We start from the raw sequence: 144,179 nt of genomic DNA, 5'->3' as shown, positions 1-144,179 counted from the left end.
CCACAAGCAATGTACATCTTAATAAAAATCACAACTCGAAAAAGCTATGGAACAAAAGTGTAGGGGCATATCTAAGATCCCCTAGCGTCATTCCAATGCCACATTAATGTCATTTTTTTGACACGGTGTTGTTAGAAGGCCAAAAACACCTCACCATATTTACAAAGTGGTGCAATGCATGCATGCATGTAACCCTTGCGCTACATTACGCCTGCGCCAGTCATAATGTATGCTGAAAAAATGGTGCAAAGCAATCTAAGAGAGTTCTTTGCGTAATCTGTTTTGGCACTTTTAAAGCCTACTCAGAGCAAGCGTTTAAAGGAGGCTTCCACTAGGTAAAATGAGCCTCTGGGTGCTTTGCAAGATTAGCGTCCACATTATTGATGCTAATCATGCAAAGCACCGTACTAGCGTCAAAAATGTTAAATACAGTGTACACATGGTGGCGTGAGGGCGGCGCTAAAGAGTGCAAGAAAAGTGCTGCACCGTATGTAGCGCCACTTTTCTTAAATGTGCCCCATAGTTTCTTAGCTGTAGATATGCAGCTTGAAGAATCCTGTACATTATTCTACCATCTAGTGGTTGGGTCTGGAATTCACCACTCTTTTGTAGTTTTTTTTTTTTTTTTTTGTCGGTGTCAACAGACCTCCATTTGGTGTGTCTTGTAACATCGCCCTGCATCCTCTGGAAGCTCCTTGCTTTGGTCGCCATCTTCAGATTCATTTTATTTTTTGTTCTGTTCCTTCCTTTCATCTCCTTGCTGGAGGCGGGTGGGTCACTTGTGAATCCAGAAACGTATTCAAACTGCAAAACTACACCTACAGGTAACGTTTTTGCTGTCTGACTCTTTTCTGGATTCACATGCTGTGCGTCCATTTTTTAGCAGTTTGTTAATTTTACAGTGGCTCGGCTGAAGATGAGCATTGATTGGTAAATAGATTTTATAAGACACTTTGTCTCACTTACGCTTCTTTGTTCATTTGTGCATCTGTACAATGCTGTCTCTTGAATGTATGAACTGATTACCACGTTGCTGCCATACAAATTTCCTATAATTGTGTATTTGCTTGAAAGCAATTGTTGCTCCCCTTCTTTCTTGTTGAAGTTGCTCTATGTACTGAACTTTTTCTCCAGCATATGTGTGGCACATAGTCTGTGCTATGCATCTTGTGATGGTGTTTTTAGTTACAGGTCTTCCCAGAAAATTGTCTGTAAATTAAACAAATAGTTGTTTAGTCTTTGTTTGGTTTTATCTTTTCAATATAGTACTTTATGACACACCTTGCTTCTAATATGTGCAATGTTCTTTCTGCAAGCATCTTTTTAATTTTGGAAAAGAAATTGGAATTGAATACCTTGATTTATGTGAAAGTGTGATATTACTTCTGGCAAGAACTGCAGGTCTGGCGTCATGACAGTTCTGTCCCTATGAACCTGAAAGTATGGTTCTTGTAGCCCGAGTGATCATTTGTTGTGAAGCCTTGTGCAAAGGTTCGAAGGTGGCTTTCATTAACTGCACGAGTACCACATTTAGATTCCATGTGGGTGCACCTTTCTTGGTGGTGCTATTCTTTTGACTCCCTCCAAGAACCTCTTTATTACTGGTGCTGTGAAAACGCTTCTTCTAATTTGGCCTCTTGTGTGAATCACTATTGCTGCTAAATGTACTTTTAAAGACGTAGATGTTAGTTTGCATTCCAGAAGATGTGTTAGATATTTTCACACCGTCTTGTGCCTTGTGTTTTTTTCTTACTAATCCATACCTAAAACACCAGAGCAATATATATTTTCCACTTCACCATATAACTTCCTTGTTGTTCCATTATACACTTCCTTGTTGTGGTCTTCCTTGCTTCTTTTAGAACAGCCATTGTGTTTTCTGGCAGCTTTAGATGCCTGAATTCTAAGTCCTCAGCAGCCATGTTTCTAGATCTAAAAACCTCTGGTTCTGGGTGTAGTTCCCTTCTTTTTTCCAATGACAACAGATCCTGTTTATTAGGTAGTTTCTGAAAGTTCCCTTGTGCTAGTTCTACTAGCTCTGACAACCACGTCGGTCTCGCCCACTGCTGGGCAATTAGTATTAGTGTCACCCTGCTTATCCTACATTTGCTGATCACCCTGTGTAACAGTGGTATCAGGGGAAAAGCATAGGCAAAGTTCCTTGAACAGTCTACTGAAAGTGCATTACTCTGTGATTGTTGTTATGGTTGTCTGGAGGCACAGCTTTGGCATTTTGCGTCAGTGGTATGGCAAACAGATCTATTCCTGGCATTCCCCATTTCTGAACGATCTTTCTGACTATCTTTTGATTTAGTTCCCATTCGTGGGAGCATGAGGCTTGTCTGCTCTGTCTGTCCGCCTCTATATTGTCTTTGCCTGGCAGATTAATTGCCCACTTCAAGTTCTTGCAGATGATGGACGGAATCCAGAACAAATCAAACATTCACCCCCAATCGCAGATCTGGGTTTAATTCATCAGATTTTTTCCTCGCCATGCCATTCCAGTTTGGACCCAGCCATATGCAGATCAGCCTTGACCCTCCTCCCCCTGGGAACAGTCCAGCCCGAACTGCCAGGCCAGGTCCTCTCTAGACCAGAAATAAGCATCCTAAAACTGGTTTCGGAGGTATCACCCCTCATCAGCCAGGCTAACTTGAATCTGGTGGTGTAGCGAGCACGGTACCCATGTCTGGGCATACCCTTCCCACTTAGTGTGACTAATGCAAAAAGAACAGTCGATAAATGGAATTCGGAACAAATCAAACATTCACCCCCAGTCACAGATCTGGATTTGATCCACCAGTTTGTTTGCTCACTATGACACTCCAGTTTGGAACCAGCCTTATTCAAATCAGTCTTGACCCTGCTTCCCATGGGAAAACTCCAGTCCGAACTGCTGGGCCAGTTCCTCCCTGGACCAGAAACAAGCATCCTAGGTCAGGTTTTGGGATATCACCCTCATCAGCCAGGCTAGCTTGAATCTGGTGGCATAGCGAGCACAGGACCCAAGTCTGGGCATACCCTCCCACTTAGGACGACAAATGCAAAAAGAACAGATGATGGATGTAATGCGAAACAAATCAAACATTGACCCCCAGTCACAGATCTGGGTTTAATCAATCTGTTTTTTTTCCTCACCATGCCACTTGCACTTCGAGTTCTTGGGCTAGTTTCAACAGGGGTAGGGATTGAGTCCCTCTCTGTTGATGTAAAATCTGGTAGTTGTATTGTCTGTTTGGATTAATATAGTTTTCCCCAATAGCTCTTTCTGAAAGACCAAGGCTAGGAAAAAAGTTATTAATTCCAGGGTGCTGATGTCTTTTGCCGCATTCTGGTCCTTCCAGAGTCCTTGTACCTTGAGTGTGCCCATGTGAGCTCCCCAACCCATACGTGACAAGTCTGTTGTAATTGTCACAGTTGGAGTTTGGTTGTGCAAATGTTCCCCCCTGTGTTATATGTGACCTGTTCCACCGTGCTATCTCCTGTCTGTTTTGCGTGACAACAACCAGACCTTCCACACTCCCCGTTGCTTGTGACTATTGGTTTTGTAACCATTCCTATATTGGTCGTGAAGTCTTGCACATGGAATTAAAGGGATCCATGATGCCATCTTCCCTAATAGTTTCCCCATGTCCTTACTGTCAGAGCTTGAACCTTGCAGTACAGCTGAGTTTCCATCAATAGTGATCGAGTTCTCCTTTCATTAGGAAACACCTTCCCTGGGATTGAGTTGACCCTTGCCCCTGCTCTAAATTCCTGCAGAGTTTAGAGCGCTATTATGCTTTTTTTTTTTTGCACTTTATTTAATTTCACTTTTTAATTGTTTACTGTGGCTCTTGCTGCATTTGAAAGTATTTCGATTGAGGGGCGATTCTACAGATTCTGTGTGGTGGGGTGGGGAGGTGGGGGGAGTGCTACTTTTAATTCTTTTATTGTTGATATTTTTAATTTTTTTGCACTTTCTTGCGGAACCTGTTAAAGGCCACATCTAAGCTCTTTTTTTTTTTTTTTTCCCTCCTCTAACGACAGCCATTTTGAATTGGCCCGCAAGAGGAGTAGATCAGCGTACTAGTGCTGACTTCATGTGCACAATTAGGAATTCAAAATTGGCCAGAAATTCAAAAACTCATGCAGAGTTTAGAGAGCAGTAATGCTAAAGAGTTGAGGTTGCTGCTATTCTTAATACTTATAGTATGGATATTTTTACATTCTTTTTTGCGCTTTCCCTTTCTAGCGGAGCTGGTTAGAGCTTGCATATAAGCTCTTCTACTTCTCCCGACGGCCATTTTGAACTTGCCGCAGAGATGAACAGGTCAGCACACTTGTGTAAACTTCATGTGCCCAATTGGGAATAGAAATTCGATTAATTGTATGATAGAGCCCATTAGCTTGATTTCACATGACACCCACGAGGTGGCGTAGTTTAGAACCAAAGCTAATAATAAATGTACTTTCTCTGGGCTCTTGGCCTACCACACCCCTCTGGCTCTCGCATTCAGTTAATTGAGGCATGGAACCAAGCACTGGAACCCTACATTGCTAACCCCAAATTTAACATATTGGGTGATTTTAACATCCACTTGGAAAATACGGGGTGCAATGAGTCTGTCATGTTCTTAACACTTATGAATGATTTTAGATTCTCTCAACTGGTTAACTCCTCCATCCATATCGCAGGCCATATATTAGATGGTGTTTTTGTCAATCACTCGGATTTGGTGATGGGTGACCTTCTACCGCTTAGGTGGACATATCACCTAGGGGTTACCTTTAACATCATTCTGCAGAAGGATATAGAACAGATGCATTGTAAACCCATTTCGTATAGAAGGTGGAGTAAAATCTCCGACGAAGCCATGGAATCTGCATTCAGTTAGTCAATAGGGAAAAATTACAGCTTTCAGGTACCAACTACAGGTGATTTTAATGCTTGGGTGACAACTGCGGTCAATCAGATTGCCCCTATTATAAAGAAGCCTAGTACCAGAACTAAACTGTCCACAACCCGGTTCTCAGAGGAATTAAAAGACCATGGCCAACCGTGTCGGAGGCAAGAACTTTGAAAGAGAAACCTAAGCACAAAGGGCTGATCCCTATGTACAAATGTGCCATTATAGCTGCTAGCCTTCCTATTATATGTGTAAAATAAGGTTGCCACCAACACTCCCCATGAACTTTTTAAAGAGATTAAAGATGTTTCAATTCCTCCAGTTCAGCAATCTGTAGAAAACAGAGATCTTATCTGTGTTTATTTTAGAGATAAGATCCTGTAAGATCTTCTCTCATTTTAATGTGAATGGGGATAGCACCCCCCACACTCCCTCATAGGAGAGGATGAGGACTTGATTGACCAGATATCTACTGCTAATGATGTCCATTTCCCCGTATATCTCATTTGAAAGTAAACAATCTTCTCATGCACATGACATCAGGTTCACCTGTCAGCAGCATTAGATCCAGTGTGTCCCGCTTGGTGCAAAGACTGTGCTAGGCGGGTTTGAGACATACTGCTTTGGCTCTTTTAGGAGTCTTTTTTGACTAATAGGACCCATACCAATAGTTGTGCGAATTTTAGGGCAGAACCATTCCAGCTTCCCTGCTGGGTTCCACAGGTGTCTTCCCTCAGCCCCATCCTTTTTCATGTATCTGTCACCCCCTTGGCTAAGCTGGTGAGGTCATATGGTTTTCAGGTGCTGTTTTATGTGGCCGACACCCAAATCATAGTTTCATATCAGATGACATGCTGTAGGTTGCAGAAAAGTTCAAATGCAGTATGACGGAAACTAACATCTAGATGAAGGAGAACTGGTTGAAACTTAACGCTGAAACCCCCCCCTGAGATTTTGATCTTTGGGGAATAGGCTACTGTATAGTCAGAACTTTGGTGGCCAGAGACGTGTGGTCCCCTATCTCTTCCGGTTGTCTCAGCAAAAATAATCTAGGGGTGATTTTTGACAATACTGTTTTGACACTCAGGTTAAGTAGATCGTGAGTTATGGCTTTTTTATTATTAAAATTTTGACAAAAAGTTTCCCCTTTCACACCAGTTGAACTTGGAGTAGCAGTGCAGACAAGTGATCCAGGTCCAATTCTCCCTTCCTCAGGACTGCCCTATTTTACTGTTTAACAGTGGGTAATCAATTGGGGGATGGACCAGTCTGCCACAAATTGGAAAAGAAGATCCAAAAGAATCAAGAACCCACATTCAAAGAATCAAGATTATTATAATATTTCAGATCACATTCGAGCAATAATCCATCAAATCTGCGTGTTCAGTTTAAGTGCATTTATTGGTCCCCTACATGGAAATTATTTCCGGGGAATACAAGGAGAGACAGCCGATTGGCATGGCGTTCTAAGCGGATTCCCTAATCTAATATGGGGCCCGCTTAGAACGCCGTGGCAATGATCATAGGATCAAACCTAGGATTTCCTCTACATAAATAAGACTATCTGCTTTTAGAAATGGATTTTGTCAGATGTACAACACTAAGGCCTTGAGAACAAGCTCCAGGAGAACACACCACAATGGGGCAAAATACATGTCGGCTGTCTTCTTGTATTCCCTGGAAAAAAATTCCATGTATGGGACCAATAAATGCTCTTAAACTGAACACGCGGATTTGATGGATTATTGCTTGAATGTGATCTGAAATATCACACTAATCTTGATTCTTTGATTGTGAGTTCTTGGAGTAGCAGTGGTTATTGTGCTAATTACATCATTCCTTGACTATTGCAACAGCCTATATTTAAACATTAACAAGTCCATACTGAAGAGACTCCAAGTAATTCAGGATGCAGCAGCTCACCTGGTTCTGGATGTACCTAAACAACTTTCAGGGAAGGTATGCGTTCCTTTCACTGGTTACCAGTCAGAACGTATGTGACCTTCAAAACTCTTTGTCTGGTTCATACAGCCCACCATCAGGGGGGCAATGCCCCGGAGAACTGCTTTTCATTGGTACATCCCTAAGGGACAGCTCATGTCATCCTTCCCTAGAAAGGTGATCGTTCGGTCACTCATTTTCAGTTGCAGCTGCTAAAGTGTGGAACATGCTGACCACCCACATTGTGTTACCTCTCATGCAACCTTCTGTAGGTATTTGAAAACCTGGTATTTCTCCCTCTAATGACTGTAGTGGTTCTGCTCTATATCTGTAGTATTCTTCTCACCAGTGCTAGCGCTTTGACACCTTTGGGTATAATGTACCATATAAATTATTTAAAAAATAAAAATCTTGTTCCGTTGTGGAGACTACTTCTCCATGTTTATTGCGAACCCCACTATGAATAACGTCCTCATTACCTGCTGTATATGTTCTCTGCACTTTTGTAGGAGTTTGCTCTTACTAACGTGTCGTTCAGGTAAGAATAGACATGTATCCTCATCTTCTTAAGTGTGCTACTACTGCTGCTAAAAACTTTTCAAACACACTTAGGGGCATATTTATACTCTGTTTGCGCCGAATGTGCGTAAAAAGTTTTGATGCACATTCAGCGCAAACCGTGCACCATATTTAAACTTTTACGCCCGCGGACGTCAAAATTCCTCCGTGTGAGTCATTTTTTGGATGCGGGAAACTGCCTTGTGTTAATGACATGCTATGTAGGCGTTCCCGCCCAAAAAAATTACTTTAAGGCCTGTGCGCCTTATTTATACTCCTGCGCCACTTTGACTTACAGAAGAGGGTGGGCCTTAAAAAACGTCGCACAGCCTGATGTGCGCCGTTTTTTAACGCCTGGGTCAGGACAGGCGTTAAGGGACCTGTGGGCTCACTTCCATGGTCTCTGAGGTGCCCTTCCCTGCCCCCAGGGACACCCCCTGCCACCCTCGCCCACCCCTGGAGGACACCCATGGATGGGGGGACCCATCCCAGGTAAGTTTTTTTTTTTTTTTAAAGTGGCATAGGGGGGACTAATTTGGGCCCCCTACATGCCACTGTGCCCAATGACCATGCCCAGGCGACAAAGGTCCCCTGGGCATGGCCATTAGGCAAGGGGGCATGACTCCTGTCTTTGCTAAGGAGTCATTTCAATGGAGGTTGTGCGTCATAAAATGGCACAAGTCTGGTTTGAGGCATGATTTTTGCCTCAAACCTTACTTGCACCATTTTTTGACGCACAACCCCCATTTTCCCCTACGCCAGCACTGCCTGGTTTGAGTAATTTTTTTTTTTTTTACTCTGACCAGTCTGCAGCGCCGGCTAACGTCATTTCTTAAATAAGGCACCCGCATGGGGCATAGGAATGGTGTTAGCGCGTGGTAAATTTTTTGGCACAAACCAGCGCCGGCGCTGGTTTGTGTCAAAAAGTAGAAATATGGGCCTTAGTGCGGATTTTATCCCAAACGCCAGTACTGTGAACTAGGTATTTTTGTGTGCTGTATATTCATTGGAAAGTGTAAGTAGGCATTCTATAAGTATATAGTCAACCTGTCAGGTGACAATCTGTTGTATGAGCTTTGTGGGCTTTGACTCCTCCTATCACTTTTCATTGGTCTAATCGGTTGTCTTGTAAAACTCCTTGCTTGCCAGTGGGTAATTTCTATTTTTGATCCCTCAGTTTTTGCAAGTTGTTGACCCCCTTGGGGTACCGCCCCATGACTCGTTGGCTTTCGCTAGTTTCTATTTCACTTTCTGCTCAGAAAATTCTCAACAGCTGTTGTGCAGTGCCGATTGAGAGCCACTGTGCTACCTCTGCTCTTTGCTGGCGCTGCTCTCTCTCCTCCTTATTTTCTCGCTAGCTCCCCTAGTACTGCAGCGCACTCCCTCTCCTTGGGCTGCAGCTGCCTTCTGCTTTAAATCCTGGGGTGCCACTTGGTGACTTCTCTCAGCAGGTAATGCTAACATTAATGAGTTCAGTGCACCTTGGTCAGACTCTCTCTACAAATGGGAGGGAGTCTGTCACACTGCCACCGGTCGCAGTTACAGGGGATCGCCCGCAGGATTCTGGGGCAATCATATACTGCACATGCATAGCCATGGGACACTATAAAGGACATTGTAAAGAGACCTCATTTAGGACCGTTTGAATAACATTCTTCATTCCTTACATTTTGTAAGATTACGCTATAGGTGGTTCCAGTTTCTACCACTGTAATAATGCCTACTCTGCTAGTATACTCAAAACACAGTGCAAGGATGTTTGTACACCCATGGACCTGACTGGCCAACAGATTCTGGTAATTGACGGGCCGGTCTCTAGAACCAAACTCGTTGTAGCTAAGTTGAGGCAGTTTCCACAGAGCTCGGATAAGAAGCAAGGAGCCCTCAGTGTGTACATCTTCTAGTATAATGATATATGTTCATCCACTACAGCTAGGCACGACTAAAGATGGCTGTCCGAGCCTAGCAACAAGTTAGTTAGCAATGACATGGATTGGCAGTTAAGCTGGCCTCTGTCTCTTCGTAACGCACTCTTTGCCTGCTGCTCTTCCTGTGCCCGGTCTACTGTTCTGCTTCTGCCTGCCAATGTCCATCTCTCATCTTTCATGTGTCTGCCTCTTTCCATGCTGTCTTCAGCTCTTCCTATCGTCTTCCTCCCAGTCACTCTGCTGTTGTCTCGTTTCAAGGCTGCTGATTGCGTGGACTTCTCAACTTGCTCTAGCCACAATGCTTGTTGTTTTCTTCCTGTAGTTGTTACTTCTTTTTTCACTTGCTCGTTCCTTGCACCCCAGCTGCTTATCCTTCCATCTGTGCCCTGCAGCTCCCTGCCCGAAAAAGCACTATAATGCACCAGCACTAGCCTTATCATAGCGCTTTATTAAGGCTTTGCGAATGATTCTTTGAGATTGCCGCTTCGTTGCTTCTTGCCACATGGCTCCTGACCCCCTCCTCCTAATGCATGTTAGTGCTATGCAACAGGTTCCCCTAAAAGTGTGAGTAGGAGGGTAATGGGATGTCTTCAGATGTCTCACGCTGTAAACAGCAGGCATTGCTGTTACGGAGTGCAATGGTAATCTTTTCAGGAGTAATTAACTCACTGATCTACCCCAGAGGCATGTTTGAATTCCAATGCATTACTTATGTCAGTACCTGTTTTTTATCTTATCATTTTGATGCTGTTGTGCCGTGTACTGTAGTCCCCCTCGAAGGATGCTAAGAGCTGAACCATTGCTCAGCAGTATTCAAAAGTAAAATGCAGATATTATAGCCTTAGAACCCGCCGTAGCGGGCTCTACCGGCTATTAAAGGCCCACTCCCCGTGTTAAATGCCCGAGCCGAAGGCGAGGGCATTTAACAAGGGAAAGGGCCTTTAATAGCCGGTAGAGCTCGCTACGGCGGGTTCTAAGGCTATATTATATTTCTTCCGGCCTTTTTCCTTCTCTAATGGTAAAAGTCACCCACGTATGTAATAGTGAGAAGAAAAAAAAACATAGCAGGTAAATAGCATTTGAATTGAGGCCTAGTTTTGAGGGCACATCAGCATAGTGCTCGGAGTCACACAAGACATCACTTCAAGGAACATGCTTTCCGCAAAATAGGTCACCAAACAAGCTCCTCCTGACCCAGAGCTTTTGCAGATGATGCAAACTGCCGGTGGTTCAGCTTGTGAGATGTGATAGCACAAGGATGCTCTAAAATTGTAGGCTGCATTCATTTCCATCGGCCCTTCATGCTGGCCGGGGGATATTTTTATGAGCTCAGTAAAACATTACCACATATTTGCAGCATGAAGGTCAGTGTTTGAAATGCTGTGGTGCTCAGCTTTTCATCCTTCTGCGGTCATTGAACTGTGCCTCATGTTTAGCCAGGCACTGCATCTGTGAACAGAGTTGGTCCCTATAGGAAACCAATTCAGTGCTGATATGCACGCGTGTGCGCATTTACACGGCATGGATTTTGTCAGCACTTGCCCATGTGGTTGTACTTCTGTAGTACTTAGGCCCGTATTTATACTTTTTTTGCGCCGCATTTGCGTCGTTTTTTGACGCAAAAACAGCGCAAACTTGCAAAATGCCATTGTATTTTGTAGGTTTGCGCCGTTTTGCGCCAAAAAGCGGCGCAAAAAAAAGTATAAATACGGGCCTTAGACTTTTACAGCTGGATTGGCTTTTATTCACCAGTGTATACAGGGTCACTTTATAGAGGAAGAAGCAACCCGGCTTAGTGCCAGCCTGAGCGAGGCAGGAGCCATACGCCACTCTCAGATGGCTTATCCACTTAAACACAGCAGTCACCCGTGGTGCCTTTTCTACAAAGTTCTACACTCCTTAGTGTTGGACTACAGAAGTCTGTGTCACTCTGCAATTGGTCATGCCATGTACTATGAACTGCATGGCTAAACATGTATTAGGTCCCAAAGGTAAGACCTATTGCATTGTAAATGTTTGTTGCAATCGCTGTATGACTTCTTGCAATGTTGTCATATTGAATTTTTGCATCTTGATAAACATGTTTATAAACCTTAGGTCTAGAATTGGTCGTAGGGAACCATCTACTTTGGGAATTAGGAAATATGTTGTTATTTCCCTTGCTGATTTCTTGTCTTGCTACTCTTTGTATTGCTTATTTCTCCAGAAATGCCTTTATCACCTTGAGAATAGAGGTTTCATCTTTGGATTGGACCTTCTTTTTTGGTCCCCTTGCAAATGGAATCTTTTGTAATTCTATACAATATCCAAACTGTGCTATGTTCACTATCCATTTGTCGGAAGTTATCTTCTTCCACTCATGAAGTTTTTTTTGTTTTTTAATTCTGCCTCCCACTGGTTGTGTGTAGGAGTTTTTGATCCTTGTTCATGCCTTCACTGGTGGAGTTTGCGAGAGGTTGCCGGCCTTTGGCAAGTCACTTATTCGCCTCCTGTTTGTAGCTGACCACTTCCTCAGGTTTTTCCCCAAAAGGACTGGCGTCCTTGCTGTGGGTACTGAAACTGTGTTGTGGCCAACAGGTTGCATCCCTGGATCCTCTGGTGGGATGTCCCTGCAAATCTGCACGAGGATACTGTCCCCCATACACATTACCCAACACAACTGCAAGGCTTCCATAGATTTTTGCCATTTCAGGGTCTTTCTTTAATTGGTTGAGTGCGTCCCAAACACCTGTTTCCCGTTGAACGGGGGTGTTGAGAATACTTGTCAGCATTTCTGGCTTGAAGCCTGAAATTCTCAGCCACGAATGTTACCCGATTGTGTTGCCTATCATTTGTCAACCTGATGAGTGACTCATCCAATGCAGATTTTAGGCATATGTTGACGTGTGTCAGGAGCCCCAATGGTTCCTTCCGCCCACCTGCTTCCCCACTCCCCCACCTACAAATCATCCAAGCTTCTGGCACAGCACCAGTCCTAACACATTTGTTGAATGTTACTATAGTGACAAGGGTTTTCCTCGCTGTCTGGAAAAAAGTCTCAATTATACCCCTATTAAAATTAAAATAAATACACCCTGGTCCCTACAGAGGAAAAATAATTCCTCCCTGTATCTCAACTTTCTTACCCAGCTAAACTACTTGAAAAACACCTCTATGTTAGTTTATTGAGTTATTTAGAAGACAATCTGCTGGAGACAGCAACATGGCTTCAGTACGGAGTACTGATCGCTGTTGCAGAAGAGATCAGAACCAATAAAGGCAATAGAGGTAGATCAGCAGTGGCCCGGTCTGCTGCATTCGATATGGTCAGCCACTGTTCTGATGGACTGCCCATCCAAATCGGTATCAAGGGAAATGCACTGAAACTTATTTCCTCCTTCTTAAGTGATAGATGGCAGTTTGTGACTCTTGGGGCATTCCATTAAAAATCCTACTCTCTTCAGTGCGGGTTCATCACTCAGCCCCACACTGTTTAATATCTATGTGGCACCGTTGGTAAAGCTGATTCATTCTTACAGCTTTGTCTCCATAGCATACACTGATGACCCGCAGACCATGTTATCTATTCCAGGTCATGTGGAATAAGTTGCTGCCAGGTTTAATAACTGTAGAAGCACAACTGTCCAGTGGATAACTGTCTAAAATTGAATTCAGACAAAACATAAATCCTTATCTTTCGAAAGGAAGCCACCTTTTAGGGTCATTCCTGGAGGTCTCAAGTTTTGGATTTTGTCCCAGAGCCAGTCTCCAAGGTGAGAAACGTGGGAGTCATTGTTGATTCCTACCTATCCTTCTCTGATCAAGTCAACAAAATGACATCACCCTGCAGAGGTTTCTTAAAATTATAATAAAAAAAAAAAAAGTACTGCCTTTCTTACCTCTTCAGTTTTTTGGGGGGGGGGGGGGAAGAGAAGAGACATAGTTATTGAGTTATTTTTCATGGACTATCCAGAGCTGATTATTATAACACCCTTTACATGGGCACTCAATCAGTTCTTATTTTTATTTTTTAAAAAGCTCCAGACACTAAAAAAACACAGCTGCCTGCTTTCTAAAGAAAGTCCCAAAATACAGTTCAATGACCCACGTCCTAACTGATCTGCATTGGCTCCCAGTTAAGAAGCGCATAGCATTCAAGGCTCTTTGCTTAGCTCACAAAGCCTTACACAGTAGTAAACTAACTGCTTGGCTGGCAAATTCAGATGGTATCAACCATTCAGAAAATTGATATAATCAGCATTGCTAGATAAAGGTTTGTGGGATGCTTGCACCATTGTCAGCTGTGGAATAAACTGCCTTTTCATCTTAGAAATCAATCTAATCCTACTACATTCCAGAAACCGCTGAAATGGTTATTCGTTTCTACTTCTCAAGATGTGTGGCCTAGCAGTCTCTCTCATTTTATGATTCAGTTCTTAGCTCCAAGACACCCTCGGGTAATTGTGTGCTTTATAGAACCTATTCATGTTGGCAATGTTCGTGCCACTTTTGACTACATGTAGAGAACTTTTCCTGTATTGTTCAGGGACGTGTTGCATCAGTTCTCCCATCTCCCAGTGTTGGTGGGCATGATGGTTAAGTCATTATAATTTGCAATGCAGCCATTGATTATCTGCACTGCATTCAAACTTCCTACTCGTGAGGTCCATCCGTTTACTCTCCTTTTCTCGAGGTGGCCCTGATGTAGATGGAGTGTTGGCCCTCTTTCTTGCTGTTGACACTATAATGGAGTCAGCAGCTAAGGTGCCCTTAATATATGTTGGATCTTTTGAAGATTACACTCCTTTTTCGCCTTTTGAGTCACAACTCGATAAGTGGCAGGTTCCTTGGAGGATTCTCTTCCCTGGTCATGGTCGCTAGGGAGCATGGGTAGTAATTGATTGCTGGACTGTCGGCACAAGGGTCTTCAGCAGGAAACACGATTAGTCTTTCTTCTTCCAACTGTACTCCGTACCTGGTTGTACAGGCTAATGTCATCCAGAGGTGAAGGCCTCCAGGGATGACTTCACTGCTTAAGGGGAGTCCGGTCTTTGGATCTGGCCATTATGGCTCTGTATATTCAGATTCCTCAGGACCTTGATACATTTCTGCCATCTGCTCATCTTCCTCTTTGTAGAAGAGTTCCTCTTCTTGGGGCTCGGGCGTTAAGAGTGGCTCGATTGCCTCGACCTATTTATCTCTGACCCTTCGGCATTGAAGTACTCAGCAGTAAAGGAAAACCCTTTAACTTTCATGGAAGTCCTCCTTTTTCTGTACAAGTACCGCCCTCTCAGCTTCAAGATACCTCCTTATTTCTGCCACCATTTCTTCAGCATCGAGGCTTGATGTCTCTCTTTGGCATCAAAGTCTTTCAAAGACGAATTGGTCATTGAGCTTTGATGTTCTGCTCACAACTGGTCTGATTTTGATGTTGAAACATCCTTTCCGCGTCCATCTTTCAACAACTTGGATCTTTCATGTCCTGCTACAGTGCCCCCTTTAAGGGATCAGAGGGTCTCATCTCAGGGTGTGAGTGCAGTCAGCAAGTGCTATGACACAGAAGCTCCCTTTGACACCCTTCAGTCAGATTCTTGTGACTCAGGCATTTCCTTAGAGGGAGATGGTTCTCTTACTGTGGCTCTTTTTGGCCACCTAACCTTCGACATCAACTATCCACAGATGTTCGACGCTGGCTTCTTCAGCGACATTTTCCTCCTCTTCATTTGAGACCCAGGTCTCTTGGGGATTGAGTAGTCTGTTACCTCCGCATGTTGTGATGGGCTTTGTGTCATCCTCAGACTCAAAGTGAACCTAGAGCAGGCGATGCAAGCTTCACGTCAGTGCTCTTAGTCAGACCAGGTGTTTGTCCTTCTGTGACCTTGTTGTGGCAATTCTTGCATAACTGGACTGGTATTCTCCATTAGGCAGACAAGGGAACCCTCTGAATGTGCATCCTCGAAATCCACCAAGGAAACTCACCTCCCGAATTTTCCTCTGGTATCTCTTTATCAGTGTGTTATTTGATTTCAGTGATCTTTCAGCAAACTACTTCCAAACTCTTAGTATTGGGGATCCTTCCGCAGGCATCCACACCCAATCACAAAAGAAAATCTGAAGATTGCAACCAAGGAGGGGAGGGGGAATTACACTTCTTACCTAATCAAATCACCTTGACCTACCTCACCCACCACATCACATCACATCACCTTCTACTCCCCCATCGGACCTGTAAGGAAATGCCTTCCTTGGCATGGTTACCCCCTGACATTTTGCCTTTTGTTGATGCCAGTTATGATTGAAAGTGTGCTGGGACCCTGCTAACCAGGCCCCAGCACCAGTATTCTTTCCCTAAACTGTACCTTTGTTCCCACAAATGGCACAGCCCTGGCACCCAGATACGTCCCTTGTAAATGATACTCCTGGTACCAAGGGCTCCGATGCCAGGGAAGGCATGTCTTTTGCCACTCTGGGGACCCCTCACACAGCACATGCACACTGTCTCACAGCTTGTGTGTGCTGGTGGGGAGAAAATGACTAAGTCGACATGGCACTCCCCTCAGAGTGCCTTGCCCACCTCTCACTGCCTGTGGCATAGGCAAGTCACCCCTCTAGCAGGCCTTACAGCCCTAAGGAAGGGTGCACTATACCACAGGTGAGGGCATAAGTGCATGAGCATTATGCCCCTACAGTGTCTAAGCAAAACTGTAGACATTGTAAGTTCAGGGTAGACATAAAGAGTATACGGTCTGGGAGTTTGTCAAACACAAACACCACAGTTCCATAATGGCTACACTGAAATCTGGGAAGTTTGGTATCAAACTTCTCAGCACAATAAATGCACTGATGCCAGTGTGGGATTTATCGTAAAATACACCCAGAGGGCATCTTAGAGATGCCCCCTGAATACCAGTCCAACTCCTAGTGCTAGGCTGACCAGTTTCTGCCAGCCTGCCACAACCAGACAAGTTTCTGGCCACATGGGGTGAGTGCCGTTGTCACTCTGTGGCCAGGAACAACGCCTGTACTGGGTGGAGGTGCTTCTCACCTCCCCAAGCAGGAACTGTAACACCTGGCCCACTTCTGGCAGCAATGCTGGAGGAGATAATGAGGAAAACAAGGAGGCACCACCCACCAGTCACAACAGTCCCTAAGGTGCCCTGAGCTGAGGTGACTCATGCCTTTAGTAATCCTCCATCTTGAGATTTGAGGATTCCCCCAATAGGAATAGGGATGTGTCCCCCTCCCCTCAGGGAGGAAGCCCAAAGAGGGTGTAGCCACCCTCCAGTACAGTAGCCATTGGCTACTACCCCCCCCCCCCCGACCTAAACACACCCCCTAAATTTAGTATTTAGGGGTATCCCTGAACCCAGGAAATCAGATTCCTACAACAAGGACAGCTGATCGGAAAGCCCCACAGAGACGACTGAGATGAAAACTGACTTGGCCCCAGCCATACCAGCAAGTCTCCAGACTCAAAGAACCTGCACAGCGACACACCCGACAGGGACCAGCGACCTCTATGGACTGCCCTGAAACCGAAGGACTAAGAAACTCCCAAGAACAGCGGCACTGTTCAACTATTTAGCAACTTCCAAAGAACTCTCTCTTCCCACCGGAAGCGTGAGACTTCTCACGCGGCACCCAACGCCCCCAGCTTGAGCTCCAGAGAACAAAACACCGCAGAGAGGACTCCCAGGCAACTACGACACCATGAGTAGCCTTAGTCGATCTGCCCCCCCCCCCCCCCCCCCCCCCCCCCCCCCCCCGACACCTGCAGAGTATCCAGAGGCTCCCCTGACTGAGACTGCCTGGTAACAAGGAACCCGATGCCTGGGCCAAGCACTGCACCAGAGGCCCCAGGACCGAAAGGAACAACCTTCCAGTGCAGGAGTGACCAGCAGGCAGCCCTTTCCCTAACCCAAGAAGCCCCCCTGTCCCACCCTGCATCACCTAAGTGACCCCTGGGTCCCTCCAGTGCTTTTAATAGCAAACCCAACACCTACTTTGCACACTGCACCCAGCCGCCGCTGACCTCTGCACCTGACCGGCCCTATGTTCCTGGTGCAGTGACTTTGGGGTTGCCTTGAAACCCCCCCCCCCCCCCCACCCCCCAACGGTGGGCTGCCTATGCCCCAGGGACTGACTATGTAAGTGCTTTACTTACCTGACAAACCTAACCAAACTTACCTCCCCCAGGAACTGCAGATTTTTTGCAAGGGTGTCCACTTTTAAAATAGCTTATTGCCATTTTAACTAAAACTGTGTGTACTACTGCTTTGAATCAAAGTTCTATACTTACCTGTTTGAAGTACCTTGCATCTTATGTACTTACCCCAAATCTTGAATCATTTGGTTAAAAAAAAAAAAATTAAGAAAAAATATTTTTCTATATCAAAACTATTGGCCTGGAGTTAAGTTAGAGTGTGTGTTCCTCATTTATTGCTGGTGTGTACAACAAATGCTTAACACTACCCTCCGATAAGCCTACTGCTCGACAACACTACCACAAAATGGCAGATTAGTATTATCTAATTTTGCCACTATCAACCTCTAAGGGGAACCCTTGGACTCTGTGCACACTATCTCTCACTTTGAGATAGTATATACAGAGCCTACTTCCTACATGACCTCTCCACTCAAGCACCAGCCACCACACCTCACATACCAAAGACCCTGGGTGGTGGACGATCCTTCACTTTCCTCACAACCTGGAACACCCTGCCAGAGGGAGTCACCATTGCTGCACCAGTTCAAGGACCTTAACCCCTCCACCCTTGCATGCGAGTAGTTGCGCTTTATAAATCCTGATTTGACCTAGCATACATCCCTCCAGATTCTTACATTACTTCTGCGATCATACTTCCCAGCTCACCAAACATTCAATTTGGGACAACGGGAACCACAGCTATGCAAGTTTAGCAGCAAACATTTACAAATTTATCCCTACACTTAAGCTCCTCTTGCACAGCCCTTTATATTTACCTTTTTATCACTTACCTTTATTTTTCTAGATGAGTTAATCACCTACACAGTTCACTTTCAACTCATCACAATCATTCTCTACTTGAGAAAGCTAGTATTTCCCCAGAATGCTACTTAATCAGAAAAGTTAATGATTCACACAACTATACATTAAATCCCACATATACAAATGTACCCTTATAGTGTCATATTTAGATTACATGCAACAGCATATTCAAAACTAATGTTTTGTGTATTGAGAATCCAACTTCATATTACCGGTGACTTGATGTTATGCCAAACCACTATAACATCTTGATAAATTCTGAAAATTAAAAAAAGCCTAGAAAAAATCTTGACCGCTTACAATGGATGAAGTGCTGCAAGTGTCTGTACTGCCTGTCTCATCCTAGACAGAGATCTGCTGGTCTTGGCAACAGTGGCAGATGTCAATGGTCAACTTCGCCAAGACTTGGTGCCTTTCGCTGCCTCAGATGGGTGATGCAGCAGACTGCTGGGGGATGGACAATATATCCACAGATGCAGTACCTCAGTTTGGGCTTCAGCAGACATTTGAATACAAAGGAACCTCTCAGGAGTGCCAGACAGGTAGGACCACCGACTCCAACACCCCATCTAACCATACTGGTGCCAGCCACAATGTACTAACTATCCAAAGTTGCTCATTCAATTAAAGATCTCAATGGGTCAGAAATTACTGGGTGTGTTTCCTTTCAGTTACAGGACTATTAAGCTTTAATAAAATGTACATTTCTTCAAATGGGGGCTTTAGTATCTAGCGAGTGCTGTAATGTAGAGGACCAATGACATGACCTAGAAAAGAAGCCCGAATGCCTGCGGTCCTTTCCAGGAGTTGAAATGAAATAGAGTTTGAACATACAGCTCTGCACAGTTCCTTCTTAAAGAGGGCAATTTCATACAATAACAGTTGTAATGCTAGAGACCTTGAATCCACCACAAACTTACAAAACAATAAAAATAAAATAAAAAACTATCAAGACAATTCTGTCAGGACCGGAGGCGAGGATTTTGCAGTTCTTTCTTCACTTTATCAAATACAGCAAGCTGAAACAATTTTTTAAAAATCAAAACTCCAACTCCCATGATGCCATGTCTCCATCTGACTGACCATATAAATCTCAAACGGGAGCAGTCCTTCCTCTTCCTTCACTACTGACCTGTCAGTTAAGTCCTTGCTTCCTTAATGAGCTGGGTTGTCAGGGATTGCCCTGTGTTTTACTCGTGCATTGCGGCGAGCACATTCAGTTTGTGTTGTTGTGGCATTTACTTTCACTTTCAGTGGGGAGAGACACGCAGTAGGCTACTGCCTGATTGCACAGTGCAGTGACTGCCAGTGCCGCTAACGGCGCACTTTCACACCATGAGCACACTCTTGTCAAACACCCGGCAAGTCACACTGCAGCGCCTCGTTTAGCACATATGCAAGTTGCCGGCGTGTGTGGGGACTGATCAGACCATGGCCTCACAGTCTTTGATCAATTTTGATCCCTCCCGAACCCTCACTGACACCACACTTGGGGTAGGTGCAGGTTAGACCTGCTAAGTATACACCCAGTGGGGGAGACAGAGTACAATTTCAGCACAAATAATCAACGTGGAGCACAGCGACAGGGCTGCCCTTCATTATTAATATTAGTACTGGGTGACATTTTGGTGCTCTCACCCCAGAATTAAATTACCCAAGGGGAGTAAGGCTTAAATTCCTGTGTGCACCTCCCTTGGTGGCAGATTCTGATGTAGTCCTTTGAGGACCACTCCTACGCACCTTCCTTGGTGGCAGAGGAAGTATGCCTGCCTGCGCACACCCACCCCTTGATATTTACCAGCTGGGGTGGACAAACTCCTTTCACAGGTGGTAGCTAAGGCCCTAGCACCCCTGCAAGATAGAGACTTGTTCCATTAGTTTATCCACTCTAACACGCCAGGTATCTTTGGGGACCCAGGGGTCGAAACCAGTGCCTCTAACAGTTTCTCCTCCTCTAGACCAAATAATTGCAATGCAGGGTTGTGTCAAATTGCGAGACCGTCCATAAAGGTGTGCAAATGCTGAAAAACACCCTTCCAGGAGGATGCAACACCTAGCAGGGGCACGTCTGCCCTAGAGATGGATCGCTTTATGGGAATCGCCCCATTCATTGAAACAGATGAGGGCTCATCAAATGAGGGGCACAATTTGGGCAGACCCTGACATCCATCTGCAACCGCCTCAAGGAGGAGGAGCCAGATTACAATATGTTTGACCCTGAGGGCATCTACCATCCGAGGTCCTCAGAATGGGTCCCAGATCCCAAGGGGGCAGCTTACGTGGCCAAGACAATTCAGCACCCCTTAGACAAGGAGGCAGGAGCCCACCTTGGCACAGTGCCCAAGACCCACGCTGGAGGATAAAGTGGTAGCCACCCCATCTATCAAACCCAAGTTGTACACTTTCTTTGCCAAATATATGCACAATCCCAAGGGGAAATCAATCGTTCCTAGTGAGCTTTCCAGGATAAACTGCTGGACTTCATGGGTCCACTGACCAAAATAATTGACCTGGCAGAGTCAGCCAAACAATCAGGAGTGCCCATACAAACGGACATCACAGGATGGGCATAGCGGGCAGTCTGACAAATGATTCCAACCCATGATAAATCTCAAGGAATTCAACGACTGGGTAGTTTACCGTCACTTCAAGATGGAAGGTAGGCATCTTCTCAGGGACTTTTTGATCAAAGGAGACTGGCTAGTTTGTCTGGACCTCAAGGACGCTTACCTCACGGTCTCTATCTTCCCAACACACCGGGGTTTTTCTGCAGTTTCAGTGGCAGGACCTGGTGTATGAGTTCCATTGTCTACCCTTTGGCCTATCGTTAGCACCGTGGTGCTTCACAAAGTTGCTGAAGCCAGTTGTGGAGACCCTAAGGACTCAAGTTGTCAGGTTGATAATCTATCTTGACGATATACTCCTGATGGACCAATTACGTACTAAATTGCTGCATTATGTGAATGTGACTATCGCCTTGCTTCAGGATCTCAGTTACATTATCAACTGAGTGAAGTCAATGCTCCTTCCATCACGAACCAAGTCTTTCCTGGGATTTATAGTGGTCACCAGATCAGTGACGCTGAAACTTCTGGAGGAAGATCTAAGCTCAGGAAAGAACTCCCCAAGGTGATCCGGAGGGACAGGATCTCCCTGCAGCAGATAGCCAGGATAGTGGGCATCCTATCTTCGTCAATACAGGCTATATTCCCAGGTCCACTTCATTACAAGGCCCTCCAGCAATTAAAAGTGTCACACCTCAGGAAGGGGCACACGTACTTGGAGCTGATGGAATTATCACCAGAAGCCAGAGCGGAGATGCTATGGTGCCTGGATCACATGGAGGCCTGGAACAGGAGAGCTATTTTGGGTCTCATCCATACATGGTAACAGTCGCTAATGCCAGCAAATTCGGCTGAGGGGCCATGTGTGGACAAATATCCATTGCTGGGGGGTGGGGGTTGTTAGAGGGTGTCAATGAACTCCAGAGGAGCTGAACCTGCACATCAACTACCTGAAAATCCTTGGGCTTGTTCGCGATGCGTTCTGACACAGGACTGGGTATCCTGTTGCATTCTGTTGAGAATGGACAATATGTTGGCAGTATAATGCATCAAAAAACTAGGGGGCACTTGTTCCGGAGCCATCGCGGACTGGCAAAGGACTTCTGGCATCATTGCCTTCAGGAAAAAATCTGTGACGGAGGAATCGCAAAACAGTGTGGCGGATTGGAATTCCAACTATATTCAAGACTCAAGCGACTGGCAACTGGATCCAGCAATTTTCCAATCTCTAATTGATCAGTGGGGACCCTGTGGGTGGGACCGCTTTGCACTCAGGCTAAACACTCAGCTACCAAAGTACTTCTGTTGGAGACCGGATCAGGGAGCAGCAGCAGTTGATGCCTTTCTGCAGGACTGGTCAGGAGTCCAAGATTATGCTTTTACCCCAATACTGATGATTCCCAGGATGGTGGCCCAAGTCAGACGGCAGAGACAATCCTTGATTCGGATCACACAAATTTAGAAAGCTCAGGTGTGGTTTCATACTCTTCTGGAACTTTCCTGGATGGCACCTCTCAAGCTTCCAGCATCCATGGGGATTCTGCAGGACCCAGCTGGGCACCCACACCCATTGGTGACACAGGGACATCTCAGCCTCATGCCAGAGGATTTCAGGGGACATTGGCAAGACATCCAGCTTTCACAAGACACTTCACCTTTATCAGACAATCTTGGGCACCAGGCACAAACAATATAAAATCAGCCTGGAATCGATGGGCTCAGTGTGTGGAGAGGAAGGTGGATACCCGTGGGGACTCCCATCACTCTCGTAGTCAATTTTCTTGCAGAATTATACATTTCCTGTTTGGCTTACTGAACTATCAATTCATATCTGCAGGTCACCACCCACTCAATGTTTTACTGGTCGGTGAACACCTGCGGGTGAATAAACTCCTCAAAAGGAGTTAGATTGTCTAACCCCCCCGAAACCCAGATTCTCTGGATTATGGGACCTCAATAAGGTCCTCAACCTCATTTCATTGAGGCAGGATAATCAGTTTTTGTCCAGAATGGAAATCTCAGCAAAATTAGCAATGCTGTGGTACCTGATATCCTGCAAAAGGACCTCATATTTACGCACCCTGGATATCTCGCAAGTGTTTTCACTGCCAAAGGGGTTACATTTACCATTTCCAGGAGAAATGAGACAGGTACCAGGTCAGTATCATATCCCAGTTTTGCTTCCCATCCTAAACTATGCATGGCAAGATGCCATAAAGTGTACGAGGAAATCAGACTGGGGAGAGACAGTTACTGATCACTGTCAAACCGTACAGGGCAGTTACTGTGCCCACCATAGCCAGGCGGGTAAGGTGAATCATGATGGAAGCAGGAATAGATATCTATCTTTTTGTGGCCCGTTTTAACAGAAGGAAGTTGGGGGGGGGGGGGGGGGCAGGGGGCAGGGGGCAGGGGGTAGAGAGGACGCGGTGGTGATGACCTCAAAATCCATACAGGTGGGTGGTAGATTGGAGGATATGAATGCAGAGGACTGGTCTTCTGAATCAGTCTTCAAGAAATTCTACTTCAAACCTATACATGAAGCCACATTGTTGGTGGTGAGTAAGCTTTGAACTTGCATAATCCTTGCCACCAGTCCTGACATAGATTGAGACTTTCCCTCATTAGCTAGGAATTTTTTCAATTTTATTAAGGTATTACTCAGATATAAACAGTTGTTTATTATGGTGTTCTGGGTTTATGCTGAATTTCTTCTCAGTAACGTCTTTTAACACGTGACTGGGGCTTCCCCTCCCCCCCCCCGGGTTATGGAATCGTTCACAGTAATTTGTGATGCTGGGAGTAATTTTTCCTTCTATTGATTTTCCGAAAGGATCAAGCATTATGTGTTTACACCTCACATGGTTTGGGTCTGGATTTCTGATGTCTCCTTTGTCTTTTAGGAGGCGACTGGAAAGGTGATTGAGACCACGCGAACTTAACTTCCTACAGTGAAGAAGAAAAAAGGAAGGACGGCTCCCGTTTGAGATTTATATGGGCAGTCACATGGAGACATGATTGGTTAACTGGTTGTTATGACTACATCCATGGCATCATGGGAGTTGGAGTTTTGATTATTAAATACAGCAAGTTAAAAAAAAAATTTAAGTGAAGAAAGGACTGCAAAATCCTCACCTCCGTGCCCTTAAAAGAATTGATACTTTCCTTCACGTTAGCTAAGAAATTTTTAATTTAAGACTTAACTGATCAGAAACTATATGTCTTTGAAAAACAATACAAGGTTTTGGGATCGAGACCGAAGACATCCAGCTGTCTAAATCAGATCAGACACTGTTCGCAGACACTCCACAACCAGCTTCATCAACTGGGTAAAAGCACCACAGGGCTAGCCAGCAGACTGGATTGGCATGAACATGAGTTTGAACACCTGATCCTTCCTCTGGAACTGCAGAAGTCATCTCTGCTCTCTGTATAACATTACAAGTGCCCATCAAGCACTCTTCCAATTCAATAGCAGAATATCAAAAGATCTTTCTGGCTTCCCAAGCAAAACTATTGCATGGGAAGCCAGAAAAATGGAGGAATGTTACTTATCTTGTAAGTATCTGTTCCAATCTGCATACACCTGCCATCTGGTGTTGGGTTGGGATGTTTGCAACTGGATTTTGCTCCAATATCTGAGTTACTGTTCCCCTACTCTTCCCTTTATCCAGTGTTACCCATGTGAATTTCTAATAGAGTATGTAGCTGTTTTACAATTGTCCACTATGGCAAAGGGGAGAGAAAATGGTGCTTAAACCTCTTAGCAAGCAAAGGAGCTCCACAATGTGTGTGCGCATGATGAAACGTTTGGCAGGGTGAAAGGAGTACAAAGCAATAACTGCTCTTTAACTGACAAAGCCCACCAATTTGGAAGACATTTCATTACAGTGCAGTCCGAACCCCACCCCCGTTTGCCAGGGGGGGCTGGATTTTCTCAAGCATCTGATTAACGTGTGGGCCAAAGAGGTGCTCCCTATTGAGGGGCAGGCTGCTGAGATCTGTTTAACTTCCAGCTTGAAGGTAGATATTTAGCAGCAATTATGATTGACACTGAAAAAATCTGGTAGTGCTCTATCAACCAGAGTTCAATCCTCTTAAGCCAGTCCTTCATACGACTGAAGTGCAAAGATGGGATGATCACTACAACGGAGCCTCATCGTTGCACTGGTACATGTGTAGCGCACCCACCATCTCTCTCCTACTGGCCACAGTAAAAGCATCAAACCCTCACCACCCCATCTACACAATCTGAAAATCATTTTAAATTACACCTTTTGATTCAAAACCAATACACTATCTCTCAATTAACAAGGTAAACATTTTCCATGTGTTTTATTTATAAAAACAACCTATCTCCAAAGAAAAAAAAAAACAAGAAAATGCCAGTCGCTTAACGTCCAGCAAATGCGACTCAGTGAATCATAAAAACATCTAAGTCCAAGGCCGCTTGGTGCACGGATGCTGCCTGTTGGCAGACTGAAAATGGGAGAAAGGTTTATTAGACACTTGAGTCAAAGAGGAAAGGGTGCCTATGAATAACCTGAATATGTATGTGGGTACAGCAGTAATTCTAGCAGACAGCAGGGTAACCTCATAGGGCTGTTATGGGGGCACTGTGTGCCTAGCAGATGAGAAATGCAAAACAGCACTTACAGCAAGTGCCCTCCATGGCAAGACCGTGGTTCAGTTCTAAGATGTCAACTCCCTCCTCTCCCACTAAAGAGGTAGGACAAGATGCAAGATGTCCAGGACCAAAAACTCCTTTCAGATTTCCTCAATTGGTAGCCCTTGGCCAACAAAAAGGAACACAAGGCTGCTATCACCCAACAGTGTGCACGTCTCAATTCACCCACCAACACCTTTCTGACTGCTGTAACTCCTTCAGGAGCGCAATATGCAAAGGATCACGGAGGGTGGGAGAGAAGCAATCAGTTGGCAAGAGAAAACCTCTGTTCAAACAGAGGCAACAAAACAGCAGGACCTATGGCAAGGTGGGTGGAGGCAAGAAGGTGAAGGATATTCTGCCCTGGACAGCGGTTTATAATTATATGCATTTAGAAAAATATGTTTATTTGGGCCAAAGTACAAACCTTTTTGTAATGAATGGTGCACGAAAGGTGCAACATTTGTCTAGAAGACCTCCATGCCACTACTGAAAAGAGAAAGCAGATAAAAAAGCTCAGAGGCAGATAGAAGGCCTTTACTTTGGCACCAAGTCCCACAACATGTGGGCAGAATAAGTCCATCTGTGGGAAGAGATTGGTGTAAACAGGCACAATATAGATGGGTAGAGGGGGAAGGGTGTACGTGAGGTGTTCACTGTGCAAGATCAGGCTTTGCTGTCCTGTCTGGGTCACTGAATCATTGTGACGGCTACTCAAGGGGCGTAGGATAGCGGGTGCCCTATTCTGACTGAATAGGTAGATCTACAAATGTTTACTTTTGATTTACTGTTGGGAAGAAGATAGAAAAAAAAAAAAGGAGGGGGCAAGAGTAGTAGGTCTTCATATTTTTGGGGGTGACCCTTCTACCTTTAAAAAGATATCATATATAAGAAAGTGAGAGAAGGGTGTGCAAGAGTGAGCTTTACAGTATTCTAGAAAGATGGCTCTGAAAGAGGTGGTTTGGCAGGACAGTGAAGACGGTGCAGTCTCGGCTGCCCTCTGTGCTTGCTTCTTGGCCGACCCTTCTTCTCATTTCTTCGGCTTGGAGTTGCGGGGTGGGGTGATGGGGCGGCCCCCTGGGTTCAGGCCACTGAACTGCCCATACTTTCCTTTGTTCTTATCAGCAGGTTTCAGAATCTAAGGGAAGAAGCAACAGGTTTTAAGGCATCATAAAGACAACCAGTGAAGGGTGGCAAGAGAGGGTACAAGTGCCGTGCCCAACTTTGCAAGCCCAGGCTTATGAATTCATTCAGCAGGTTTGTCATGGAGAGGTGGGGACACAAGCACTATCTGGAGACAGGCATGGGAGAGGAGTTCTAGCAAAAACAAACAGCTATGAGTCGAGGAATGAGAGTAATATTGAAACAGTTAAAAGAAATGTGCCATGCTTCACCTGAAAAGAGCACATGAGGGTCTCATCCACACTCATCATGGCCCCAGCATTGTCAAACTCCCCGCAGTAGTTTGGTGCAGAGAAGAGAGTAACCAGCTGCCGCTTAGCAAAGAACTCGTAGCCGTCTTCCACCACCTGAAAAGGAGAAGTTCAGTAAGTCCAAACCTGCAGCAACGCCTCAATCAAAGCAACACATCAACGGCCGAAAGCTGCAACTGGACACTCCTGTCACTTTCCACAAACACTGACTTCCAAGAACTCTTGCACAACCCAAGCCTTTCAGCATTCTTCAGGTTTGTGTCTTCTCAATAACCCATCCATCCCTTAACTCTACTCCCAAAGTGTTTTCAGCTCACTATAGGCACCTCACCTTGTTCTATCATTCCAAATACTGAGCAACCTGCCAGCACCAGATGAGGCAGCACCACGTACTACTGCTATGGATCTCTGTCTACTAATGTTTCCTGACTGAAGCTTGCGTTAGATTAGGGCAAGGAAGATTAAATGCTTACAAGCCTCTGCTCATCCAAAACAACTTGTGTGTGAGAACAACACTCTTGGAAAACTACCTTCCATCAATGCAATAACCCACTTCAAGATGTTGTACCATTCAAGACTTCCTGTTAGTTTTATTTGATTGGACTGAATGGATTGAACTTGGCTCAGGGCTGTGAGGAGAGGGAACAAGCAACATTTCAGCAAGACGATGTGAACTCCAAAAGGAAATAAACTAACTTGCAGGAGATGTGTATAGTAAATCATTTGCATATCAGTTTCTGTATTCAACGGACTACAATCTCACAATGCCTAGCTCAAGAGGCAGCCTATGAGAAGGGCTTGTTAGAGATCGAGGGGTAAAAGTCAAAACTCATCCATGCAGCCTGCAGGTCCCTTATTCAGTGTTCGATTTTTTCTTTATTTTTTGCTAGCTTGGCGGAAGTATACGGTTTTTGGTTTTAAACACTCAAAAGCACCTCAGTGGAGGTGTTAAAAACCCTTTGGTGATTGTGGGAAAGGAGACCCACGCAGTGGAGTGGGGCAATTTAACAGCCTAATCTTGGGGGTTCTGGCTTACACAGCGCACCAATCTCCAAGAGGTAAGGGGGGAAAGAAAGGCTAAAAAGAAGTAGAACTTTCAGGCTCCAACCACTAGACAGTGGAATATGCATGGCCTGTGAATCTGGAAGGGTCATACTCCAAAAACGTGATACTTAACTTTGGGAATGCTTTTCTTGTGGCTACTCCGATCACAGGTTTCTCACTTTTTGCAATCTTTCATTTCCCAGATTGGATACGGAAAACGTTTTGCAAGTGCTCGCACAAAGGCATGGAGCACTACTATACACGGAGGCACCCTTTGAATCTATGCTGTGAGTACGGAAGGAATGGACAGATGCCTATTTAGCATCTTAGCACATGTCCACACTGAAAACCCTCTACCGAGGGCAATGGTCGCAGAATTGAGGCTTTCAGGAGGCTCCTTTGTCCTTTCTATTCAGCTGCACTGTGCTCTGATCCATCTACCTAGGTGAGGTCTCTACACTGGTGAACCAGACAGTCGATTGGTCACCCACTGCTCTTTAACCTGGTCAATGTGAAATCCCACATGGGATCCAGCACCCGTAGCCTCAGACTGATGTGGCGGTGAGACGCAGAGGGAGTGCAATGGCACGCCTCACATGAAAAGGCAAAGCTGCCTTGGAAGAGATTACGGTAGAGCCATAAGTACCAATCTGTCAGGGAACAATGTGGAATGGCAACTGACGAGAAAGCAGTAATGCCAATGACAAACGTTCTCACTGATCTACAGTCTCAAGGTGCAGCCGTGCACAGGCTCGAAGGGCGCACCAAAAGGTTAGGGGTCGAATTAAAGTTGCGCTGTGGCACTGAGCAGGGGAACATCTGAAAGCCATTTTAAGAAAATCACAACGCAGGGATGGCTGATCCAGTAAGTGTAGGCCAAAAGGCCCAAAGAATAGCACAATACCAACTCCACCACATCAGAGCTCTTCCGCTCAGTAAGGGTCAGCTCGCTTTTCCTCACACAGTGCAAAACTTCACTTTATGACAGGACCGCCTGCAGCTAGGACGAAGCAGCACCTCCAGTGGAAGATCAAAGCCACTTTGTTCTGCTCAGTCTACACCCATGAAGGTGCATCCTGCACCCCTCTTTCAGGCAACAACTTCGTTCCTTTGGCAAACTGTCTTAACTTCTGTCTGGGATGGTGGGATACTCGGAGGTCTGGCGATAAACCTGTGGGACACTTTATGGAATGGGCAAAGAGGGGAGGGTGTATTTGAATGGAACAATCTGAATGACTCACTTGCCCCAAAGTAATGCACAGAAGGCATGCAAAAATCCAATTCTGCCCCATACGTGGGCATACGACCCTCTGAGGGAGAACTAAAGTGCCTTCATGGTGAGAGCTACAAAAAGGTTGGACAGGCAGGGAGGGCTGCCCGTCTGTAAACAAGACCTCACGCATGGCCTGGGAATTTCCAGTACTGATGGTGGAACTGGCCAACCAGGGACAAACGATTTAGGGAGTTGGGTGTAGTCTGGCTATCCTTTAAGAGCTCCAGTGTCAAGCCCCATTTGCTCCAAAGAGTCCTGACCTGTCAAAAGGCACATCAATGATCATCAATGTCTTAGGAGAACCTGGTAGCATGCATTCAGGCAAATCTTCTGATGACACCAGTGCTCATGGTACAACTGAAGGTCCTTGGGGTCCACACAAGTTCCAAGGATGTATTTGGCCACTACAGGTGTTTATGTAGTCAGATCAAATGTAGCCCTAAAGTCTTTTGGGGGAAAGATATTGCTTACCATGTCTCAATAAAGTAGCACCAAATTGGTGTACACACAAAAAAAAAAAAAGACTTGCTTTGAACTTTAACCTTCAAGGATTTTCTGTATGATGGAGCATTAGGGTTTTACCGTGCTTGCCGCACCCGAAACTATGAGATTCTTCAGTGTTGGACAGCGAGTCAGGATGGGGACGTTCCAAGGAGCAGACGTGTGGCACTGGGCCACTCATAGGTGGCCCAGAACAACGCTTTGACCAGATAATCCTAATGGCCTTAGCTGGACCCTCGTTCAATGGTAGAAAGGTCTCAGAAGTTGATGGCCAGGCCACAAAACCTCAGCACAAGCTTAGTCCTAGTCTCCGCCATAGGCGACTACGGCCCTGTGAAGAGCCACTATAAAGGTCTTCGGCTCCTCTATGGATGAAAAGCAGGCCAACGGATAATTGATACGGATGGTGACCTCGCCCTCCAGAACGCCAGTAGCTTATGCACTTCCTCTGAAACTGAACTGCTGTGCCGGAAGTTGTCCACCTCTTAATCTTCACCTTCATTGTGGGAGACGCATTTGTGCCCCTGCGTGGCATCAGTCAGACCCAAAATGGTTTCAAGCCTCTGATAATACTGTGTCAATGCAAGGAAACAGGAGGATACCCACCCAAAGCTACAGGATACGCTTTGGAAACTGGCATGTCATAGGTCAAACTCTGGCTGAAACGGACTCTGGATCAGTCATCAGAAATGAAGGCACCTCTGGAGTGGAGAAATGTGTCAGGTACCTCTGGAGCAGAGGCCAGCACTGGGCACCAGGTCATGTGGCAGAGATGTAGACATCTCTGGTAGCAGTTTGAGGGTCAGGTTGAGTAGGGACAGTAGGCACTGGGGGGTCTTGCTAGCTGAAGACAGGCCCAAGAGGACCAGAATGCAAGTCAGAGGGACCTGGAAAAATTTGCAATCATTGAAGCATTGTCCCTTAAAGGCCCAAACATCCCGCGGGATAGACTATGACCCAGGAAATTCAGGCCCCATCAGCTTCCATTTTGCCTTCTGGCCTGAAGACACAGTTGCCAAAGCCCACAGCTGGCGCAAGTGATCGCAGTCATGGCAAACACCGAGGTGCTGCTTCCACCTCAGGCAGGTTCAACTAAGACACTTGCTCCTTTATCACTGTTGCAGGTTTTTTGTCATTACTTTCTCCCTTTGTTGCGTTTCTCTTCCTACTTCTTGCCCTTTGTGTTTCTCCCTTTTTCTCTGGGTCAGTCTGATGTGGAAAGAAGTGCTGCCCCCCCCCCCGCACCCCTCCCCCCCAAAAAAGCGCTGTGGCCCCCTGCAACTACTGGCCCATATTAAGCACTGCATGTATCTTGTTCAAGTAGAACCCAGAACTTTTAGAAACTAGAAGCTAAGGAGACACATTTGTGCCCAAGGGGATCACTAAATGATGGCATCACAAGTGCAAACATGTTCGGGAGTAGTCCCTGCTCCCTACCTGGTGCGCTCTGCAGACACCTGCACCGCCCCCGGTCCTGCTCCCTACCTGGTGCGCTCTGCAGACACCTGCACCGCCCCCGGTCCTGCTCCCTACCTGGTGCGCTCTGCAGACACCTGCACCGCCCCCGGTCCTGCTCCCTACCTGGTGTGCTCTGCAGACACCTGCACCGCCCCCGGTCCTGCTCCCTAGCTGGTGCGCTCTGCAGACACCTGCACCGCCCCTGCTCCTGCTCCCTACCTGGTGCGCTCTGCAGATTAGATCCAGATCATGCTTGTGCAGGAACTTGGCCACCACTTCCGATCCGAAGGTGAAGGAGACGCCGCGGTCATTCTCGCCCCAACCCTGCACATCCTTGTCAGGGTCCGACCACAGCAGGTCACAGAGGAGGCCCTGGTCTGGCACATCTGTGGGCCGCATGATCCTCCGGATCTGCTCCATGGACTGCAGATCTGGAGACAAACCTGCCGGGTTCAAGGGGACACGTAAGCACATAACATACAGAAAATACACAAGGCAAGGCATTTAAATAAGTACAGGCCCGAGTCCACCACAGGTGTGCAGACTAAAAGCCGACTAAACCCCAAGCACCAGAGGCACTTACTGCTGAGCCACTGCTCACTCAATGAGATGCTTCTTCCAAATCTGCAGTGCTTTCAGAAGCACAGAAAGCAATACTAACCCACGAAGGTGGCTGCAAAGCTCAGCCAGAGGACACGATTGTCAGAACGCTTTGCAAGTATCCAGACTACACCTAATGATTTGACACTTGTCGGGGGTCCCTCAAGTAAGGTCTGAAGTCCTGTATAAAGCTACCACAGTCAGAATGTGATTAAGGCAGCAAGCTATTTGCATTAGACGGTCCAACTGAAACGCTCATGTGACAGAAGCAGAAATAGCACAGAAGGATGCAGGATCTAATCCCAAACAAATTCCACAACCAAAAGTAATTATAATCCTAGCTGCGTTGTACACACACATTCGCAGCCTGTCCCCTCTGAAACTGGGAGATTTAGCGAAGCCTAAGTTTAATTATCCGGCACGGGAGACTTTACTTTTGTCGACAATGGCTTTTTAGGTGAGTTTCCATTAGCTCTGGGAATTGTCCTGGCCATCACCATGTCAGGAGGTTTAGTGAATCTCTCCCTTCTGTCACCCCCAATAAGCCAATCAGAGTTTCTATCAGCAGTTGCCACGTGGCTGTCAGCCACCCCAAACATAAGTGGCCTCAGGGTAGCAGGTGATAATCCCATCACTGCGTTACACAAGCCAAACCATAAGCATGTGCACATCCACACAATCCAAGAATCGCCTTGTAAAATTAACAACAGTTTTAGATTCAAAGCTAAACTCCTCCAGTGAAGGTCAGCATGCCTCAGGGGGTTTCTTCTCTCCAGGAAGTGGGTAGCAGATACAGCCAGTCATCAAGTGACAAACGTGGCTAACTCATCCACAATAGCACTCAAAAGGCGCGAGTTGGAGAGTTCGGTGTCGAACCCTCACCTGGTGCCAAGACAGAAGGCCCTACGAAAGACGTAGCTTATCAGGACAAAAGCTCGAGTGCTCAGTCCCACACTTGGAACAGTCTGGGATTTTTAAGATTTGGGACTGCGTGTCCAGTCTGGACTCCTCATAACTCTAGGCAGGAGAGGTAGTGGTGGGAAAGCCTACAGACCAGTAAACCACGGCAGGCAGTTTCCCAATTACATTTGTGTAGGAAACTCCAGATTGCAGGATGCATGTCTAAGAACCATGCAATGATCAACTGACTGAGATGCCTTGTGCCATTTGGGCACAGAGATGCCTCTTGTGGTCTGCCAGACGCATGCTCAGTTGGTCTCCTCTGGTGTTCACAGACCAGAGTGGTTGACTACCAAAATGATCTTCAGCAAGTCTAGCTCCCTCTGGGGCAGAGCATCCGGGTACAGGACCTAGGATCCGACCACACCCTGCTTATTGCAGTACCAGAGGGGGGGGGGGGTGGGGGGGGGGGGGGGGGGGGGGGCGGGGGAATACATTGTCCTCTAGGCCCTGTATCAGCCCACTCACTCTTCATGGCTCGCAGGAAGGCTTTCAGGGCTGGGGGGAGAATCACCCGAAGCGCCAAAATGGTTGATATGAAGCTGGCTCTCAACTGGAGACCCTCAAACTCCCCTGGATGACCTCCTCAACCGACAAACAAGGCACCAATTGAACTGTGGTGATGCTATGCCCCAAAGGGTAGTACTTTGAACTGAGTGCTTTGCACATACCAAGAGTACTGGGATGTGCAGAGTGGCTGAGGATTTGGAAGTAGGCCTCCTTAAAGTAGAGGGTCACCATGAAGTCTCATTTTGAAGTGCTCCAACGTGTATTTGAGTGGTCTAAAGGTCTACATTTGGTGACAGGGGGAGAAATTACTGGGAGTAAATTCCTAATGCCCACTTTTTTTTTTTTTAAGGGGGGCGGGAGAGTGTTCTATTCTGTATTAAAGCGCAGCACCTGCACTTCTTGCTGCAGTCTATTGTGGTCTTGACTAATGCTGTGGTAGCATGGTGCGAAACCCGAGGCAGCAAATGTATTCTTGTGCATACCAACAGAACTGTGCTCAAGGGTGATGCATGGAAGCTTATTACTTTGGGGCTCAGGGGCCTGTGATCGGGGCAGAGGAGCCCAAAATACAACTACAAGCCTAACCTAAAGTAAGGTGTGGTTGCCTGAGCCTAGCTCTCCTTTAAGGACGGTTGTAGTTGGTACTACTTTGAGATGGCCACTGACTTGGAAATTGAATAATTTAAAAATATATAATGGCGCCAACTCCCCAAAGACACTGACATATCCTTAATCAGTTATTGATTTGGTCTCAATTTTCCAGCGCAATTACACCCCCCACCCCCCCAATCCATAATTTAGTCCTCAGACTGGGCTCCATCTTGTGCATTATGACTTGGGAAGCTGTATTTGGAGCCCCATAATTTTGTGTGTCAATTTTCCAGCAGTGTGCCCACCCGAGGGACAGAAGGTGTTCCATCAGAATGCACACTTAGGAGTGTTTGCTGGACTTCTGGTTGGAATCTAAAGACTCAGTGAAGCATCCCGTTTGGAAACACAGGCGTACATTTCAAGGGAGGCAGTGTATGCTGTATCCAGGACTGACCTAAAGTAGGCATTTGATACAAATTCTTCCTCCTGGACGTGCTACTTCCTGCACTTTTGCAAAGCCCTTGGAACGAATTTTACTAGCTGTCCCATCTCCTACCAGTGATATTTATCGTATCACAACAGTAGCCCACCAAAGTTGGTTACTGTCAATTGAACAGCCACACCTACTCTAGCCCACCCACTTCATAAGGCCAGAGGTCAACATCTGTCTGGTTCAGTCCTGAAGCACTCGAAGGTTACACAATGTTTGTGCTGCAAGTAGCAAATCTAGTGATAGTGTCGAGTTTTCAGCCTCTGTGGTCCGCGGGTATCACAGCTCCACACTCCATAGAAGAACTGTTTAAGGTGGACTGTGTCCTGGTGCATTGCGAGTTTCTCAGAGGGTTCACGGTTACCCTCAAAACCTTTGAAGAGAAAAAAAAAATGCAACATCTTGACCCACCACTAGATGGCAGGAGTATCCAAAGCATACGATCTACAGCAGCAAATGCTTCAACCAGAAGTGCTTCTCCCAAAACCCATGCCTTCATCTAGCACAAAATGGTCAGTGGGTGTGCTTCTTGTACCTGCTGCCTTGAGCGCAACAATGAACTGTATTGTAGGAAATTTGCTTCTGGCCAGACTCCTGCTGGAAGTAAGTTTGCCTACCTATTTGTACCCACGAAACTGATCATGCCCTCCCTTACCTGCTGTATAGTTCATGCACTCCTTCCGTTGACTTTCTTGGAACCCTGCTCCCTTCTGTTCTGACTGCTTCCACAACCTCACCGACCCTCCATTGTCCAGGTGCTTCCCCATTGCTGTGGCTCGGCTTTCCCTTGCTAACCCTTCCCTCCTGCCCCTCCACTCTCAGTATTGCCTCGTCTGCCTCCCACACCCAACCCACTGGTAAATAAAAAGGTTGGCTTCTTTTCCAGGAGTGAGCGGCTCGTCGCTTGCCTTCAAAATGAAGGAACTGCTGTAACATGGTGGTTTTTCGTCGCTTTCAGACGTGCTGTTATACAGCTTAGCTAAAAATGTATTGCCAATAATCTTAAGCGAGAAACATTAACTTTGTCAATACTTGTAGAAACCCCGCCCAAGACAGTATAAACCAGTTCCCAGGCTTCCCAGTTGTAAATGGGAGGGGGGGAAGGTTTACCTTCAACTTTGAGTAGGCACGTGTGAATGTCAGGCAACTGCATTTCAGTCGCAAAAAAATTGTTCATACCAGTGCGAATCTGTCTTTGGAAGGGACACCCAAACACACCCCTTCCAAATACAGATTCACAAACCCAAATTGCAATTAGGCAACAGGTTACTAAATCGCAATTTGGGCTTTGTGAAGGCAAAAGTGCCTTATGTGTACAAACAGCCCGATTAGTCAAATCGGCCATTTGAGAACTAATGTTTTGCGCATCCAGCTCTTGGAACCTTATCAAAAATAGCCTACGACTGTCATAACAGGGAGGATCAGTGAGGAAGGTCTTGTGTACCAATAAAGATGTTCTAAGTTCGAGCAGGCTGACAAGCAGACACTGCTCTCCAGAGACCAGGCCTCTGACCTCTCCAGATGAGCACCCCACCCCAGGGTGGAGGCATCAGTCACCTTGGAAGGACTTCCATGCCACAAATGTCCCAGGGGACTAATGCCAGACAATCTCACCGGGGCCAATGCCTGTAGAGGCATCACTGGAGAAGCCTTATGTACCAGTCTACGTGAATGTCCATGATGCTGCAAGGCACCAGCAGACTTAACAGGTGTAAGCCCTTACGGACTGGAACCGGCCATTCCCTGAAATAATGCAGTCATGGATTGAACATCCTGAATCCTTTGTGTGGATGGGAATGCTAGAAGGGATGTTGAATTATTATGCCCTGTATGAAAAGGAGGAGCTGAAAAGGCTCATAGTGAAATTTGGGTAGACTGATTGACAAAATGGAACTCCTTATCTTTGAACACTTCTCCATAGAATGACACATGGTGACCCCTGAAACTTGCCCCATCCCGACCCCAGCCCCAACAGACCACGCCATCTATGGAAAAGGGTCAACGCAGTCTAAGCTGCCTGCTTCCACACCCTATGCATGCTTTGCAAGAGCTTCAGGTGGCTCCCAAATGACAACAGTCATGCAGGTCCTAGTCACCAGCAGGCGGACTATGGGAACACTAGGTAGGTATCACCACAGACAATACAAAACTCAGCAGCAAGACTCATTCTCTACATTCCTATACAAACCTACATCACATCCCACCTCTAGAAACCACACTGGCGCCTGATCCTGAAGAGATGCCAGTTCAAAATGTTGACCCAGCCCTGCACAACTGAAGACCAGCATACACCAATGACCCTCCACCAACCGACCAGACACCTACGATCCATCTCCCTCTACCTTGCAGAGACCTCAATCAGCAGAGCTTGCTCCTCCTTGCAGCCAAAGCTTGGAAAGATGAGCCCCTACACCTCAAGATTGCCTCTTTGCTCCTAAAGTTCAGGAAAGGACTCAAGACCTGGCTGTTCAAATGAACAATTCACCACTAAGCAGCTAGCAACTCCAGCACCTTGAGACCCTCACTGGCAATTTGCCACCATTTAGAAATCCTTTACGGATTGAAAACCCCAGGTTGAACAGCAAACATGGATGCAAGACTGCAGAAACGACTCTGTAAGGAGCCAGTCATCTTGGTATGGAAATACCTGAATTTCAGATGCCATTGTCATTGCCTTTGTATAGACTTAAGGTGCTCACGTTAGACCAAAAGGGCCACAAACTGGTAGCGGGTGGACTCCATCAACAGCTCCTGCACAACTGTAGGAATGGTATACAGAAATGCGCATCCTGCAAGGCTATGAGCACTATTCCGTCTTCTGCTTCAAGTGACAATAGGACCCAAGCCAGGATCAGCATCTTGGATTTCTTTTTGCAGATAAAGATTCAAGAAAACAACTACCATCTTCTTGAGAACCATAAGCAGACAGAAGCACCACTGCCCAATCGCCTGCTCTGACACCAACTCCACTGCTCCTTTCTGCAGCAGGAGCTCAAGGACTGCAGGCATCAATACAGAGCCAGTGTCTCCTCGAAGAGCTACGAAGAAGTTTTCAGATTGTCTAGTGCCAGATATTCAACACTGATGAATTTGCAAGAGAAGAATCCACAAGCAACACAGGTCCAGTCTCCCAAGTGTGCCCTCATCTACAAGGTGGAGACTCAATTCTCAAGAGTCCAGTGACTTTTTCCAATGTACATTTACTCCTGATTTTTTTGCAGAACACTGCAGGTGAGCTTACAACTCACTCCAGATACAACCCAGCCCTCAGTATTTTCCAAGGCAACAAGATCATTCTGGTCTCGTTAATTATTAGTTCAGCAATGCATCAGTTGATCTGTTCTCTGGCATACAGAAAAAAGGACCTTACTGAGGTAGCTAGAAAAGCTTTTCATTGGCTAACACCCCAACAGGACCTTGTTTAAGTGGGCTGTTTAAGGTCGAAAGGGTCAAAGTCAGGTAGGCTGAAAACCAGTCCCATTCACACTTCTAGCCGCACACCTATTAGGGACTTGACAAGTACTTGCAATCACTTGATAAGTATAACTAGCTTTTCAACTGCCTAAAGGGTCCGATCTTCTGTCTAGAGCTTTATATTTTGGAACCTACTAACTTAATCTCAGCTAAGCAGACTGAATAAAAAATAAAACACACACAACCAATCTCTTATCCTTTGGCTACATTCCTGGCTTTTTATACAGTACTAACAGAAATGCCATAGAAAGTGTGCATTACAAGTTTAGTGTGGACACTGGTCTCAGAGGTCCCTCTTAACCCTGGATTTCCCTTCCCACTGAAGTACTACAGGGATTTTACAGGTCACTACTTTCTCATCAGAATGTAGTCATGATTGTGCATGCCTGCAACATTCGGCTCGAGTTAGGACTTTAGACCTGAATAGATGACAGGGCTCACACAGGTATTGAATGGTTAAGCAGAACAGTTCCTGGGACAATGCTCCAATACTTTCAGAATTCAGGACTGTAGAAAGTGAGGCTTTGGGGAGCATATGAAGGAAAGTGAGAAATCTTTTGATCAATACGAACATAGAATGAATAGGAAAACTGGATGGATGGTGAGGCTGAAGTGCAGAACAGTTCTTCGACATTTCATGCAGGTCTTAAGCCTTGTCATGCAGCACAGAATTGGAATGAGACATGACTAAACTCTGCATGGCAATCTTAAGAATCAGATGTCTGGCTGTGGCGGCAGGACAGCCAAAAGCAGCTCTGCTACTTTTGTTAAGTTTTTTTTTCTATAGATCACCTACCTTGGAAGAGAAAAAAAACAAAAAAAAAACCTGTCCTGAAGATTAGGAGGGTTTGCAAGATCCATAAGGTGGTCTTAGCAGGCCCCCAATCACTATTATTTTAGAAGGCATATTCAGTTTTAGCTTCCATGCAGACTTACAGGGTTGTAAAGAAAGAGGCCGTATAGAAATGGACCACAACTAGTTACAGAATAATTTGCAGATTAACACGCTCCACACCCCCTCAACCCCACCACCTCCAGCTATCAGACCGAGTGGATGAGCTTTGCTCGGGGCTCCTCCTGCCCGCTTTACTCAAGCAGCGGACCAGACTGTTGCAGGACCCCACACCACCATCCCAGACTGAATCAGATTTGCTGGTTAGTACAACCCCTAGACAAGGATCGATTCTGACAATATCAAAAAGCATCGGTCTCGTCGAGCAGGGAAAGCTGCTTCTCTGCCTGGTGAAGTCCCCGCTCCCATCAAGAAACTAGCTGCTCACCTCCGTGGCAGCAGAAGATCTTCTCGTCTACAATAGCAGCGATTGGGAGGCAGTTGAAGCAGTCTGTAAACGTTTTCCACAACTTGATGTTATAGCGCCGTTTGCCTGGAAAAGGAAAAATTACATTTACAAACACGAGATCTTGGAAGCCAAACAATTCTAGCAGAAGTTGCAGAACATTTGAATGGTCAGGCAAAAGACAAGGGCCAATAAGCTTATTTTTTAATTATTAGTTAGACACCATGCCACCTCTTCCCTCCCCCTCTCTCCCCCTCCCCACTACAAAAACCATGGGAGCCATCCCTCATGGGAAGGGGTGCTATCATTCCTGCTAGTGTCCTTTACAGCCTGGGGTCGCCTGAAGATTAAAAGCAGGAGTGCAGAATTGCCATCACCCGACATGTAGGGTAGAGAACAGGGGACGGTAAGGGTCCATGTTTGTGTCCACTTGACCGGCCCAACTCCTTGCAGCATAATGAAAATGTCACTTACCCAGTGTACATCTGTTCGTGGCATCAGTCGCTGGAGATTCACATGTTCTGCATAGCTCGCCATCTGGTGTTGGGTCGGAGTGTTACAAGTTGTTTTTCTTCGAAGAAGTCTTTCGAGTCACAGGACCGAGTGACTCCTCCTTCTGTCTCCATTGCGCATGGGCGTCGACTCCATCTTCGATTGTTTTCTCCGCAGAGGGTGAGGTAGGAGTTGTGTTGTAGTAATAGTGCCCATGCAATGGAGTGACTAAGTATGTACCTATTTAAGGTGGAAATAATATATACAAATGTACAAAGTTGAAGCTAACTTCCGAACTGCTACAGGCTCCCGGGGAGGCGGGTGGGCACATGTGAATCTCCAGCGACTGATGCCACGAACAGATGTACACTGGGTAAGTGACATTTTCAGTTCGATGGCATTTGTCGCTGTAGATACACATGTTCTGCATAGACTAGTAAGCAGTCATCTCCCCAAAAGCGGTGGCTCAGCCTGTAGGAATGGAAGTAGTTTGAAATAATGTTCTTAACACGGCTTGACCTACTGTGGCTTGCTGTGCGGATAGCACGTCTACACAGTAGTGCTTGGTGAACGTGTGTGGCGTAGACCATGTGGCTGCCTTACATATTTCTTGCATTGGGATGTTCCCTAGAAAGGCCATGGTAGCACCTTTTTTCTGGTTGAGTGTGCCCTTGGTGTAATGGGCAGTTGTCGTTTTGCTTTAAGGTAGCAGATTTGGATGCATTTAACTATCCATCTGGCTATACCTTGTTTTGATATTGGGTTTCCTGCATGAGGTTTTAAATGTTAAGGCCTTCCATGAATGCTTTAATGACTGGTATCCTATATAGGGAAGTTGAATAGGTAGTCTGCAGGTATGCAGATATTGCTGCAAGGTGTATTTTAATGGAAGAGAAGGCTAGGTTAGATTCTTGTAAGTGAAGCAAGTAACCCACTACATCCTTTGGAGTTGCGTGTAAAGGTTGGATCTGATTATGATGGCAGTAGCAAACAAACCTCTTCCATTTACTTGCATAGCAGTGCCTAGTGGACGGCCTTCTGGCTTGCTTTATGACTTCCATACATTCTTGGGTAAGTTGTAAGTGTCCGAATTCTAGGATTTCAGGAGCCAGATTGCTAGATTCAGCGATGCTGGATCTGGATGTCCGATCTGTTGGTTGTGTTAACAGATCCGGCCTGTTGGGCAATTTGATGTGGGGTACTACTGATAGGTCTAGCAGTGTTGTGTACCAGGGTTGCCTTGCCCAAGTTGGTGCTATTAATATGAGTTTGAGTTTGTTTTGACTCAATTTGTTTACCAGATAAGGAAGGAGAGGGAGAGGAGGAAAAGCGTAGGCAAATATCCCTGACCAGTTCATCCATAGGGCACTGACTTGGGACTGCCTGTGTGGGTATCTGGATGCGAAGTTTTGGCATTTTGCGTTCTCTTTTGTTGCAAACAAGTCTATTTGAGGTGTTCCCCAGAGTCTGAAGTAAGTGTTTAGAATTTGGGGGTGAATTTCCCATTCGTGGACCTGTTGGTGATCGAGAGAGATCGTCTGCAAGTTGATTCTGGATCCCTGGAATAAACTGTGCTATTAGGCGAATGTGGTTGTGAATTGCCCATCGCCATATCTTTTGTGCCAGCAGGCTCAACTGCGTTGTGTGTCCCCCCTTGTTTGTTTAGATAATACATTGTTGTCATGTTGTCTGTTTTGACAAGAATGTATTTGTGAGTTATAATTGGTTGGAAAGCCCTTAATGCTTGAAAAACTGCTAGCATTTCTAGGTGATTTACATGCAGTTTTGTTTGATGTACATTCCATTGTCCTTGTATGCTGTGTTGATCGAGGTGTGCTCCCCACCCTGTCATGGAAGCATCTGTTATTACGTATTGTGGCACTGGGTTTTGGAAAGGCTGCCCTTTGTTTAAATTTATACTGTTCCACCATAGAAGCGAGAGGTAAGTTTGGCGGTCTATCAACACCAGATCTAGAAGGTGACCCTGTGCTTGTGACCATTGTGATACTAGGCACTGTTGCAAGGGCCTCATGTGCAGTCTTGCGTTCGGGACAATGGCTATGCATGAGGACATCATGCCTAGGAGTTGTAATATCATCTTTGCATGTATTGTTTGTGTTGGATACATGCGTTGTATGATCTTGTTGAAATTTTGAATTCTTTGTGGACTTGGAGTGGCTACTCCTTTTGTTGTGTCTATTATGGCTCCCAGGTATTGTTGTACCTTGCACGGCAAAATGTTGGATTTTGCAAAGTTGACGGTGAAACCTAGTTTGTAGAGGGTTTGTATGATTTGATTTGTGTGGTGTAAGCACTTTGTTAGTGAATTGGTTTTGATTAGCCAGTCGTCTAGATACGGGAATACATGTATTTGCTGCCTTCTGATGTGTGCAGCCACTACTGCTAGACATTTGGTAAAGACTCTTGGTGCGGTTGTTAAACCAAAAGGCAATACCTTGAATTGGTAATGTATTCCTTTGAATACGAACCGTAGGTATTTTCTGTGAGATGGATGTATTGGTATATGGAAATACGCGTCTTTGAGGTCTAGGGTTGTCATGTAGTCCTGTAGTTTTAGCAATGGTAACACCTCTTGTAGCGTGACCATGTGAAAGTGGTCTGATTTGATGTAGGTGTTTAGTATTCTGAGGTCTAGGATTGGTCTCAGTGTTTTGTCCTTTTTTGGTATTAAGAAGTACAGAGAATAGACTCCTTTGTTTGTTTGTTACTAATTCGATTGCATTCTTTTGCAATAGTGCTTGAACTTCTATTTCCAGAAGTTCGGAATGTTGTTTTGATAAATTGTGCTTTTGGTGGTATGTTTGGAGGGAATTGCAGGAATTCTATGCAATAACCATGTTGGATAATTGCTAAGACCCAAGTGTCTGTAGTTATTTCCTCCCATGCTTTGTAATAATGACCTATTCTTCCCCCCACTGGTGTTGTGTGGAGGGGGTGAGTGACATCTGAGTCACTGCTTGGTTGTAGGGGTTTTGGGGCTTTGAAATTCCTCTATTCCTAGGGAATTGCCCTCCTCTGTATTGACCCCGAAAGCCTCCCCTGTACTGTCCCTGGTAGCTGGACGGTGTTGCCTGCGAGGTGCTGGCTTGTGTGGCCTGACCCCGAAACCCCCCTCTAAAGGGTGTCTTGCGGAAGGTGCTGTAGGTTCCTCTGCTCTGCGGGGAGTAGAGTGCGCCCATGGCTTTAGCAGTGTCAGTGTCTTTTTTCAGTTTTTCGATGGCCGTGTCCACTTCTGGTCCGAACAGTTGTTTTTCGTTGAATGGCATATTGAGCACTGCCTGCTGTATCTCTGGTTTGAACCCAGACGTTCTTAGCCATGCGTGCCTTCGAATGGTCACAGATGTATTAATTGTTCTTGCAGCTGTGTCTGCTGCGTCCATAGAGGATCGTATCTGGTTATTTGATATGTTCTGTCCTTCCTAGCCCACCTGCTTTGCCATCTTTTGTAGTTCCTTGGGTAGATGCTCGATGAGGTGTTGCATCTCATCCCAATGGGCTCTGTCATAGCGCGCAAGTAGTGGTTGAGAGTTAGCGATGCGCCACTGGTTTGCAGCTTGTACGGAGACTCTTTTCCCAGCTGCATCGAACTTGCGGCTCTTTATCTGGGGGTGGTGCATCCCCAGATGTGTGGGAGTTGGCTCTTTTCCGAGCTGCTCCTACTACGACGGAATCAGGTGGCAGCTGTGTGGTGATGAAAACAGGGTCTGTAGGAGGTGCCTTATATTTCTTTTCCACCCTTGGTGTTATTGCCCTACTTTTGACCGGCTCCTTGAAGATTTCCTTTGCGTGCCGAAGCATACCTGGCAGCATAGGCAGGCTTTGGTAGGAGCTGTGGGTGGAGGAGAGGGTGTTGAATAAAAAGTCATCCTCGACTTGTTCTGAGTGGAGGTTTACGTTGTGGAATTGTGCCGCTCTAGCCACCACTTGAGAATATGCTGTGCTGTCTTCTGGTGGTGAGGGCTTTGTTGGATATGCCTCCGGACTGTTGTCCGACACTGGGGCGTCATATAAGTCCCAAGCGTCTTGATCCTGGTCACCTTGGCTCATGGTGGTGTGAGCCGGGGAATGTGACGGGGTTTCTGCTGGTGAGATGTTAATTACAGGTGGAGGAGAGGGTGGCGGAGTCACCTTTTTCACCATCTTGGTTTGTGGCGCCTGGTCAGTTTGAAACTCCAGTCTCCTTTTTCTCCTAACAGGGGGAAGGGTGCTTATTTTTCCTGTTCCCTGCTGTATGAAAATATGTTTTTGCGTATGGTCCACTTCGGTGGATTGCAGCTCTTCCTCAAACCTATGCTTTCGCATCTGAGAGGACAGTGATTGCTCCTCTGTATAAGAGCCTGGACCTGGGTCGGTTACGGGTTGTTTCGGCACCGAAGCCCTGTCTGTATGTTTTTTCGGCTCCGAGGTGGCTTTTTTCTTTTTTGGAGTCGAAACCTCTCGGCGTCGATCTTCATCGGTGCCGCTGTCTCGGCGTCGAGCCGTTTCTACACCGCTATCTCGGTGTCGTTGCTTTTCCCCAGCACTATCTCGATCCCGAGAAGGCTGCGTGCCGGTGTCTCGACCGGAGTCGGACGATCGGAACTGTTTGGGCCTTTTTCGGTGCCGATGGTCTGTCACTGAATTTATGGGTGGAGCCATGGCCTGTGGCAGTGGCGTCCCCTGGGCCTTGTCACTTTTCTTATGTGTTGTTTGACGTCTTACTCACGGTTCTTTGATCGTCGAATCCCTCGGAGTCCGATTCGTGGATCGAAAAGGTTTCTTCTTCCTCTTGTTCCTCGAACTCTGTGCGCTGTCGGCGTGGACGCCATCTGAAGTCTCCTGGCTCGACGGTCACCGAGTGTCTTTCGGGACCGGAACGCGAGACAGGCCTCGCAAGTCTCCTCACTGTGCTCAGGTGACAGGCACAGGTTACAGACCAAATGTTGGTCTGTATACGGGTATTTGTTGTGGCATTTGGGACAAAAACGGAACGGGGTCCGTTCCATCGGCGTCGGTCTACACACGGTCGGGCCGACCAGGCCCCGACGGGGGATCGAAAGCTACCCCGAAGGGCACCGGAGCACGTCGACCTTCAATGCGGTGAAGAATCTAACTACGCCGATCCCGAACGCAACAATACCGATGAAAATCTTCCGATATTTACTAACTTTCCGTTCCGAAACTCGGAGCGACAGGAACACGTCCGAACCCGATGGCGGAAAAAAAACAATCGAAGATGGAGTCGACGCCCATGCGCAATGGAGACAGAAGGAGGAGTCACTCGGTCCCGTGACTCGAAAGACTTCTTAGAAGAAAAACAACTTGTAACACTCCGACCCAACACCAGATGGCGAGCTATGCAGAACATGTGTATCTACAGCGACAGATGCCATCGAACACCCTGTATCTGACAGCCGCAGGACCACTATGTGTATGGGGCCACGGACTGTCTCCCGCAAAGGCAATTTTACATTCAGAAGTATATGATGTTCAAAACGATGTTTAATGAATGCAAAGCCTTTATTCTTAGGGCTACAACTTTAAGGAAATAAAGTTAACATTTCAGTTTGCAGACATTTGTTCTAACAGTATGCATGTTGCTAAATGTAACAATTTGTGGCCATCTGCGATGCTTCTAGAATACTCTTCCTTCATGCAAATACATGCAGAAGAACGGAAACCAGTCTGGCTACTGGTACATTTTATTGTAAAAACAAACATTTTAAGTGGATACCTTTCGCTATATTTTCGCGCAATTTTTCTAAACTTTAAATACCATTTCTATGGTATAATTTAATAAACACGTTTCATGCATATTAGTTATTTAATAAAAAGGAAGAATCCATGAAGAAAGTCAAACTGCACCCAGTGTCATGAACTTGCACAAGTGCAGATTCAACTTTCAGGAATTCAAAGAGTTTACATATAAAGGACTGGAAACCATAGTCCTAGCAACATGGATGGATTTCGCGTTCACATTGTAGCACATGCATGCGCGTATTTAATGGTGTGAAAATTATTTATTGAATATTTTCTTCAATAGAAAAAAACAATGTCCCTAGATTCCACCTTTTTGGTGTGGGCTCCATCCCACAAAGTCCCAGGATTAGAGGGGGATTGGACTAACCTTAAAAACATGTTTATGGGTGAACAGAAACAGGGTATCCCCACAGGCTTCCTGCACCTGAGTAAAGTAGCCCACGCGAGAACCTTTCTGCGAGTAAAGTCTTACATCTAAACCATACTGCCATTCGGAAACCGCTTTGAGAATCAGCCAATAACATTTTAACTCTGACAAGGCTTTGTACAGTGAATCAAGTTGTAAAACGTTAACCAGTCACTGATCTAGCACTTGGTATCGGTGGTGGCTACTCAAACTATGTTTATTGCCCCTTCCTTGTGAAAGGGGCGGGGCCATGGGGTGAGTAGCAATGAGGAGTGCTCTGCCCACTCCCCTCACCGAGCATGTATGTTTGGCTGGCTGTCTCCAGCTACCTAAACATACATGCGCAGTAGGCTCTCCAGCCCAGCAACAGTTGCCAGGTTGGAGAGAGCCTGCACAGGCTCCCAGACTGCCTGGGAGCGCCCAGCCAGGGTGCTCCCAGCCAATCCGGACGCTGCGCAGTGCAGCGTCAGGATTGGCCGCAGGGCAGGCTGGGAGCCTGTGCCTGCCTGCAGCCTGAGGAGAGGAGCAGCAGTAAGTTTATTTAAGTTTATTTACCCCCCCCCCCCACCAACCACCCCCATGTGCTACCCCACCCTCTAACCATGGCAAGCCGTGACTGCTTGGTATACTCACACTAATGCAAAACCAAGGAACTGGAGCACAGCGAGTTATTTTTCCCAGGAATGACAATGCTGTCAATTAGAGAAGGTCACACTGCAGACGTGTTGATCTTCAGCTGGCAACCTATACGAGACTGCAAACAATCTGGGTTTATTTATATGAACATTTTATGAAACCTAGTGAACACTCAAAATAAATCTACCAGCTCCGAGGCGTCCAGTTGCAGAGGTGTTGCACTGGGTGTTCCATTTACTTCAATGGAGATCAGTCTGGACAGAGGCTGCAAAAAGGAACGGGGATGGCGTTCTGGGAAACCCACAAAGGGATTCGTTCCTGGAGACCCTCAGGCAGGTAGGGACAGCTTTGGCCCACTTCATGGTGTGGAGCCTGGGTACAGTGGTCTTTTGTCGTCAGAGTCCGGTGCAGAACATCCCTGCAGTTGGAGTGGGCCTGCAGACGGGTGGTGTCAGGAAGCCCAGTTGGCAAATCCAATGTGGGCTTATTCTCTGGAGGGTTGGACGACCACGCTGGCACTGTTGGCCCACTTAAACTCTGGCTGTGGCGGCGCACAGGTGCAGTGGTGCATTTGATGCAGGGTTTTGGCAGTCCGGAGTCCTTCAGGGGTGCCTGCAGATGCACAGGAGAAGATCCTCTACTGCACAGCAGTTCCTGGGTCTAGCTGAAGGCCGACAGTCATCCCAGGCTTTTGGAGGCATTTGCAGGACAAGTTGTCTTTGGCACAATTGTTGAGGACAGCCGGCAGTATGGCAGGGCTGAGGGCCAATTCAGCTGCTGGGTTTTGTGTTCCTGCTTTTGTGACTCTTCAGGGTCCATCTTTCAGGTTGGCAGAATCTGATTTCCTGGTGCAAGAGGCTCTCCTAAAGGCTGGATTTAGGGGCGACAGACATTTCTTGTACTCATCAGGCAGCTCACTTTAGGGGTGCAACTGACCAGAGAGCTGACATGCCTTCCAGATCACTAATTTTGACATCTGTCCAGGAGCCAAATGGGCACTGGCTCTTAAGACGGTGGTGGTTGGGGGGGGGGGGGGGGGGGGGGGGGGGAGGAGGGCTGGCGTCATCTCACTTCTGAGGGAAGCAAGATTGGCACACAAAGGGCGGTGTGAATTTTGAAGGCAGATTCACAGGTCATCCTGTTGAGGAGTGTTTTAACAACCCTTCCAGAGTAGGCTTTGTACCCGTCCACCCAGGAGCAGAGGCTCACCCTGTGGTGAAGAAACTGGTATTTTGGAGGCAGGCTAAGACTAGTCTTAACACCAGCAGCTGGTAGGTTTTTCAGGTGGCACCTCTAAGGTGCCCTCTGGGTGGTATGTATTATTAAATCCATCACTGGAATCAGTGTGGGTTTATTGATATTTGATACCAAATAGTGTTTTTCAATGATGCAGACACGTAGCTGGGGAACTCGTTCTGACCAGTGTACAGCACGTGTACTTAAAATGGCTTCCTGTTCACTCACTATGCCCAAGAATCAACAAATACATAGCAGGGGCATCTCTTCTTGCAGATATGCCCACACATGTAATATAATGCACCCTGCTTTAGGGCTCCAAGGCCTACTGTAGGGGTGACAATGCATGCAGTGTTAGGTGAGATGGCACAGGCTGGGTGCCGTGTCATGTTTTCACTTAGTTGCACCAAGACATGCAGCCTGCAATGGCAGCTTGGAATGTGCTTGGTGAGGGGTCCGAGGGTTTCACAATACATGCTGCAGCCTTTGGGGATCGCAGAAAAAGGGAAGCTAAGCAAAAGCGGGAGGGTAAATGGGCTCATGAACTTGGGTCTAGACTAAGCCACACCGATTCAAGAACTCCTACTCCCAACCAGAACTGTTAAGTGCAGAGACTGACTAGCTTCAGTCTCACCAAAAATGCTTGGAGGCACAGATTGCTATAGGAATGTATTTCCCAGCACCCTAAGCATTTCCAGTGACATACAATAGGTTAGACAGAAAGCAGCGAACAAGAGTGGAGAACGCCCTTGGCTGAGGAGGCACCTGGAGCAGCTGAGCACAAGTCACAACACAGCCGGATGTCTGCTGCTCAGCTGCGGCGCAGCGAGGGCATAGAAAGCATCCAAGAGCATTGGGGTTAGTAAGCACGTTTTGAGTTGATCTGTTAAACCAAGATTGAGACTATCATCTTGGGGATTTTAAAAACCTAGGAATTGTGGGTCTTTGGGATGGGTCACTTCAGTGCAAAGAAACTTCAGTTCAGTTTCTAAATATGCCCTTAACAGGGAAAGCTTTATTAGGCCCAAGTTTTCAAACTGAACAATTTGTATTATTAATTTTGGGCTCACCTAACAGTTGCTTTAGGTGGTCAGCACGCCTGTATTTTCAGCTGCAACAAAGGCAACCAGAGCTCTAATCTCAATGTTGCTGCTTAAAGATGCTGGATAAATTAATCTACCTTGTTCACTCTTCTGATACAAGAGAATTGCTGAATGGGTCAGGAAGAAGTGCCTGCTGCTGCGCCATGCAACAGATGCATGAAGCCACTGAATTGGGCCTGTACTTAGGAGCAATCCTGTAATGGCTACCTCTTGTGCACTTGGAGGGAGCGGGGCGAGAACATGCGTCTGACCCTCCCGTGGAGCATGGCTCAAACACCTCTTCCTTGCCCACTTTCCTTCACTACATTGCTCCAGCTTTTGGAGATACTTTGTTTATTAACTTGATGAGAATGCATGTGTTTGCAGCAGGTAGTCTCGTCCCTCCCCTATCCCATCCTGTTACTTGCCCCACCTGTCCCGTGTTGTTGCTTGGTTGCCATTGCTTGCCCCACCCCCTCCCACACTTGTGTTGCTTGCCCCTAGACAAAGGCAATTGGTCAGGTAGGTGAGACTGGCTTCATCAATGCTTGTTCCTTTGACTGTTACTCTGCTGTGTGAACACTGATATACTGCTTATTCAATGCCCTCTTGCTGAAGGTCTAGCCTTTACATGCCTAGGCAGGGCCCTAGGAGCGCTGTAAAACACGTAATATGCATTGAGTTTACACTACGTTATAGTCACTTCTGTGGCTAACATGGTTAGCCTATCAGTGCTGAAGCTTCTCCTACCTGGGGGAAAGCAGGCCATGCACTTCCAGGGTATGGGCCTGGAAGTGATGGGCAGTCGACTTCCAGACCTACAGAAGGCCTAGCAGTCATTGGACACTGCCTGCTCTGGCGAGCCTTCTCAGCCCACAAAGCCCTTAGAAGTGCTAGAACCGAGACTTAGGCACTATTGAAGGCAATGCCTGCTCTGGGCTGCCAAAGCACTGGCTGTCCCAGCCCACAGAGGAGCCGGCAGTGCCTGCAGGGAATCCAGGCCAATGCAGACTTGAGTGCCTGCTCTAGTGAAAGAGCGACCTTTCCAGCCCACAGAAGGCCTAGCAGGGTCTGTGATAGAAGCTAACTGGATTGTTGCCCACAAGCTAGTGCCTCTGGATGGCTGGTAAGGTTGGGACAGTATCAGTTGATCAGGCACGGCCACTCCGTTTGAAAGACTTTGCACCAATTACAGATTAATGGTGCGTGGAAAGCAATGTGGTACATTGTTCAAGTAAAGATATAGCACGTCCCAGTTTTGATGCAAAAGCAGAAACCACTGGACTGGAAAATATACATGAAAATAAAAAAGTTTCTACATTTAGCCGATATTACGCAACACCTGGTTTGCATGGCTTTGGAATACAGAATTTGTTTTATTTTTTCTTAGAGTCCTTTGCATGTTTGACAATAGTTTGCTTTGAGGGGCTCAATTTTGCATTCTGAAGGACAAAAAGTGCGCTTCTTTTATTCCACTTATAGATGTTATGTTGCAGAAGCTGCCACTGAGGGGTTTGCTCAATTTTTCAGTTGATGGCAGAACTACTTTCCTTCTTTGCGGCAAAACAGCCCTTCAGGAGTTAGTGCCAACAACTATTTGGAGTGTCACTCAGGGCTTTAAAATTGGACAGGGAAAAAAAGAAATCATACCTCAAACGTACTTAAGTTATTGGATGTTCAGTAATATTCCAGTGACATTGACAAGAATGTTTCTGCTAGCACAAGCCCAACATAACCCTTTAACAAAACGAGCTTACGATGAACCCTGGAGGTTAGCCCAAGTGCAGGCCCCTGTTCACTCATGAGTACATGCTGCCTGCATATTACTTTCTTTGCGTTCTGCGATTCGCTTCCACCCTAGTGGAGTTTGTCCATTCCCTGGGCCTGTCACCCAAGAGTGAGGCCACACCTGTGATGCAGAGCTGTCAGGCTGCGGGTTGATTCTTAGGCACTCCTTTAATATCTGAACATCGAGGTTTACCAGTAGCAGTTGGGCAGGTGACTCGAGATGAGCGGCTGGTGTTGCACTGGTTAGTACAATGCAGTGCGCCCCTGGTTATGTGCACAAGCCGAAGGACAGTGAAGCTGTACATAGTCAAAGACTAGCACAAAGTCAATGAGCAATAGAAGAGGTAGCTGGTTTGTGGGCACTTAATACACTGATATGTAGAGTTCTTGAACTTTCCTAAATTGGAGCAGCATTGTCCCAGATCCTAGATGCTTAAAATGGAAATGCCTGCAGTCGTTTTTTATTTAACACTTTAGTCTTCAGTCTGATGGTGCCCTGGCTGTGGGTGTGCTGAGAACCATGAGAGATGCCAGGCTTGTCCGTAAAATAAGCAGGGGTGCTGGTTGCGACAGCTTTGAAAATCGTACAGGTGGCTTTGAAGAAAGTGGGGGCAGCAAGGAGAGCCTAAACAGTTCCATCAGGATGGCGGGGATAAGATTTCTTGAGGCCCTCAATGAGGCGTGCCTCCGCATGTACGATGCTCCTAATAGGTGCCGGTGTAGCGTCTGGGATGCCATGGAGTACAGAATTTTAACCATTCAGATGCAAGAGTATGATGTCTGGCATAGTAGTTCTTAAGAGGTCACATTCTGGAAAAAGTGGTTTATGTTTTAGAAGAGAGCTGGTACCAGGCAGTCTTGCTGGCAGTCTGTTCCTTGGAGACTGGTGTCCAGGGTAAATTCAAATGACTTAACATTGGTGAAAACTGGGGTTCGCAGCAGTCAAGATTCAAGTCATTGAACCAGGTTTGTATTGTACCTGGTTTGTATTTGGCAAATGAGGAATTCTGTTGTGGTTAGATTGAGTTCCAGGTAGGCACTGGACATCAGAGTCTGGATAATGTGCGAGCAGTGTTTTGAGGAGCTGGATGTCTGTAGCAGAGGAGACTCATGTAGAGTTGGGTGTCATTGGCATATTGGTGAATCTTGATGCAGTTATCAGAGTAGAGCACCAAGGGGCTCCACTTATAGGTTGAAGATAACATGACAGTATTTAGTCCTGCGGGACTCCACAGGTGTTGGGGATATTTTGTGACTGAACACCCCCATTTGAAGAAGATGGTGTTACTTGGAAAGGAAGGAGAACTAGTTAAGGACTTTGCTGAATCTCAATTGAGACTCCGAGGTGCGTATGACAGTGGAATGGTTGACTGTTGAAGGCAGGTGAGATGTTGAGCAATATCGGGCCTCATCTTAATCTGTGGGCAAGACATCACAATCTATGATGTGTAAGGTATTGGTTTCCTTGCTGCAGCGCTATCTGAAGCCAGGTTGGTGGTTGGAGATGTTTATCATTGGAGTTGAACACAGACTTTCTATGATCTTGCAACTGGATGATAAGTGAGTGATGTGCTGGTAGTGAGTGAAGGACAGGCAGATCCTCACTCCTAAAGAAATCCACACTAGACCCTATTTTGAGAGCTTCTGGGAATGTGCGGGAGGCAATACGTATTTTACTGAAATCAGATAATGTAATGCATGTATACTTCGTTCTGGGCTTGTGAACTGGCTGCAGAATCATTTAGTTTTCTGCAGCTGATATATGAACTAGATTGCAGCACTGATGTCAATCAGGGTGGGTCAATTCTTTTTTAGGTTTTGCCTACCACACAGTGCAAGATGTCCAGTTTTGCAAATAGATCTATTGTTAGCTTACAGCAGACTTCAAGCCCGCTCACTGCTCACCATGGATTGGTTTTATAGCCCTCATTTACTTTATTTCTTAGCTTGTAGGCTTTGTTCCCCTCTGGTGTTTGCCCCTCCCCTGGTGCATGGCAGTATTTACTTGTATCCTTGCACTGCTAACTTTTCAGGCACTAATATTTGTGGGTTGAGTGCATGTGTTTTCCAGCTGCCCAACCTAGTCATGCTCATTGTTTCTCTCACCCATGTCCATCTCCCACACCCAGCTCAGTGAAGTGCTCGACCTCCTGTGCTTCACCCCTTCCTGGGCTGCTCCCACGCCCACATCAGGTTTCTCTTGCTAGCTTGCTTTTCTCCACGCCACACTGCTCTCACCCGTTTGCTTCTTGACATTCCCTCAACCTCCGCGTTGCTCACCCACTCACTCCCCTACACACTAAGCGACTCCCTCTCACCCACACCTTCCATGTTCCTTACATCCTCGTGCTGCCTCCCAGATGCAGCTGGGAGTGTCACTTCCACTCACCCACTTTAAAAAACGTGTTGCAACACTTAAGCCAGTGCCAGAGGTTGATTTTTTTTTTTGAAGTCATGCTGTACAGCATCACTAAAAACCTTGGTAAAGCCAATAGGTCCCAAACAAGACCTAATAGCTTTGCCAAAGCTTGATACTTGAGGGGCTGTAGTGGTCTGTGTTTAAATTCTTGCAAGGTTTGCTTGAGTTTACATCCTGTGCACAGAATTTAAACAAGTATGCGCCTAGAACTATCAAGGTGGTTCATGTCCGTAGTCAATAAAAATCTATAGCCAAGGGGACACAAGGCATGGGTAACGCATGATGACAAAATATCAAATCTAATTTATGGTGGTGTGATGTCAAGTGCTTCGCAGGCCTCATCTGAAGTGGGGACAAAATTTTGAGATGAGTCAATGGGGAAGGCACATGACCTGCTAGGTTTCCGGGTTTGGGGGGGGGGGGGGGGGGGGGGCGACGACAGTTCACACCACCTACAAACAGGTCTAGGACAGGGTTGAGCCAAGTCTGTTTGCAACAGAATATTAATTTGTAAACAAACACAAGGCCCAACTTGTTATTTTTCATACAGACCAGTACACTAACTCACTCATTATGGTAGTTTATGGAGGGAGGAGCGAGCAGGCAGGCAGAGAATTGCGCCATTAACTAGTCAGGCACTTCTTGAGCACAGGATACAGCTGAAAGTGCAATCACACCAAAACGAGTGCAAATCTTGCCATCTGTGGCAACTGTATAATGATATAATTACGAGAGGGTTGACGCGAGTCCTTAAGTTAGGATATAACATTCAATGACAACTGCTGGGGTGTGCAGGCTGCCTTGAAATACTGCCTCCAACATATGTTTTTTAAATATTCATAAACGTGATTGCATTGGTTAGTTTGGCAGCACCAGTGTAGACCATGTGGCTTGTGCACCTAATCCTCCCCTTCTATGCTGCCCTCTCCCAATAACCACATAAAGAGCACCCTTACATTCATCATAGAAGCCGTAAATGCGATTGATGCTGGCACACTCGTGGTTTCCACGCAGCAGGAAGAAGTTCTCAGGGTACTTGATCTTGTAGGCCAGCAGAAGGCAGATGGTCTCCAGCGACTGCTTCCCACGGTCCACATAGTCGCCCAGAAAGAGGTAGTTGCTCTCTGGTGGGAAGCCACCGTACTCAAACAGGCGGAGGAGGTCATAGTACTGACCATGAATGTCACCTGGGAGAAACATAAGGGAGGTGAGACATAGACGCACATTTCTTCCTACCAAATCTCAACCACGTCCTGTAAGATTGCAACAGAGTAAACATTTCATAAACGTATGCAATATTCTCACTAGCGGATGGTATCTTACTGGCACATTCATTTAATGATTGATGTGATAATTTAACATGTTTATTGAACCGCATGATCTCACCAACAAGTACTTCTTGATGGTTTACACTCCCGACGTAAGAAGGCCATCCACATCTTTCAGCCCTTCTGCTCCTCGTGAAACGAAAAGCAGAACAGTGGCACACACTGGGTGTGCTCCACTGTTCTGCTTTTTGTTTCTAGAACAGGTTTGCTCTTTTGCAAACCCAGACTTACACATCATTGCAACGATGTGTTTCAGTGTATGACCACCCATAATTCTCTTTTGAATACATAATCAGAATGTGCATTTATTTCAATCAATGAGTTGCCATTTGTTGTCTTCTGCTCCTCGTGCACTGAAACATCTTCACACAGTAGCGTTAACAGAAGAGCAATATCATGAGTTTTCACTCATGCTCCACATTACCAAGACTCTTAAATAGTCTCAGCTTAGAAGTGGGGAGAAGTTAGGGCATTATGACATTTTTAAAGAACTTACCTTCGGTAACTAAGGAAATGCCTCCTTGGCATGGTTACCCCCTGACTTTTTGCCTTTGCTGATGCTAAGTTTTGATTTGAAAGTGTGCCGAGGCCTGCTAACCAGGCCCCAGCGTTCTTTACCAAACCTGTACTTTTGTTTCCACAACTGGCACACCCTGGCATCCAGGTAAGTCCCTTGTAACTGGTACCCCTGGTACCAAGGGCCCTGATGCCAGGGAAGGTCTTGAAGGGCTGCAGCATGTCTTATGCCACTCTGGGGACCCCTCACTCCGCACAGACACTGCTTGCCAGCTTGTGTGTGCTGGTGGGGATAAAAAAGACTAAGTCAACATGGCACTCCCCTCAGGGTGCCATGCCAACCTCACACTGCCTATGAAGTATAGATAAGTCACCCCTCTAGCAGGCCTTACAGCCCTAAGACAGGGTGCACTATACCATAGGTGAGGGCAAAAGTGCATGAGCACTATGCCCCTACAGTGTTCCAAGCAAAACCTTAGACATTGTAAGTGCAGGGTAGCCATAAGAGTATATGGTCTGGGAGTCTGTCATACACGAACTCCACAGCACCATAATGGCTACACTGAAAACTGAAGTTTGGTATCAAACTTCTCAGCACAATAAATGCTGACTGAGGCCAGTGTACATTGTATTGTAACATACACCCCAGAGGACACCTTAGAGGTGCCCCCTGAAACCTTAACCGACTATCCGTGTAGGCTGACTAGTTTTAGCAGCCTGCCACACACCATACATGTTGCTGGCCACATGGGGAGTGCGCCTTTGTCACTCTGTGGCTAGTAACAAAGCCTGTACTGGGTGGAGGTGCTTCACACCTCCCCCTGCAGGAACTGGAACACCTGGGGGTGAGCCTCAAAGGCTCACCCTCTGTTACAGCACCCCAGCTAGTGGAGTTGCCAGCCCCCTCCGGCCACAGCCCCACTTTTGGCAGCAAGGCCGGAGGAGATAATGAGAAAAACAAGGAGGAGTCACTGGCCAGTCAGGACAGCCCCTGAGGTGACTGACTTTGACAGTCTTGCAGATGGAGGATTCCCCCAATAGGATTAGGGATGTGCCCCCCTCCCCTCAGGGAGGAGGCACAAAGAGGGTGTAGCCACCCTCCGGGCTAGTAGCCATTGGCTACTAACCCCACAGACCTAAACACACCCCTAAATTCAGTATTTAGGCACTCCCCAGAACCTAGGAACTCAGATTCCTGCAACCTAAGAAGAAGACTGCTAAGCTGAAAAACCCTGCAGAGAAGACGGAGACACCAACTGCTTTGGCCTCAGCGCTACCGGCCTGTCTCCCCACTTCTAAAGACACTGCTCCAGCGACGCTTCCCCCAGGGACCAGCGACCTCAGAATCCTCAGAGGACTTCCCTGCATCTTGAAGGACCAAGAGCTCCCGAGGACAGCGGCTCTGTTCACCAAAGACTGCAACTTTGTAACAAAGGAGAAACTTTAAAACGCGCGTTTCCTGCCGGAAGCGTGAGACTTGCCACTCTGCACCCGACGCCCCCGGCTCGACGTGGAGAACAAACTTCAGGGAGGACTCCCCGGCGACTGCGAGACCGTGAGTAGCATACACACCCCCCCCCCCCCCCCCCCCCCCCCCCGAGCCCCAACAGCGACGCCTGCAGAGGTAATCCAGAGGCTCCCCCTGACCGCGACTGCCTGCTTCCAAGATCCGACGCCTGGTAAAGACTCTGCACCCGCAGCCCCCAGGGCCTGAAGGATCCGACCTCCAGTGCAGGAGCGACCCCCAGGTGGCCCTCTCCCTTGCCCAGGTGGTGGCTACCCTGAGGAGGCCCCCCCCCCTCCCTTTTCCTGCATCGCTGAAGAGACCCCTTGGTCTCCCATTGCTTTCTATTACAAACCAGATGCTTGTTTGCCCACTGCACCCGACCGCCCCCGTGCTGCTGAGGGTGTACTTTGTGTGGACTTGTGTCCCCCCCCTGGTGCCCTACAAAACCCCCCTGGTCTGCACCCGAAGACGTGGGTACCTACCTGCTGGCAGACTGGAACCAGGGCACCCCCTTCTCCATTGAAGCCTATGCGTTTTGGGCACCACTTTGACCTCTGCACCTGACCGGCCCTGAGCTGCTGGTGTGGTAACTTTGGGGTTGCTCTGAACCCCCAACGGTGGGCTACCTTTGACCCAAACTTGAACCCCGTAGGTGCTTTACTTACCTGCAAAAACTAACAAACTCTTACTCCCCCCAGGAACTGTTGAAAATTGCACTGTCTAGTTTTAAAATAGCTATAATGTGATTTGTGAAAACTGTATATGCTATTTTGCTAATTCAAAGTTCCTAAAGTACCCACCTGCAATACCTTTCACTTGAAGTATTACATGTAAATCTTGAACCTGTGGTTCTTAAAATAAACTAAGAAAAGATATTTTTCTATATAAAAACCTATTGGCCTGGAATTGTCAGTGTGTGTTCCTCATTTATTGCCTGTGTGTGTACAACAAATGCTTAACACTACTCCTTTGATAAGCCTACTGCTCGACCACACTATCACAAAATAGAGCATTAGTATTCTCTTTTTGCCACTATCTTACCTCTAAGGGGAACCCTTGGACTCTGTGCATACTATTCCTTACTTTGAAATGGTGCATACAGAGCCAACTTCCTACAGTAACAAATTATCTGGTGGAGACATTCTAGTTGCAGATTCCTTACCTTAGAATTTCCCCCAGGCACCAGTTGGAACCAGAGATTTCTTATCCATCAGTACCCTTGCGGGCTGTCAGGTGGTGTCTGTTGACTTCCCTGTGTGGTTAGTCGCTGTGAGGTCAGTCATCTAGGCACCACCCAGGCATGCTGATGTCCGGTTCTTTTCACAACTTTCCACACCAGTAGCGCAAAGCCATGAAGAATACAGATTGGTAGAAATCAGTTTGTATGGCAGGACGATGGGTGGGTTTGTACGGAATCTGCAACTAAAAAAGGTATCTACCAGATAATTTGTTATCGAAGGTAACTAACTTGTTCATCTGTTAGAGACTTCTAGTTGCAGATTCCTTACTCTAGAATAGATACCCAAGCAACACCATTCTCAGCTGTGGGCTGCAAACAGCCTATAGATCACAAAGTTCTGCAGGAAAGAACAGCCGAAGTAGCAGTTTCTGCAGATCAGACTGCCTGGCAGTAGTGTTTTGTGAACATGTGCAGACGCGCCCAGGTTCCTGCCTGGCAGATCGAGGACAGTGACTCTGCATGCTAACGCAGTTATTGCTGTAGAGGCTCTTGTGGAATGAGCACAAAAACCCTCGGAGGGTTGCTTCTTTCCCAAAGCTTAGCACATTTTGATGCAGAGTACAACCCATCAAGAGATGGTCCCTTCTGCACCGCCCGACCTTTCTCTGCACCCAGATAACCAACAAAGTTGATCAACACTCAAATCTTTGGTTCAATTAAGATAGAACGCCAACATGCCTGGATCCAGACAGTAGAGTCTCCTCTTTGTGAGAAGGATGTGGGGGTGAGTAGAGTAGGCAAAGTGATGATTGGCCTACATGAAAGAGCGTAACTACTTTAGGGAGGAAGGAGGCCCTGGTACGAAGCACCACTATTAGGATAAACCGCTAGAAATAGTGGCTTCGAAGGAAGACCTTGTAGAGCTCACTCTGCGAGCAGAACCTACCAACAATGGGAGATTTGAACAAAGACAGTTGATCTGGCAGACTGAGGAAGGCAGATATAGCAGATAGGTAGCCTTTAAGGGTGCCCAAAGCAGAGCCCTGCTGGGCAAGAGAGGATTAACAGTAAAACCTCAGACAAAGGTGGAGGGGGGGGGGGGGAAATCACCATGCCACAAACTTGTTCCAATGGCAGGCGTATACCATTTTGCTAGATAGACACCTGGCTGCCAACAACAACATTGAAGACTTTGGGAGAAAGGTCGTAAGCAGTCAACTGCCTCCTGCTCAATTTCCATGCAAGGAATCGGAGACTCGACAGGTTTGGGTGGAGATCCGTACCCTGCTGCTGCAAGAGGGGCAGTCTGATTGGAGGATCCATGGCCATGCTCAGAAGTTCAGGATATCAAACTTCATGCTCAGTCCAGAGCCACAAGTATTACTTGGGCCTGATTGTTCTTGATCTTCAGAACTCTGGGCAGAAGTGGTATTGGCGGGAAGGTGTGTAGGAGGCCAGAGTTACAATTGAGATGAAAAGCGTTGCAGAGCGAGTGACGCCTTGGAAACTTCAGTGCACATAACAGCTGACTTTGCACATTCTATGCAGAGGCGCACAGATCCCCTGGTCTCTCCACTGCTGAAAGACCTTGTGCCAACTCTGGATGGAGATGCCATTCATGAATGACCATGCATCGACGGCTGAGTAAGTCTGCTCTGGTGTTCAGAGAGCCTGCCAGATGTTGAACCACCAGGGTTATGCCCTGGCATTTCAGCCATGTGCAGAGTCGCACATCCTCCTGACAGAGTCCATGACTCCACTCCACCCTGCTTGCTGCAGTACCATATGGCGGTAGTGTTGTCTATAAACACCTGCACCACGTTCCCTTTGAGATAGAGAGAGAGAAGGAATGCTTTCATTGCAAAAGCCTGACCGCCCTGAGCTCCAGAAGATTGATAGGGAGCCCAGACTGTCGGAGACCAGAGTCTTGTGATCTTGGGGATGGAGGGATCTGACACTGACCAAATTACGATACAAAAGCCACTACTGAACACCTTGCGCAGTGCCCTCTGAAATCTAGACCATGTTGGAGAGATTCCCCCAATGCTGAACCCACTGGACTGGAACTTCAGGCCCCATTACAGAGCCCACATATGCCATCTGGCATGTAACCAGCAGGATGCAGGAAGCCATGAGGCCAGGCAGCCTCAGTCATTTTCACAGAAACACAGGATAGAGGCCGAAACATTAGTATCATAGCCTGAACATCCTGGACTTGCTTTTCGGGAGGATGGTCCAGAAACTGCACTGTCCAGAACAGCTCTGATGAAGGAGAGCATCAGAGAGGGAGTCAGCTGTGACTTTGGCACATTTATAGTGAACCCCAGTGAGTGCAGGAGGTTTGCCGTAGTCTGGAGGTGGGAGACTGCTTGGGCCGAGCCTGCCTTCTGACAGTTGTCGATGTGACAAGGAGGGCTTTGTGGGGAGAGGGGGCAGGTACTGAAACTCCTAGCCTGCACAGATGAACTGCAACCACCACTATCACATGCCTGACTACCTGAACCTACCACAAACCACAAGCAAAGTCTGTGGTCAGGCAGGACCAGAACGTGAAAGTAGGCATCCTGCAAGTCTAACACTACCATCCAGTCTCCAGGGCAGATATGACCTGAGCGAGAGTGAGCATTCTGAACTTCTCCTTTATGAAGAAAGGTACCGGAGGTCTAGGATAAGGCAAAGGCCGGTGTCCTTTTTGGGCTCCAGAAAGTAGCAGGAACAACCACAACCTACTTCTGGTACAGGGAACCTTTCTATGACTCCCTTGGCCAAGAAAGCTGTAACTGCCTCATGGAGAAGTGCCAAGTGATCATCTGGCATCCAGTAGTAAGATGTGGCATAGCCAGAGAGGCAGTCTTGAAGGGGAGGGTGTAGCCCCTTTAGACTATTTGCAAAACCCAACTGTCGGTTGTGACAGATTCCCAGTGGGGCAGGCGATGGTGAATCCTGCCTCCAACTGGTTTGGGATAGAGCGACAGACCAGGAAGGCTTGGAGCTGCAGTGGGGATAGAGGTGGACTTTGTGGACCGCTGGCTCCCTGATCCACGGCACCTGGGATCCTGTGTCCGCAGCCATGCAGAGGCTGGGCAGCATGTGCTGCGCCTAGTGGGATAGTGATGTGGTTGGTTTCCCCTTCTCCAACCACGATAGGGGTGAAAAGTGAACGGAGTGGGGCGAGGTGCTGCTGCAAGGCCAAGGGACCAAACCGTAGTCTGAGACTCCTTTAAGCACCTGAGCTCCAAGTCCACTTTGTCTCCAGAGAGAGGAGTGCCATCGGAGGAAATGTCCATAAGTGACTGGACATCCCTCGAAAAGCCAGATGTCCTCAACCAAGCATAGGGCCATAAGACCACCATCAATGCAACTGACCTATCCAGTGAGTCGATCGTATCCAGCCCATAATGTATTGTGAACTTGGCTGCATCTCTCCCATTAGCAACAGCTTGAGAGAGGATGGCCCGGGCCTCCTCCAGGACCTGTGGCAGCACCTGCACAACTGTATCCCATAGGGTATGGAAGTAGCAGCCCAAAGGACATGTGTGTTCATTAACCACAATACCAGACTGGAGGAAGAGAACAATTCCTCCCCCACGTGATCCAGTCTTTGATTCCCTATCTGGGGGTGCGGATTGGAATGTGCAGGATTAAGGAGCCTGGATGACAAGGCTCTCAGGCATAGAGATTGGAGTTCGGAATTTAGGGTTGTTTGGTACAGGATGATGGTGGTGGGTGATTGTCCTGTTCACAGGAGCTCCGGAGGACCGGGAACCAAGAAGGACATAAGTGAGAGATTCATTAAATGGTCAGAGTGGTCCTGAGGTGAAAGCCCCAGGCTGAAGCTCCTCAGCCAGGAGGTTCATCATGACTGCCACAGAAGGTAGCTCAAGGCCAAGGACCTCAGCTGCCCTTCTTACCACCATAGAGTAGGACGCACCCCACACTCCTCTGTAGCTACAGTAGGGGGGAGAAAGCATGCCAGCATTAGGGGAGAGACCCAGATCCCTAGCTTCACCCAGTTCCTGTGCCCAGTCCTAGTCAAGCTCTTCGTTGGAATTCTGAAGAGTTCAGTGACACCTCCACTTTTCCCCGTACCCATAAGAATAAAGGTCAGGATCCAACCTGGGGAATGTAGGCCCCATTGAAGATGAAACTGGCGTCAAGCAATGTCAGGCCGGCTCTGCATCAGTCGGGATTAAGTATGGGACTGGCATTGGCACAGAACCAACAACTGATCCAGAGAGGCCATCTGGAGCCAGGGTTGAAGCCTCCGGCGAGTAACCAGAGGTGGCCCTCTACTACCCTACTGGGCCCACAGTAACAGGAGGGTTGGTCTGCCCAAAAATGAGGAGCATGGCCTCAAGTTTACCAGAGTTGGGCCGAGCAACGGGTTCAATCGAAAAAAGTTTGCTATTTTAATTCTTGTGACCTGAATGTCCCAAGGACATAGAATGGGGCGAAGAGTGGTGATGGCTCCACGAGTGGTCTCATGACCTTCCTCTTGAATGAGACTAGGAGCAATGTGGAGCCAAGCGTCGGCTGCCATGAGCTTTAGGGACTTCTGCCCCAAAGCCTTCAGGTTCATGGCCAGGCACTCTGAGCACGACTTTGGGTCGTGGTCGCGCTCCAGGCACCACAAGCATGCGAGGTGCAGATCAGTCACCAACATGTGGTGACATGAGTCGCACAGTTTAAAGCCGGTCCTGCATGACATCCTTGACACAAAAAAGGTGTCAAAATATGAAACGGTCAAATTCAGTAAAAAAAAAAATAATAATAAAAAAAAATATGAGTAAAGTTCTCTTGATCTGCACGTAAGCTGGTGCGGTAAGAAAACCGACATCTGCATGTCAGGTTGGTGACTACATACAACTGTGATGTAGTCACAACGAAGGTGCAGTCGACTGACGGCACCTGATGGAGTACAAGGGTGCTGTTTGAAGAAAAATCTCTGGATCCTGTCTGATGCATGTGGGAAATTGTAAGGTAAGGAATCTGCACCTGGAGGTCGATCAGATAAACTGATCAAATAAGAAAATTACTTTTATCTTGGAATGTCAATTTTCCCTGACATCCCCCATGCCAATAGTTTTCATATAAGTTTTTATTGCTCTGTAATTTGTGAACTGAATAAAATGTCTAAACGTCATACACAATGCATAGGGAATGGTGAGGCCTGTACTGCAATTAACCACTCAGCAACCTAAGACTAACACCCCACAACCCCACCAAAATATCCTAACGTGTGTAAGATGATTCAGGGCATGCAAGTTAGAGTATCCCCAGGCTTGCACCAGTTGTGCTACCCTGGAGGTCCCTCATGTAAAACATTTTCCTGTGTCTGCCACTAGAGACTGGCTGAGCAGTCGGGCACTGCTAGCCAGAAATGACTTCCCCTGTACATCTGTGCAACTCACCCGTCTGGAGGCCTACAGAGTCCTAAGTCAGGGTAGAACATTTGACACAGGCTGAACATGTACTTTACATCGGACAGTAGATATGCAAAACCAGTTTTTACTCAAAAAAAGACTTGGTTGCTCAGTTGGTAAGTACAGGATTACACGCTGACGCCCTGAGCTGTGCTAACTCAGGAACAATGCAACCAAGGTGATGTCAAACAACTGGTTACTTTAAGCCCAGCTTTTGTACAGCTGCCACCTTGTTGCCTTTAAAATTCGTGCCTTTCTGGGCACACATGGAGGCTGTTCACAAGACCCCGTTCTGCCCTCCTGGAGAATCATGTCAATGACTTAGGAAGGAGAACAAGGGATTGCAGGCCAGGAAGGGGTTACCTCACTCCTGCAGGAAATCACTTGGGTGTTAGACCCAAAAGGCAGGCTTCAAAGGAGAAGCAGTCTTCGAAGGGCAGATGTGTCACTAGGGAGGAGGACTGCCCCACTGTTTAGGTAGACAAGCTGGCATGGGGAGCAGAAGGGAGAAGGGGGGGGGAAACCAGTTGCTAAACTTGTTTCCAAGAGGCGTGTAGCCCAGAGGTTGCCACACCCCAGGGGTGAGCTATAGAGGTCTGAACACCCAGTGGTCTTGCCATCTTGAGTGGGCAGAACGGTGCATCCTGAGATAGCCAGATGCTGCACTAGAGGAAGTGGTCACCAGGTGGGTGGGACCATGGTAGCCCATTGGCTGCCAACTGCATTCAGCAGGAGGGCATTTTTTGGGCATAAAGGAGGCACCCAGACAGGAGATCAACTGACTTGGAAGAAGGAACAAATGACTGCCTTGCTGCACTGAGGGACCAGCAAAGAAGTTGTACCGTTGAAGACTGCACCTGCTGGCTAGTAAAAAGACTGTGCCTGCTGTGTCTTGCTCAAGGAGAAGCTGTCTCCAGAACCAGAAGTCTGGCCTCTTGTTCACAGCAAAGGCACACGACAGCTGAAGCCTGCTGGAGAAAGTTCATAGCCCAAAGCCTTCAAGTTGCTACCACTGTCACTGTGCACTACCTGCAATCAAGACCCAGCACAGAGTTGCCTCCAAGTTCACCAAGCCCAAGATCGTCAGAGAAGAGTCATCAACCCAAGAAGGAATGGCCTGTGCCTGCAACACCAGGTGGTTGATAGTCCAGTGAGGACTGGACTATGCACACTGTGGAGGGGACCTTGTGGGAGATCAACCCTGCAACATCTTCCCTGCAGGAAGACCCATCATCCAAGTCACATCCACAGCATCCTCCATCCCTTGCAACAAGGCCACTCCATAGGAATCTATTGCAATGCAGATAAAGTGCCTAGAAGTGCGTCTTCTGTAGTGTTATCTTTTGAAGACCTTGCTGGTCTCACTGACTAGCTCCCTGCTGCCAGAGTTGGTCACCCAAGTACCTGACCACATAGAAAAAAGAAAGAAAAACCGAGTTAAGTGTCAAAGTATCCAATTTGTTGAATTTGTCAAGGTTTATCCTGGTCGAGTGAAAACGCTGCAATTTATTGCTTCTTGTAATATACATCTCTGGAACGGTTTAAAAAAAAAATATATATATATATATATATACAAAAAAAAAAAAATCATAAATTGAATCAGATTGGAGCCCTGTATCCATTTCGTCAATTGTTTTGGTGCCGTTTACATGCTTTAGACCGTTTCCTTTTTAGGTTTTGCTCAGTGCCAAAGCTAAACAGGATTGAGCTGAGTGTTTGACAGGTGAAACCTAAGTGGTCCTAAAGAGGCTGGTAAGTATTACATGGTGAGGTTGTACAACCACACTATACAGTACACACACTCCCTCACAAGAACCGTGGCAACTGCTTATGTAAACTACCATGGTCCTCTATGGCTAAAAGGAGAAGTGCTGAAAAGGGCATTGCGTTTCAATTCCTGTCGCAGTAGTTCAACTGTTCCCAGGACACACATTTAAAGGATAGCAGGAACGGAATGGCTCCCACCTACAAACTGAACAGTCTGGTGTCAAAGGAGTTTGAATTGGTGAGATATTCGGTTGCGGAGACCAGGACTGCCACAGACATCTGATGCATGGGATTCATTCAAGAGAGGAGATACAAGGCCTCTTGTGCACTTCCCCCAAAACCGGACAATAAGAAAGGACAGCTGACATCATGCATGTTTGTAAACACTTGTAAAGGAAAGGTGCACTCATTGGAAATATGTGCAGTCCCAGATAAAGTAAGTCAGCAGAGGCAACACAAATTTAGACACTCGCTTTTCAGGTCTCACGAAAACACTTGCTGGAGGATTGTGGATCCTCCGAGGAAATAACCAATTTTTTTTTATTTTTAAAGAAAAAAAAGATGGTAACCACGGTATGGTTTTGCTGTTCAGACCAAGTCTAATTTGAGCCGGTTAGACACTGTCTGGATATCTGGGACAACAGATGAGACTGGTCTTTTTATCCACTTTCTGCTGAAATGGACACCAGCTGCTCAGACTGATCCCACTGATCTGCTGGGGGAAGAGGTATGTTTCAGATATGGCAGGCGTGGGCATTTAACTGGAATCCGCAGGGCACAGCTTCTGGATTTTCTCCTATTGAGCTCCTCGGTAGGAGGAGGGTGCCTGGACTTTCTGCCTCAAAGATTTCACAATATGGAGGGCAACAATTTCTTTACCAGTGTCACCCAGCAAAGTTTACAATGTTCCAGGCACACTTGTGATTAAGGATTAAAATATTTTTGTAATGCTGGTTCTTTACCCCCGGTTGGTTTGGCTATTTGTGTTTTCTTTACATACTTAACCCATCCAGTTTCCTCCAACTCCATAAACTCATAAGCTTTACCCCCTTCTGATGTTCCGCTTAAATAAAACCTGTGATCTGCCTAGAGACGGTCTGCTACGAAAGGTAGTGGCTAGTGGACAATAGGTTGTCACTCACAAGATAATGAATACTTGTTTGGTCACCATTTTCTTCCCTCTGGGCAAATTGCTATCTGCCAAATTACAGGGCAGACTGCACGAAGCAGGAGTTTGAAACCAACCCACCTAAGCAGGCGGTCTTCTTCCTTCGTGACGGTCTCCAAAATAGACATAACACTGGGCACTCTATTCTGCAGCAGCAATTCTCACCACCCATAACATATGACACAATTGCACCCACACTGTTAGTCGATGTTAAGAGAACGCGTTCCTCCCACCGCCTAGGCCCGGCCCCCCCACCCACCAAAAAGGTCCAAGAGAAACTGGAGCTCCTCTGTTCACTTTCCACCAGATCATGCCCAGCCAGAGCTTTAGCAATGCCAACTATACACAGTTCCGCTTCTGGCAGAGGAACCATCTCGACAACCCAGTCATCAGTATAACCCACACAAGCACAAAGGTTCTTAGATAAATACCAGTAGCACTCAGACACTTCCACTGAGTGAGCACAGCTCTGCTAAATCATTTTAGTTTATATGGATACACTATGCATCACTGAAAGCCCTGTGTATGCAAATGGCAGTTTGTAGGCCAATGCGGCCTATGCTATGTTAGGCAACTCTGCACCATCAGGGATCGGTGTACCACAGCAGTCAGTGTCGGGTAATGCCACACTGGCAGGCAGTCCAAGAGCAGACAGCTGCCTCAAGGGACCTCAGCAGGAGGTCCCTTCCATGAACTGTGCAAAGCCCCCATGTGGGACAGGCTGGGGAGCAGCAGCACAAGCTTGTTTTGCACAACTCCACTCCAGAAACATTTGTAAACGATGCTAATGAGCAGGACTTTAATTACATACAAAGGGCCAAAACCTACAGGGCCCCCAGACAAGCATGAGACCAGTACAGTTAAGGCCAGTTCGTTAAGGGTGGACAGTGCCAGAAAATTGTATACCATAAACCCTATGAAAATATAGGGATCTGAAATTACTGCACTTAACATGGATCACACACTTGCACCCCCGCCCCCATATCAACGTTTCACTTCACAGAAGGCTAAATCTTAATGTAGCAAAATAACTTAATTTAAGGCACTTAATGTTTTGCAACAAGGCAATTCGGGAGCTCTGTCAGCTCACTACAGTTTGATATTTCTTGATCTTGTAGCGACACTAAAGGTAATTTAGAGCTCTGGGGCGAAGGTGTCCCAGATCAATTGAATCAGGTCACGCTTTCACCAAGGAGCAGGTCAACCAGATGCATTTTTGCTTTGGGAATTCCTTTGGCTCCAGATAGGCAGAGTGACTACTTTGAGCACCCTGCCCTACTAACGCTTGAACGGTTAAAACTTATTTCACCAATACAAACTAATTGTTTAAATGTCTAAGTATTGATCGTGCACACAGCTATTCATATGGTGAGTTATACCAAAGATATGCACCAGTGGAAATAAGCTATACTGACTTGGTAGAAAATTGTGTGTTTACATTTAGGTAGCAAAAAAATATAAATTAAGAAACAACGGAATCTACAACAAATTATATAAGCCATACGCCAAGCTTCACAATGAAAGGGTAACAGATTGGTTGCTCTGAGAAGTGCGGTATTAGAGGCAAGTACCAAGTGCTCCCCTGGGAGAGTCAGTCTCTCATAAACATTGTAGTCAAACACTCCTCGCCAGAGGTATGCAGTAAGTATATGGATCGGTCATCCATCACCATCTCAGCTTGCAGAGCACCTTCTATACCATAACCACTGATTGGCCCAACAGCTACCTCTTGGAGAGACTCTGTATGCGACGGGTCGGTAGGGGGCGCACTCTCCACCATTACTACTCCCACATCAGCTCTGTCAGGATGGGGTGGAAGGTGGCTGACACTGATCACTCAGTGAGGGGGTCTCAGAGCTGCAAGACATGGCAGTCACATTTTATTTCCTAGCACTGTATATCCAGCTGCACCAGTTAGCCTGGAGGGGCCAGGACTCCAGTGGCTTGACTACCCACACCTGGCTTGGCGGGTCCTTTCCTGAAGTGCATTCAGATCATACCACTATTTGATCAGTTCTTGACTAGCCCCCAACTCTTGGTAGACTTCATGTACTAGGTGATCTTCGACCTTTGCCCCAGCACACACGCCAATCCAGTTCCTCCCAAAGAACTCATCTGCAGAACCATCCTGTAGGCGAAAGGACATGGTAACAGGACATCCCACCTCCCCCCGAGGGCGGGTTTCTAGTTAATGACGCATGACCGTCGCATCCCTGTCCTTAGAGAGGAGGTCTAGAGACGTCAGGAACCAGCATGCCTATAGCGGGTGGTGACGGTCACTCCTTGCAACTAGGGCACCCTCCATGTACCCATCTTCTCCCACTGGTGCACCTTTCGTCACAAACCTCACACTAGCACTCCTGTGGACTGTCCGCCGATTCCTTGCAAGGAGCGGGTCCCCTCTTGGGAGCTCGCTGTAAACAGTCAAAGTGAAACACCTTTAGAGAGGGATAAGCTGCAATGAACACTGCCTCCGCTCCGACGCCTCCTGGATCGCCCAGTTGCAGTTTCCAAACTTTAGGCTTTCAGTTGACTTTGTGGGAAGTACATGGCCTTGGTGGTTTTTGGTATGACAGAGCTAGATACAGTTTTCAGGCTTGTTATTCTCAACTGTGCACTAGTGAGATTAATTTTGTGAGTTTCCTTCTATAAAGGAGAGAGGTGATATCTTGATCTGTTCTGCACACAAGTGAATTAAAGCTCTGCATGCAAGTGTCTCTGCTTCCACAGATCTCCTACATGGTAGAAGGGTGGAAAACAGTTTGTACCTTGGGCTGAATCAAGGTCACCAGGACTCAGGCTCTCTTTTTTGCATTCTGAACCTACCTCACGTAACTGGAACAGTAACTGAGCCTCCAAGCATGATTCCTCTGGTCACTGAAGAGACTTTTTACATTTTACCCAGACCACCTAACCTAATACGAGAAATGCAATGCTAGGATGCGGTGGTAGGCTTCCGTTACCACTGCTTCCCTAAAGTATGGTGTTGAGTGAGATGTCAGATGTGCAGCAGATTAGCCACTGAGGGGGAAGGCGTGCAAAGGTGAGTATACTTTAGTAAGCAATTTTCTTTGGATGGAGCTATGCTCCCTCCCCGACCCCTTAATGACCGGTTAAGCAGACCAGCCAGTTACCCGGAGGAGAGCCCGCTTTTGAGGGGAACTTCAGGGGAGGGACAATTTAAGGCCTGGGGCTGAGATGTGTCCTTAAGGCCGGGCCACACTGGCTGCTGCTAATCAAAGAGTGCCTGGGAGAGGTCCCTCAGGATGCTGGAAGGCATTTACCACTGCAGACATCCAGCTTTGAGGTCGATGATCACTCTTCTTCCCCACTGAAGCTTTTCAAACAGTGCCTGCGAATCCAAAGCTCAGATTCCAAACATCTGCATCAAGACAATTCAAGCCTACTCAACCGCCAGCCCATTTTTACAAGGAAGACTCAGGAGTAGGTATCAACGCTACCAGAACTGGCATTCATATGCAGATGTGTCAAACAATATTTAGTTTAAGCTGTTATGGACTATTTTCCACTAGTTTCTAGTTGATATTAAAGGTGATGTTTATAACTTTGCTTTCTTGTTGTTGACAGTTTTCACTAGAGTAGTTACTGCACCACTCCGGCTGCCCCAGCCTCCCTCCTACCGCAGAGGAATTTGTGGTAACTGCTAAAGCCCCACATTGGCAGAGGAAAATTTGTGAGCAATCAATATGCACTGGGAGCGCTTGGCTCACCCCCCACATCCAAGCGCTGTACCTCATCAGCAGGACCCCCTCTATCCCACAAGTCTCCGTACTGGAGCATCACAACACTAAGCAGGTAACAGGCCTCAAGTTCTCTAGAGCGCCCTCTGCAGGTGGGTCACTCACCGTGATCCTCAGCTGCTGCAGGTTAGCGAAGTGCAATCTGTGCTGGTTTACCAGGCAACCGAAGGGTAAATGTAGGCAGCCTCACCAGCACTTCCCTAGGACGAAGATTCAGGTCTTCATATTCTGCTGCCATGCTTAGTTGCAAGAGTAGGGCTTGCTCTCTATGGTACAATAAGATCTGCCCAACTGTCCTGTTAAGTCCACCCTCCATCTCTCAGGATGTAAGCAGAGACTCGGTTAGCCACACCTATCCCCCACAATACGGTGTTCACTGCCCACCCCAGCCAGATTTCTAAAATGACTCCAGAAACCCAATTATTTTGAGTATTTGTTTCTGAACTTTTCTGGGCAGTTACTCCTTTCTGCCCCCTTCGCCGTTTTTAGTAGACAGTGCCTAAGGTCAGAGAAAGCCTCAACATCTCACAGCAAGCTAGTTCAATCAGAGCAGCCTCCAAGCTGGTGTCAAAGCAGACATCCTAGGATGGGAGGATTAAAACAGAGGAAGCCTCAAAGGTTGAGCATTCAAAGCAGGGGCTTGAATTTTATAGTAAAAGCTACTTTGGTTGACAAAAACCATCCAGAGCTACGAATATTAGAATTGTAATACTGACCACAGCTAACAAGTTTACATGTTTGTCTTTCAACTTTCAGTTTTTGTAAGCTGGGTTACACACAGGGGAGCTACTCCTGGGCAGCTTGAGATCTACTAGTAGCTCATGAGCTGCCGGTTTGAGACCCCCTGAGAGAGTGTCCTATCTCGAAGATCAAAAAGGTTGGCCTTGCATGGAGAAACTAGTACCCTGTCTCGAAAACCTTTTCCAAAGCAGTCCCAGTACTTCAATCCAACTTATTACAGGATTACAGTTGATCAAAACACACCATGCTATAATTAGTATCGGAATAAAAGCTCGGCACTTGACATGTTTACATGAGATCATGGGGCATAGCGACTTGAGGCAGAAAACTGCTTCGGATGAAAAGCACATGCCACTGTTCCACTCAGACTGGGCCTTACACTCCGAAGGCTTACCAGAAAGAAAAGAACCTGTACAAACAGTGAGAGGGAGAGTGCAAGACCCACCTGCACAGTGCACAATGCTACAGTGGTAAACATCCGTCAGGGCTGTTTACAGTCAGATCAGAGGCCATCCTGAAGGGATTAGTGAAGGGAGAAGTCTGAGGGCAGAGGGTTCTGCACGACTCACACCCCCCCCCCCCCCCCCCCCCCCCCCAGCTGCAGCTCTTGGGAGAGCGGCTTTAGCCATCTGTTCACAGTTAAATACAATCATTAGATTCTAGAATTTCAAGCCCATAAACCTGGTTCAAAAATAATCATAAATACAACAGTGATACATAGCATAAGAGACTGCCCTACGGTGCAATAACAGCCAAGACTTGCTCGGAAGGGCTTTGAAGAGCAGTGTCTGGGTCACCTACGTAGAGTGACCTCTGAAGGCAGTGCCCACTGGTCGGGCCATAGCTCACTGAAGGCGGATGTATGGTGGATGCTCTGCTTGCTGGACCGAGATGCAAGGGCGTGTGTGCTGTACCTGTTGTGACTGTCCGAGGGCAGGCTGGAGTCTGACCTTCACTAAAGCCAGAGTGGAGACGAGGTACAGGAAGTGTCAGCAGAGGCGACGACAAGCGCTAGTCGCACCCTCAGCCTCTGGACGGACCGGGTTAGAGCTCTTCCTCCATGTGCAGAACACCTTAGCAAAGGTCCCCGATCCCCAGACGGGTCACCGCAGCACGGACTGAGTCTGGGCCTCAAGGACGCCGAGCAGTTTCAGGAGGCGCACGGGACGACGTGCAGCCAGTCTCTAAGACGGGGCGGACATGAGAGGCTGAGGATACAAAGCTTACAAGGGGAGTGAGCTCCCAGTCCTCCATCACGGGGGGGCATTTTGTTTTTAAACACTTAATGCAAAAGTGATCAGAACGAAGGAGGCTAGACCTGAGCAACACAGGACATACAACAGCTTATAATTCCGAGGACAAAAGGGTGTAGGGAATTATCTTCTGTTCAGCAAGAATCAGCTACGCACAGGAGGGATGCAGAGGGGTGCGTCTGCGGGATGGGGGTTTCCTAAACGTGTACTGCAAAGGTGATCAGGCATGGGAGGCGAGATCTGACCCACCAAAGACGCACAATGAACCACTTACATTTCAGAGGAGAAAAGTGTCTGCCATTAACTTCTGCACAGCAGGACTTCCAGAACGATGCACTGAGTGATGAGAAGGAGTAGGTCTGACCACATGGAGACAGACTGCAGGTGCCGGTCTGCACAACTGGTGACTAACAAAATACACTCTGGGCATCTGGGTCTCCCTAAACGGCTACAGTATCCACAGCGCCTCCCTTGATCAGGTATGGACCTATCCGATGGGACAGTTCCCACCTTTACCCACCTTGCACCCCCATGGGGAAGTACCTAGGTTAGTCTGGACCAGTACAGGCACTGGTTATCGAGCCCCAAAGCACAACGTGCTCACGTGGGGTGCATTCACATGCAACTTATGGCTTAAATCAGTTCATTGCCATCCATGTAGAAAACTAATGAAAACAACTTCCATGCGGTATATCAATTTGGATTTCTGGGGAGATCGCTAATTTAATGTAATCTACTCAAGAGCAGCGGTTGCTCAAAGGAGATGAATTATTCCCTAGGACTTCCAGCACCGCTTACTGCAAAAGCCCATGATCCTCAGCCAGCCAGATTCAACCCAGAGACCCGAAAGATGCCCTATTTTCAAGCTTCTCACCCCTGCCCAGAGCGCCCAGGTACGCTATGTGCAGAAGGTCGCAGCACAGTCTGCGCGGCAGAAGGTCGCAGTCGCAGCACAGTCTGCGCGGCAGAAGGTCGCAGTCGCAGCACAGTCTGCGCGGCAGAAGGTGATACGCTTCCCCATCAATCTCCACTCAAGCAGGCGGGATGATCCAGAAGCGACCAGGCCCATCAACAGCCATCCTTCAGAGCGTCTACCACAGCTCCTCCTTTCCAGTGTGCCCGCGCAGATGCCAGGAAGCTACCCAAGACTGCTGCCCCCCCCCCCCCCCCCATCTACACCCCCTTATTACAAATACCTGGAAGCGGGAATATCACCACCCTGGGGAAGCCAATGCACTGATCTTAAGCCCATGTCCAGAGTCCTCTATCCAGCAGAAACCACCCAAGATCCATAAAAGACTAACTCACCTCCCCCACGTATTGTGTAACCATTCAATCTCAGAGTCCAGCAATTGGCTCCATCCATAACTCACAGGACCAGCATATTCTGTGAAGCCCCAACAGCTGCTTGTTACTCTGCTCACAGCAGTGTTTACTGGTTAATCTCAAGTCTCTGCCCTCTAAGACAGAGCACACTTAGACTTGCTAGGGCCACTATATTTCCTCTCAATCAGCCCCTCCAGATCTCTAGTTCTGGGCACCCCACTACCTCACACCGTATTCCGAAGCATGGGTCAAGCTCGCCACTACTGCCCCCCTTTGCAGCTTGTGCACCACCAGCATTCAGGTGTAAAGAGATACAGCTGAGACCACAAAAATAATACCGCTTTCTCCGACACAAAGTGACTTCTGAAAGGCACCAGAACAATTGTCGCTCTCAGGAGAGCTGAGCGGGATTCGAGAATATACAAAGTAAACAATGTATGTCATGATGGAAACAGTCCTTTCAGTCAAAATCTTGATCACTAGACATCCGTTCGTCTCACATCAGCAAATAAAACCCTTCTCTCGGACTTACCACAGATCTTAAGTGGCGCCTCCAGCTCCAGCAGAATGGGCTGACTCAGGAAGATCTCTCTGGATTTCAAGCATAGGCCACGGATTTCATTCTCGGACAGCTGTACGTTCTTCCCTGGCCGGGAACCCTGCACTGGAAAGAGAAGAGATCATTTAAGAAAGTTGCGACAAACGCCATCCCCCAACTCGAGTTGGCCAGATGCTCCAAGGTCTGAAGAAACCTCCACAGGAGGTAGGAATTTGTCACATTTTATACACAGCACTTAGAGACAGGCCTATATTGTTGCCTCCACACTTGGACAGTTGTGTCGCCAAGGCCTCGCCATCACACATGCGTAGTATTCTTTTGGCGTTACTCATCTGGTCTACATTCCTCCATATACTGCAAGTCCCAGCAGATTTACTGCCCCCAAGCTACAATACTGCGTCATTCCTGCTAAAAGTAAAAGTATACTTTTCATTGAAGCGAAAGAGCATGCACTTCATTAATATTAAAGTTTTGTGGTTGCTGTTTAATGGAGTGTGTGAACTGCTGCTTTAGTTGGCCCCAACACTAAAATAAAGAATTGGGACAGTGACCGCTATATCGGATCTCTCAACAGAAGGACTGGACTGACCAATATAGGAGAGGACTCAGTACGTGAACAATCCAGAGTCACTGCAGAGAACCTGTGATTCCCATGGGGTCTACATCCTTTTTCTGGCATCAGATCTGAATAAGGACATCTGAATACAGAACTGATTCACAGGCTACATGCTGGAACAAACACTAGACGCTGAGGAATGGCTCAGTAGGTAGAGAATCATTGAAGAGATCGAAATGCAACCTTCATTTCCCAAATATCAATGGCTGAAGCTGCCTTTTAGCTTTACAAGGTCAAAAAGACCGCGTTTGAGGCAGTATTACCCAGACGACTAGGTCTCGTCTGTGAGGCACACCTCAGCATATTTTAGCATTACCTTCTGCACTCCAGAACGGTCTTCCCTTAGGAAGACAGTCACTCATTTAGCCCAGGAGTATTCTGGTCTCACCCCTCACCGTTTGCATCCCAGACCATTAAACCCCAGGGACTCTTCACAGCACACCTTATTCTGCCCCACTGATATGTGGACATTTAATAAGGCAAGGTTTCCTGTGTCCGGAACAAACGTGTGGGAACTAAATGTGCCATGAGTTAATTTCCTGCTTCCTCCCAATTGAGTATAGTGTTCTTGCTGCTTGCCAGTATGACCTGCAACTTCTAGGGTAGGACTGCTGGAATTTCTCAAGTGCATTTACTAAGCACAAAAAGATGCAATCTAACAGGTATGTATTAAACACCAACCTGAAAAACAAGCGGGTCTGGTTACATCTGAATTAAACTTTGGTACATGATGCTTTTTTTGCAAGACTTACTAGTTGTTTAGAACTTCGGGGAAGATGCGATACAGTAGCAAGCCATTACACCTGCCACACGGGTCGCAAATCTTCATACATGCAGTCTTATACTGTGTGCGCAATAGAGGGCAAGATGTCCTAATGCAGGCAATCTAAGCAACGGGTCTTAGAAACATTGGGCAGAAAATAGGTCAGGATAAACTAAACTGCTGCACGGTCCCAAAACAGTGTCTTCCTTAGGAATCTTTAATAACCATCTGTATGAGATTTCAATTGCTTCCTGACCACCAGTCCTTCACTTGGAGTCAACGGGTCTCCGAGCTCACTGACAAGTAGCCACTATACAAGATTGCCCTCTGGACCCTGCCCTGTTTTCTGTAGCGCTGCGTGTCTCAAACGGCAGGCACAGGCAACAGTCTGAACTAGACAGCTGTCTGGGTGTGCATACAAACTGAAGTTCTCTTGACAGGGCCAAGGTGGAGCCAGCAGGACAAGTCTGAAGCTTTTACAGAGGCAAAGCAGTGACGTCAAACACCCCAAGCCCCAGGGTGCACCTTAGGGCACAACCTCTGATGCAACCTTTTAGTCACAAACATGACGGACCAGTTCTACCAGTCTTGCGCAGAGGACATCAGGCCACTCAGGTTGCACCATGGGAGATGTAGTTTGGAGTAAATGAATTGTAAATTCATTTGGGAAGGAGTGGATTCTGGGAAAGGAGAGCTTTGGTGGGAGGAATTTCTATGGGAGAAGTGGCAGTCACTGAATATCCTGAGGTTCCCTCCGAGGCCTTAATGTTTCCAGTGCAACAAGTCAAGGCTATGATTTTGGTGCCCAGAAGCCAGCAAAAAACAGATAAACATGATACCAAGATATAAAGTACACTATGCCTATGGAAAATTCCAGGGATGGAAGGAACACACCAGAGCAGCCTCTACCCCCCCCCCCCCCACCACCCTCATCCCCAAGCACCCTCACCAATCCGAACGCTGTCATTAAGACAACACCTGAAAGCAATTCGGTTGCGTCAACCACTTCAATGACAAACTCCAGTTAGGGAGATGACTTCAAGGTCGCCGAAGACTGTCCTGTATGGTTATGTTTTTGCATATTTAGGTTAGAGAAACAACTGGACGTGCTTAGGTTTGCGAAGACTGCCTCATTTATATTGCAAAGCCAAACAAGTATTTGAACTCAACCCGGTAAGCCCCCAACCCACACCAGCCTAAACACGAGTCTCAGAAGACCCAGACTGCAAAAAAGTCTAATAGGCCCGATAAACTGCCTTTATTAGAGCCTGTGCTCAAAATTCGAAAAAAAATAAAAATCAAGTTTATATCCTCCACATGAAAAGAATATAAAAAAAAATAATAAAAAAAGTCTGCCAGTCTATACATCAGAGCACCACTCGCCTGCGATGGGCACCTAATTACCATCCTGACTATACCCATGTTCTGCCAGACTGAGCCATGGTCTTACTGCTTGCTTCTGCAAAAGCATATTGCTCAGCCACAATTTCCCTTTTGTGCCCAAAGGATAGAGCCAACAAACCCTCACCCGTGTGAAACAGGAGCTTGTTAGTGGACTGAGGAAGTGAGATCATTGTGTTATCCTGAACAAACTATTACTGTGCTATAACTCACAAATCTGACAGCTTGGAGGGTCGGGGCTAGAGCACGTGGTTAGAAGGAATACATACCCCCAAAGGGCAGGAACAGAGCAAGACTCCATCACATGCTAAACCTACAAAGACAACCTCAGAGCTGGAGAACAATGATCAGACCCTGGAGAACAAGGCGAGTGTCAGGGCAGGGAAAGGTTGCATTAAGACTACTGTGGCTGTTGTGTGGGCCCATATCTGGTGCACTACATCCAGTTCAGACAATGGGACTGTCAGGAAGGTTGTCTTAAGTGCAGATTGGCCATCGCAAGTGATGATCACAGCATTGGCGTCTGTTCTGGAGAGCTCGTCAAGTGCTGCAAGCAATCTGAAAAAACCTTACATGCAGCCCTAGATGCTTCCCCAGGAGTGTGAACTTAGAGGTCTCAGTGTACCGTGTCCACTCCTGAAGCCCACCTATGGTTGAGTAGTTTCAGAGGCCTCCTCCGAAGCATGGTGACCAGGTCCTGAGGCCTCCTCCGAAGCATGGTGACCAGGTCCTGAGGCCTCCTCCGAAGCATGGTGACCAGGTCCTGAGGCCTCCTCCGAAGCATGGTGACCAGGTCCTGAGGCCTCCTCCGAAGCATGGTGACCAGGTCCTGAGGCCTCCTCCGAAGCATGGTGACCAGGTCCTGAGGCCTCCTCCGAAGCATGGTGACCAGGTCCTGAGGCCTCCTCCGAAGCATGGTGACCAGGTCCTGAGGCCTCCTCCGAAGCATGGTGACCAGGTCCTGAGGCCTCCTCCGAAGCATGGTGACCAGGTCCTGAGGCCTCCTCCGAAGCATGGTGACCAGGTCCTGAGGCCTCCTCCGAAGCATGGTGACCAGGTCCTGAGGCCTCCTCCGAAGCATGGTGACCAGGTCCTGAGGCCTCCTCCGAAGCATGGTGACCAGGTCCTGAGGCCTCCTCCGAAGCATGGTGACCAGGTCCTGAGGCCTCCTCCGGTGTATTGGGCAGGCCACAAAGGTCGCTGATGAAGGCTGTGGAGAAGGGTCTGCTGATAGGTCAGTTATGTGCAGTTGGGTGCGTGGGTCTACATGTGTACCACTGGATGGGAGTGTACCCACGGATGGGCAGACCACAAACACAAATTTTATTGAGCATTTAAGTAAATGAGCTGGTGGGTGGTTAGCAGAGTAGGTCTAGCAGTACCTTGGTGAACGGAAGCATGGGGACTTACTCAATGCACAAGTGTTTGTGGAGATGGACAGTTTATCACATCCCATTACTTCTCTCCAGAGTCGCAGGTACGTTTCATTAAGTGCAGGAACAGATTTAAAGTCCTCACATGAAAAGGTGTCACCATGCAATTTCTGAAACATTAGTCTTATGTTTAAAACCAAGGTACACACCAAACCAGCCTGCTTGCGTCAGTCATGATGCAGGTAATTTGTGTTACGTGCACAAATTAAAATTCAGTCCTACATGAATAGGGTCTTCAGCATGCCAGATAAGCAGGATATTTAGAGTGGATCCAACTGATTTCAGATGTTTTATATTAAGTTTAGATTCAGTTTTAAAGGAGGCACCGGTAAGTCCACTGGCCAACCGGAGGACCTGGAGAGCAGGATGCTTTGTCCTTTTAACAGAAGGATGTGAGAATCTGCACACCAAACCTAAATGTTAATGTTAGTTAAGGCACACTGCCCAGAAAATAAAGTTGCAACTCATGAACAGACTAAGCTACTGTGACTAATATATTTGACTTGACCGCATAAGCAGCAAGGGTCTCTTTCCCCACACCTCCCCCCAAAAATCGTCCATCTGATCAGGAAGTGAGCATAGTCGGCACTCTGCTGGCCTTTGGCTAGGTTCACACTGGAGAACTACCATATACATACAAGGCACCTCTGCGGAAGTGTACAGTAGCTAAAACATGCTGCTAGTCCCCAGCTGCCTTATCCCCACCCAAGTGCGTCTAAAGGATAAGAGGCAGGGATGTGGAATTCCTATCGCCGATGCCCGGGACATCTTGTTTGGGGTCAAGGGCAACAAGTTTATGTTTACTTTGTCCTTGGGACAAGTAGGCCCAACCCTCTGCAGCACAAACCCTTTGGCTGCTTGTTTACAGAGAGTGGAACTCTGCAGTTGAGGTAATGCGTTTCCAAAAGATAATGCTGTTCGAACTTGTATTTATGGTTCATTATTTGAAAGCCTTCATTATTAGGGTGAGTGCTGTAAATAAATGTTTTAAGGTCACACTTCACTACTGACGTTGGTTCAAGTAAAAAAAAAAAAAAAAAAAAAAGTGTATACACGTCTGAAAAGTTTAGGCTATGAGGCTAAGTATAATGCTCCCAGAATGCTCTCTGATTAGATGCAAATGAAGTGTCATTTAGTAAAATGTGTTGATGCATGCTAGTATTTCCCAAAAATATTTCTAATGGAAAATCAGTGTAACCATTTTCAACACGAATAAGGGAAGCATGAAAATAAACAAACACTGACAAAGCCAACTGATCAGACATATTTTTAGAAGTCTTTTAGTTTCATTAATGCGGGTCTTGTTTTGACATGACTTTTGTAAATTTTATTGTTGTGGGAGCTACCAGGCCCTCAACATTGGAACAAACACTGGCAAAAAACACCAAAAAGTTTTTTTAACTCTAAAAGCACACGTTGCCACCAGTGGCATAACAAAGGCTCCACAGCCGCCCTCCAGGGGGCCCCTTCAGCACAGCACCTGCCCTGAGTGAGTCTGGAGAGGGGGCTCCTCCATGTTCTTTGCAAAGGGGCACCCTCCAGTTTCGTTACGTCACTGATTGCCACTGTAGTTCCCGACACCGAACAAAACTACTTTTTGTGCCAATATGCTCCTTGTGGAAGAGCAGAATGCGATCACTCACAGTAAAGCCAGCCGAAAGAGAAAGAAATAGAAGTTTAATAAAAACAAAATGTCTTTGTTAACACCAGACCTAATTATGGACCAAGACCCACATGTAGGTAGCTTTTTGCATGTCGCAAACAGCGACTTTCGCTGTTTGCAACGTGCAAAAAGCACATTGCGATGCACAAACCCAGTTTTGCGATTCGGTAACCTGGTTACCGAATCGCAAAACGGGTTGTTGCAATTAGGAAGGCGTGTTCCCTTCCTAATTGCGACTAGCAGTGCAATGTAGGATTGTTTTGTGACCGCGAACGCAAACCATTCGCAGTTTGCACCCATTTCAAATGGGTGCTAACACTTTCGCAAAAGGGAAGGGGTCCCTTAGGGACCCCTTCCCCATTGTGAATGTCACTGTAAACGTTTTTTCAGAGCAGGCAGTGTTCCTTGGGACCACTGCCTGCTCTGAAAAAATGAAACGAAAACATTTCATTTTTGTAATGCATCTCATTTTCCTTTAAGGAAAACGGGCTGCATTACAAAAAAAAGAAAAAAAAGAAACTGCTTTATTGAAAAGCAGTCACAGACATGGTGGTCTGCTGTCTCCATCAGGCCACCATCCCTGTGAGGGCCGCTATTCGCAAGGGGGTTGCAAATTGCAACCCACCTCATGATTATTCATTAGGTGGGCATTTGCGAAGCCCTTGCGAATCACAGATGGTGTCAGGGACACCATCCTACATTCAGATTTGCGACTCGCAAATTGCGAGTCGCAAATCTGAACCTACCTACACGTGGCCCCAAATTCTTAAAGAAAGTCACAAAAGTGCACCCATGGTATATGTCGTACCCCTATAAAATATTTGTGAACTGTATTTTAGCATGGGTAAATACGCATGTGTAGATTTGCTCATGTGAAAATCTATTGAGCATTTGCAAGTTCATTTTCCCTCCAGCCACTTTCTTCCCAACCCTGGAAGAAGTTCTAATTCTGCCATTGTCAGGAGTAAATGTCCAACCTTTCTTATTATGGGAAAATATTAGAGAAAAGCTGGTGAAAATCTTTAAAACATGCAGGTTAGTAGGTTTGCAGACTCAAAGGCATTCCAGCCCTGGAACTATTGCTTACTGCTTCCCCCAGCCCCAGTATGCAGATCTGCAGAAAGGTGGCAAAATAAGGAAATTGCTACAGTAGGGATTGAAACTGCAAGTATTCAAGCCCTACTATGGTAGTAGCCCTGGCATAATCAGAGAGGCTATTATCAGAGCTCTTCCTAATGAGATTGCTGCCATAATTTGTCGCCACACTACATGGCACCAAAGGGACAAGTAGATCTTTTTACAGGACAAGTAGATTTGAGAAGCAACCTGTCCCCTGGACAAGTAGATATTTTAATAAATTCCACACCCCTGTAAGAGGGCTCAAGAGCCAAGGGAATTGGATTAAGAGGGAGGGTGAGGAAAAACAAACAGCAAACATGTGGTTGCATGGCAGTTAAAAGAAGGAAGCAAGCGTCTCAGTGGCAGAGTTTCTCTGTACCTCATGTGGCTACCAGGGCCTGGGCCACCTAAAGTGGTCTACTGTGACAGGACTGTGATGAACTACCATGAAATCAGAGGTTGAAAACCTTCGCAGAGGACTATTCTCTGGCTCAGACGATCTGCAAAGACTCTTGAGGAAATTGCAGGACAACCAGGAGGTGCAGATGAATACTGAGGGATTGACAAAGGTAGGATAGGCATGAGGTACATACCAATACAGAGGGAACTAAGAACTTCAGGATATGCAGGCGGTGCAGACTAATACTGAGGACTGCAGGATATGCAGACCAAAAATGGAGAATTGAGAACTATGGGACAGGCAAGGGCTGCAGTCGAATACTGAAAGATAAGACGTACAGACATACTAAAGAATGTACAAGGGAGGGGTAAGCAGGAGGTGCAGACCAATACAAGAGGATCCAAAACTGCAGGTTAGGAAAGAGGTTCAGAATACTGAGGGAAAGAGACCTGTGGAATAGACGAGTATGAAATCGTGCTGGGGTCCTGAACCACTGGAGTAGTCGCAGTCTTACAACTAAACATTTGTCAGGGAGTTTGGATGGCATGTAGTTGACTCAAGCATGTGTGGTAGAGAACTGAAAAGATCCAGAAAATTATCTACCCAGTCTATTATGCTAGGTCCGACAATTCCATGGATGCAGAAACTTTATGTTATGGACAACCATTTATGATGAGCTAATCGATCTCTAGGAATGTAGCAAACAGACCAGATTCCCACACATTTTATGAATGCTGTTGAACCAGGTAATAAACAATGGCTCAGGGGACTGAATTTCCCAAAGATACAGTTCTTCTAGAACATGGTTTTGCCAGTCTTCCCTCCTCTCCCAATTGCAGGAAAGTAGCCTCTTTCTGGCATTGTTATCCCCAAAAAAAATTCTGCTGTCAGTATGTTTTGGCTGTTCACTAGGATCCTGCTAACCAGGACCCCGGTGATTGAGCTCTCTCCCTCTAAATGTAGCTCCTTAGGACTTTGCACATCCCACAACAACTGGCATACTGGGGCCCCCCATACAAGTCCCCAGTATATGGTATTTGGGTACCCAGGGCATTGGGGCACCAGGGGTTCCCCATGGGCTGCAGTATGTGTGTCAGCCATGGAAGCCCATGCAAAAGGGTTTGCATGGCCTGCGATTTCTGTGCCTGCTGTCAGTGGGCAGCTTGTGGGTGCTACCTCCTTGAGACTCTTCCTGCTGCAGAGGGTCACCTTGGGTCGACTCCCCTGGACCTTGCTCATCCTCTTCAGCCTTGCAAAACCTTCAGACGCATGTATTTGCAAGTCTTGTTGGTGGTTTTCCAGCACCACTGACCGACTGCATCACAACTGCCAACATGAGACATCACTTACATCACTTTTGGGGTTTCTCTTCAGCTCCTGTGCTGCACTGCTGACCTTCGTCAGTCGACCTGGTCCTGCATCCACAGAAAGGTGGGTAGTGGCTCCTGCCACAACTGGACACTCCACCTCAAACTGGACTTGGTCCCCTTCCTTTGCAGGTCCTCTTCTGTGAGAAGACAACTTTGGGTTCTTCCAGTCTGGTCTGGGTCTTGCACAATCCTTCTGCCAAGTCCTCATGTTGGTTTTGGGGAGGATTCCACTTTCTTGGGTGGGGGACTGCCTTTTGCATTCCACTTTTTTTAGTATATGGTTTGGCCCTTAGTATTTGCTATTGCTTTTACCAATGCCTGTTGCTTTCTATGGTATTTACTGATTGCTAATGTGTATATCAGTGTTTACTTACCTCCAGTTGGGGTATTACACAAATAGCATTTTAGTATTTGTTACTGTGATAAAGTACCTTTATTTTTTTGTAACAGTGTTTTCTTTCATGTGTGGTACTCGGACTACAGTAGTATTGCACAAGCTTTGCATGTCTCCTAGATTAGCCTTGGCAGCCCAACCACAGCTACCTCTAGAGAGCCTGGCTTCTGGACACTGCCCACATTTCACTGCGGGGGGGGGGCAAGAATACCTGGACCTGGTATAAGGTGTAATTACCTTAGGTATCAACCACACACCAGGCCATCATCCTACACCATCCACACACAAACAAGTTGGGAGGAGGGTGCACAATGAATTTATAAAATTAAAAAAAAGTGAGAATACCTGCTTTAACCAGTATGGGAGAGTGCACAGCTAAACACAATCTGCCTACTAACGTAGGTCAGACTGCACATGTGAGCAGACAGCCAGATTCAACAAGGAACACAGTCACTACCAGAGGCTGAACCTGAAGGGCCACCACAAAACGGCACAGCCATAAGTCCACCCAACTACAAACTTACCTGCAACATGTCACAAAAACCCGGCCTGTGGACAGAGCATAGAAGACAAACCAGCTCTGAAACAGGTAAACAACTCATGCTCCGCTAAACTCATGAAGGGTTCAAGGACAGAGGAAATTAATACTCCGGAAGGCTGCTGTAAACAAAACTAACCCAGTCAGGAAGCTCTATTTAAACACCCAGAAAGAACAAGCATCCCTGGGTAAATCTCTGGATTGTCCTATACTTTAGGTACTTTCCAACACATGTGCCTTGTGTAAACTAATAAGTGACATTTGATGAACAAATATGTATAGGGAAAACCCATAACGTGCAGACAAGAATGTAAAAGGAACCGGAGGAGAGGCCAGAAACAGCCAATATTACATTATAGAATTTGAGTACTGCGCTAACGAGGAAAACAGTTTCCAAGGTAAAGGAAAAAAATAAAAAATAAATAACACGAGTGACTTAACTGGAAGATGGTCTGCATCTGGTGGTCATCCAAACTAAAGTTGGACGGGGGCACAAGTAGCCAGTTTGCATATGCTGCGAGATTTAAAAATATCCAAGGATACTGAAAACTCTGGATCATAGCCAACGGGCATGTATCCTGGGCAAGGATAATCTTAACGTAAAAAAATGTGACAAGTTCTTAACACAATTTCGAGGGAGTTTTCACTCGCACTCAGCGACAATGCAACAATTCATGGGACTGAATGGGAGCAGATTAACGCCGAGCTTCACTAGTGGTTGCCATAAACTATTCCTTCATCACAGCTGTGCTTTGGCTTCAGAGCACCACAAATTCCGAGCATGGTCATTAGCGGAAAATTCAATGAGACTCAAATATTATGTCATCTTCGGGACACAATGGAAAACAGTCCGGATGCCTCGTGTTAATGGCTTTTTTCCCCCTTAATACGGCCTAATTAATAATGAAGTACCGCGCCCGGAGAAACAGTTACTGGCCCAATGGCTTGATTTCACCACTTGACAATCTGGCAGATATTTTGCACCCCAGCTTGACAAAATAGCAGCCGAATACACTTTTTGCCGGAAAAAAAAAAAAAAAAAAAAAAAAAAAAAAGACTTCGAGGGATACCCTGTGGCAGGTTTCCCATAATTATTTTTAGAGTAACCGCTTGTTTTTACAATTCAAAGAAGGGTTGCAAGGACGATCCTTGGCCTGTCCAAGACTCTGGAAATCACACTCTTAGTGTTAAACCAACAAACCGTGGACTGTGCTGAACTTCTGCAGTATTTCATGGCCATGGTGTCACGGTACGGGTCTGTTTTCAGACGCCCGCCCTATGACACGGGTGTCAAGCAGTTTATCCATCACTTCTTGGAAACACCGAAAAGCTCCTTCATGTTGTAGTAGAGCTCCCAGTTTACTTCAGTAATTTGAGTCAAATGTCTCCCATATAAGGCAAACATTAAACACAGTGGCTCTTTTTAGGTCCTACTGTTTCTAATGTTTTCAAACATACATTGAAGGACCCCGAAGGATCCCCAATATTTAGTAATTTCTGAAGATACTAAAGGCGGCACACGCGGTGTGGGGCTGCACAATCCATTAGAACACCTCCAGTGATGTGCCAAGTATCTAGTACCAAGGATGGGGCTGTGCAGGGATTCCTTTCCCTGTAGGTCAAGGACTTCCAGACATGACATCAACGTCAGCAGTGCATCATGGACAATAACTAGCCCACAAGAAGTCCATCTCTTTCTGTGAGATTGCTGAGAAGGTCAGAACCCAGAGTATAATTCAAGGGGCGCTCAGGTGACCTCCGAAACATACTAAGGAAGGTAAACATGGGCTCCATGCATCTTGGGAGAGATGGACCAATCCAACAAGTTGCTTGGTTCCTCCTACATGTGCGAGTCCAACCGACACTACCCAAAGGCACCTTTGTGCCATCGAGGAAGACTATGGGATTGGGATTATGAACGCGCCACTCCCAGCTGAGAGCCACGTCCTCTGCGGGCCCAGGACCGCTAGGAGTCCCCTCAGGGTGCAGCAGGGCCTCTCCGCCCCCATGTTTCTCAATGATTGGGTCAACCAAAGCTGCCTGAAAGTGGCACTTCAAGGCGGGGCCAGAACACATCCACCCACTCGGGCAGCTTTGAGGGGGCACTGGATATTGGGGAGAGCTGCAAACTACAGGGTTTATAACGCTGCTATTAGTTTTAAAAGATTTCCAAAAAGGGGGGGGGGGGGGGGGGGGGAAGAAAAAAAAAAAAAAAAAAGCAGAACAGACTGCTGTTCCTGGAACATAGTCAAGATGCTTAAAAACCGTGCTCAAAACCTTAACTGAGAAATGTACGGTGCAAACCTACGGTTTGTGTTAATGACTCCAAGCGAGCTCGGGTTTTGTGTATGGCTGTGGAAAGTTGAATATTATGGGTGTGTGGATTTTTGGAATTCCTCCGGTTCCACTCTGCAGCCGTCCTGATGTGTACGAGCACGGAACGACTGTTCGTTATGGGAGGGCGACGAGTATGTGTGCAGCAGAATGGAGCCCGCCATGGGGGGGGGGGGGATGCGCAGCCATCAATTAAAGATCAAGCTCCCAAAGGCGATGGATTACCCTTTTATTAGGACCCATCACGGCTCCAGGCAATGCAAAGTGCGTGCCCAAGTCGGAAAACGAGCAAGTTTTAAACTAGGAATTCCGTAACCAGCGCTGAAAGTTCACATGTGCATCCGTTCACGTGACAGTCGGGCCACTGGATACTTTAGACTGCTCAAAAACTGCCGGCGTGGAGGCAAAACGGGATCTACTTCATGGAAATGGAGTGGAGCGGCAGAATACCTGGCGACAGTCTACATATTATCTTAGGTTAAGTGACACATTCATACACTGGAAGAAATCCAATGGTCTTGAGGACAGAACCACTTCCTATGCAGGACAGCGTCTAGTTTTTGATGCGCTACATTGTTCGGGGGACGCACAAGGCCCACAATCCATGCCCCTAGAACTAATGAACCCCACCCCTTCCCTTTGCCCCGTTTTAATGTCTTGCAACTCCCGTTAAAGTTCCTAGGTATCGGCAGGGCCCTAGATAAGGGGCACCCCAAGACTACTCTCCGTCTCCATCGACGGAGTCGTTAGAGGCACAAGACAGGACCGTCCCCGCCCCCCCCCCCCCCCCTTCTATAACCACTTCAACCCGCTCTGTCCTGGCATCAGGGCTGTGCAACAAGGGACTACTGCGGCGGATCTGAAAACGGCCCCCCAGTGCCTCTGGCCGTCCCCAAACCCCACTGCTCCGAACGCTTTAAAAGCGACCCGAAGAGACGCACACTGACGGTCAGTAACCAAGTGTCGGCTCCTCTGGGCCCGGGGGGGGGGGGGCTGCACTGCGGGTTGCAGTATTTTGTACAGACTTGCACCACCGCACTGAGACCCCGGGGGCAGGAGATTCCTCCAGCTGGAGCATGCCAGCAGATCGAAGCATATTCGCAACAGCCTGCTTGGGAGGCCTGGCCTACAAACGAGACTTCCTGTGTCAGCCTGACTTGCCCCCCGATACTAGACTTGCCAGGATGTGCCTGGAATGCTTGCTCAAGGCGCAGCACCCTGCCCTTGCAAGGAAATCCCTCTCCTTGGCGTGTCCAGCATAGATTGTGTGAATTGTCCTTTCCAACCCCTCTTTAAACAGATCACGGAAAAGAGAAAGAAATGGACCTTAGCAACTACACACAGTGTACCAAGATCACACCCCTGGCTGCCCTTCATTTGTCCCACAGACTGCCCAGGGGAAGGGTACTCGGCCCAGTTGTGATCCACAGAGCCCCTGCGCCAAGAGGGAGCGTAAACCCAGGTCTAGGAGATGGGCGATGCAGAACTTGCAGCAGACAAGGATCCACACCATAATAGCACTAGGCCCGTAGAGTGAACCAGCACACAATGGGTTACTCTTCCCCATCACCAAGATGCTTAGAAAACAGAACTGTTTAATGTTGTGAAATGAAACTTATTTACAAAATTAGCATGTGTCCTTGATCTGCTGCTTTCCTAACAGGTATCCATACATGAGCAACGTAGCCTTCAGATCTGAAAAACTTCACACCACTGAGTGCAGGTCACACACTTAATCTTCACCTTCCTCCACCACCCAAAAATGCCTTCACATACAAAGCCTCGTCCACTCATCCAGAAACTGCGATTAATAACTCCAGTTTCATAAAGAGCCACACCATGAAAACAGAATTTTCACCGCCAACATTGTAGAATCCGTCCCTAGAGAACTGAAGCACACCAAGATCCCTACAGACGGGAACAAACTACTTGTGGTAGCCAAGACCAGGAACACAATCTACACAAACTAATGACAAAGGCAGACTCCTAATTCAGTCCTCTTTACAAATGAACACCACTTGACATCCTAGATGCAGGGAAAGCCTCACAGCTAATGAAAACTTAACCAGAACAGAAGATGACGTGACCAGCTCAACAGTCCCCAAATCTTGGAAAGTTTAATCTATTACCCAACAGATGATCTCAAATCCAATACTAGCTCAATTAACTAGAGAACAGATCAACTGCTTTCTTCCTGTGGTCTTATCTTCAGATATTTCAACCTCTACTGGGGAAAGGAGTACCTCCTCTAATCCTTCCCAACTGGAAGCCCTTTCAACAGTGCATCGCCCACTATTCACAAGGACTCCAGCTTGTACTTTGCATTCACAATGAAAAATCAAATTTCCAACCATCTCCCACGCAATATTCCAACTGCTTGGTCCACACTAACAGCATAAAACTCCGAGCTGAGGCAATCAATTGTAATTCATACAAACTGCATAATACCTTATCGCTTCTACTACTTGACATTCTTACACCGACAGAAGACAATTGCTATGTTCATCGGTGAGGACTGTAGCAGTCGTCCTCATTAAGCCACCCATCGCCAGCTGAAGGTGTGGAATGAACTGAAGAGATCTGCCACATGCTACTGGCCAAAGGAGGACTTCACTTAGTCCACCACTGGAAACCCTGACAAGCTACATACTATGCCTGCTTCTTGACACCTCACCGGACACAGGATGATATAGAGGTCTATCCTAGCAGATCTCTCCACCATCTCTCCCTTTGGGCTGTGCCTGCTCTGCTCCATACGCTTTAAAGGAAGCATCTCGCAGTGGACAATCCAGTGAAGTAGCTAGATGAGTGGACTATAGTCCTAGCAAAGCCAATAAAGAACCCGAACTGCTGAAAACCGACAGCTTACAGACAACTAATCCGTGCACCTCTCACTTAAATGACACCAAGTGCTGCATCCTAACACAGTAACTGCACAGATGGGCATCATGCACGGCTTGGAAACACTTCACACACAGGATCAAAACTAAGGCCACACTTTCAACCACGCACTCTACAAGGTGGGGTGTGCCACCCCCGTAGGAAGAGCATCAGCAACCGCTATATAAATATCTACAATATCCACCAGCCTCCACGGGCGACACATCCTGTCCCCAAGTGCTACAGAAAGTATTCCACACTGCACAAAGCGCACACACGTGGTCCTCATATACTCCCCACAAGCGGGCTACTTTAAACAACTGACAAGTCTCTGCAGGCTTGGGAAGGTGCGTTCGTTGGCAAATAAGATAACAAGGCTGTTCAAAGAAAGTTCTGCTTCTGAAGTTTAAAGTTGTTCAAACAACTCCTACGCAACCGCGGAAACCTGAGGCCAGCACATAGTTGGAAAAACCTGGCCACGTTTAAAGTCCAATCAGAAAATGACATACAAAGCTCCACACTTTCACAAGCGGGCCCATTTATAAACAGAGAAAACAGCTTTATAAATGGAGCTGGGACAGCGCTCGGGAGTCCAGGCGTTTACTTCACGGAGATGCAAATTCTTCTGACTAGAGACAGCGCAGGCAAATCGAGGCAGGAGCGTGAAGCAAATCAGATCCACGACAGACCAAGGAGCGGGAAATGCCCTGCCAGTGAAATGTGCTCTATACTAACACTTACGGACAACACCTCTAAGCAACCATACATCCGACCCAAACAATGTTAAAAATAAAAATAAATAAAATCAGACACACAAAGGGGGTGTAAAATCTTACTCTGCTCAAGACGATACTTTGGTAGATTCCAGTTACTGGCACTTCAGCAGCCCATTAGACAGAAGAATGATGGAGATGGAACTGAGCAGTTTTTATTTCATGTGCCTGGGCCCGTGTTGCAGGCAGGAAGGAGTTTAGGGAGAGTAAGTACACCGCACTGCATGACTGGCAGCGGCTCTGCCTCATTACAGGAGAGACTGAGGGCACAGACCTGGCCTCAGTCTCAGACTGAGCTCAGGGCTCGAGGCCGCAAGGCCCGTCCAGTTCCGTGTCCCAGGGCCACGCAGGAGCCATATAAAGGACAGTCTTGGACACAACTTGTTACCCAAGGCCAGAGCATGAAGGTGCTAGGCTAAGGTTGCTTTCACCCGAGTAACATGCCATGTCCATCACAAAAGGACACAACCCAGGGTCATCACTGGAGCACATCACGAGAGTGCCAACCAACTTTGCGGGTGGAGAGTCTCTCCATCCTGGTACAGGCACGGATCCTTACCTAGAACAGCTTGGCCCTTGATTCCAGGCCACAAGGGGCGGGGATAAGAACGCCCCTAACACTGGACATGAGTCGGCCCGTCAAACTGTCTAAAAGGTTAAAAAGAGTAAGACAAAACTCTAAGGCAGTGCTTACCAAACTTTACATCACCAACCCAATTTTGAGAACTACAAACCTTTTCTGCCCCATCTAGCTTTAGTGGACACGAGGCAGGCGATTTTCTATTTTTTTTTTTATGTAACTACAGCATTGTGGGAGTACACGGTTATTTTCCATTGAAATGGCCACTAAATTACCAGAGATACAATTTTACTGATAACACTATAGCGCACACAAATAGTGTGGAAATTGGGATCCAGTGAATATTGAGCATTTGTGACTCACCGAGTAAGGTGTCTTGAGTTGTTTATCCCAATACAATCTTGGTTTCCACCACACTACATTACTACAAAAAAGCTGATGTGTACAGTAAACTTACATTTTGTTGCATTACAAAACAAAAGGCATCTTACAGCCTTTACCCTCACACTTCCTGTACTTCAGTAAGACTGTCACAATTCACTTTACTTTATCTGACTAAGCAAATAGCTTCCCGCACTGACAAAGTCCAGGGAATTGGAACTGGAGTTTGTAGGGGCACCTCTGCTCTTGCAGGGGTGCCCACACATACAGGGACCTACACCCTGCCCTTAGGCCAGGACTCTCCTTCAAGAATCGAATCCCCAGGACCTTGCATGGTCCTCTTCAGCTCTGCAAATCTCCAACAGCTCCAGTTGCATTTCCTGGTGCTTGTTGGTGGTCCTCCTGACCAGTCTGCAATCCAGCAACCATCAAGGGACAACTCCTAGGTGACTTCAGGGACTCCTGTGCAGCTCCTGGACTCTGCAGCTGGATTTTATCCACCACCATCAACCCAGATCTTCACCCAGAAGAGTGTGGGCATTGCCTCCTGCCCTGCCTGGACACTACTTTGTGAACTGGACTCGGTCCCCTTCTTTTACAGGTCCTCTTCATACTGAATCCACTGTTGGATTCCACCAGCCTGGTCCCGCACTGTTCCAATTCCAAGTTCCCATGTTAGCCTATGAGACGACCAGGTAACTTACCTCTGCTCTCCTGGTTGCCGGGGGTCTTCTAGATACTCACCTCTTGGGGTTCCATGCTCACCCAGCCCTATGCTAACTACTCCATATCCTCTGGTGGGGGACCCATTCTCTCATTCCACTATTTTAGTATATGGTTTGCCACCCCCACCCCCTTGCTATTTCTAATGTTTCTATGTTAATTCCTAGTACTTACCTGTATACAGTTGGTGTACTTCCATCCAAAAAGGGGCGGGGTTGCCTATACTAATCTAGTTTGGTGTTCCAGTAATAAAGAACCTTTATTTTCACAACACTGAGTGGTTCCTTTCATGTGTGATTAGGAACAGTGCGACTACTGAGGTATTGAAAGTGCTTCACACACCTCCTAGGTAAGTCTTGGCTGCTCACCACAGCTACCAATAGAGCGCCCTGGATTCCTCGACACAAACACTTACTAATAAGGGTTGCCTGGACCTAGTATAAGGTAGCAACACCATAGGCGTCCACCTCACACCAGGCCAGACTCCTACATATGTGAACAGAGTTTATTATCTCTTTTCCAGTCCTAATTTGAAGACTGCGTCTGATGACAGGATTAGGTGCACCAGGGTGAGATTTTGGTGCTTGGTTTCTGCAAAGCTGGGGTTTGCAATAGAGATTTTTTACAAGCCAAAGAGTAATATTGCACCTCGGCTCAAGCTTTGCATTTGGTTGAATTCTCTGTGCCCATGGACCACCAGTTCACCTTAAAGGTGTGTAGAGGCTGTGAAAGCTTTAAACGACTTAAAGAAAATACCTGCTAAAGATAAATAGCAAGGCAGGCTTAGATCATGCTTTCATGATATGGAGGCACATGGGCTGCAGAACTTTGACAAAGTTTCAGTAAAAATTAAAAACATTTATTTTTAAAACAGTCCTTTCCTGCAAGTGCATGCTTTACCAAGGCACACCACTGCTGTGTTCTCGAGTACAGTTGTGATAAGCTCGGGTCACACTGCTGTTTGAACAGCCACAGGAGGCCTGTGTTTGGTCACGAGTAGGAATCCTGCAGGAAAGGCAGAGCTTATATCACACCTGCTACAAACTCTTTCCTAGCGCTCTGTTGAGCAACCCCAAGTGCACTGATCATATCACACCCCTCCGCACCCTGATAAAATGCCACTGCAACCAAGCGTGAGGAATGCGCCCCTCACCAATAACCGATTGAGGTTACGAAATGCTGAATAGTGCGCAGTATTTGTACAAGACAAGCTGTGGCTGTAAATACACTGTCTCGAGATAACAGCATCTGCAACCTGTGCAGACCAGGAGCTGGCGGTTAAACCTGTGTATTTGTTGCAGTAAAGAACTCTGCTGTGGAAAGCACATGCAGTCTTCATTACAATGCGCCAGAAAAAAAATATATATCTTTAAGAAAGAAGTGCTACACTGATTTTATAAATAATCAGTATCTTTAATGAGGCTCTATCACAAGTCACTTCAAAACCGCACTCACAAGAGAAACTCATGGCTGATCAGAAAGTTCAACTACTAGACTTTAGGGTTTATGAGCACGCCTAATATGTCCACAACTAAACATGTAAAAACCTGAAACTCTGGTTAAAGTGCCAAACTCTGCATACGGCTGGACCTGCGGCCATAGGTTCTTCCTTGATGGGAGGTTTCTCCTTTGGATGTGTAGCCTTACTTGGAAGAGCAAGGTTGGTCCCACCCTGCGCTCACCAAGGGGTTCAGTGCCACAGGCTTCAAAGGACACACTTGCCACCGTTAGCCAGGTAAGATCTTTGAGAACAGTAGGAATGTGATCTTGTCTATAGTTAAAAACTGGTCTGGCTGCTATGTTCTTGATTCTCTCTAGTCCAGAGATGTATTTTAAGGAAGGAAATGTAGAGTGATTGAAGCAACCAACCATAGCATACGAACCAAAGCGTCCACATAGGAGCTGGAGGCAAAGACTAAGAATAGGCATTATTGAGCCGGCCCTTGCTAAACGCGGAGTCCACCCTGTAGCAACAAAGCGATCCTTAGGAAAGGGCGAGCTACAACCAGCCACAGAGTCCACAAGAGCTACAGGAGAAACCTCAGGAATGGACAGGAGTTGAAGAGCACCCCAAGAAGTAATCAGATACCGGGCATACATGATCTATGGGACCACCCTACGGCGGGGAAGGGGGGGGGGGGGGGGGAACAGCACAACCCATGAATACTGTTAACCTATGACGGAGGTCAGTCATCTGATTACTGGGAAGACTACATTTAAGTTACTTAACAGGTGAAGGGGAGGCCGAGAAGGAGAAGTATGATCCACACATAAATGCTGTAATGCCACTCCCTTTGTGGGGAGCTGAAGCACTTGCCTACCTGGGAAGCATGCTATATGGTTTTGCTCCTATGATGGAAGTTTTAATCAACATTACATGATCACCAGAGGTGCGGTTATAGTGTTATGGGAAAGCAACAGGTCACACGATTGGTGAAGATGTGAAGCATGCAATGTATGGTTTTCCAGTAAGCGCGACACTCGAAACAGCTCTGTATATCTTTATGGTATTTCATAGGGTAGCCCATATAGCATTACACTAAGGTCTATTTGGAGATGTTTTGTTAAAGTGTATGGTCCTGAGCAGGCAAAGGGTGGAGGGAGACATGAGAGATTTGCATGGATGGACTTAATTTCATCCAGGGTGGAGTCCAACTTACAGGCCGGACAAACCACACCCAGTCCAAAACCATACTTAACGTTTTCTTCCACCAGTACTGAATTTTTGTAAGCAGATATTTAAATCTTGTTCTTATCTTGTCACATTTGCTGTGCATTCAAAGACAGGTCAAATGTCAGGCTTTGTCTTATAGGAAACTTTGTGTTTACTTTTATTTTTCTGACTTCAAAGTGGGAGAATTTGTGTGACAATCATGCTGGCTACTTGGTGAGTGCTTGAGGAACGATTTAAAATTTGTGCTTAAAAATATCGTACATGTCTAAATGAACTGTGCCGCTATTTCAGAATCTCAGTTAGAAAAGCATATATGAAGCACAACATTCCACTTGAGAGCTCCACTATGCCACTCCAATCTATTCTGCTCTAGGTCACTCTACAGCACTACTTCACAAAACACCCTCTACACAACTTCACAACACTGCTACGCCCCTCTACTCTACACCCTTCAACCCTAGGTCACTACTCATTCCACACCAAACCGCTCCATGACATAATACTACTCAGTTTTACCACAGCGCACTCCACTTTTACCCCACTAACTTTGAGCCATGCTGAACAGCAGCCACACAGGTGTATAACATGGCCTAAACATATTGCCAAAGCCAACAAACTGTTGCATAGGAAAGACCTATTGGCTTTGGCGGTGCTTGTTTCTGGTGGCAAACCACTTTTACATGTTATAGTTCATTCACAGTAGTAAAATATTAATTGCGCCTAAAACTGCCACTCGATCGAGGCAAAATAGGTTCTATTTTTGAAAAAGATGGGCAAGCTTTCTCAAGTCAAAATAGTTTAATCTATATACAGAAACCAAGCAGACTACAGGCATTGTGTTGGTCTGCCAGGTTCTTACAATAATCATGTAAAGCCATCAACTAAACATAAGAACTAATTCCAGCTACTGTTTCGGTCAAGGTAACTGCACCGTTTAGTGGTCTTGCGCACAATATAATTTGTGAAGGAAGAACCAGGGGTCTGACGTAAATTTCCAAAAGGACCCTCTACCAACGACATGAATCAATTATTCACACCAATTTTTGCTGCACAGTCCCCAGGCAGCCTGTTTCCCGAGCATTGTGTAACCCAAGAGCTGAGAGTTGGGAAGGCTACTCGGTCATACTGATTGGCATACTCTTGAAGCGGATGAGGCTGGGTGGGCTGCACACAAATATTTAATAAATAGTTGCTCCAAAACTAATGTTCCAGGTAAAGTTTCCTCTTGAATCATGAATCTCACAATTCACCACAGCAGTGTTCTTTCTAATATGGACAGGGCGATGTATGAGAAGCAGTAACAGTGTCTGTAAGACTGTCTGACTGTCTTCCCCACTACTTCTGGTTAGGTTTGTGTATCAACAAAATTAGCAAGTAAAATCATGCACTGCACAGTCTGGCCGCTTTACATAGAGCATGCACGAATAGGTTACCAAAGAAATCCCGTGTTACAGCTTTCTTTCTGGAGGACTACACCCTTGGATGAACTTTAAAGTATTGGGGAAAAACCCAATTTACAATTCACCACCCAACAGCAACACTTGATGGCATTTTCCGTGTAAAACGGCCAACAGTTGCTAAGAACTGATTTTTTATTCCCGAGCACAACTGTGTTCAAACAGCACATACTCTTCTTCTAACATTTAATGTATGCACCGATCTAGAAATAACACTGATCATGCTAAAATTGGAGAACTAAGTTGCGAGGGGCAAAATAAAATAACTTTAAAAAAGATTTTGGGGAGTATCTTTTCTGGGGTGAGTTCTTAGAACCACCCATATGTATGAGTCCATGTGAAAGGTTTTTCCATTGAGGCCTGTAACTCACCAACCAGCCTAAAAGGAAGTGCCACACTCGCCACTTTGAGGGAGTTCTTTAATCTGGCATTCCTGCATCAAACAGTGGTGATGCCAGTCTAGTCAGAACCAGGGCGAGACGTTCCGAAGGAGGCGGCGTACATCTCAAAGGGATCGATCTTTCCTATAAGAGGTCATTCTTTTAAGGCTCTTCTTTCTTGGATACCGCACCAACTACTCACACGAGCTGCCAAATACATCTTCACCGATGTGTACCGCGCACCGATTTCAACTGTTACTGCAAGAGGCCTTGTGTGCTGCTTTGTGGTGGCAAAAGACGGCTTTCCAAGCAGAAGACAATGCCCTTCCACTTTGGTGCGTGGCATAACCTTGTGAAGGATACCCGGATAGTTGTGGTAAGCTGTAGTCTATGAGCTGAAGTGTTGAGTGAACTGGGATCGATGGTTCTTACCCCAGCTCATTAACCAGGTTTCCCTGGCCAGTGTCAGTCTTACATGCATCTCGGTCATTAGGGATTGGCTGCAAGCTACAACCACAGAGGTTTTGGACTGACTGGTCCTAAAAACTTACTCATTTAGGAAGCCGATTCACTAATGGCCTAGTTTACGGGCCACACCTGCTCTGCATCAGGCTGGAACCCAGGAGCCTCGCCTGGCTGACAACCTCCGCATGCTCCATTAACAGAGCAGCTGGAGAGCTCCCTGCCGCAATCTCTGGAGGTCCTGGTCACTGCCAAGGAGGCCACGGGCACACGATTTCTGGCATTTATACGCCAGTAATTGAAATGACTTCACAATGTGGCATCGTGGCCCGCCCCCTACTTTTAAAGAGTTGTACCAAATATTTTGATCAGAATGCTTGGGAGCCTCTTGGCTACACCAAAGCTCAAGGTGTAATGTGGGAGAGGGTTCAGCCGGATCTTTGAAATGTAATTAGGGTACCCGAGCCCTTCAGAAGAAAACCTGGTTAACTGGCAGCCCTGAAAAAGGACTAGTGCAACTGGCAACCTCACGTGAAAAGGTGCGAATATTCCGAGTGCCAAAAGGCATGCACACACTATCCAATGCCGGACGCCTGATAGGACTTTAGGACCCCAGTGGCTGCGTGGAACTACCACATGCCCCGCCTTCACTTTAAATGGCCAGCGAATTGGTCTGAATAGAGTGTAAGGAGGCAGGAGATTGGGAAGGTCAGTCAGTGTGAATGAGCCATGAAGTGCGCTGATGAACCTATCCCTTGCCTTACCATGAAAGGTCATTCCAGGCAGAGGAAGGTTCATGGGACAGCCTGCTGCTACCAGCCTGGCACCCCGAGTCTCCAGACGAGCACTCGGGGGGACTGCTGGAGCGTTCAGCGATGCGGACGCACCCACGACCAGGCTCCAACAGTTCTGTCAGTGGCAGCCGATTACAGTCAGACGGGCAGGCATTTTTACCTCCATCCCAGTGTGGCGGCTGCCTGTGGGCACGCCCTGTGACATGACTGAGTCACGGATTCCTTCCAATTTAAAGTGATGTAATGGTGTTTGGGTCCATGCAGTGTTCAACATGGTCTGGGGTGTTCCATGGCATACAAAGTGCCAATATTGCTGGGATCTCAACGGGGTTTAGTGGCTGTGTGGTGCCCGCTCTGTCTGCGTGCCCACCTGTGCCGTTCCTCGGACCCTCTACCCCCTCTAGAATGCAGTGAAGCCAAGTGCATCTGTCTGGTTCCTAATACACATTCAGCAAACGGAAGACTCTTTCCATTCTCACCAAGCCTGGCCAATGTCATCAGGTCAACTGCACAACACGCACAAAGGCAACGTCAAGACTGCAAACCTTACCCACGAGCAGGGATTTCTCACCATAGTCTGCCCGATTCTAGAGATGACGGAACCACCGTTAGAAAATTCACCAGAACTGTCAGAAAGCCACCACAAACAGGAGTGCCACTGAGTTGGAGGAACGAACAAGGGCACCGTTTATGCTGCAGAGCTCTGATGGAGATAGCTACTTCCTTCTGCTAAACCAGAGGTGGTGATCCAGCCAGCACAGGCGGGAAGTACTTAAGGCTTGGTGAATCAGACCAACCTTCACATCGCTGTGCAAGCCAACAATACATGGTTCCTCTTTAGTGGTGCCTGCAAGAAAGAATAAACGCACATAGCTGACAGGTGTGATCAGTCCAGATGCCCTTCGTAGACAATCACCAAATATGAGCAAATTCAGCCAGAGCTGCACTCCCCATCAGCTCTGAGGCAGGCCTGCGTCACCCGGCTGTCGGGTGAACTAACACTTGCGAGCCCCTGCTCAGAAGCAGCTGGCTGCGGGCCAATACTCTCCACCCAGAGGAGAGGAAACGCCATAAAAGATAAGTTAGCCACTCAAATATCCCACTGTAAGTGCACCCACGGACCAGGAACGGCTGTTCCCAGAGCAGCATGTTGCAGACTAGTGAAACGGATTAAGTGACACATACTAAAACTACAATCACTGCCAAGGAGAGAAAACTGGACACCCTGTATTCCAATAGCAGACTGATTAACCAAATGTTTTGCTGTGAACGCTAACCTGTACTGGTTGTTAGACCAAAAAAATGGAACTGACACGAGCTACAGTTCGCCTCTGCTCTTGTTCAGTCTCAGTTCGTGCAGACACTGTACTGTGTCATCTGCTCAGAATAGTTGTGAGGCCCAGACCAGCAAGGGGCGATCAGCTTAGTCACACACACGAGCTTCAACCCTGGGAGATCCCAGCAGACCATATAGTCTCCTTCAGGACCACAGATGCTGGCCAGGGAACTGGTCAGTGATCACAGTCTTTAGGACAACACAGGAGAGTGTTTGTCTAGAGCCCGGAGGTCGGTGCAGGCAGACATGTATACAGCTGTTGCAGTCCTGGGAGGGGGCACCTCAGGTGGCAGGGGCAGCACCACGCTCTCGGGCTTGGAGGGCCAGGCACCAGTCACATTGTCAGATGGGCGAATACAACAGGAGCTGCAATGGTGACCGGGTAACCCTGAAGACTCCCATCAAGTAGCACTTTGCTACTTCTAAGAGGCCCACACGCCAGAAATAAAGTGAGCTTCTCATCCCGCACGGCCAAGCTGCTTCCACCCCTCGGATCAAGTGGGCTTGGGTCTCAATGGCAGGCAGACACTGCAAGCTTCTCCAGCAAGTTGGGTAGAAGTGACACCCCCCTCATCACCAGGAGGCTGCCGTCATGCAGGCAACTGCCACGGACGGACCAACTTTAAGCACTTTGTGGAGCACTCTACCTCAGTCAGAAAGAACTTGGAACTAGAACTAAACTGTGGTTCGAATCCCACTGTTCTACTTATTTCCAGACAGTGGATGTGGGTTCACTACCTAGGTTTGTGGGCCCAGTTTGGGGTTATTCGCTTTCAAGTGTCATTTTCTGGCTCTAGTGTAGACAGTCTTTGTTCAAGGTGTTGACTCAGCATGTAGCAATGGTGCCAACTCCAAGCAGGAGTATCTGAAGCAGCGTAATGAAACGCAAGATCTATGCAACTGGCCGTCATCAGCTTCAGTAAAGCTGCATCAGGGACAGACCCATGGTAGGTCCGGTCTAGAAACTCCCTCACCTAGAGCTAACCAGCAGTCCCCTACTCACCCCTCAATCTAATCCATCAAATGGCAATGCTCGGGAAGAATAACAGTCCTTTGCCAACAAAGCTCTCATTGAATATTTTAAGATGGTCCTGTCTCCATCCTCCTGTCTGGCTTGCCACCCTCCAACGATAGGAATTAAGGTAGTACACACACTGCCTAGGGAAGCTATCTTCACCCCCCCCCCAATCTTGACCCAGTCTAAACCAGGGATATCCAACAGAGTCCATTAGCCCCATGTACTCAAACTGTTTTACTACCACACGTAGAGGACACATAGCACACGCACACACTTCACATGTTATGTTAGCACAATTTCTGGGATTCACATAATAGGACTGCACACAAGGGGTCAGCAAAGCGAGCTCTGACCATTGTCAATTCATAAAACCTACTGTGCTTTCACTGCTTAATTGGATGCATGGATGGCACAGATGCAGTCCACTGCCTATTAAGGCGGCACATTCACTACAGATCATAGGACATTTTATGAACCTCACATTAAAAAGGGAACGCCGTAGGCCTCTAAACTACACATGGTCAGTGACAGCAGTGCCAAAATAATAGTCATTATACCAATTTCGCACTTCTGCACTCAAGGCCACAGTACATGCATGTTTACCCATCCAAAAATACATACACATACCGTCTCTAACCCCCGTAAAGGAATCTGTCAAAGCATGAGTAAAGATAATCCATTAATAGGGTACACGTCTTATTGTGTGTGAACAGATTTTACTGGAGGAAAGGATAAGAGGGGTGCACAGGAAAACCCTCTAGTCATATCTGGGGGACAGGCAAACACCCTTTCATTTGACGGAGATATTCACCTAAAATCAGTGTATTGAGTACCAGCTGCAGCAGAATATGTTCAAGCCCAGCAAGTTCCTAAAAGGTGTTTAACCACCTTAGGGTGTAATTCTCTAGCGCAGTCTTGCTAGAAAAGGTAGCCGAGATGTAGAACTGAACATTTTTAGGAGAAATTAAGGGACCTGGAAAAAAAAAAAAAAAAAAAAAAAAAAGTAAAAAAGGTACTGACAGGTCCTGGCAAACTGGTCAGCACAAGTTATGAAATTGTTGGGTCCCTGGACCAGAATTCTAGAATTTGCGGCAGAGTCCGGTTTAGCCACCGATCCTGATACTTTGGCCGGGTGGCCTCAATGTGCCTTCTGTCAATCGTGCAACATAAGTTATCTCTGGAGTGAGGGTACTCTATGCTAATGCACATTCACCTCAAATTAATGTACTTAACCTCAGCTTGAGGTGGTCCCAGAGGCCAAAGGAACTGTTCTGGTGAGCCATCCGCGATGTTAGTTTGCCCGTCATGACTCTTGCTAAGTCACAACTATCTCTGAAGTATCTTTTCCAACCGGACATTTCTGGGAGAGCTGGACAATACAAGGGACATTTGTCAGGCCGTCAGTTCTTTCAAAATTCCCAGAGGAAGTTCCCTTTACAGATTGGGAAACTGGTAGCAAAGCTCCAAGGTGGGAACTCTTACCTCTATAGAGCCAGATCTGGTTGCAGCAAAAACCGAGGCAACTACAGTGGAGCGTTTCCAGTCACTTCCTGATCTGGATTTGAAAGTAAAACTTCCTGTTTTACATGTGGTTATGGGAGGTAGATGGAGACATTTTCTGCACAACTGGCAATTAATAACTTAGGATGCCTTAGTTCTAGAGACGGTTTAAGGTACCTCAATCCAACAGTTTGCAACAGGCAACTGCGTCCCCCCCCCCCCTTCTAAAGCATGTTTTTATGGACTTCGAAATTCAGGAATTTCGAAACAAGGGGGCTATAAGCCCATCCGAACCTCATTCCAGGGTATTCCTGGTGAAGAAAGGTGTAGGTTACAGGCTGGTATTGAACCTGTGTGATTTCAATGGCTGAATGTTGCACATGCATTTCAAAATTAAGAGAATCCATCAGTGAAGAGATCTGCACCAGCAACAAGCGTGGACGACCAGGTTAAACCTCAAAGATGCTTATTTAACCATACAGATTTTTGTACCACAGAGGTTCTCCTTCGGTTCGAATGGAGAGCTCAACAGAACTTCTGTTCTCTATTTTTGGCCTTTCATCAGCCCCTTGGAGCTTCACCCTGATGAAACAGGGGTTGAGACAGCCATGGGTGTGTGGTTGGTAGCCTATTTAGGCAATGTGATTACCATGGCTCAGGAAAGGAACAAAGTGATGTACTTGTCATGGGCGATTCATATGCAGCAGGAGTTGCGCTTTGTGACTGACAATGTGGGACTTCTAGACAAAATTGTGGGTCTGTTGGCATCGTTGACACAGGCAGTTTTTCAAGACTCACTACAGAGCCCACCATACTGAAGATACAGCAATCTTTGTGAGGGTTGTTGTATACAGACCAAATAAAGCTGTTGGCCAAAGCTGTAACAGAACTGTTGTGGGCTGGGACAGAGGCCTGGAATGGCAAGGCCATATTTATAGGTCAGCTAGATGTTATTGAATTGGACATCAACAGGTAGGGCTGGGGAACTAGATCTGGTTCAGTCTCCACAGACTGAAAATGGTCCAAAATGGAACTGATCCTTCATATCTATTACTTGGCACATCTTACCAGTTAGTATGCCACTGAAACTCTTGCCACAAAACTCGAACTGTTGCTGCAGATAGACAACATTCACAGTTCATTACATCAAGTTATGGCGTTCAAAGTCAAGAATATTAGCAAAGGTAGCCAACAACTTTTGGCATTTCTACCTGCAACTTCGAATTTTGATGACAAAATACATTCTGGAACAGCAGAATGTCACAGCTGATTGAACTAAAGGTGCACGAGAGAAACGGTGAATGAGATTGCATCCTCAGGTGTTTGTCTCTGAATCAAATGTGAGTGTGCATTTTATACCTGTTTTGCATCCATGCGGAACAGACAACTGGAGGACTTCAACATGCGTTTTTCTCCATTTTGTGATGATTCCTAGAGCCACAGCACAAGTGACTAGGCAGAAAGCAGGTGACTCAGATTTGGAGGTCATCTACTGGTTCATAATTTAATGGTAATGTCCTGGGATCTTCTGATCCAACTACCAGTCTCTCCAGAGCGTTTGTGACCCTGAATGGTCAGGCGCCTCCACCGATTCTGTCAGCCAAACTAAGGTCCACAGCCTGAAAGGTTTTGGGAATCCATAGCAAGCACATGGGACTCTGCAGCAAACTGTTCTACATTCAGCAAGCATGACCCTCCAATACACAAGCAGTATTCTTCAGCCTGATAAAGGTGGTTATGTTAGTTCAACAAAGTGTGGACCCCTCGGAGAAAGACTTGCAGCTGGTGATCAATTTTTTGTCAGAGTTGGCTGCAAATGGCCTAGCTTACAGGTCAGTAAATCATTCCACAACCACTATTAAGCAGGGACTGTTCCCGTGGAATGTAAACCGGTGTTTTAACGTCTTTAAGTATGCAATACATTGTGGGCGAAATTAGACTCCAATTACCCCATGCCCTGATATTTTATATTAGGGTAATGCAGTGTTTATAGGCAGGTGAAGGGACAGTTTTGATTTAACTAGTAAACAAATGTTTACTAAAGTGACAATGCTGGGTCTGACTTCTTGCAGAAGGATGTAGTATTTGCAATACCTGGATTGCACAGAGTTCTCTCTAGAGAGTCGTTTCATATTTCCCGAAACACAGACTCTCCAAGTGTATTTCAGGGCCAGCATTTCAAAATCTTAGTGTTTAAATTTAGACCGGATTCTGCAGGGCAATTACTTACTGGTCTTCAAAAGCTCTACAGGCCAGTGACCTCAGCAACCCTGTCCTGGTGCATAAAATGGCTACTGTCCCGAGACTGATGTTTCCATGTTCTGAGTACACTCAGCAAACAGTGTTCGGAGTTCAAAGTGGCCTATTCATTGGGGTTTAGGTAAGAATACCTCACGAGGGCTGCTGACTGGTATTCTGAATTGAAGCTTAACATTTTTTACTGCATGCCTATGCTGGATGTTGCTTCTATGGTTGTAAGCGTTAAACAAGCACAACCTGAGCATCCAGTCCTGCCACAGAACACAAAAAATGTTCTACCTACCGCTTCAAACTTTTTCCAATTCAAATAATAAAGCGAAGGTGGTGATTATCCCACCCATTGATTATGTTTATCATATGTATGTGATATACATTTATTATAGGAACTCAGGAGAAGGTCAAGTGCGGAAGGAGCTGGCTGTGTCCCTGCAAATGGGTATGTTGGAAGTTTTATATTAATGTGGACTAAAGGAGAATTTCGCAAAGAAAGAGGCAGAGAGTCTGTCCATCACATTTGGTGGGTTAGGACCATGGTGATCGGACTAGGACAGGTTTAGAGTCAAGATTGAGCTCCAGGTCAATTGCACTACTAGGTCCAGTTTCCATATAATCCGGACTCTTGGGAAGATTTTTCCTTTTATTCCCGTTGAACTGTGCCATGCGGTGGTTATTGGCATAGTTTTGTTTAGACTCTACTACTGCATTGCCCTTTATTTGAATATCAATGACTCCTCACTGAACAAGCTCCAAGTGGTTCAAAACATGCCCGCACGCCTTATTCTTGATACCCCTAAGCGTGCATCTGTTAGAGAGGGCATTAAAGTGCTGCACTGGCTTGTGGTTGGGAAGCTCGTCTTCTACAAGGATAGTTGCCCAGTCTTATGAGCACTTCATCATAAAGGGTCAAAATTTATCTTGGCCCTTTTTAACAGGTGCATCCCTGGCATGTTACGTATACCCTCTTTTGGTAAGAAAATACATATTCTCAGGTTTTGAAAAGCTAGATGAAGTGGCCGGTCCATATCTGGTGCTGCCAGGCTTTGGAATTCTAGCAGAGTCTGCAAGTTTCAATTGCCTTTTTAAGTAGAAACGAAACGTGTTGCAAGGAAAAGGACTTGTTAATTCAGTGGACAGGGCACCATATGAATTGGAATGGTGCATATTTTCCCATTTTGAACGAGGTGTTAACTGGGGATTAAAAACAATGATATAACCAGTAATTAACGGTGGAAGCACAAACTGGATGTAGGTCAACAGCATAAAAAAAAAAAAAAAAAAAAAAAAAAAAAAAAAAAAACACAACAACATTCCCTACTCAATATTATCCTAATAAAATAAAAAAGTTAGACAAAAAAAAAAAAATATTATATATATATATATATATATATACACACACACACACACACACACTAATGCGGTGGGGTGTTGTGCCAATTAGTGAAAGTACCAGAAAAGGCCCTGAAATGCGGACACTAAGAAAATCAAAGGGAGTGGATCACTCTATAAGGTGAGGGTGCCTCTGGGCCATGTGTCTTCAAATGTCCAAGAGGGTCAGACTCACTGTAATCAATATTTCTACTTAAAATTACATTTAGTTAATACCAATTGAACTCGGACAGAAGAAACTGTCAAAACAAGGTAGAGAGATGGCTTTCTTGGAGCCACTCCGGATACCACTTTCTGGACTATCTAATAAAGCTGCATCATGCAACCATCATGGACTCCTGCTCCAAGCTATGCTTGTCCTGGTTTTAGTTACTCAACTGAGTGGCACTAAACATAATTTCTAGTTCAGAGTGTGGAGCTGTTGAGGGTCCAGTATCACACTTTTTCCACTTAAGGTAGAAACTTACAGGAACAATTACTGCATGTATATACGTGGCATTTCTTTAGCACAAACCTATCCAACAGGCAATGGAGCAAAGGAGACTGATGTTCCTGCAGGGAAGCTTCTGTGTACTGTTTATTAGACGATATTCCTACAGATGCAATTTCCTCAAAGGAGGATCATTTACAGTAGCACTCATTCCTAGGAGGAAGCATCTTTCCATTGGACGACACTCATACAGGAATATTCACCTCAAAGGAAATCTTGCATGCTAGCAACTGTGCTTTCCACAAGGACTGTTCTGTGGTGTGTTCATTAGACGATACCCCAGAGGAGGGTGTATATTTCCTCAATGTAGAACGTTAAAAACTAGCACTTTGCTTCCAAAGAGGATCCTTTGGTGTTGCGTCTAGAAGATACCCTTACAGCAGGGCTTGCCGCGAGTCCTCTGTAGGACTCATGCATGGTTATAGTTGCAGCTTTTCCATAAACCACGTGCATGGTGCTAAAGGAATGACATGGGAATGTAGGAAGCAGGACATTTACTGTTGGGCTGATCCAACAGTCCCTAGTTGCTAAAACGCTATAGATAGCTCAGATATAGGCTACCTCAAGAGACCTCTCCGTGGTTTCCACCAGGCTGCTACCGCAAGTGTTGCTAGGTTTTTCACTTCTGGACTTCCCTCAGTGAGTACAAACATCCAACTAATGCAAATTTAATATACAATCACACCAAAATGTGCACTAAACACTGGCGACAACACCCTACTTGCATGTTTAGTGCCCTCCATGAGCAAAAACATGCTTAGTTCACTTTTGCAGGAGTCGGCTGAACGCTATAGGCATACCTTGTCAGCACTGTTCATTAAAAATGTGTTCTGTCAATCAAAACCCCCACTGTTTATGCGGATGTAACTGCCTTTCCTGCAGGGTCGTGGTAGATTGTTATAATTGCTAGATTATTGTAAAATCTCAAAATAGTTTACATCAGAAAAAAAGCAGAGGGTAGTGTGTATGCACTTCCTTCATAAGGATGCTGCATTTGGGGTTAGCTGAAAGAATCCTGGAACTAGAACACGAGAGCGCTCCACACTGCAACAGAAAAAGTCCGGGAGTTTAACAAGGTAATTTGTTTACAAAAAGGTGTGGGAAGGGCAAGTTTTACATGAAACAGACGCTCTACTTTAAACAAGTGTCTTTGTATCCATTACACAAATACAAGTTTAATTATAGAACACTATACAAACAGAACAGAAAAGGGAGTCATGAAAGCGGGCAAAGTCTACTTTCTATTAGTTCGCACTCTGTTCGTGTCTACCATATGTATACAAGAAAAATGGACTCCAAGGCTCACTTATCCTGAGCCTCACCTGTAGCTGGGGCGACATTCATCCACCGTTGGTGGCAGGTAATACTTTTCTCCAAAAAGGGAGAGTCACGGTGAACAGGGGTTGGTGGTGCTGGTACGGGAGTGCATGGCTGTTTATGTCTTTATAACAACCACCACTCTGCATGTAAGGTACACTGGGCCATCCTTCTAATTGAAAGAATGAATCTCGGCGTGTACGAGTAAGTAAGCCAAGTTATAGTGCTTTGATAGCCAGACACAGCTTCAGATGACAAGGCCAATCAGCTGAATGCATTAACTTTTTTTTTTTTTTTGGAGGGTGGGTTGGCGGTAGAACTGTATTTGTCCCTGCAGTACAAATCAGAAGTAAGCAAACCATGGCTGTCACGAATGGTCAGTAGTGCTCCAGGGCTTCCACTAAAACAAATAAAATGACAATGTACAGCATTTGCTAGAGGGACTAAACAAGGCAAAAACCTGCCATCCTCCTTGTAAGGAAATGCCTCCTTGGCATGGTTACCCCCTGACTTTTTGCCTTTGCTGATGCCAAGTTCTGATTTGAAAGTGTGCTGGGACCCTCCTAACTGCAGTGCAGGAGCGACCCCCAGCCTAGCCCAAGTGGTGGCTACCCCAAGGAGCCCCCCCCAATGTCTGCCTGCATCATTGAAGAGACCCCCGGGTCTCCCCATTGATTCCTATTGAAAACCCGACACCTGTTTGCACTCGGCCGCTGAGGGTGTACTTTGTGCCCCCCCCGGTCTGCCCTCCAAAGTCGTGGGACTTACCTGCTGGCAGACTGGAACCGGGGCACCCCTATTTCCATTGAAGCCTATGTGTTTAGGGCACCACTTTGACCTCTGCACCTGACCCGCCCTGAGCTGTTGGAGTGGTAACTTTGGGGTTGCCTTGAGCCCCCAACGGTGGGCTACCTTGGACCCAACTTTGAACCCTGTAAGTGTTTTACTTACCTGTGAACTTAATTACTTACCTCCCCCAGGAACTGTTGATTTTTGCGCAGTGTCCACTTTTAAAATGGCTTATTGCCATTTTTGCCAAAACTGTACATGCTATTGTGATTATTCAAAGTTTAAGATACCCGAGTGAAATACCTTTCATTTAAGGTATTGTTTGTAAATCTTGAACCTGTGGTTCTTAAAATAAACTAAGAAAATATATTTTTCTATATAAAAACCTATTGGCCTGGAATTGTCTTTGAGTGTGTGTTCCTCATTTATTGCCTGTGTGGGTACAACAAATGCTTAACACTACCCTCTGATAAGCCTACTGCTCGACCACACTACCACAAAATAGCATTAGAATTCTTTTTGCCACTATTTTACCTCTAAGGGGAACCCGTGTACTCTGTGCACGCTATTTCTTACTTTGAAATAGTATATACAGAGCAAACTTCCTACACGCTCTGACCCAAAAGTGCTGGAAGAAATGTGTTCCACGACTCACTGATTTTGAGATGCTTGAGATGTTAAGACCCAGCAGAAAGACCAAGGCAGACTATCCACTAGGCTCAAAACCACCAGCACCTGAAACAGCTGCCACTGCTTCAAATCACTCCCCTAAATCGATAAAGAATGAATACTAAAAGCAGCTAGATAAGATACTTCTAGCACAAGAAGAGTCACTTCCAAACCTGTAGTGTAGGAAAATGCCCAGTCTTGACATGGTCACCCACATTTTTTGCCTAGTATTTAATGCAATTTTGACTGAAAGTGCACTGGGTTCCTGCTAACCAGGTCCCTAGTGCCAGATCTTTCCATAAAAACTATGCAATTGTTCTCCAAATTGGCAATACATGCATTCCCTCCGTAGGTCTAGTTAATGATGCCCCTGGTACCTAGGGCATGGGTAACAAAGGAGGGTCCCCAAAGGGTGCAGCATGTTTTGTGCCACCAATCAGGGACCCCTCACCTAGCACATGCAGACTGCATGTCTTGGTGCGTCAAAGTGAAAACCCAACATGTCTGCGCCATGTCCCCTAAAACTGCAAGCAATATATGTCACCCCTACAGCAGGCCTTCCAGCCCTAAGGTAGGGTGCAGTATAGTTCATGCGAGGACATATCTGCGCAAGTAGATATGCCCCTCCTATGTCTTTGCCTATTCCAAGTACACGTGCTGCACATTGGTCACTACAAGTTGCCCAGCTAGATGGCTTCATTGAAACTAGGAATGTTTGGTATCAAACATCTTGTATTAATAAGCCCCCACTGGTGGATTCACCTCGTGTCCCCTGAAAACTTACCAGATACCTGCGTAGGGACAGACTAGTTTTAGCCAGCCTGCCACCACCAGATGAGTCTGCCTTTTAGGGTGAAAGCTTTTGCCCCTGGGTGGTCGGCAACAAAGCCTGCTGCTTTACACACCCCACCCAACAGGATGACCTGTGAATCTCTTTTCCAAGGTAAGTGGCTTCAAAGAAGCCCACAGACCCTGGTGTGCAGATCTGGCTTCACTGATGAGATATGACGACAACACCCCCCCTGCCCCATTTGGCATCTGGATAGGCGGGAAATTAAATTTTCAGGAAGACCATTCAGGTCAGTCCTATCCCTAAGGTAAGATGCCTGATGTGGACACATTTAGAAATCTACAACCTTGGTGTTGGCAGATTTAGGAACTCTGGGGCAGGGTTATGTATACTCCTTGCAGGAAGGGGTACAGTAATCACAGGGGTATGAAGCCCATTTGCTACTACCCTACACACCCCGAAATGCAGCATTTCAGGGCTCCCCTGGCACTAGGAAAGCAGATTCCTGCTGACCTACGAAGGACACTTAAGAGCCGCAAAAGCAAACCTGAGGAAGAAGCACCAGACTTTGCCACAGCCCTGCCAGTCTGCTGCTCCCACCTAATTGTGCCAAAGTACACTCGTCCTGCTGTGCCACAAAAAGCCCAGAGATGCCTGCCTGCCTCCAACAAAGACCCGCAACTTCTCTGCATCTTGCAGACACCCCAAGAAAACAGCAAGTACTCCGGACCACAGAAAACCTGACACCTGAAAGCACCAGTGCCGCCTAGCCCGAGCTGAAGTCGACCAAAGAGGTTGCCCAGCATTCCATAAACAAAGCCCACGCTGGACTCACCGACATCACCTGCAGCCTCTGCACCCAGGCACCCTCAACCAAGTGTGCTCTGGTGGAAAAAAAGGGCACCTCTGCACCAGTCACCCATGGCCTGTGGAGGAGGGGACCTGAGGTGTCCCCAAATCCCCAGACAACTGAAGATTAGAGCACACTTGTTGGTTACCCCTGACTAGACCCCCCCGTCCTCGTCTGCAGCATCCTTTCGACTGGACCGAACCCCTTTGACTAAGAGCACCACACAATACACATCTGCACCCAGCCGTCCCAGTGCTGCCAGTTGTGACCTGCTTGTGTGGTCCTGACCCTTGTCCAATACCCACCTTAAGGCCATGAGATTGTCCTGTAAGTTGCCGTACTGTGCCTGAATTGTCATTTTTGTTTTCCCTCTATATGATAACATTGCATCTTCTAAAACTTGCACTATTGACTTTTCAAAACTGTATAGATTTTTCTTGCAAAGTGTACTTTAGTGAACTAATTGATTCTGGTTCCTGAAAACACACACAAAGATATTTTTATCCGTGTAATTTGGTGGGGATCTCCTTAGGAGGTGTGTATCTCATTTATTGACTGAATTTGCATATGTTTAACACTCCTCCCTGATAAGCCTATCCCTGCTTGACCACACTCCCCCGAAAAGAGCACCTTGGGACTGCTAGAGCACAGCCCTCTCCACTAGTAAGAGAACCCATGGACTCTGCCCAATAGATTTCATTTTGATATTTCATCAAAGTGCCAGCTTCCTACATGTAGCACATACATGGATCATGATTTATAGATAAATATTCACAAGAAGCCAGCACATGCAACAGAATTGCTTATGCAAGACTAAAGTATTTATAATGACATGCTACAGGTAGAACTAGGACTGACAATAAATCCCTGAAGGGTCTTCACTGGAAGAGAGTTTTCTTTGGCACTATGTAGAGTAAAATAAAAGGCAAGACTTTGTCCAGACATAGGTTACACACTTTGGTGCTAAAATGTCAACTTTCTATAGTTTAGTGGTTCCCAACCTGTGGTCCGGAGACCCCGGGGGAGGGAGGGGGATCTGCATAGCCTCCTCAGTGTTAAATAATACTAACAGATTAGGTCCCCCAGCTTTCAGTAATGACAGTGTGTGTGGAGGGGGGAGGGATTCCCTGGATTTTAAAAGATTCAATGTGGGTCGAGGGAAACACCTCTAAACCCATCTGCATGTGGATACACGCCATATCCCATAAATAAATGATTCACACAGAACTAGGACCACAATACATCATTCTGGTCATTTAGATGTATGCATTTACTTAAACATTTAACACACCGTAACTACTCCATAGACTGACGCTTCTCACATAGATACGAAAAATACTTGTTAAATGCCAGCTGATACTCACTGGGGCTGCTACAGCAACAGGCCACACTAAATATATGCTAGCTGAGACAGAAAATAAAGGAAGGTTGCATTTGCCGCCTCTCCCGATGTTATATGGAATAAAACCTCTTCTACCAACTAAATATCAACCAGTTAAAGTCCTCTGTTGGATTCCAACCTGTCTTCCCAGAGTACTTGTGTCAAGAACACGTTGTTCCTTCCACAACTCTTTAAATGGAGGCTTCCCAAGCATAGCACTCTACCCTGGTCCTGTTAACCTTGCACCCCTTCACTACCCCCCTTCTATTAATTTACCATGGCGTATTACTGGGTGACCAGAAGGAAATCTTACAAGGGGGCTTATCATGGCAATCTAGATTGGAGTTGCTTTCAAAGTGGAGTTATTATAGTGTTACAAAGTGACATTGTGAATGAATTTACTCAGCCAAAATTTATGAAGTAGATGTATGTGAAGATTGCAACGCTCCTTACTATTACAAATCATAGCTGCCCTGAGGAAGTTCACTTGTGGTGAACGAAACACACTGTCTGCTTTTCATGGTAAGAAGAAAATAAAGGCTGTGCTGGAAGAGACCTGCTTGGATGTTGCAACTTTTTTGGAAATTGCTGTTGGTGCTCCTCCAATGGTATTATATAACTACCCCCATTCTAAATATGATATGCACTTCTGCTGCATCACTCTTACAATTTGCCTTTTCATATCCCCTTCCTACAGCCCATTCCCTCGCCTGCCTCTTTTTCTATCATCGTCCTATATTATCCCACCCTCTTTCGGCTACCTTTTCACTAGGGACCTTTACTGTATTTCCTCACACCTTGTTTTCCTATAATCATGACTGCTTTTTCAGCCTTCCTGCCACATCTGCAGGTCGAGCTTAATTATCACCTTTCTCCTTGTGCCCGCTGTTTCATCCCCATGCTAAGCAACCCTGATATACTCTCACTACTGCCGCCCCCTTCAAGCCTCAGATCACACTACCCTTATCCTGGTTATTCGTTCACCCTTCGCAGTTCCTATTGACCTTTCCCTGGCACTATGCTGCCTGTTGCAGTCACTCTACGATGATCTGACTTTAGATACCACACGCTCCTCCTCCTACCCACTCACGCTACCATCCTCCATGCTCTTCTGTCTCCATGCAGCCCTTCCTGTTATTTTTTTCCATGCACTCCTCCCGCCCCAAATCGTCACCCTTTCCATCTTGGCGCTAAACAGCAGGCAATCGGGGAGGAGGGGCAAATTCAAAAGGGGGCAGCAGGGGGACAGGGCCAGCAAGCCACCCTAAGCTCACCGTACGCATTTCCTGGGATTTACTTCCCATCAGTGCAACAGACCTCGCCTTCAGCCCACCCTCTGGAGCGGGAGGGTTAACGGAAGTGTGATTTGGAGGGGGGGGTTACCCCCCAGAAGGGAGGGGGGGGGGGGTCAGAGGCCCCCTTCAGGGCAGGGTTCAGGTTACCTTCCAGCAGCCGGCTGATTATGGAATCGATGTTGAGTTTCTCGCCGTCGCCCATGGCGGGTGGAGGGCAGGTCTCTAGGGGTGGGTGGGGTGGTTTCTGTCCTGGGGTGCACGAGAAGCCTCTCCGAGCGGTTCGGTGCCGCAGAGCCCCCACGGGCCGAGTTTCCGACTCTGTGATTTCGGAGTAGAGGGGGCAGAGGTCCTGGGCGGGGGTGTTTCACGCCCTCCCTCCCGCGGCTCTCGGGGCTCCGGCGGCAGGAAGAGGGAGTTCGCTGAGTCTGGGAGGGAGGGAGGCGGAAGGAGGGGGCGGAAGCTCCCGCCCTTTATCGCCCTCCTCCTCGGGATCCGGAAGAGGAAGCGCGAGCAGCGTCGCGAGAGCGGAAGGCAGCGCCACCCGACGTCCCGGAGGAAGCGCTGCACGCGCTGGGCAACGAGACGCAGGAAAGAGCGCCGCCAGCTTCACCCGCAGCGCCACCTGACGGGAACCTGCACGCGCTGGGCAACGAGACGCAGGAGGCGAGCCGCCAGAGTGGCCTGCACCGCCACCTGCCGTCCTACTGGAAGAAATACTACAAGCGCCATCTGCTGCCGAGGAGGAGGTGCTGTAGCCACTGTGCAATGGAAGGAAGGAGGTGACCTGCTGCTACCTATGAGGTCCTGCACCCAGTGCTTTAAATGAGCCGGTACTGTCCAGTACTGTGAACCAGTATTTTTTTTATTTTTTAGAGGGAGAGTATCTGCACTTCTTGGGAAAATGTAATACTTTTAGAGAGTACCGGCACTTCTCAGAAATAAGCAGGTACGGTACAGAGTACCTGCGCTTCTATTGTTCCATTTCAAGCACCGATTGCACTCACAGGATACTGATGGATACAAGTTTCCTGTAGATGCCTAGCGCCATCTACTGCAGCGGAGAAGGTACTGCAGCCTCCTGACACACCGCCCCCTGATGCGTACTTTCCTGCAAAAAAACAATCACAAGAGGAAAAAACTGGGAGAAATAAAGATATTTCTGCCCGTTGTGTCATTCTTACGCCACTCTGAGCTGGCGTAGGAATCAGACACATTCCAAGACTTGTAAATCTGGGAATGCATCAGATTCTTTCCGGTTCCATGGGTGTTGCGTGGGAACACCCACAGCAACACCTATGGAATGCCCCTTTCATGCAGTGCTATGCGTGAAAAGGGTCCATATTTACAAGGCCATGAAAAGCCACACAAGGTGGCTTTAGAGCGGCACACTGCGCCACCAGAGCATAAAACAAGCATTTACAATGCAACAGGTCTCGCGTTTGCTCATGTTAGAGCTGATCGCGTTGTAAACTCCTAACCCGACTTTTCACCTATCGGGCAAAAGTGCATTTATGTACATAACCCGAAAAGTGAAATCAACTATGTAAAGCGCTTGACTTCTGCCAAGCGAGATCGCGCTCGTAAATTAGGGAAAAAGAAGTCCACAAGCCCGATGGAAAACAGCGAGCCTCACATGTTTTCTGTACTTGGTCGCTGCGCTCGAGGAGGGCTAGCCACCGGAAAAGGCATGATGCATGCGTGCCTTTGACTAATGAAAGCAAGCAGATTTTATTAGGGAAGCCCACGAACCAATAAAAAACACTGACGTGAAGTTGACAGGGCTCCGAGCCCTTTTCCAAATACAAAAGAGTCTCGCTGCGATACGCATGCGCGAGCGCATGCAACGCAGGCTCGATCCTAAAAAAAGATGCCCCGGTGGCGCAGTGTGCCTCGTAAATGAAGCTATAAGAGCAGTTAGACTTCACTTCAATTTGATTCAACATGCTTACACTGTCCTCCTGAAACACCAGGGCCAGCGGTGGGCTGTGCTTTAACCCATTCCCGTGAGAAATGATTCCCTTACCTCTACTCCTTCCCAATGCACCATGCTGTAAAAGAAAACACAAAACTCAGGATAGACTGTAAAATGTAACATGCATTTAATGTAAAATAGCCAGCAGGCAAACAAAAACAATACAAGACAATTGCTGTTTCAAAGGACCAGAGCTTCACCCTTGATCAGTTAAAGCATGTAATGCTAAAAATCTATACAATTTCTACACATTTTTATACATTTTCTCCACAAGTGAATAGGAGCGAGACCACTTAATAAAATAGACACTTGAAGGTAACAACTACTGAGCAGAAGCCAGTATCCTCCTGTGGGACAGAATGTGAGACATCCTTGAAAGTGTGATGAAAGAAGCACTAATTGAAGCTGACTCCACTACTTTCTAAAAACTTGCTTCTGATGGATACTCCTACCTGTGGATTCCTTACCTTTTGAATACCCCAATGCACCAGCATCTGACAGAATTTTTTTCTCTCTAGTGCTCTATGTTGACGGGGAAGATACAATAGCATGGCTCCTAACGTGACTCAGTCTAACATCATCAGAGCCATTAGAAGTCCTCGCTGGCGTGCTGACATCGGTTCTTTTTTTTCCACTTCTTCAACGTGTAACAGTTTTTCCTACCTCTCCATGTTGGTTACACTGTTTCGAGGGAATCAAGGTTTTCATGTCTCAGTAGGTGACAATGTCTCCACCTAAAAAGTCAGGTTTCAAACCTAGTCGGGAAGACGGAGGCCAGATGTCGGTTGCAGATCTGCATGAAGATTGTCTCTGGTGCCTTAACTCTGATCATGACATTGGGGGCTGAGCTTCATGTCAGAGTATTAATCCTAAGGCTCTGAAGAGAAGCAAAATTGTTATTGACCAAGAAGGACAGGTGAGGCCATTGCAGATCCCAACCTCCAATGGAGTCGCCGTCTCATCGATTTTCAAGGTTGCATAAGAAGAGACAACATGCTGGTTCCCGGCTTCGGTCTTCTCGAGAAATGAGTCCACGGCCTCTGACCCCTACTCCGAAGTACCAGCACCAGTCATCTTGGGATAGAGTCCACGGCCTCTATCTCCTCCTCCAAGTCGCCTGAAGGTTTCCCGGCGCCTTCCTTAGTGGAGATCCCGGCGTCACCTACGACTCCAGTGGTGGAATAGTCTCCAGTGACTCCGCCAGATCAGGAGACTGAAGTGATCACGCCGATGTCAGGAACTGGTCGACCTCCTCAACGGGAACTGGAGTATCCTGCTTTCCTACCTCCTGGGACAGACCTGAAGAACTTCTTAAGTGCTCTGTATAGCATTTTAAAGAGGTTAATGAGTCCCTCTGGTGTGCCGTCTGGCCTCATGGGTCCGTTGTCCTCCTCCTTTTGAGGTTTCCCAGCGCTGTATAGGCAGGCTTCATTCCTACACTTTATGCCGACTGTCCAGTACCCCTAGCTTTTGACGACTCAGAAGAAGGTGACTCCTTTGCCAACTGACTCTCGGCAGGAATGATTGGCTCAAGCAGCGCCAGAACCAACATTAGAGAGGTCAGAACTGACATCGCGTCACTCAACTTCAGCTCGAATGGATTCTTTATCTAGGTTACCGGTCCCAACACTGACTTTACCAGCACCGTAACAGACGTCACTGACGCCGGTATATTCTCTTCTAATGCCACTGCTGCAGTCAAGGTTGAGGTCTCATAGGGAGGCTTTCGGGCTTCTAGAAGAGCAACAATATTTAGACTCACATCAGGATCCTGAACTGGAAGAGGGTGAAATTCTTATACCATCCCAGGAATTCAAAGGTATAGACGTGGCACGTGGTTTAGACACTTCCTCCTGGTGGGAGTTATTATCTCCAGGGGGCCCACCTCTGCCTGAGGTTACATCTTACCATGGGGTAAAAAGAAAGGCGGCTGAAATGTTGGACTTGCCTCTTCTGACAACGGAGTTGAAATCAATTTACTAACGGAAGTCCTTCATTTTACAATGTCCACTTCAGAGCCTTTATTACCATTCAATGAGGCTCTGACTGAGCCAGTGTTGGAGGTGTGGCAGCAGCCTGTGTCGGCTCCAGCAGTGTGGGGGATCTATTGCCGGGAGCTATAAAACTGCTCTAGAAGATCCTGGGTTTTTACGTCAACATCCAACACCGGAGAGCTTGGTGGTCAAGGCTTCATGTTTTTCTAGATCAGCCCCTGTTCCTTTCCAGCGACTCCTGAGGATATGGAATCAAAAAGAATGGAACAATCTTCAAAGAAGATTTTTTCTTCTTGTTGCATGGCCTTGAAAACAGTGAATGCCACATGTATTTTAGGTAGATACATCCATGCTTTGATGGATTCAGCCAGGTACGTGATTCCCAAGTTACAGCAGGATGTTCAAGGATATTTTACTGAACTTTTATATGACAGCCAAGCTGCAGCAAAGCAGGTGATACAATCAGGCCTTGATACGGCGGATTCAGTGGCCAGGGCCATGGGGACTTCAATTGCTACTAGGCAACATGCTTGATTGAGGGACACAGGTTTTTCCTCGGATGTACAGTCCACCCTTGTGGATTTGCCCTTTGACAGATACAAACTGTTTGAGGCCAAAGCAGATTTGGCCTTAGAAGGATTTAAAGAAAGTAAAGCAGCAGTGAAATCGTTGGGTCTTCAGTCCCTCTCAACAAGCTACAGACCACTGTGTTTGTTCAGAGGGTTTGGCCAGAGCTCCTCCTTTCGAGGGAGGCAGCATTTACAGCAACAGCAGGCAGTTAATCCCATCTACAGACCTATAGAGGACGTGGCAGAGGTAAACAACGAGGTGCAGCCCATCAGCCTTCTTCCCTCTCTTCTTCTACCTCCTCTGCTAATCTTTCAGGGAAGCAGCCGCAGTTCCGCCATCTTAAGCGAGCACGCTTTACCTGTGGGGGGGAGGTTGATTCATTTTTCACAAGAGTGGAAGTCCATAACAATGGACAGTTGGGTATTGAGCATTGTGGATAATTGACTCCCTTCCAAGAGTTTCCCCCTCCCTTTCCTCCTGAGCAAAGTATTTGTTCAGCAGAACATCTACTGCTGTGTAGGAGGCTGGCCTGGTTTGTAGTGGGTACCAACAGTACTTACACCTTACACCAGGTCCAGTTATCCCTTGTTAGTGAAATTTAGTCAGTGTCTAGAAGCCAGGCTGTCTAGGGGTAGCTGCAGCTGAGCAGCCAAGGTTTATCTAGGAGACTTACAAAGCACATGCAGTACCACTGTAGTCACCCAGTACTTACACACACATGAAAGAAAATACTCAGTGTTATAAAAATAAAGGTACTCTATTTTGGTGACACAAACGCCCAAAATACCTTAGAGACTATACTCCGTTAGGAGGTAAGTAATATACACAGTATATACACTAGAATGCAGAAATAGCGGTAAAAAACGTTAGAAAACAGTCCAAATAGTGAAAATCACAATAGGTTGCTGTGGGCCTAGGGGCAACACAAACCATATACTAAAATAGTGGAATGCGAAAGCCGGTTTCCCACTTTGGCAAGTGTAGTGTGTAGAGGGGTGCTGGGAGTGTAAGAAAACACCAAAGGTAAGTAACAGAACCCAACCCACAGCCCGGGGAAACAGGAGTAAATCACAGTAAGTTTCCTAGAACACACAAAAAGTTGTGATAGAAGATAATGCAAGAACCAGAAGAGACTGCAAGACACCAACAATGGATTCCTGGTCCTGAAGACCTGTGGAAGAAGGAGACCAAGTCCAAGAAGCACTGAAGAGCCCAGGGAGAACATGAGCCCCTGCTAACCCAGATGAAGGTGCAAAAGAAGAACCACCAATGAAGAAGAAAAGTCAGTACTGCACCCAAGAAGATGGATGCGGGTTCCTGGTTAATGCAGATGATGTCCCACGCCGGATGGATGATTGCAGTCTGGTTTGCATCGCTGGAATCCGCCAACAAGCCTTGGCACACACAAAGCTTGCGGTTAGCAGAAGATGGCGTTGCCCAGGACCTGGTAGCCTCTACCCAGGAGGGGGGGACAGAGAGGGCTCTCAGCAACTCAGAGAGCCCTCAGAAGACCATGCAGCATGCACAGGAGCCCCATAGCACAGGGACAAAGAAGGTGCATTTGAAGGCCCATGCAGCACAACACAAAGGGATCCTACGCCGCCGGAGAACCACTCAGGAAGCTGTGCATCGCAGGATGGAGTGGTGGGGGCTAAAGCTGTGCTGTGCACAAATAACTTTGTGGAATGTCACACGCAAGCCCTGGCAACTGCAAATCACGTGGTGTTTGGGGGTACTGTCTTGCATGGGGAGGCAAACTCTTACCTCCACCAAGGTTGGACAGCTGGACTTTTGGACAGTCGGGGTCACTTCAGTCCACCACCCGTGTTGCTGGATCTATGCTTGTCGTCAGGAGAGGGGACTCACACCACCGGTCGTCACTGCAGAGGGGTGCCTGCTGAAGCAGGGAAGTGACTCCTTCTCTTCAAGAGAGATTCCTTCGCTTCTTCTGGTGCAGACTGAAGACAGGCAGTCCTCTGAGGATGCATGACCTGGAAACAGTTGCAGTTGTTGGCAGGAGCTGAAGATACAATGTTGCAGAAGTCATCTTTGCTTCTTTGCAGTTTGTAGAGTTCCCTAAAACATCCCCAAACCCCCACCCGCCCCTAAAATTACCCGACCCACAACCTGCCCCAAAAACCTAAAACCACCCCAACCCCCACCCCTAAAATTACCACAACCGCTCACCCTCCCCTAAAACCACACCAACCCCAGCCCTAAAACCTAAACCACCGACCCCCAAATACCAAAAATACCCGACCCCCACCCCTCCCCTAAAACTAAAAATACCTTGACCCCCCCACCCGCCCCTAAAACAAAAAATACCCGACCCCCCACACCCACCCCTAAAACTAAAAATGCCCGACCCCCACTCCCCGCCCCTAAACCACCTGACCCCCACCCCTAAAACTAAAAATACCTCGACCCCCCACCCGCCCCTAAAACTAAAAATACCCTTCCCCTGCCCCTAAACCTAAACCACCTGACGCCCCCTCCCCTAAAACTAAAAATACCTCGACCCCCACCCTGCCCCTAAAACTGAAAATACCCCAACCCCCCTTCCCCCACCCCTAAACCTAAACCGCCCCAAAACTAAAAATAACCCGACCTCCCTCCCCTAAACCACCCTGACCCCCCAAAACTAAAAATACCCCAAACCCCACCCCTAAAACAGCCCCACTTACCTGACTGATCACGTCATCCTCCTCAGCCGACTCCCCGTGGTTCAGCACATGCATGGTTAAGGCACCAAACAACGAAGTCGTGGTTAATGAAAGCGTTGTTTCTTTCGTTGTTACGGAGTCGTGGTTAAGGACGCTTCCCTCGGGAAAAAGGTCCTGGATGAGGTGGGGGCACCTCTGCTAGTGCAGGGGTACCCTCACACACATGTAATTTGCACCCAGCCTTCAGGGTTGGAAGGCCTGACATATAGGTGACTTATCAGTGACCTGGTGCAGTGAAAATGGTTGTGAAATGGTGCATGTACCATTTCACGCAGGCTGCAATGGCAGTCCTGCAGAAGACTTTGCATGGGCTCTCTATGGGTGGCAAAAGTAATGCTGCAGCCCATAGGTATCCCCTGGTACCCCAATGCCCTGGGTACCTCAGTACCATATACTAGTGACTTATAAGGGGTGACCAGTATGCCTATTTGGGATGAAATACTGGGTAACAGTATGTAGTGACAAATTTGGGAGATGAGAGAGGATAACCACTGGGGTCCCGCGGACCTGGTAGCCTTTTCGCAGTTAGCAGAAGATGGCGTTGCCCGGGACCTGGTAGCCTCTACCGAGGAGGGGGGGACAGAGAGGGCTGTCAGCAACTCAGAGAGCCCTCAGAAGACCATGCAGCGTTCACAGGAGCCCCATAGCACAGGGACAAAGAAGGTGCAATTGGAGGCCCATGCAGCACGACACAAAGGGATCCTACGCCACCGGAGAACCACTCAGGAAGCTGTGCGTCGCAGGATGGAGTAGTAGGGGCTAAAGCTGTGCTGTGCACAAAGAACTTCGTGGAATGTCGCACACAGGCCGTGGCAACTGCAAATCACGCGGTGTTTGGGGGTACTGTCTTGCATGGGGAGGCAAACTCTTACCTCCACCAAAGTTGGACAGTTAGACTTTTGGACAGTCGGGGCCACTTCAGTCCACCACCCGTGTTGCTGGATCTATGCTCGTCGTCAGGAGAGGGGACCCACGCCAGCGGTCGTCACTGCGGAGGGGTGCCTGCTGAAGTAGGGAAGTGACTCCTTCTCTTCAAGGGAGATTCCTTCGCTTCTTCTGGTGCAGACTGAAGACAGGCAGTCCTCGGTGGATGCACGACCTGGACACAGTTGCAGTTGTTGGCAGGAGCTGAAGATACAATGTTGCAGAAGCCATCTTTGCTTGTTTGTAGAGTTCCCTAAAACCTAAAACCACCGACCCCCCCACCCCACCCCTAAAATTACCCGACCCACAACCTGCCCCTAATACCTAAAACCACCCCAACCCCCACCCCTAAAATTACCGCAACCCCTCACCCCGCCCCTAAAACCACACCAACCCCCACCCCTAAAACCTAAACCACCCCAAACCTAAACCACCCCGAATCCCCCGCCCCCAAATACTAAAAATACCCGACCCGCCCCTAAAACTAAAAATACCTCGACCCGCCCACCCGCCCCTAAAACTAAAAATACCCGACCCCCCACCCTGCCCCTAAAAGTAAAAATGCCCCTACCCCCCTCCCCGCCCCAAACCTAAACCACCCGACCCCCACCCCTAAAACTAAAAATACCTTGACCACCCCCACAGCTGCCCCTAAAACTAAAAATACCCCTTCCCAAACCTAAACCGCCCCACCCCTAAAACTAAAAATACCTCGACCCCCCACCCGCCCCTAAAACTAAAAATACCCCTCCCCTGCTCCTAAACCGAAACCACCCGACACCCCCTCCCCTAAAACTAAAAATACCTCGACCCCCACCCCTAAAACTGAAAATACCCTGACCCCCTTCCCCGCCCCTAAACCTAAACCGCCCCAAAACTAAAAATAACCCGACCTCCCTCCCCTAAACCACCCTGACCCCCCAAAACTAAAAATACCCCGACCCCCACCCCTAAAACAGCCCCACTTACCTGACTGATCACGTCATCCTCCTCAGCCAACTCCCTTCTTCTGTGCCTTAACCACGCATGTGCGTGGTTCAGCACATGCATGGTTAAGGCACCAAACAACGAAGTCGTGGTTAATGAAAGCGTTGTTCTGCTTTCAGTGTTACAGAGTCGTGGTTAAGGCCGCTTCCCCTGGGGAAAAGGTCCTGGATGACGTAGGGGCACCTCTGCTAGTGCAGGGATGCCCTCATACACATGTAATTTGCCCCCAGCCTTCAGGGTTGGAAGGCCTGACATATAGGTGACTTATCAGTGACCTAGTTTAGTGAAAATGGTTGTGAAAGAGTGCATGCACCATTTCACGCAGGATGCAATGGCAGTCCTGCAGAAGCCTTTGCATGGGCTCCCTATGGGCGGCAAAAGTAATGCTGCAGCCCATAGGGATCCCCTGGAACCCTAATGCCCTGGGTACCTAAGTACCATATACTAGGGACTTATAAAGGGTGACCAGTATGCCTATTTGGGATGAAATACTGGGTTACCAGTATGTAGTGACAAATTTGGGAGATGAGAGAGGATAACCACTGGGGTCCTGGCTAGCAGGATCCCAGTGACACAGTCAAACACACTGACAAACAGGCCAAAATGGGGGTAACCATGCTAGAAAGAGGCTACTTTCTCACATGCTGCTACAGCAGAAGGTGCAAAATCTGCTTTTAAAGGTTGCATTAGAGTTGGTTCTGGAGCAGGAAAAGGGTCAGGGGTGTTATTCAAGATATTTCCTGATCCCGAAGAAGTATAGTCATTTACAGCCGATCCTAGACCTGATGATTTTGAATTTCTTCCTCACACAGGAAAAAGTCAAAATGCTAACCTTAGCACAGGTGCTTCTTGCAGTGGAAAATGAAGACTAGATGGTTTCCATAAACTTACAGGATGCGCATTTTCACATTCCCTTTCCGTACTCACACAGGAAGTATCGCCAGTCCACCAGTTTGCGGTCCTTCCATTTGTTCTTACTTCTGCACCTTGAGTCTTCACGAAGGCGATGGCAGTGGTTGCAGCACATCTCAGACTGTGGGGAATGCTAGTGTTCCCTTATCTGGACCATTGGTTGTTCAAAGCCAAGTCTCTGGAGTTGGTGCTGCATCACTTGCATTTGATAACTCAACTGTTGTTTAATCTCGGTTTTTCCATCAATGTACCCAAATCTCACCTGGAGCACTCTCAGCGCACCCTGTTCATAGGGGCAGTACTGGATACTGCAGTGAATCATGTCTACCCTCCTCCTCAGAGGATTCAAGACATCAGGCTATGATTGTGATGTTTCAGAATGGATCACTTGTTCCAGTCCTAAAGGTCTTATGATTGCTGTGTCTGCTCGCTTCCTGCATTCTGTTGGTTACTCTTGCATGCTGACACATGAGTGCCCTACAGTGATGCCTCCGTAGGCAGTGGTTTCAACACAATCTGGATCTCAGAGAGTCAGTCAAGTCCTTAGTAAATGGTACTTAGGTACACAGGGCATTGGGGCACCAGGGGTTCCCCATGGGCTGCAGCATGTATTGTGCCACCTACTGGAGCCCATGCAAAAAGTGTCTGCAGGCCTGCCATTGCAGCCTGCATGGAAAAGTGCATGTACCCTTTCACCACAGGTCACTGCACCAGGTCACGGTAAGTCATCCCATGGCAGGCCCCATACTCCAGAGGGCAGGGTGCAGGTCCCTGCGTGTGAGGGCATCCCTGCATGAGCAGAGGTGCTCCAGCAAACTCCAATTCCATTACAATGAACTTCGTAAGTACGGGGGAGCCATTTTACCCGTGTACTGGACACAGGTCACTACCTGCGTCCAGCTACATAATGGTAACTCCAAACCTGGGCATGTTTGGTATCAAGACTCCACCAGGACTCCACCAGGACGTGCAAGACTCCACCAGGACTCCTCTGCATTGTTTGCTTCCACTTCTGGCCATTGGAACCACAACTGGGCTCTTCAGGAAACCGCCAATTCCGCAACTTCTGCAACAACCTCGCTGTGCAACATTGTTTCTCTGGCTCCTTCTAGCAATTGCAACATTTTCCTGGCTGTGCATCCTCTGGGATTGGCGAGACGTCAGCCTGCACCAAGAAGCAAGAAGGAATCTCCCTTGGAGTGAAGGAGTCACCCCCCTGCTTCTGGGGCACCAACTGCAACGTTGTCCAGCTGCGTGGATCTGCTCTCATCTGGAACCATGTGGATTGTGCATCACAGGTGGTGGTCTGTAGTGGTACCCTTGGTCCTCTCTGCCAGCTGCCCAACTTGGGAGACAGTGAGCCCTTGCCTCTCCTTGCAGGACAATACCCCCGTGCACCATGACTCTTGTAGCTACAAAGGCTTGTTGTCTCCTGCTCCAAGGGATCTTCAGACTCCGAGTAGCCCCGGCCCCCAGCACTTCTTCCTGCCAAGCACAGTCTCCTCTCTGCTGCTCCAGCAATGTGGGACTCCTCTGCAGGTGGGCTGACTGGGCCCCACTGTGACTTACTGTGCCTGCTGCCAGTGGGGGCTATGACTGCTTCTGTTGGCTCTCCCAACTGCCGAGGGTCACCCTGGACTTCCCTCCAAGGGCCGAGTCCACTGAACCTTGATGGTCCTCTTCAGCCTTGCAACTCTTCCTTTGCTCCTCTTCCATTTGCCAAGGCTTGTTGGTAGTTCTCGGACACCACTAACCATCTGGGACCCGACGACCGACATGGGACACCATCTGCACTGCTCCAAGGACTCCTCTGCAGCTCCTGGGCTTCACAGCTTATCTTCTTCTTCCCCTGTCGACCTGGATCTTCACCTACAGAAGGGTGGGTAGTGGCTTCTGCCCCCACTAGAGACTCTATCCGCTTCTTTTGTAGGTTCTCTTCTCCCAAATTCCACCTTTCTTCTACTCTGGTCCTGTTCTTGTACAATCTTTTTTCACATTCTCCTGTAGTCCTTGGGGAGACCAGGTACTTACCTTTGCTCTCATGGTCACTGGGGGCCACTCAGGTACTCACCTCTTGGGATTTCTAGTTCTTCTAGCTCCCCTCTAACAACTCCATATCTTTGGGTGGGGGACTGTATCTTGCATACCCACTTTCTTAGTATATGGATTGGCTCTCCCCTAGGACCTTCACTATTTTCTACCATTCTTGCCAATGCTTGTTATTACTATGCTAAGTTCTGATTGCTATTGTATATACATAGTGTGTACTTACCTCCAGTTGTGGGGATTGCCTATAAGTATTCTAGTGTCGTATTACTATAATAAAGTACCTTTATTTTTGTACAACAGAGTGTTTCTTTTCATGTTTTTAAGTGTTGTGTGACTACAGTGGTATTGTATAAGCTTTGCATGTCTCCTAGATATGTTTTGGCTGCTCATCCACAGCTACCTCTAGAGAGCCCTGGCGTCCTAGAAAGTGCCTATGTACACTAATAGGGGTTGCCTGGACCTAGTATAAGGTGCCTACACCATAGGTGTCCACCACACACCAGGCCAGCTCCACACTTTCTCCATTTCATTTGCGGTCAGTCGTTTCAGGTCTTGACGGACAACACTACCTCAATGTTGTACATCAACAAACAGGGAGGAGTAGGGTTGTATCTTCTTTGTAAAGAAGCTCTGCAGCTCTGCTCCTGCGGTCAGGGCCATTGGATTTGCATCGTGGCAAACCACTTGTCTGGAGTTCTGAATTTCTCAACTGGCACTTCTCAGCAGAACACAAGTGGCATCTACACCCGGAGGTAGTACTTCACATCTTCAGGTTATGGGGGACACCTCAGATAGACCTGTTTGCTATTCATAAAAATGTGCACTGTCTGTTGTTCTGCAGCCTCCAGTATCTGATGCGGGGAGCATTGGGGGACATGTTTCAGTTGAGCTGGAGCATCCAGCTACTTTACGAGTTTTACCCCATTACCTTGATTTCTCCAGTTCTAAGGAAGATTTGCCAAGACCAGGCCCAAGTCATTTTAATAGTCCCGGATTGCCCGCGAGGGGTGTGGTACACAGACCTTCTTCAACTCTCACTGTGCCCTCTGCTACGTATCCCTCACAAGGAAGACCTCCTCTCACAGACACAGGGGCAGGTTCTTCACCCTCACCTCCAGAGCTTGCATCTACATGTCGGGAGATCGAACTGGGCAACCTGAGTTCTTTTTCTCTCCCCCCGAAGTGGTGGATGTTATTTTATCGGCTAGACAACACTCCACCAAGACGGTATATGGGCTAAATTTGTAAAATGGTGCACTGCAAATTATGTTGAACCTTTAAAAGCCCAATTATTGAATGTCTTGCAGTTTGCACTTTCCCTGGCAGAGCAGGGTTGTGCAGTCACGACAGAGAAGTGTTATTTGTTTGCAGTGTTGCCATTTATTTGTTTACCCGATCAACCTTCCCTGTTTAAGTCTCCTGTAGTTTTGAGGTTTATTAAAGGGCTTACTAATATGTATCCCCATACTCTGTTTGTTATGTCCCATTGGGATCTTAATTTAGTTTCAACGTTTCTAGTGGGTGCTCTGTTTGTGCCATTGTGTAGCTGAAATTAATATTTCTTACTTTCAAAACGGTATTTCTTGTCGCCATCTCTTCAGCTAGACGTGTTAGTGAATTACAGGCTTTAAGTGTGAAAGCCCCATTTACTACTTTTTGTGCGGATTAGGTGATTCTGAGAACCAGAGCTGCTTTTGTACTGAAGGTGGTGGCTCCTTTCCACCTAGGACAATCTATTACCCTTCTTACTTTTTATCCTTCTCCTCATTCCTCCAAGGAGGAAGAAAGGCTGCATCATTTGGACCCAAAAAGAGCTTTGAGTTTTTACATTGATAGAACACGTGATCTAAGGATCAATGATCAGCTGTTTATTGGTTATGTCGACACAATGAAGGGCAATGCTGTCCACAAGAGGACCTTATCCAGATGGATCATCCTCTGCATGGAGATCTGCTATGCCATGGTGAAGAAGGAGCCACCTGAAGGTATTAGAGCTCATTCCACCAGTGCTAAGTCATCTACTTCTGCCTTTGCTAGAGGTGTTCCTGTTGTTGATATATGTGAAGTGACAACTTTGGCTTCCCTCCACACTTTCGCAAAGCACTATTGCTTGGATTCCGAAGCGAGGAGGGCCGATCATTTTGCCCGTTCTGTTTTGCAGGATTTCTTGGTATAGGCAGACAGGCACCCACCTCCAAGTGTGGAGCTCTTTGGGGAGTCTATTCAAAAGGTGAGGTATCCACAGGTAGATGTATCCATCAGAAGAACAAGTTACGTTACTTTGGTACTGCTTTGTCTGGTGGATAAAGTGTCTATCTTGGAATGCTCACTGATCTGCCCACCTCCCCATAGCCAGTCTGAATATACCAAGAAGAAGAAATCTCTTTGTAGATAATGTTTGTGTTTGATATGTCATATACGTGAAGTGTACATATATAAATCTTTGATTTGAGAATGCACATGTTGTTGTATTTTTTACATTTGTGTCACCCATTGGCCTAGAAGGCCTGGAAAAAAAAGTGGGTGAAACTGACGTCAGCACTCCGGCGAGGACTCCTTATGGCTCCGATGACGTCAGACGGAGTCGCATGCAGAACTGTGCTATTGTGACCTCCTTGTCGACGTGGACAGCTAGAGAGAAATTTCTGTTGAATGTTGGGGCATTGGGGTATTCAAAAGGTGAGGAATCCACCGGTAGATACTGTATCCACCAGAAAAAGAGTTACCGAAGGTAAGTAACTTGTTCTTCCTTGTACCAACCTCGGAACGAGGCTACACGTTACTAACACAGTTCACTAGATGTGCATTGTGCAACATGGAGTGACATGGCCATAGTCCATTTAAAATGTGTATTAATGTGCAAGAATTTTAAGATTTTAGTGGTCCTCAAGCTGCTATAAAATGACATACCATACCAAATGGTTAGTAAAATGCAACAGTGCATGTTAAGGCCTACAGGTGAGTTAACATTTTTAGGGAACATATATGCATTAAGACACATAAATGGGTACATTTATTTGCACACTATGTTATTTATTGTCATAGTTCCTCCCTGGCTACAGCTGTCTAGTCTAATCACTAAAACTATGGATGTTCTTTTTAAAGTACACATGACAGTCAGCACAAATAACTGGCTTAACTTTCATATATGTTTATTATAATCAAACATTTTCTAGCCTTCACGTCAAGAATTTTTAATTCTATTAAAGACACGGAGGAGAGGATTTTGCTTCTCTTTCTATGCTTTATTTTTTCACAGCAGCCAATAAAAAACCTTTACAATAAAAAACGTCATTACCCACGACCTTATTGATCACATGATCAACCATAGAGTATCTTACTATAAAACCCCAAAGACATGAACTCTCGTCCTCTTTTTTTGCAACAATTAAACAATGTCTCAACCTGGAACGTGCAGAAAAACAGACTCCGCATAAACATCCGAACACTAGTCCAAACAGACCATGCAATTTCTAAGAAGATCCTGAAGCTATCTCCAACTGAATATTTCAAAGGAAAATGACTCCCAGATGACGAACCAGCGAACTTCAAGATTGTTTCTGATCATTTCCTAGGAGTAAAGGAAAAACAAAAAGTAAAAACTATTCCCCAAAAGAACTAACTATATAAATAACATAACGGGTGGGAATATATAAACACTTAACTTTGTAAAACTTTAACAATAATACTTATACCTTACGATGACGGAACACATCTCTTTTGGGTGGGATAATCCTCGCCTCCGTGTCCTTAATAGAATTGAAAATTCTTGATGCGAAGGCTAGAAAATGTTTGATTCTATGTCAGGACTGGAGGCTCTGATTGTGCTTGTTCAAAGCTGAGCAACCACCACTGATGCTATATCCACAATTGGTTTATAAAAAAAAGATTTAAACGTAGATTCAGAAGACCAATCCACTGCCTTCATGATTTCATTCAAACTAGAGCCCAACGGAAAAGATTTTGAAGCCATAGCACCTCTCGCCGAATGAGCTCCAAAAACCAAAACATCAATACCTGCCTGGGAAAGCAACCATCGCATCCATCTTGCCAGAGTGGCAGAAGTAACTGGTTTAAATGGATTTTGTAAAGCAATAAGAAGTTGCCCGAGTGGTTCCAGCCAAACGTCACAAGTGGCAGCTTCATATTCTTTAAGACATTGCACCACACAGAGTTTATAATCCTGTGAAAAACAAGGATAAGAAATTAATCTAGTATTTGTCTTTGTTCTTCTTGACACAGAAAAAGATACTCCCTCCGGGGAAAAAGATCTACCTTTGAGGTCTAAAGCTCTCACGTCTGATACCCGCTTGCAAGAAATCAGACATAATAACATGGTTAATTTGGCCGACAACTGTTTACGAGACAGATATTTATTATCTGGCCACAATCTCAAAAATCTGAGCACTACATCAACGTCCCACAGGGACGTATATTTTGGTTGAGGAGGCGTGGCAAAACGAATGCCTCTGAGTAACTTGCACACCAAAAAATCCTCCCCTACCGGTTTTCCATTAACTGGAAAATGACCTGCTGAAATAGCTGATCTGTAATTATTAACCAATCTATAAGCTAAACCAGCCTCAGCGCGACAGCTACCTAGTCAAAAGATTAGAAAATAGAGGTCAGGCCATCCAATATGGCGGCCGTGACCGGCTCCACTCCCGCTCCACTGACAGGCAGGCCCATGAGAGCCTCGCGCCCTGAGGAGGCCATAGCCTCCTAAGAACCTGAAAAAAAAAAAAAAAAAAAAAGGAATCGACGCACCGGCGTTACGCACAGAAGCGCTACAGAGCCAAAGTCAATAACAAGCGGCACGCACTAAAATGCATAAATATTAAACATTAAAAGCGCGCGCTGAAGTGCTTAATCAACAAACTTAGAAATGAAGAGACGACTTAACTGGCTGCTGGGCAGCAAAGAAAGACATATGAAAAAAAATATTCCATAGTGTTTTTTTTCAGTGTACAAAACGTTTGGTAGATGGGCACTGTTGGCTAGTCTTCAAACTATTTAAATGTTTTGTTTTTAAGAAACAATCTCCTGAAGCAGGAATTTCTTTCAGAAAAACAAAAAAGTAATGACTGCTACACCCAGGGAGCTTTCTCCCAAGGGTATGAGGTCTTTTTTCTTCCTATTCCTCTCTGCCAGGTTTTTCCAGGTAATGACAGACTGCACAAAAATACATTATATTGCCCACACTAAATAAGGCATGCGGTGTAATTTCCTTACTCCAACGGCCCTTACTCTGTCAGGCCATCAGAGGACGTTTTCTGTTGATGGAGCCAACAGGGGCTCTGTTGATGAAAAACTTGAGGTCTACCAGTCTCAAAATGAGGTGGCTTGGGTACAGAGCCACTGCAATTATGCAGCAGGAGAGGGCCGCGTAATGCAGCAGGGTTGATTAAATTACTCAGCAAGTATATGTGAATTATACAGTACATTATTTGGCATTATCATCTCAGTCTTGTGTTAGGCGATAAGGGAGCTCTGTCAGTTATTTTAACACAAATTGATCCAAAATAAATCCCAATACTATAAAGAACATTGAAGATTCTTAAGAAAACAAATATACATATTTAGAAGATTCCATTCAAAATGTTATTGTCCAACAAACAATGCTTTTATCACAGAAGCACAATTTTATTTGTTCTCTAAATTACAAAGTATAATTGTTTATATAATTATGAAATGTTGCATTTAGAAGAAAACAAAGATTCTTGGTCGCACCAGTCATATTAAAAGGTGTTCTTTTTATTCTGTGTTTTTCCAAATATATTTCAAAAGTTGTGTTCAATTTCGGATTTATTATGTGTCCACATAATAGGCCCCAGGAAGCACTTCTTTCAATTAAGAAGATGCCTATAAATCGAAATTGTACACCGGGACGTCATGAACCCCGCCCCCCACTTTAGCAGCATAAGCAGGGGTGGGTGACACAGGGCAGTTGTGTTTAACATAAATTGTCATTAAATTGTTTATTTCTCCTTTGAATGTAATTAAAAACGCTGGTCTCCAAACAGGTGCTCCTAAATACAAACAACTGAGATGTTGGGCAAGGTGGAACAAACGGTAAAGAAAAGCACAAGAAAAGAAAGAATAGAGGGAAGGAGGGATAAATAGAAAAAAATGAGGAATGGGTGATTGAATAGAGGGATGTGTGGATGGATGGAAAAAGAGTGGATGATGGTGAGAAGTGTGGATGTGTGAATGGAGAGAAAAATAGACAGATGAATAAAGAAAAGGACAAAGACGTATAAGTGGATAGAGAAATGGATGGGGACTAGAAAAGTTGAGTGAATGGATGGATGGATGGATAAAGGAAGGATAGGTGGATGGATGAAGAGAAGGAGAGAAGGATTGATAGTTGGAAAAGTGGAAGTGACAAAGAAGGATGAAGCAAAGGAAAGATGGATGCATGGATAGATAGATGAAAAGGAAATAAGATAAAGGAAAAAAAGAATACATACGTGGATGATAAAAAAAGAATAATGATGGATGGAGGCAAGGAACGAAAGAAAGAAAAAAGAAACGATTGAGAAAATTATGTTTGGATGTTGGAAAAAGAAAGTAGGATGGAGAGAAAGAAGGAATGATGCATAGATGGATAGCAAAAAAGGCAGAGAAGGAGACAGAGAAGGAAAGATGGTTGGGTAGATTTCTGAAAGAAGGACAACTCTTTTCTTGTGGATCAATGCCCCTTCATAACTACCTGCAACATATGCAGCTTTTATAGCCAAATTGTTTGAATGTCTTTCTTTAAAATGAACAATGTGTGTCCCCATTTAAAAAAAAAAGTTCTTCAGGACTGACTTCTTGAACATGTCTGGGAACAGCAGCCAAGGAAGGAAGTCCTTGATAAATGTGATAATTTCATGAGTGTTCATACAGAACCACCTGGGAAATGTCTACATTTTTGGCAAAATTCTTTAAGGGTTGAGTTGTAAAACAAACCATTTGATCAGATATTTCCCAAATTCCCATCTGAAAGAGCAACTAACCTGAATGAGTGCCAGCCTCACTCGCTCACTTCCATCCTGGAGATGGTTCAGCGTGGGAGGTATTTTATTTTGTGGTTACTCCCCTGGTTGTTCCCCACACATGCACAATGGAAGTGTCTTTACAAGGTACTGGAAAGTTCAAGATATCAGATCTCAATGTGTAGTTTTGTACACTGTGAGTTACCTGTTAAAGTAACTGCTGTGTTGGCACACTTTCTGTGGGCAGTATGAATAATGAATCAAAGAATCCATCATTAATCCCACTCAGTTTCAACTGTATTTAAGAATGAAAGGATCTTTTTCAGGCTGAAGTCAAAAATCCCTTTTCAGGCCATTAATTTGGGGCATTGAGTCTATCCGGCAAAGGGCCTTATTTAGTCAGAAACGTGTAAGATATCCCGTCATCCGTATTACAATCTTCATAGGATTATAGTGGGATCGAAATACAGTGGACGGGATAGAGTATTCCACTCTGCCGAGATCTAAATCAGGCCCAAAATGATTCGCCGTTTAATACTTGAATGTGGCTAAGAATCAGCATAGAATAGCGCTTGAATGTGCTGAGAGTTTTTGGCAGAATTTAATTTGTGGTTGTGGACTCAGTACGTAGGTAGTGATTAGAGAGGGACGGGGTAAATAACTTTTTCCTTAGTCGTCTTGTGGTCTTATTTTGTCAGTATGCCCTCATCCTTGTGTTGTGCAGTAATGCACATGTATTTAACATGGAGCAGTCTTATGCACTTCAATATCTCCAATGACATTCCCAGTTGAGTATTGTATTGAACCATTGATGCCTATCAACAATCTCAAAGACATTGTTGAGGTGAAGGAATGCATCCAAGGCCTTTTCTAACAGAGCTAGGTACCTGGCTGGCCAGCAGTAGAGATGATTGAAACTTCCAAAATCCCATCTGAGGACATGCCGACAAGTTGGTCCTGTTGGGTGTGATATTTATCACAACTGATAAAAATCAGACACCTATGTGTTTAAAATGTATTGGTTGCAATAATTATTGCATATTCCGTGTTAGTGGGGAATCTAATTTAAATGTTGGTGCTTACCACACCAAAATCCTCATGTCCTGATAAGTACCGGGCCTTCTCCTCTTTTACAAGGTTTGACCTATTCAAATATAACAAAGTGTGCCATCCTTATTGCACCTGGTAATTACTGGGTGTGACAAAAATCTCACTGCTTGTACTTGCACAGGGATTGCAATTTATCTGATCACCTATAATCTGGCTCTAAGAATAAAAAAAAGAGTAGAATTTGAGCTTATCTACGTCTGCATTATAGATGAAATAATTGTGGCAGTGAAGGATTATAACTATCTTGGGCTACTCATTACCGACCAGATAATCTGGAAAACCATTGCGCAGCTAGGATGTGCCCCCTTGAACTTGAAGCGTGTTTGTGAGTAGCAAAGAGGAAAAAAGATGGCATCTGCAAGTGTTAGCTTTCAGCTCTTAAAGTTGGGAGCAAGAGTTAGAAGTTACATTTGGAAAAACTAAATGAGTGGATGATTCTGGGGTTTTGTACTGAGAGGCATTTAATATGTCCAGAAACAAGTTCTATGGAGCTTTCCTTTTACATCAGGTACAACATCCCCATGAGAGTTATTCAGTATGGAGCAGGGGTATTCTCCACCCCCAGTGTCACCCTAGTCAGAATCCCATCAGTTTGTCATTGTAACAGAATGCACCTTTGTGTTCCAGAGAGCAGTACTGTTTGGGTTAAGGTCTGACCCCCTGAAGGGAAGAGTGCACTTCAGTGTTTGGCTGGATGTTAGATGTAGATGAGATCCATCGCTCATGTAGGATCTGGGCTGCCATTCTACCTTCAAACCATTGACTTGGTGCTTTGCAGCTGACTGCATTTAACTGTTGTCCAGCCTTCAGCACTCATCTTCACTGCAGACAAGGTAGGGACAAAGATTCTGAGGAATGTGTTCACGGCTGGTTCTGCACTAGCTGGCCTCTCCAGCCCATGGGCCAGCAAATGCTACGTCTCTTTGCCCAACAATAATTAATTCTAGAGTTGGAACCCTACTTCTGGACCCTGTCTGCAAACACTGACTTTGCCTGTGCCAGGATGATAACACAGCACCCATGGCTATCCTTGGTGGCAGTCCTCAGAGTTGATTGCATGTAAGAATATTGTCTACAGAATATTTGTCTGACATAAGAATTGTGTTCTATATTTTGCTTACAGAAACATTAACGAAAATACTGTGTCCCAAATACCACTTACAAATACACTGTCAGACATAATATTGTGTTCTAAATATTGTCTACAAAAACAGTGTCTGACAGAAGTATTGTGTCTTGAATACTGTTTACAGAAACATTGACATAAGTACTGTGTATGAATACTATTTACAAAAGGTAAGTCGGGTGCTCCGACAGGGGAGGTTGTGGGGGGTGTTGTATGTGTAGGGGTGTGTGTGTGTATGTCTGTGCGGGTGTGTGTTGCGTGTAGTATGTGTGTGCATGTATGGATGTGTGAGTGCGTGTTTGTTGTGTTGTGTGAATGTGTGTGTGCTTGTATGTATGTACGTGTGTGTGAATGGATGTCTGCATACGTGGTTGAATGTGGGAATGAGTGTGTGAATGAAGGTGCATGAATGAAGGGGGTTCTGGAGAGGGAGGGGGTTGGGTAGACACCAGGGGAGGGGAGAGAGGCGGGGAAGACCCCTATCAGTGATAGGGAATGGATTCCCTGTCACTGATAGTGCCTACAGCCATGGTTTTCGTGGCAGTTAGGAAGCCACGAAAACCATGGCGGTAGACGGGGTCATAATCCCACAGGTGGGCTAGTGACGGCCGCCGGGCTAGAGACTGAACGTCTCCAGCCCAGCGGTCGTTATCGTCGTGGCAGACGGTGTGGTATATTGGCGGTTTGGCTTCAGCCAAGCCGCCAATGTCTTAATATGGAGAAAAGTACCGCCAGCATGTTGGCAGTACTTTCCTCCATATTAACGCTGTCTTCCGGGGTCATAATGACCCCCTCAGTGACCTGCAAGCAGAAGTACTGCCGCCCCTAATCCAGCAGTCTCGTAGAGATACAAGAGTTCTTATGACATGGCCACCAATGATGGTGTAGGCTCTAATGTACAAGTCTGCTGAGTATATCTGTCTCACACACACTAAGGAACACTAAGGCCCGTATTTATACTCCGTTTGCGCCGAATTAGCGTCGTTTTTTTCGACGCAAATTCGGCGCAAAACTAACGCCATATTTATACTTTGGCGTTAGACGCGTCTAGCGCCAAAGTATGGGCAAAGAGCGTCATTTTTTAGCGTGAACGCCTTCCTTGCGTTAATGAGATGCAAGGAAGGCGTTCCCGTCTTAAAAAATGACGGCGACGCAAATGCGTCGTATTTATACTCCCGGGCAAAAATCACGCCCGGGAGGTGGCGGGTCAAAAAACCCCGCATTTGCGCCACTTTTTAACGCCTGGGTCAGGGTAGGCGTTAAGGGGCCTGTGGGCTCAAAATGAGCCCACAGGTGCCCTCCCCTGCCCCCAGGGACCCCCCCTGCCACCCCTGCCCACCCCAGGAGGACACCCAAGGATGGAGGGACCCACCCCAGGGACATTCAGGCAAGTTCACGTAAGTATAATTTTTTATATTTTTCAATTTTTTTTGGGTGGCATAGGGGGGCCTTATTTGTGCCCCCCTACATGCCACTATGCCCAATGACCATGCCCAGGGGACATAAGTCCCCTGGGCATGGCCATTGGGCAAGGGGGCATGACTCCTGTCTTTACTAAGACAGGAGTCATTTAAATGGCGTCTGGGCGTCGAAAAAATGGCGCAAATCGGGTTAAGACGATTTTTTAGTGTCAACCCGACTTGCGCCATTTTAAGACGCCCTAGCGCCATTTTCCCCCTACGCCGGTGCTGCCTGGTCTACGTGTTTTTTTTCCACGCACACCAGGCAGCGCCGGTCTGCTTGCGCCGGCTAACGCCATTCCATAAATACGGCGCCTGCATGGCGCTTCAGAATGGCGTTAGACGGCGCTAAATTTTTTGACGCTAAACTGCGTTAGCGCAGTTTAGCGTAAAAAAGTATAAATATGGGCCTAAGTACCATTATACAGAGACACCCATGGTCTGAGGGAAAATCCTCCTTAGCTGAATAGGGGGTACCTATTTAGACTGTAGGTTGTTCAAGCTTGAACCTTAAAAAGGATTTAATTTACCCGGTGGTGCTTCCAACTCTGATACCTCCTCCTTAACATGGCAAATGCTGTAAACATTATGGAGAACTGCAGACAAGCACTTACGCAGTTTTTTCTAGCCAATAGCTTAGCAGGCAAGGGCAGGAAAGTCACATTAGTGGTGGAAGCTCATGAACCATACCAAACAGAAACATATTATTCTTGGGTCACTTTTCCTGAAGTAAATGACAATTCAAATACATTTCACACCTACAGAATAGCAAATGTACCACAGCGGTACTGAGCTTACCAACACTTAGAAATACCACTTTCTTATCAAGACCACAAAGACTGGTCAGTGGTGCCCTTCCACATGTAACACAACCCGTGAGATTAAATCCTTTAAGTAATGTTGGACCAAGGTGGCCCACGTGTGCACGTACACACCACATCCCAATGTGCAGGCTATGTAAGTAGCTGATGTACAGACACTTTACAATGAGCTAGTAGCAATATATAGACGATTAATACAGTTTGTAATGCAAACTTTGCATACCGCCACAGTGAGGGCTGCTCCAGCTGTCTATCAATTGGCCATTACAGAAATGAATCCTCAAACACTAAACTCAATAATGGGCAAAGCACCCACAGAACAGGAAAAGATTCCCTTCTGAATAGCACAAAAAACAAAGCAGTGTTTCCGCATATGGGACTCCAAGATAAAAATAGAATTCTCACAGTGTGCTTGCCATTCACAATGGTTCCCTCAGTAGAGGACTGCGTCACTTGGGGTACAGTCTTCGCCACAATATACACTACCACACATGGTACCCCCACACTTGCCAATTTGCTGTAAGTGTTAAAACAAATTCAAAATGAACACAGGGCAGCCTCGGGCCTGGACATGTGGATGAAACTGATGCATAATTTCAACACAGTTTCCTCAATCATTTCAAGCAATATTAAAGGGGAATCAGCAGCACTGGCCATTCGGCTCTGGGAGATTCCTGAACAGAACCAGGAGTGCGACCTGCCAAAGATTATCTCCGAAACTTATACTAATATAGGTCGGGATAGTCTAGGGCCAGACCAACTAGGCAGGAAATTCAGAGCACCAACCCTAAGGAAGGTACTAAACAAGCACAAGAGGGTTCCAAAAAAACATTGGGAAAAACAAAAACAAAACAAAGACAAAAGAAGTCAGAGAGGAGAATCACCGCAACTGGAGACCTCTGAAAGAAGATAGAGGCCCTCATTACAACCCTGGCAGTCTGTGATAAAGCGGCGCTAATACCGCCAACAGGCCGGCGGGAAAAAAATGGAATCACGACCATGGCGGAAACCGCCAACATAGACAGCCACTTTAACACTCCGACCGCCACGGCGGTAGAAACAAACACTGTGGCTGTAACCGCCAACAGACAGGCGGAGGACAAAGTACCGTCCACCCTATCCCAACAGACCTATCTGCCATCTTTTCCGGGGTGGAACCAACGCTATCAAAAGCACAGCGGAAACAGTCCACAGAAGGGAAACCACTCACCTCTCGAAACCCAACGAGAAAGCAGGCCACCATGGAGTCCGAACTACACATCCTGCCTATGCTGCTCTTCCTCCTGCTCTATCAGGAGCAGGACAGACGCCGTCGACGACCACGGTGAGTACTGCACCTACAACACAGGGGAGGGGGAAGGGAAAAGAGAGTGACACACACACACGCCACGCGCAATACCCCCACCCCCATCCTCATCCACAACAACATACACACAAATACATGCAGCAACATTACATATACACCCCCACCACCCCCCGGAAGAACGCAAGGACAAAAGGAAATGATTGTAACAATTGTAATCATGAAAAATCTGATAGTCAAAATTCAGTATATACAAATATGTACACCAACTACACAAGTCCGGATAGTCTACCAATCATTGTCCGTGGACCACTGGTCCCCAAATGCATGGGCGAAGCCCACACAAGATACCTGACTGGAAACGGAGAGAACACTGCTGGGGCATCAGATCGAAAATAAACAGGCACCTCAGGGGCAGGGGGGGCACATCAGCCAGATGAACGCATGACTCCACTGCTGCACGAGGGGGCTCCATGCCCATTGCTGTATCCTGGGTAGTGCAAAGCCACAGTCTCTCAAGTCTCTCCAGTGGATGGTTTGCCCACTGCTTTATCCTGGGGAGTGCAAAGCCACAGTCTCTCCAGTGGGTGGGTTGCCCACTGCTTCATCCTGGGGAGTGCAAAGCCACAGTCTCTCAAGTCTCTCCAGTGGGTGGTTTGCCCACTGCTCTATTCTGGGGAGTGCAAAGCCACAGTCTCTCAAGTCTCTCCAGTGGGTGGGTTGCCCACTGCTTTAACCTGGGGAGCGCAAAGCCACAGTCTCTCAAGTGGATATCATTCTCCACTGGTTCTGGAGGGGGGCCTGGTGGCCAGAGTGCTTCTTCCTACCAAGGACTGAGGTAGTGGATGTCATTCCCCACTGGTTCTGGAGGGGGCCTGGTGCCCAGAGTGCTTCATCCTGCCAAGGACTGAGGTAGTGGATGTCATTATCCACTGGTTCTGGAGGGGGCCTGGTGCCCAGAGTGCTTCATCCTGCCAAGGACTGAGGTAGTGGATGTCATTCTCCACTGGTTCTGGAGGGGGGCATGGTGCCCAGAGTGCTCAACGTGCAGTGTGGCCGGTACTGTTCCCTCACCTGGGTGTGTGTTCCACGAGATTGCCGAGGAACAGGTAGCATGATACGCCATGGAGGCAGCGACATACCCCACACTGCTGCGGCTTCGCCTTCCACCTGCAGGTGCAAACAGTGATGGAAGTCATGCCTCATGGAAGCTGGCCAGGGTCCAGGAAGTCTCCTCCAGCCTCAGACGACTGACCACTGGGGATGGTAGCCATGTCAGCGTTGGTGCCACTGTCCGAGCACATTGCGGGGCTGGTGGCGGTGCTTGCGGCAGTGTCTGTGGCGGCGGTGCAGGCAGTGGTGCCTGGGTCAGCACCTGCTGAGTGACACAGCAGGACGTCTCCTGCAGCCTCGGACGGCTGCCCACTGGGGAAGATGCTGGGGACTGTCGCTGAGGCTGCAGACGTGCCGGTGGCTGTGCAGGTGGCAGTGCTGGTGGCGGTTCTGGTGGCGGGGCAGCTTGCGGTGTTCGCCGCCGTACAGGTTGGTGTTGTCATGGACAGAAGGGGTGACACTGGTCCCTCAGTCGGTGCCACCGTGCCCTGTCCTGACCTGCTCTTCTGGTTTTGTCCCTTCCCCACCTTTGATGGTGCCGCAGGTGTCTTGCCACTATCCCCTTTCGCTATGTGGCACACTGGTAGCCCTGATGGGTGGCGCACTCGATGACACCACAGTTGCTGGCACCACTGTGCCTGGGGATTTGGTGGCTGAGGTGCTGGGCTGGGACCTGGAAAGCCTGGCCCTAGGGGAAGGACGGGGGGAGGTCAAGGGAAGAGGTCAAGGTTTGCCGCACTGGGACGGGAAGATGGAGTGGGTTTGGGAGTGGAGGAAGAGGTAGTGGTTGTAGGAGGTGTACGTTTGCTGAATTTGGGTGAAGGTGCATGGGCCGGAGGCTGTTGTGAGGTGGATGTCTGTTGGGTGGGTGGGTGCCTGCGTTTGTGTACTCTGGGAGGAGGGCTCACAGACACACTGGGAGAGGAAACTGGGGATGTGTGCATGGTAGTGGGGGTGGTGAGTGCACGTGAGCGGTGTGTGGTGATGGGCGTGCTGGTGATGGAGTTGGAGATGGAGTTGGTGGCTGAGGATGTATTGCATGCAGGTGTGAGTGGAGACGAGACAGGGAGGGAGGAGGAGGAAGTGGAGGAGGGGGCACACAGTGGAGGCAGTGGATGTTGCTGTGTCTGCATGGGGATGGTGCTTGTGTGAGTGCTTGTGGGATGTGTGGTGCTTATGTTTGCCATGTCCACTCTTGTGTGTTGATGAGTGTGCAAGCTGGTCTGATGGTGTGCTTGAAATAGGCTGAGGTACAGGGAATTGGGTCTGGATAGTGGAAGTTGGAGGGGGGAGGCTGGACACAGGGACAATGGCTGCCATCAGTGCTGAGGCAAGAGCCTGAAATCCTCTCTGTTGGGCCGCCTGTCCAGAATGAATGCCCTCCAGGTATGCTTTTGTTTGTTGCAAATGCCTCTCAACACACTGGATGGCATTCAAAATAGTAGATTGCCCAACAGTGAGGGATCTCAGGAGGTCAATAGCCTCCTCACTGAGGGCAGCAGGGCTGACTGGGGCAGGGCCTGATGTGCCTGGGGCGAAGGAGATGCCCACCCTCCTGGGTGAGCGGGCACGGGACACACGCTGAGGGGCTGCTGGGAGGGCAGTGCTGGTGGGGGGGTGGCGGCTGTACCTGTTGATGCGGTGGGCACAGAGGTGCCCGGCACCGCAAGGGAGCTCCCATCAGAGGAGGAGTCGCTGTCACTGGTGTATGCTCCTGTTCTCGTCGTGGAGCTCCCCTCGCCCTCCGTCCCACTGGTGGCTTCAGACTCCATTGCTTCACCCTCCAAGGCCAAGTGGGTTGCAGCTCCCTCCTGTTCCTGTGCCACTGCTCCTCCACCTGATGATGCTATTGCGCAGGAACAGGGAGACAACAAAAAGGGGGGGAGACAGAAGAAAAACATGTTCAGTGCATGCAACACCACTACTGTCGGCGGACACAACACACAGGGAGCAGCCCTCAGCACTAAGCCATGCACTAACAGTTCCTAGCAAATTCACATGCCCATGGGGTACGAGGCCTAAACCCAATTGCTGCACACCTGGAAGTCACAGGAGCCTGACTAGGTGTAGATGGCTTTGGGGTTGGGGTGCCACAGAGCCTGCCTCACAAGGGACCTTGCCTACCAAGTTCACCCTGGCCTAGGGGAACCCACTGCCCACCTCCCCCAGCCAGACACCTCGTAATGCATGCAGAATCAGCTGAATGAGAGTGTACTCAACCCCTTGTGGCTGCTGTGATGCCCTCAAGTGCACATCCAACTCTGGATAGGCCACCGCCAGGATCCGGTGGCCCAGGGAGTCAGGGGGGGTCATGGTGCGATGGGCACCCCTTTCACGTTGGGAGGCCATCCCCAGCTGGGCCTCCACCGTCTTCTTGCTCCAGCAGCGTAGGTCCTCCCATCTTTTACGGCAGTGGGTGCTCCGGCTGTGGTAGACCCCCAGGGTCCGGACGTCCTTGGCGATGACACGCCAAATACCCTTCTTCTGGTGGGCGCTGACCTAGAGGAATGGTACAGGGGGAAATGAAATTACTCACCCGTCCGGACCGTCATACTCATTGCCCACCAGTTCCCACCCATGCCCTGATGCACATACACTCAACATCCGCACATGCAGGCCTCAGCCCCCCCATGTATCTTCCATCCACACCACTCAAAACAGGCATTGCCCACGCAGCATGATCACAGTGTACTCACCTGTTTGTCTGGAGGACCGTACAGTTGCGTGTACTGGGGGAGGACGCCATCCACTAGTTTCTCCAACTCCTCTGAAGTGAAGGCACGGGCCCTTTCCCCAGACACTGTAGCCATCGTCGCTTCCAGACACAGGTCACTTGCAGTGTAGGTCCTCTCCTGTTGAAGGTCAGGTATCAAGTGAGTGAACAGACAGAAAACGGCAGTCACGTCTGCAGCAGTGCGTACCGTCACCTCCGGCGTACATCGTCATCAGCTCCTGGGACCCATAGGGCCCAATGTTAACCAATGCAGAATTGCGCCACGGTCTTCGACCGCCCACCGCAACGGTGTACAGCGCCAGCGCAGTTACCTCATTTCCCCTTGTCCCACCTTACAAGTCAGGCAGCCGACATGTCAGGGGGCCACATGGGATGGATCCAAACTGCGTCACACCTATCTAGGCCGGGAATACAGACAGATACCGGGACATTGCGAATTACAAACGTTTCTGCAAATAACACATTGTGATACCTCAGTGTTGGATGACTCTCTGCTCGCTGTTCTCCTCCATAGGGCACGTCTGCTGGGGCAGGTGATGAGATGGCGGCATCCTCCGGTGTACAGACCCCTGGTGGACCTGTCGACAATGGAAGAGAGACACATTATAATCACATACAGACTTGATCGTGCAACCATCCAGGAACTGTGTGCCCAGTTGGAGCCAGACCTGATTTCAGCTATCCGCAATCCCACAGGAATAACCCACTCTAGTGCAGGTCCTGTCTGTACTCCATTTCCTGGCCAGTGGGTCTTTTTAAACAACAGTGGCCATGGCATCAGGGATGTCCCAGCCAATGTTCTCCAACGTGTTGTCCAGAGTGTTATCTGCCCTGCTAAAACACATGCACAGCTACATCGTTTTCCCTCAGGTGGAGGATTTGCCCACAGTGAAAGGTGACTTCTATGCCCTGGGACATATCCCCAACATCATTGGTGCCATTGATGGTACACATGTGGCATTTGTACCCCCCGCAGGAATGAACAGGTGTACAGAAACCGGAGAAGCTACCATTAGATGAATGTGCAGATGGTGTGTTTGGCAGACCAGTACATCTCCCATGTGAATGCCAAGTATCCTGACTCTGTGCATGACGCTTACATTTTGAGGAATAGCAGCATCCCTTATGTGATGGGGCAACTCCAGAGGCACCGTGTGTGGCTAATAGGTGAGGCCAAGGTCCCAATACAGTTTTCATAGGTGCCTGGGTATGGGGTTGTCCCTAAGGGTTAGTGTGTGTCTAACAGTTATCCCTCGACATTTGCATGTGACTCTGGTTACCCCAACCTGTCATGGCTACTGACCCCAGTGAGGAATCCCAGGACAAGGGCAGAGGAACGCTACAATGAGGTACATGGGTGAACTAGGAGGGTTATAGAACGCACCTTCGGCCTCCTGAAGGCCAGATTCCGGTGCCTCCATCTGACAGCACATAGAGCTCTCTCTGCCAGACCTCCTCCTGGGGCGCCACCCAGGACATTGATTGCCTGCATCCTCAACTTCCGAGAGTCGGATGCTATTTTGCAAGAGGCCTGTGCTCAGTCGGAGCTCTGCTTTCAGAACTCGAGGATCTTGATCTTCCTGGAGGTGAAACAAAAGCTGATGGCGCTACTTCTAAAATATATGCTCCTCTTATCAACCCCGCCTTCAGGTACTGTAATATTTGAGATGAGAATGAAGCACACACAAATGAAGTTCATGAATTCTCAATTCTATTCATGGATCCTTAGGTTTAGACAATTTACGCACTTTGAAAAAAATAAAATTTAAACAAAAAACATAATGTAGAACAATTGTCGCATCAATGTAACAAGAAATGATTACAGAAAATATACTATTCCATAGGCAAATTTAATATACATAATAACAAGGTTTCACAAAACAACATACAAAAGATTCAGACAGAACTGCTACTATACACAACAGGTGTTGCACATATAGGTTTAACAGTGTTTCTTCCCTCACACATTATATATTTGAATCAGTGGTGAAACATATTCATCTTTATCCTTTCCATCCAAATGAAAAAGTCGATCTTGAAATTCAACCAAATTAAGCCGACACGTGTTTCGCCCTAGGAAGGACTTTATCAAGGCTGACAAAACAAATAATACAAACACTTATTACAACCTATTTCCCCACTGGTTGTTCAACTTAGTAACACCATAACATTGGACAAATCCTACAATGCAACAACATAATGGCGACACTGTGAGTGTCATTCCACAGAATAAAAATATACAAGTAATTAAAACATATCATGATACCACAACAAACACCAAATTATAAATAAAATTTAAAACAGGCAGCAACCATCCTTCTAAGTGAACCCGATCAGTATCAATACTGCTACAAACCAAACCAAAAACCGGAAGTGACAGCGAGATGAGCCAGTGCAGACAAATACCTTCATGCAAGTGAATAGTGGTCATTATCAAGAGGGAGAGATTGTGAGTAGTACCACAAAAAGCCAGAGTTAAGACGTATGCAATCAATACTCTTACATGCATGTTCGTTATATCAGAACTATATATACCTTATTCTTCTTAATTATGTTAAGCTCTATTCAAATGGGAAATTCCCAGTTACTAGCGTAACCACGGCAAATCTGTAAGAAAGGAAACCATCAAAAACCCATGTCCAATGTGGTCAGTTCAGACCTATATTAGTTGATTAAAACAATAGTCTACCAACCTGTACTTATTGGCCCTTAATAGAGTAAAGAGTTAAGTATTTATTGGGTATTTGGGTCACAAGGGCAACCGTAGTTGTCAGGAATTGTCAGAGGTCAAGAGCGGATGGTATCTGTAACAAATCACACAAGAATAGAGAATGTTTTAGTGAGTGTACTAGCAAAGAGGTGAGTCCAATAGACTCTCCCCGTGTGCTATAGAGTAACAAAACTGACAGGATTTTGGAAAAGGCAAAGCTTAAACTGCGTAGACACATGACTTTCACATGTCAATGTCTCCCTACTCTGGTAGGTTATCTTTGTGTCCCATCCGTGGTCACCGCATCGAGTAATTCAGCCCAAGTGTACCAGCAACAAACAATCGAAGCGTTTCAGAATCCATCGTTTTGTAGTAAACAGAAATAAAGGAAGGACTCATTTTCTTAGTCCTTCTTTGTGAATCGTAGCGGTGATAATGTAAAAGCAACCGCCATCTTGGAATCCCGAAAACGGCACCTATATAGATATGCCGACATTTAGGGGGGGAAAACTGAGAGAAAAACACTTGACCCTCATCGGGGCCAAGCTGAATAGAGAAGTTATATCATTACCAGAGGAGTATTAGAATGTTGATATTGAACGTACTGAAATAAAATGCGCATATATGACGCGTCTCACTAAATACAAGCGTTATTTTATAAAAACCCGTAAATACTACACAAATATGGGACCATGCTAGTATCTCTGTCCAAATTCCACAATATTTTAATCTAAAACCCAAAATAGAATGTAACCGAAACCGGTCACATCGCCAGAATATACATCAAGAAAGGAAAAAAGGAAAAAAGGGAAAGGGAAAACAACCTAAATGTTAAAGTTCGATCGAAAAATTGTGTCCATGTAGAAAAAGTACCAAAGTGGCATACACATATTAGAGCACAATGCACATATGATGCGTCCCAGGAAGTACGGGCGTTATTTAC

At 47.0% G+C, this 144,179-nt stretch overlaps 1 protein-coding gene across 1 annotated transcript; it reads right to left on the bottom strand.

The window, feature by feature from the left end:
- Nucleotides 1-25,194: 25,194 nt before the first annotated feature.
- PPP1CA (protein phosphatase 1 catalytic subunit alpha) lies at nucleotides 25,195-112,178 on the bottom strand. The gene is made up of 7 exons (XM_069232930.1): nucleotides 111,896-112,178; nucleotides 73,507-73,638; nucleotides 53,961-54,191; nucleotides 39,168-39,272; nucleotides 31,482-31,705; nucleotides 26,948-27,082; nucleotides 25,195-26,691 (listed from the first exon to the last, which is right to left on the bottom strand). The coding sequence occupies exons 1-7, from the start codon at nucleotides 111,948-111,950 to the stop codon at nucleotides 26,584-26,586; spliced, it is 990 nt and encodes a 329-aa protein (XP_069089031.1). The 5' UTR covers nucleotides 111,951-112,178; the 3' UTR covers nucleotides 25,195-26,583.
- Nucleotides 112,179-144,179: the final 32,001 nt, after the last annotated feature.

Source organism: Pleurodeles waltl, chromosome 4_2 (genome assembly GCF_031143425.1).
Source record: "Pleurodeles waltl isolate 20211129_DDA chromosome 4_2, aPleWal1.hap1.20221129, whole genome shotgun sequence".
In the NCBI taxonomy this organism is placed as follows: Eukaryota; Metazoa; Chordata; class Amphibia; order Caudata; family Salamandridae; genus Pleurodeles; species Pleurodeles waltl.
The sequence above is the reverse complement of the archived record's forward strand: the minus strand, read 5'-3'. Positions and strand labels throughout refer to the sequence as shown.

Coding starts and splice junctions, on each gene's coding strand:
- PPP1CA (XM_069232930.1), bottom strand. CDS start 111,950: ATGGGCGACGGCGAGAAACTCAACATCGATTCCATAATCAGCCGGCTG. Junction 73,639..111,895: donor AATCAGCCGGCTGCTGGAAG/GTAACCTGAACC, acceptor TTCTCTTTCCAG/TGCAGGGTTCCCGGCCAGGG. Junction 31,706..39,167: donor GATCTTCTGCTGCCACGGAG/GTGAGCAGCTAG, acceptor TGAACCCGGCAG/GTTTGTCTCCAGATCTGCAG.